The sequence below is a fragment of the Xenopus laevis genome, chromosome 1S, assembly GCF_017654675.1.
Source record: "Xenopus laevis strain J_2021 chromosome 1S, Xenopus_laevis_v10.1, whole genome shotgun sequence".
Lineage (NCBI taxonomy): Eukaryota > Metazoa > Chordata > Amphibia > Anura > Pipidae > Xenopus > Xenopus laevis.
In genome coordinates, this window is record NC_054372.1 from 21,539,660 (window position 1) to 21,683,838 (window position 144,179).

Sequence of the window (144,179 nt, forward strand, 5' to 3'; positions counted from 1 at the left end):
CAGAGAAAATAGAAAATAATTGGAGAAAGTCTTTATTTCTGGTGAAGTATCTGAAACCAACTTTTTTCCGTTCAGTGGTTTTCAGATTGTTCACCATAAACAAAGATTTTTTCAATTGCTTTCCATCTTTTATTTTTTATCATTTCCCAAAATATAAGTTTAAAGTTCAATTCATTAATGTCAACTGTATAACTATTGGCTAAAACATTGGCAGCCTGAAGGGGGCACTAAAAAAAGATTGGCCTGGAGTCAAATTGTCTCTTCTTCGGCCGACTAATGTCCCCGAACTGCCTTCCTGCCGGCTAGAATGGAAATCACAGACGGAATGGCACTTGGAACACTTTTTTTTCTGAAGTCGCCCAAAGTTGCCTCACGAGGAAATTTCTGGAAAACAAAGTGCTCCGAGTGCCATCCCGTCAGCGATTTACATGCTTTTCAGGGAGATTAGTCGCCCGAAGAAGAGGCGATTTGTCGCCCGGAGATTAAATCTCCCCGAATCTTCTTGTGTTTCTCTGCCCTAAATGGTAAATCAGGCCCCATAAAACAAACAATATATTCTGTAAATGTTTGCATGTTAAATAAAGTATATCTTTAAATGCACAGTATCCTCCATATGATAAAGTAGCGCCGGTGGCTCTGAAAGTTTGTGAACTGAATGTTTTGCTTGGATGGGCCCTTCGAAGGTGCAGAAAGGTCCAGTTGTAGCTCTGCATCCCACAAAGACCGAGAACAAGATTTAATCATACACTTGAGCTTTCTCTGCACAGCTCAATAACGCAAGAACAAGTGGGACTTAAAGGGATACGGTCATGGGAAAAAAATGTTTTTTTCAAAATGAATCAGTTAATAGTGCTGCCCCAGCAGAATTCTGCACTGAAATCCATTTTTCAAAAGAGCAAACAGATTTTTTTATATTCAATTTTGAAATCTGACATGGGGCTAGACATATTGTCAATTTCCCAGCTGCCCCAAGTCATGTGACTTGTGCTCTGATGAACTTCAATCACTCTTTACTGCTGTACTGCAAGTTGGAGTGATATCACCCCCCTCCCTTTTTCCCCCCAGCAGCCAAACAAAAGAACAATGGGAAGGTAACCAGATAACAGCTCCCTAACACAAGATAACAGCTGCCTGGTAGATCTAAGAACAGCACTCAATAGTAAAAACCCATGTCCCACTGAGACACATTCAGTTACATTGAGAAGGAAAAACAGCAGCCTGCCAAAAAGCATTTCTCTCCTAAAGTGCAGGCAAAAGTCACATGACCAGGGGCAGCTGGGAAATGGACAAAATGTCTAGCCCCATGTCAGATTTCAAAATTGAAAATAAAAAAATCTGTTTACTCTTTTGAGAAATGAATTTCAGTGCAGAATTCTGCTTGAGCGGCACTGTTAACCGATTCATTTTGAAAATTTTTTTTTCCCATGACAGTATCCCTTTAGATACCACCACCACTAAACCATACCTCCCAACTGTCCCTTTTTCGGAGGGACAGTCCCTCTTTTGACAGCTCAACCCGCAGTCCCTCATTTGTACTGGAAAGTCCCTCTTTTCTCTGCACTGAACAGCCAGAAAAAGAAACAAAGTTTCTAACTTAATTGGCTTTTAGCAGAGAGCCCAGAACAGCTAACAGGTGCAAATAAGATACTTTGTAACAATTTTGAGTCACAAAAACACAGTTTAGATAAGGAGAAATATTTTCAAACTTTCATAACCTGCCAAATTTTGTAAAACGAACATGGTAATTAGGGGATGTGGCCACAGAAAAGGGTGTGGTCAAAAAAATTGCCGTTCTACGTGCGGAAAAAAATTTTTTGTCCCTCTTTTTACTTCCAAAATGTTGGGAGGTATGACTAAACAACAATTTTTTTTTATATATTTTTATAAAATCGGACTTTTAAAAAATCACGAATTTATCGGAATTCATTAAACCCCGAGGATGGAAAAATCCAAATCTGAAAATCCGGCATCTCAGACCTGTCGAGGTTGCATATAAGTCAATGGGAGAAGACTCAATGATTTTTTTGATGTGCGCTGAGTTTCGTGCAATACCCCAACGTTTTCTGAGTTTTGGGGTAAAAAATCCAAAAATGTTGTGAAAATCGAATAAAAAATCCGAAAAATTTGTGAAAATCTGATAAAGTATCCAAAAAAATTGTGAAAATCTGATTTTTTTGGGGAAAATGTAATAATAAATAAGCAGAAAAAACCAGAGCGGGTTTGATCAGAGTTTGTCGCAGAAAATATTGAGATAAATTTGGATTTTGATAAATAACCCCCTAAGTATTTGGGTGTCACAAATCTTCCAATACATCACGCAGCAGGAGAGCACTACACCAGCACATTAATGCCCTCAAGTATGAATTGAACTTCCTTCCAAAAAGAGTTTAGTACTTGTAATAAATGTTCCCATTTTCATAAAAATCCCATCATTCTTATAATTCTGCGTGAGGTTTCTCTTTTCGATTACAACTCCCAAGTACAAAGGGATCGGTAGTATCCGTTTTACTGCTCGGTTATATCTGCTGCAAAGTCTGCCATCTCCAATGACATATTCCATCATGTTTACAATGCTTTTCAGCTCCTATTAAAAGAACAATTAACTCATGAAAAGCAAAACGTAATGCCCAGCTCTTTATGGGCTATAACTTTAGCACAATTTCAACCACATTTACACATTTTGGGATCGGTGGGTTAGGCTCAAAAAGTCACATTTTGGGATTTATACAGCTGAGAAGCAGGAATTCATCAGTAATAAGAATTTCTATCTGCTGCCTGGAGAAAGCTGTGGGATTTAGGGGTTGATTTATAAAAGGTCACTATCAAGCTGAATTCTCTTTTTTTAGCATTTAACATTTTGGTGGTGGACAACAAAGTTGTTTCCACTGCTATGAGTGAAATAGTTATTGAGAGCTAAATCAGTGATCATGAAATACCAGTTTTGTTACTTTACAAAGTTTTGGAGAAATTGAAAAAAAAAACAGATTGATTTGTTTTGTCAAAGTATTTTGGTTGAATCTCTGGTGAATTTTTTTTTTGAACATGCTGCAATGCTACAAAATGGGAACTAGAGCTTAAACAAGTAGAATGCTATGCCCCATTATACCAAATCCCTGCCCATAGTCCACCCACTTCACTGTAAGCCCCTCCCCAATTAGCAGCTTTCAAATTTCACCTGGACAAAGTACTACCTCCCGCCAATTCCTTGGACTCCCATTCATTTAAAAGGGAACACTTAAAATAGGGATGCTCCTAATCCACTATTTTGGATTCGGCAGGACCCCCGAAACCTTCTAGAAAGATTCGGCCGAATACTGAACCGAATCCTAATTTGCATATGCAAATTAGGGGTGGAAAGGGGAAAATATTTCTTACTACCTTGTTTTGTGACAAAAAGTCATGCGATTTCCCTCCCTTCCCCTAATTTGCATATGCAAATTAGGATTCGGATTTCGGCCGAATCCGAATCCTGGATTTGGTGCATCCCTAACTTAAAACCTCCGATATAGCCATTTCAGCCAAAAAATATTCTCTGCGGCAGATTTACTAACCGGCAAAAATTCACCAGCGTCCACTTCGATCAGACAATGCTAATTCACTACAATGCAGAGTTTCGTTGTGGGTCGCCAAACGCTGGCGACTTTTCGTTAGCGTTACTTCCGCGATGTGAGCATTTGTTAGCAAAGATGCGCTAGCGTTCATTTCTGCCTAGTGAAACTTCGCTAGAGATGTTGGGCTCAGGTCAGGGAAATTTAAAGTTGTATGGACGTCTTTATGTTAAATGCTGCAGCAAATACTTACAAATTTCACTTTGTAAAACACATGTGCAGGGAACCTTAATAAAGACAATAGAGTTGTTATAATGTCCTACACATGAGCCCACTGTATAGTTTATGTTCCATATGTTACAAACCGGTTACAAAAAAAACCTTTTGCAGGCTATCACTCTGAAAAAAGGAAAAGTCGTCTGCGTTTTTTGAACTTTGATGCATTTTCCACGGACAGAATATGATGTAAGTGACAGAAGATTGATGAAGATCTATGTACTCCATTGTATTTCGCCTGGTCTGAGGGAATTGACGCTAGCGTTAGCCACTTCGCCCTTTAGTAAATCTGCCCCAGTGGATCAGTATATCAATCTATTTGCTGCAGAATAAAAGTGCGAAAAGAAAAAAAAGAAAAGAAGGTTCTGTTTGATCAATCCACTGCTATTTGTAAAGTAGATGGAATTATTTGGAGAAGAATACAGTGTTTTAGGCGCCTTGATTATAGTGTGGTTGAAAGGCTCTTAAATGCTTTCAATATCAGAAAAAATAGTATTTATTTTCCAGTCAACAGCAGTTATATAAGTAGTACCTGTATATACCTTTACATTTGGGGCTGGATATACTTATATATTTTTATATACTGTATATATATGTGTGTGTGTATTCAGATCTAGTCAAGATTAATTGTGCCCAGGATCAGACTGGGGGGCCCAAAGATCAAGGAAGCAAGAGAAGGGAGCGGGTCTGGGCCGGTGGGGCCCCACAAGATTCAGGGCCCACAGGGTTTTTTCCCGGTGCCGCGCCGGCCCAGTCCGACCCTGATTGTGCCTCACTTTGTCAACATGGCAACATTTATAAAGATATTGGAGGTCTCCTGTACAACTTCTTTCCCACTGCTATTTACACATCCCCAGACTGCACCCCCTTCCCCCAGGCCTAGCTATAGTTTAGGAATTATTCAGTATTAATTCCTGCCCAAATCTTATTCTAACTAGCCTTTAGTATAAATAAATATATATATATATAATCCAAAAATGAAAGGAAGCACTCATGGCATAAAGGTTGTCCTTTACTGAATCATATAGACATCTACGCGTTTCGGTACCTCAAGGGACCGTCATCATTATGCTGTGAGTGCTTCCTTTCATTTTTGGACTTTATATTACATTTGGTTAGCACCCGGTGAAATTGCCGAATGGCGGAGGAGAGTGCCGGCAACCAATGGTTCTCTATATATATGAATGATCCAATATATCTTACAGGGGGACTCCTTTTGCCTAGAAGATGTGTTAGAGCTCACTATTAAAATCACCAGAAATGCTGTCTCTCTACATGCAGAATTTCTGCAAAAGGCAGTTATTTTGTTTGTACTGAAATCAGTTATTTGAGTGAGCTCTAATAAACCTGCTAGGAAAGGGAGTCCCCTTATAAGAAATATTGGACCATTCAGCTGACACCAAACTCCTGCATGAAGACAGAATGAAGAGAAACAGATGCTGAGAGAGGGATAGTGAATATAAACTTGATTATTTCAGAAACTATGCAGAATTTTTGATTGATTGTATTTAGAAAGTTTCTTATTTCAGTATGAGGACGCTTATACAAAATGTTCATTTTTGTGATAGTTCCCCTAATAATAACATCCCATTCAGGTTGTGAGTATATTAGAATTTATTAGAGTAAATTCGACCTTTGATAAATCTGCCCATAAGTATAAAAAGTGTCATTTCTGCATGGTAAAACTGAAATGTATGCAGATAACTTTAAATTAAAGGCTGGAATGTGCATTTTAATCACGTCTGAATTGTTTGATTTAAAGGAGAAGGAAAGGTTAAAACTAAGTAAGCCTTATCAGAAAGGTCCATCTAAATATACCAGTAAACCCCCAAAGTAATGTTGCTCTGTGTCCCCTGTAAAAAGAAACACAGCATTTCTTTCCTTCAATTGTGTACACATGGGCTTCTGTATCAGACTTCCTGCCTTCAGCTTAAACCTCATTGCCCTGGGCAAGAGCATGCTCAGTTTGCTCCTCTTCCCCCGCCCCCTCCCTTCTCTACTGTAATCTGAGCCCAGAGCAGGGAGAGACTCAGGCAGGAAGTGATGTCACACCACATTAATACTGCAGCTCCTATTCTAAACAAACAGAGAGCTTCTAGAGCTTTTTACTCGGGTATGGTAAAACATTCTACAGAATAAATATAGCATTCTAGCTTGCACTATTGCAGCTAATCTATTGGCAATAAAATGCCTCTGTAGCTTTCCTTCTCCTTTAAAATTTGACACTCTGAGGAGCAGAGGGGTAAATCAAAGAGAATGTGTCTTTGTCCCAAACATTATGGAGGGCACAGTATACTTTCAATTTTATATTCCTACTCTCTCAGTATATACCATCTATTCTCTAGTTGCTTGAAGTCAACACCTTACCAGACAAATATGTTATTTTCCTGCAATTCTAAGAGATCAAGAGCATTTCATCTGCACTATAATAAAAGTGCCCAAAATGCTCTCTACATTCAGCACTTCCATCGACTCTACAAATAGCGGCATATTGATCAAACACAACCATCTGATTGTTGTTGCTTCTCTATACAGTTCTGATGCCGATTTTGCAGTAAGCAGGCTTTGATAAAGTGGAGTCGTTGTGCTTTGAACATTGTGTGTTTCACAGTCGCTCCCCGCTGTGTCGTAATATTCTCTATTTGACAACTATCTTTCTGCTTTGTGTGCCGTATATATTTATTTGTATTTTGTACGGCTGTGAAGTTCCGCGCAAGGTTAGAAAATATGTTTGTTTTGTGTATTCCTTTCAGGCAGGTTTGTTTTATTGCTGTGGGAAGAGCGAACACATTTCTATTACTCTTTTGGCCCTTTGGTGATATCAGATTGAGAACTCAGATCACATCCAGCAAAGAGAAATGTCTATTCCTTGTCAATGAATTCAATGCGATTGGCGCTTTGTTAAGTTGTCTGCCGCTGCTCCGATTCCCTTTTGTCTCTTCCTCTTGCTTCTGGGAATGGAGAAATTCAGAAGAGAGAGAAAACAAATACTTTTAATACATCTGATCTGTCCTGCAAGACTGTTACATCCCAGGAACCTGCCCTCGAGCCAGAAGAACATACAGTGCATAGTCGTCTATGGCAGAATTTTAAATTGTTATTGAAACTGCAGAACAGGGGCACCAGGGCTGGAAGTCTATCATGAAATTGAAGAAAGTAGAAAAACCAAGGAATAAGCAGAATGTGTCTGAAAATAGGACTCAAATCGTGTCTGAATGCCCAGCGCTGGCTGTGTCTGGAGGCAACAGGCCTGAGACTAGAAAGAGAATAATGGATTTCAGTCTTTTCAGGTGGCTGATTGGTGGGGCTAAGAAAGACAACAGGGAGTTGAGAAATTACAATAATTCCAGATCTGAACACATCAAACATTAAAGTCAAGTGCCGGACACAACATTACTTGAAGAACTCATTTGATCATACTAAGCAATACTACATAGGGAGGCACCAAATCCACTATTTTGGCTCAGCCGAACCCCCCAAATCCTTAGCAAAAATTAGGCCGAATGTCGAACCGAATCTTAATTTGCATTTTCAAATTAGGGATGGGAAGGGAAAAGCATTTTTATACTTCCTTGTTTAGTGACAAAAAGTCACTCGATTTCCCTCTACCCGCCTCTAATTTGCATATGCAAATTAGGATTCGGATTCTTTTCGGCTGAATCCTGCTGAAAGAGCCCGAATCCTGTCCAAATCCCGAACCGAATCCTGGATTCAGTGCATCCCTAATACTAAGTCTGGAGGCACATTTATCAACGGTCGAATTTCAAATTCATGTGAATTTTTAAAACTACCCTAAACTCCCTTAAATTTTAAATTTATTAAGAAAATATCGGATGGATTAAATCTTCCCGAAAACTCAAATCGAATTAGATTCAAATTTAAAAAACTCCATTTGAGTCTTTTCTCCGTAAAAAAACCTTGAATGTCAGGAAGGCTGCAAACAACTCCAAATTGATCCCTGGACGTCTCCCATTGACTCAAACAGCAATTCGGCAGGTTTTAAAAAAGGTGGTGAATAGTCGAATTTGATTCTTAAAGGGCCAGAGTATGATAAATCTCAAAAATCAAAATCAAATTTTTTAGGGATGCACTAAATCCTGGATTCGGTTCGGGATTTGGCCGACCAAATCCAAATCTGCATATGCAAATTAGGCCCGGGGAGGTAAATTGCATGACTTTTTTGTCACAAAACAAGAAAGAAAAAAAAGTTTTCCCCTTCCCACCCCTAATTTACATATGCAATTAGGATTTGGATTTGGTTCGGTATTCGGCCGAATCTTTTGCGAAGGATTCGGGGGTTCGGCCGAATCCAAAATAGTGGATTCGGTGTCTGAATAACTCCCTAGTCGAATTTGACAGTTTTGACCATTAAAAAATTTAAAAAATTCTAATTTTCAATTTGACCCTTGATAAATCTGCCCCCTAGTTGCCCTGTGGTTCTTTGAAGAATATATAGGCTTTTTTTCTCAACTAGGGGTGAGGGCACCTGTTTCAGTAAGTATTCATTATTTCCATTGTCAGTATATAATAAACTATTAAATCAAAGCCAGCCACAGTCCACCAAAGGTGTGGGCTAAAAGATCCTGCACTCCAGTCGGTGGTAACAGTAGAGCAGCATTAGCTCATTATGCACATGCGAGTGCCCCAACATGGGTGGCCTAGCACTGGCAGGGGGCACTTTTAAAAAAAAAACTACTGTTCCCTGCAACCGGAGTGCAACCTTTGGTTTGGGATAATATATTTAGCCAACAAGTGATTTTTTTTATTCATCAATTAAAAAATATGCAGACTTTTTATGATTTTTAATGGTTTCTGACAGTTCCCTAAGCCTAGCCCCCTGCTCATCTGTCTGACTACTGGCTGACTACTGTTACTTTGTATCAACAGCCATCTGTCCTCAGCCTGCATCCTCCAAACCCCACAATTCCCTGCACTCGTGATTTCAATAAGGAAAGGAACATCACAGTGCAATGCATTGTGGGTTATGTAGTTCCTGCATGCTGTCTGTAAGATGAGGAGTAGTTGTTACAATTTGTAACATCAGTGTTTAATCCCTCCTTCCCTGCCAGGATTTCAAATGATGCAGAAATAGAAGAAATGTTAAACAGCTGGATTTCAGCATAGTAAATGGTATTTATTCATACCTTTTAAAGACATGGGTAACTGTGATGAGTATATAGGGGTTTCTGTGTTATGTGGGCCTCTTTATCAAAGTTTGGTTTGGAAGCCGGAGTTCCCCTTTAAGGCTGCTGATAGAGACAAACTCATTCAGTGACCCAAAATACTTACTGTCTCAGCTGTGTTATCTTCCATGTTGTGTAACATGCAATATGGTACTGCTTAGAACTTACAATAATTATTTTCTTTTGAGCTCTAATACTCACTAAAGTGGCTAATCCCTGGCGGCAGATTGCATAATGAGGGTTGTGAATGAAGAGCAGAAGCTGAAAAGTCATTCGATTTTGTTACTGGCCCACACATTCCAAATCACCCTGTCTGTAGCCATATTTATATATATATATGTGTGTGGACAGACTCAGAATAATTAACATTTGTCCTGAGAATAACTCTAAGGGGTCGATTCACTAACTTCGAGTGAAGGATTCGAAGTAAAAAAACTTCGAAATTCAAAGTGTTTTTTGGGCTATTTCGACCATCGAATGGGCTACTACGACCTTCGACTACGACTTCGAATCGAACTAAAAATCGTTCGACCATTCGATAGTCGAAGTACTGTCTCTTTAAGAAAAAACTTTGACCTCCTAGTTCGCCATCTAAAAGCTACTGAACCCAATGTTAGCCTATGGGGAAGGTCCCCATAGGCTTTCCTAAGTTTTTTTGATCAAAGGATATTCCTTAGATCGTTGGATTAAAATCCTTCGAATCGTTCGATTCGAAGGATTTTATCGTTCGATCGAAGGAATAATCCTTTGATCGTTCGATCGCACTATTTGCACTAAAATCCTTCGACTTCGATATTCGAAGTCGAAGGATTTTAATTCCCAGTCGAATATCGAGGGTTAATTAACCCTCGATATTCGACCCTTTGTGAATCGGCCCCTAAGTCTTCCGTTCTTCAACTTTCCATATCAAAAATCTTCACTCAGCAATCAATAATATTTTGAAGTCGGCTTTTTCCATTATGTTTTTTTAGCAGGTTTAGTTTTTCCCTTTGTGAAAATTAAAAAAAGCATCTTTTCATGATGAGCGCGGATGAACTAAGACATGTATTCTTCTTAAATGTCTCTTGTAAAGTGCATTGTAATTGTGCATTAACTAGAAGCGGCGTCTGCATACGTGGTGCATTAGTGTAGCTGTGTCTGAATGGTTAAATGTGCTCAGAATACAGAATGCCATTGTTCGGATTTCTGTAAATTGTGTCAAAGTCTGGGAATATAACTGATTTGTGAGCTGACTGACATTAATGGGAGCTCAGCTTTCAGCAAATTAAACATTGTTATGGGAATCTTTTTTTTTTTTTTCTAATTATCTTCTATTTCCCTGATTATGCCCCCCCCCCCGTTTGCAGAAATGTTCTGCTTCATAGCAAGTGACATAGCAACTGTACATCACTTGTAAAAATATGCAATTTCAGATTTGTTTTTAATTGACAGAATTCACTCCTGTTGACTGGTTTGGAACGGAATTCATACAAACGGATCCACTATCAGATACGGGTGAAAAGCGTGCACGCTGGGGAGCAGAGCATGGAATGCATTGATTTATTTTATGTTGCATACATGCAAATGTCTTATACAGGTATGGGACCTGTTATCCAGAATATTCGGGACCTGGTGTTTTCCAGGTAAAGGATCTTTCCATAATTTGGATCTTCATATCTTAAGTCTACTAGAAAATCATGTAAACATTAAATAAACCCAATAGGCTGGTTTTGCCTTCATTAAGGATTAATTATTTCTTAGTTGGGATCAAGTACAAGCTACTGTTTTATTATTACAGAGAAAATGGTATTTGGATAAAATGGAGTCTACGGGATATGGCCTTCCCTTAATTCGGGGCTTTCCGGATAATGGGTTCCCGGTAGGGTTGCACCAAATCCACTTTGCGAAAAGATTCAATCGAATACCGAACCGAATTAGGAGTTGGAAGGGGAAAACATTTTTTACTTCCTTGTTTTGTGACAAAATGAGTCACATGATTGCCCTCCCCGCCCCTAATTTACATATGCAAATTAGGATTTGGATTCCGTTCGGCCGGGCAGAAGGATTCACCAAATCCGAATTCTGCTGAAAAATGCCAAATAGGGATGGGTGAATTTTTTTCACCTTGTTTCACCGCAAAAATTATGCCCATAGACTTGTATGGCATTGTGCGACAAAAAAAAAAAAGATGCGCGTCAAAAAAATTTTGACGCCCATAGACTTTAATGGGCATCTGCGACATTTCGCCGGCGGCGAATTTTTGGCGAAACAGATCAAATTCGCCCATCCCTAATGCCAAATCCCAAACTGAATCCTGGATTCGGTGCATCCCTAGTTCCCAGATAACGAATCCCATACCTGTATTAGCGAATACAAAATAAAGCCGCATTTCAAATCCATATGAAAGAATTTCTGTAGCATCAAATTAGTCATCTTTAGTGGTTCGAGAAATTTCAATACAGGATATGGTATTGAGGAGGTGTTTCAAAAGCTCCGTAAAAATAATAAACAAGGAAATGATTGCTTAACTTACAAAGAACCATATATGAAAAATGAGGTAGTTCAATAAAGGGGATTGAGAATACAGGCTCTTTTGGGCAAAAATGAAATTAAAATATTTTAGTTACGGGTAAAACATAAAGACACATGATTTATTTCCTTAGCATGTACAGAAGAGAAACCAGTGCCTGAGGACTAACATTGTAAGGGCTCATACTGACGAGCGGTTGAAGCTGAGCTCCCCTGTGTTTCATTTTTCTGCGTTCAGCCGCAGGGGAGCACAGGAATAGACGCATTATGTTTTTCCAATGGGGCTGTACTCATACAGGCGGGTGTAGGCGCTGAACACAGGGAAAATGCAGCATGTTGCGTCTCAACCTGCGTTCGGCTACAAGCGACTGTGTGAGTACAGCCCCATTGGAAAAAATTTAATGTGTCTTTTCCTGCGCTCCCCTGAGGCTGAACGCAGAAAAACGGAACGCAGGGGAGCGCAGCTTCAACCGCTCGTCAGTAAGAGCCCCAATAGTACTGAAAACTTAACCCAAATCATTAGTGGCTGACGTGCAACATAATGTGTAAACTGTTCAAAATAAATGGGAACGAGGCTCAGGTGACTATAGAATACATAAATGGCTCTTTCTCCTATTCTATCTCACCTTTCTCCAAATACTGCTAATGTGTTTCGTGCCTCCATTCCTCATAGCAGTATTATATCATACACCATAACCCAACTATATAGACCCTTTCCCTCCACTTACTTACTTAAAGGGAGTATCTTATACAACACCCAAACCAGTTAAAAACACGAAAAAGAATGACATTTAAATATTGTGAGCTACAGTAAAAATTAAGCTAAGGCAAATCATTTTCTATTAAACATTTAGGGGCAAATTCCCTAACAGGCGAAAATTTGCCAGCGACGGCTTCGCAGCCATCGCAACATTTTCGTCAGGCGTAAATTCGCTCTGACTACGCCAATTCACTAAAGTGCGAAGTTGTGTCCAGGGCGACGAAGCTGGTGAATTTTCACTAGCGTTACTTCAGCAATCAAAGCGAAGATGCGATAGCGTTGCCTAATTTGCATACGGCAGGAAATTTAAAGTTGAATGGACGTATATGTTGCAGCAAATACATTACATTACACAAGTCCAGGGAACCTTAATAAAGACAATAGAGTTGTTATTATGCCCAACACACGAGCCCACTGTATAGTTAATGTTCCATATGTTACAAAATGTCTGGGGGAACCCGCTTAAGCAACAAAATTTTTACGGACCTTTGTAGGCTATCACTCACTTATATCACTTTGCAAATAATTTTTTACATTTTGCACTGAAAATTGCACTGAAAATTGATGAAGTCCTATACACTCCATTGCACTTTGCCTGGTCTGAGGTGGCGAAGGCAAGTCTGGTGAATGAGGTAAAATCCACATCTTAGTGAATTTGCGGAGTTACGTCCATTCACCAGAGCGACAATTCGCCTGGCGTTAGAGTGTGAAGCAATGCTGGTGTCTATCTCCTTCACTAGCGAAGTGACGCCTGTGCCTGTTATGTTCCGAAATGACATCACGCTGGCGAATAGTCACTTCGCCCTTTAGGGAATCTGGCCCTTAGCTTTTTACATATTTACAATCAGTTTTTCCGTACCTTAAAGGAGAAAGTCGAAATCACTAGGGGTGCCAAATGTTGGACACCCCTTTCTCCCAGAGAGAAGCAGGAAGAGGATTGCTCCGTGGTGCTCACACCCTGGGCTGGTGCAGTTCAGGGTATCATTTGGCACTTACACTTGACTTTACTCCACTGGCAGGGGTGTAACAACAGAGGAAGCAGACCCTGCGGCTGCAGGGGGGCCAAGGAGGTATAGGACCCCATTAATCCCTAATTTATATAGAATTTCAATAAATATTGGTAAAACATTTTGGCGGCCTAATATGCTGTGGGGCCCAGTAATATTTAGTTACGCCACTGTCCACCAGTCTACTCTTTGTTCAAGCTAACTGCTGTCTCTGTCTCCATAGTAAACACCATCCATCTCTCTCTTTTTGTGAGCAATTTCTGTACATCTTTTCTTTTTCTGAACCTCACATACTCTATACCCTGAAAAAAGATGCCTCTCGTCATCTCTACATTGAAAATATGGTAAGTTATTGCTGAGGATATATCCCATCTTCTATACATGATGTAAAACTCAATCTTTTCATTTCCTAGATTCCCTACATAATGTATACCACAATCATATGTGTCTACGTATACAACAGCTCTACGACAACTAGAGGGTTATTTATTAAAGTACAAATTTAGCTCAATATTTTCTGAAAAAAACTCAGGCCAAATCTGCACCGTTGTTTTGGGCTTATTTATTAATACACTTTCCTGAAAATTTTGTTTGCAGGAAAAAATCGTGAAAAAAACAGATTTTCACGTTTTTTCGGATTTTTCATCTGATTTACAGTACATGATTTTTTTCGGATTTTTCACACGAAAACTTTGAATTTTGCCCAAAAACGATGAAAACTTTGGGGTATTGCCAAAAACCCAGCACACATCAAAAGATCATTGGGACTTCTCCCATTGACTTATATGCAACCTCAACAGGTCTGAGATGCTGGATTTTCAGATTCAGACTTTTCCCATCCTCAGGGTTTAATAAATTCTGAAAAATTTGTGATTTTTTTAAAAGTAAGATTTATTTTATTTTTTGTGATTTTTGCATTCTGAGTTTAGTAATAACCCCCTTAATGTATGCCCTACGTTTATATTCCTTTCCAGATTTTGACACATTCAGAAAGTCACACCCTTTACATGCTGTCACCCCACATTTGTATGTACCCACATTCTGCAACTGACAAGTTGATTTTTCTGGTAACATACTGGGATATAGAAAAATGACTACAGTCAAATACCTTTTATAGGTAAAACATGGTCTATCCATATATAAAGATCTCTTTCTACCAGTTTCTGATGCCTTGAGACAATAATTCAGATCTTATTTGCTTTTTCACTATCATATATCATACAATGTATTTTTTTCTTTTCTTTTCCATTCTATTCATTCTTTCCTTAATTGAACTTTGTAATAGATCTTTCATATTGCTTCTCACTGCAGCCATGTACCTCCAAACAATCCCTGATGGAATACACCAGCTAGCCGAGTGCTTGGTTCAGCTTTGGCCAAACCATTATCTATAATCAGCATAGACTTCCTCTCTTTCAGTACGTCATCAATAGATTGGAGGAAAGAGAAAGATTTAAAAACAATAGTGCAAATATGTTTGTGTAGAAAGTACAAATGTGTCTTTCCTGTAGAGTGATTGGTTCAGCTTTGGTCAAACCATTATCCAGTACTTCATCAATAGATTGGAGGAAAGATAAATATTTCAAGGTTTCAAAACAATCAGGGAAATTTGTCTTTCTGTACAAAAATGTAATACTGTAAAAGTAGAATGTGGTGCTTTAGGGTTAATATTCTTTAAAGGACAAGTAAACCTTTAAAATAAGTCAATGTAAAATTGATGAGGGGGCTATTCTAAGAAATGTTGTCATTTACATTCAGTATTTATTTTGTTTTTATTCCAAGATATTAAGGGATACATGTACTGTTAATAGGAATGAATTTTGTTACAACAGAGCCACCTGCTGGTCATTTTCTCACCAGTCTGACCACCAAGTAGTCAAGGAAGTTGTCAGGAGAAAGAAAGAGGCTGCTCTGATGTTCTTCTGCTTAGGAAAGATTTCAGAAAGGTTTCTAATTTTATTCCTAAGCAGAAGAACATCAGAGCAGCCTCTTTCTTTCTCCTGACAACTTCCTTGACTACTTGGTGGTCAGACTGATGAGAAAATGACCAGCAGGTGGCGCTGTTGTAACAAAATTCATTCATATTAACAGTACATGTATCCCTTAATATCTTGGAATTAAAAATAAATAAATAATGAATGTACACTGCAAAAATGCTTAGAATAGCCCCCTCATTAATTTTACATTCACTTATTTTTAAGGTTTACTTATCCATTAACAGGCCAAGTAATCCTATTTTCAGATGGTGTAATTTTTGTGAATTGGAAAGCTAAAAAGATAACATACATATAAAATTAAACAGAGATATTCAGAAGGAATAGTATTCTAAGTGATAATTATGAACCATGGGAAAAAGCAAAGATCACCAATAGACACAGGCCATAGACACACAGATAATATCGTAAGAAATTGGCAGATATTGGCAGAAGATATCGGTCGGCTCGTCAATCAGGCTGGACAGAAAATTTTGATCGGGTGCCTTTGAAGGGACCCAAACATCGGCCATTGTTAGTGCTGAATCGTCAGATACAGGTAGAATTCTATTGTTTCTTCCCGTACATCTGACAATTCAGCTCTACACGTCTATATTGAAGCGAACGATCTTTCGTGGATAGCTCTTTTCCAAATCGTTACGTCTATGGCCACCTTAAATCAGGAATGTCCAGCATTTGGTTTTGAGGTGCAGCTTGGGATTTGTAGTTTAAGAGAAGCGTCAGAAACACAGGTCTGTTACCAACTTTCCTCTGAATTTACTGGAAATCAATAGTTAAGGCTGGTGCCAGGGCGGGAGCTGAAGCATGATTCAATTTGCTCAATGACCTATAAAAGGCATTAACCTAATTAAAAGAGTCAACCGTACTCAGCCAGGACGTATTTCCTTCTCAAATGACTTGAGGTGCACCCAGACATCCCAGAGGAAGCCAACGCAGTTTTATAAAGCAGTGAAACAAAGCATGGGCCATAAAACTACTGACGTTTTTTGATTCAGGGTTTGTTTCTAGGTCTGTTTTCAATCTTTCAAGGCCAAACCTTCTATATACAGTAACCCCCCTCCCCGGCATCACTCACACACATTAGGAAATGGGGGGAAATCTGTAATTACCTAAAAAAATATACATACGTAGACACATAATATAATACGGTATGTAAAATTACACATAAATAAACATTCACTTACATTCACAAAATGAACTAGCCCTGGAGATTACTGTAGAACTGGATATTGTGTCTGTCCAAAAGGGCATCCAAGCCGTGTGGGTGATGTTGCCTGATACTGGCCTAATATCCAGCACAGCAGGGACTGCCACTCTATGATTTCCATGTACCTCTGGTAGCCTTCCAAATTGTTATCAGAATATTCTGTACACAGAACAAATCACAAACGTCTCAGATTACCCATTTAAATGGCAACTAGTGACGAGCGAATCTGTCCCCCGAAACGGTGACAAATTCGTGAAATGCATTGAAAATTTTACGCGCAACAATTTTTTCTTGCTTCAAAAGCATTAGGGATGCACCGAATCCACTATTTTGGATTCGGCCGAATACCGAACCGAATTTGAATATGCAAATAAGGTGTAAGAAAGGAAAAACAGCTTAGATGTCCTTGTTTTGTTACAAAGTCACGCTATTTCCTTCCCCACCCCTAATTTGCATATGCAAATTACGATTCGAATTCGGTTCGGCCGAATCCTACTGAAAAAGGCCGAATCCTGTATTCGATGCATCCCTAAAAAGCATTAAAGTCAATGGCCGTTTATTCTGGCGGAAAAGCCAATCATTCACCTACGGGACAGGTACAGTATGGAGTGGTTGAAATACATTACTTTTACCATTGACCTAAATATTTGTCTTCAGCCAATCTGTCATTAGAATATCCCATAGCAGGCAGCTGATGTAGATTGGATACTAAGCCAGCGCTATCCCTTTAAATCTACTCCATATGCATTTAAGGGGTATACTTAATTACTATATTGCATAATATAAGCTCCATACCTCTAAAATTTAAAAAGGAAAAGATCATCTAGAGACCTATTTCTCTATTGATTTTTATACTGTATAATAGACACAGCTACTGGCTATTAATGGGTGAACTATACTGTAAACTCCAATACATAAATATCAGTTCAGCCTAATGTGTGATCCCATCTCCGAGTCCATAAAATTAAAACGTAAAACATTCTAAAATATAATATTCTTTGTGCCTTGGGAGGTCGCTTCACAGTTTCTCTATTTTGCCTGCAAGTCTGCTCATGTATTAACTTCCCATATCTCTCAGCTCTCTATTAAACAAGCTGTGATATTCATGTATTTCCCTATTAAAAAAAAAAAGAAAACGGTTTCGGCTCTGTTCAGATACTGTAAATAGAGTTGACATATTTTCCTGCAAATAAATTGTTGCACATGGACAGTTTTCTCTACTCGGTTTAAATAAAAAACTCAGAATTACAGAAAATTTGTCTCCCATAGACTCCATTATAATCAACTCATCTAAATTTTTAAAAATGATTTCCTTTTTCTCTGTAATAATAAACCAGTCACTTGTACTTGATCCCAACTAAGATATAATTCATCCTTATTGGAAGCAAAACCAGACTATTGGGTGTATTTAATGTTTACACGATTTTCTAGTAGACTTAAAGGAACAGTAACACCAACAAATGCATGTTTTTTAAAGTAATACAAATATAATGTACTGTTGCTCTGCACTGGTAAAACAGATCTGTTTGCTTCAGAGGAAACTGAAAAAAGTCTATATGGCACAGATTAAATAGTGGATAACAGATAACACCATTATGTTCTACATAGCTTATCTGCTGTGTATCTTGAGCCTTTTCTCATTTTAATGGCTGCCCCCATTGCTACACATCAGATTATCTATATAAACTATAGTAGTGTTTCTGAAGCAAACACGTCAGTTTTAATAGTGCAGAGCAACTCTACATTATATTTTTGTTACTTTAAAACACTTTAATTTTTGATGTTACTGTTCCTTTAAGGTATGAAGATTCAAATTACAGAAAGATCCATTATCCGAAAAAAACCCAGGTCCCAAGCACTCTGGATAACGGGTCCCATACCTGTGTGTGTATGAGTGTATATATATATATATATATATATATATATATATATATATATATATATGTATATCAGTAAATTCTCCTTCAATAATTTCACTTTCTGTATTTTGCAATGTTAGACCTTTTTTTTTTAACAAATAAAATGTAGTTTATTCAGAGAACAAGAACATAAATCTGTTTCCCTGTGAGACTGGAAAGGCTGATGTCAGTTGTACATTATTTGTAAAGCAGGTTTTTATCCTTCAATTTTTTCGCCCTTTTTAAAGTAACAGTGTAACGTGAGCATGGAGCATTCCTTCTCTGCACATTTGTATTTCTACACACTGTATAACTGGGAACAGCAATGTTTCTGCTTAGCTTATCTGACTAAAGCTGGCCATAGAGGCAAAGATTTGATCGTACGAATCTCTGTTTCGTTTCGGGCCATGTGTGGAGAGTCCTGACATTTTTCGTGCCATGACGATCGGTTGTTCAGACAGGTTAGAAAATTTCTGTCGGCTACAGGTAATATCTCTGCGTGTATTGCCGATCTGATGATATCAGTGGGAGACTGTCACCAGCTTTTGTCGGACATAACCTTTCATACGATTGCTGTCAGGGGCAGAACATCGGCTGATCTGTTCTTTTCTACTTTATTTGATCTGAATATTTAGTGGCAGGTCGGGAGATGGCAGGGCCGCTTTAACAATGCAAGTTAAGGGGCATCTGCCCAGGGCCCACTGCGCCAAAAAATAGAGGGGGCGAGACGCAGGAAGGGAGGGAGGAAGACTGAAGGAGGGGACACAGGGAGGGAGGGAGGTGACACGCAGGGAGGAAGACTGAAGGAGGAGACACAGGGAGGGAGGGAGGTGACACGCAGGGAGGAAGACTGAAGGAGGAGACACAGGGAGGGAGGAAGATGGAGGGAGGAAACACGGGGAGGCTGGACCGGTTTCAAAAAATTTCTGGCCAGCTGCGCGCGCCAGGGGTATGTGGGACCCATTAGTTGACTCTTTGACCAGAGCCCACTAAGGCCTTAAAACGGCCCTGGGAGATGGCACCGATCGTTTGTCCGATATGAAGGTAAATCTGCACGTCTATGGCCAGCTTAAAGGGGAACTCCGGCTTTCAAACCAAAATTTGATAAAGAGGCCAACATAACACAGAAACCCCTAATATATCCATCACTGTTACCTGTTTCTTCAAAAAGTATGAATAAATGCCATTTTCTATGCTGAAATCCACCTGTTTAACATTTATTCTCTTTCTGCATCATTTGAAATCCTGGCAGGGAAGGAGGGACTAAACACTGATGTTACAAATTGTAACAACTTCTCCACAGCTTACAGACAGCATGCAGGAACTACATAACCCACAATGCATTGCACTATGATGTTCCTTTCCTTATTGAAATCACGTGTGCAGGGAATTGTGGGGGTTTGGAGGATGCAGGCTGAGGATAGATGGCAGTTGATACAAAGTAACAGTAGTCAGCCAGCTCAGCAAAGTAGTCAGATCAGCAGAAGAGCAGGGGGCTAGGCTTAGGGAACTGTTCCAAACTACTAAAAATCATGAAAAGTCTGCATATGTTTTAATTGATGTATATTGCAAAGTTGCTTGAAATTATGTTTACTATGTTTTTGTGGCGTTCCCCTTTAAGATTCATCCCCTAGACCTTTTGTCATATGAGATGTGCTCAGTTCCTGCTGGGACACATTCTGGGGAACAGTTGCCAGGCTGAGAGAATAAAAGTTCAACCCAATTAAGAACCCATCCCAAGTAAGGATGGGTTCTGCTCGTTCCATTGCAGAGGTGCATCTGATTGTATACGGAGGGGGGTCCAGAATTTGTGGATACAGACAAATACAGACTCCTTCAGAAAGGATCTAATTTGCACATTTATATGAAGATAAATGTAAAAATTGCATCACCTGTGGGGGAGTCACGTGTAGTTGTTCAGAGATGTAAAGTCACATGACTGATTTCAGGTTTGGCTGTAAATGTATGATTCAGAGCATCCCTATTAATTACAAAGCTTTTAGATAAAAAGGCTAGTACAGGTATGGGACCTGTTCTCCAGAATGCTCAGGACCTGGGGGTTTCTGGACAACAGATCTTTCCATAATTTGGACCTTAAGTCAGGGATCCCCAACCTTTTGAACCTGTGAGCAACATTCAGAAGTAAAAGCAGTTGGGGAGCAACACAAGCATGAAAAATGTTCTTGGGGCGTCAAATAAGGGCTGTGATTGGCCATTTTTAGCCCCTATGTGGATTGTCAACCTACATTGAGACTCTGTTTGGCAGTGCACCTGGTATTTATACAACCAAAACCAAAATCAAAAATAAGCTCCTGCTTTGAGGCCACTGGGAGCAACATCTAAGGGGTTGGAGAGCAACATGTTACTCACAAGCTACTGGTTGGGGATCACTGCTTAAGTCAACCAGAAAATAATTTAAGCATGAAATGAACCCAATAGGCTGATTTTGCTTCCAATATGATTAATTATATCTTAGTTGGGATCAAGTACAAGTATATCATATATACAGGTATGGGATTTGTTATCCAGAATGCTCAGGAACTGGGGCTTTCCGGATAAGGGATATTTTTGTAATTTGAATCTTCATACCTTAAGTCTACTAAAAAGTCATGTAAACATTAAAGGAGAAGGAAACCCTGGCCGGTGTTCCTAACAGCAGAAAACTGCACCGGCCCGGGGTTATACCAGTGAGCACCATGGATCGATCTTCTTCCGGCTTCTTCAGTCTTCAAATTTCCGGGGCAGACGCATGTGCAGTAGAACGAAATAGCCGACTTTTTAGTTAAAGTTAGACTTTAATTCAGTCTAATTCGCATGCGCAGCTGCGACAAGAAAACCCCGGGCCGGTGTAGTTTTCTGCTGATAGGAGCACCAGCCCAGGGTTTCAGGTCACTCAATACATTCACTTGGGGGTGCCTAACATTTGGCACACCCAAGTGGTAAACCACTTTCATTAGCCTTTAAATAAACCCAATAGGCTGGTTCTGTTTCCAATAATGATTAATTATATAGTAGATTGGATCATGTAGAAGCTACTGTTTTATTACAGAGAAATATTTTTTAAAATTTGGATTATGTAATTATAATGGAGTTTATGTGAGACAGCCTTTGCGTAATTCGAAACTTTCTGGATTACGGGTTTCCGGGTAACTGATCCCATACCCGCACTACTAAATTAGTACACGTATAAGCACAAATAGATTGAATAGTTAAATAAGAAATTTAATTAGATGCTTACAGTAATAACTCTCTATGGCAGGGATTCTAACCTATTTTACAAAATAAGGGCTGTGATTGGTTGGTAGCTACTATGTGGACTGGCACTATAAATGGGGCATTGTTTGACAGCACAACTGGTTTATTTTCTTTTGCAACCAAACAGATGTCTAAAGCAGGATTTCAAAAATAAGCACCTGCGTTGAGACTACTGGGAGCAACTTCCAAGGAGTTGGTGATCATCTTGTTGCTCAAAAACTACTGGTTGGGGATCACTGCTCTATGGCTGCAATTAACTGCATTAAAGCAAAACAAACCGTTTTGTATAAATAGACTTTATTGAAGCCAGTGCCCCAGGACTGAGGCTGATGTTTGGGTCTATAGATGCACCAGTTGTAACATTTTCACCAACTTCTAAAAGGAATGTCAACAGTTACAACAATCATGCGTAAAATGGTCTAATCCTATACAGGGGTGTGCAACCTGCGGCCATTAAGATAATGGGTCTGTGATACCGAGGGGCATTTTTATAAACGTGTGTAAAAAGTACAGAAAACCGTGCCGTTTTATACAACATAGCACAACATGTAAAAATCACAGGGATCTATGAAGCTGTGCAATGATTTTATGCATATCTATAAGCAAACAGGGGGTTTGCTTAAAGGACACCTGTTACAATATAATATTTTTTCCCACCAATGGTAGGGGCGAATAGAGCCTGCACCCCGGTTGGGGGTACCAGTATACAGGGGGTAACTATAGCAGAAGCAGGGGGCCCAGGAGGTATAGGGGAATCCCATGAGGCAATAAATAATGAGCAATTTCAACATATATTGTTGTTAAAGGGATAACCTCTGGTTATGTTGGGGGCACTAAAATTAATTTGCGGTGGAGCCCAGTAAAATCGAATTACACCACTGACGTAATTTTTCTAATTGCCCCCAGCCGGCACTACGACACTCACACCGGAAGGGAGCTTCCAGTGCAAGCGGCCATGTTAGGGCATACGCAGGTGCAAATATACAACTTGCTCGTTATTGCTCTGCACAACATGGCCACACCTACGGAACGCATTTTAGGACATGTCGGGAAATCTGCGCCCAGATTATAGTTAATTTGTTCTGCCAATAGGTGTTTTAAGTTTTTTTAATTGCACCAATCAAATTCGAGCTACAGCTGACGGCTGAGGAGTGAGAAGCGAGGACCTAGGATGGATGGCTGAGGAGGAAAGAGTGAGGATCGAGGTTGGATGGCTGAGGAGGGAGGAGTGAGGAGCTGACAGCTGAGGAGCGAAGTGTGACCAGTGTCAGACTGGGACACCAGGGGCCCACCCAAAAACCTTAGACCAGAGGCCCACTCTCAGTACCAATATTTTTCATCTCCTCACTCAACCTCTATTCTCCTAGTCTCCTAGTCTCTTTTCTTTACATACTATAATCTATTATTCCACCTATTTAGTCTCTTTGTTCTCATAGAAATAGGGAATGGCCATGAAATAGACCAAAGTTTAGCAGCATGAGGGGGTCACTGACACCAGGTACCACCGGGAGTTTTCCTGTTATCCCATTGGGCCAGTCTGACACCGTGTGCGATGTCTGCTTTGAGGAGGGGTGAGTGGAAAAGCCGGAATCGTTGCATTGCTCTAGCATAGGAGATCACATACAGGACATGGATTTACCCTGACGATGTCCTAAAATGCGTTCCGTACACACCCCTGCGAGTTGCCTCCTGGTGCAGGTGTCCTAGCATTAGTGGGGCAAATTTTTATTTACGAAAAAACGGTTACCCCAATCAGAGTGCAGGCTCTATTAGCCACCACCTTTGGTGGGGGAAAATATTTTAGAGCAACAGATACATTTTAAAAAGAAAAGCTACGGACTCTTTTTATACCACTAGATGACCAGACTTGATTTATTGATTTTAACGAGTTGTGCCATGTCTGCAACCGTGTCAAAAAATTGGATTTTGGGTGTTAGTCCCAACTTTTTAATGGCACTAGTAATTGATTTGGATATTCACAATGCACGGCATTAAAGGAGAACTAAAACCTTAAAATGAATATGGCTAAAAATGCCATATTTTATATACTGAACTTATTGCACCAGCCTAAAGTTTCAGCTTGTCAATAGCAGCAATGATCCAGGACTTCAAACTTGTCACAGGGGGTCACCATCTTGGAAAGTGTCTGTGACACTCACATGCTCAGTGGGCTCTGATTGGCTGTTGAGAAGCTAAGCTTAGGGGTCGTCACTAATTATCCAGCAGAAAATGAGGTTGGTCTGTAATATAAGCTGATGCTACAGGGCTGATTATTAAATTCTGATGCTAATTGCACTGGTTTCTGTGCTGCCATGTAGTAATTGTCTGTATTAATTACTAAACAGCCTTATATTGTGACATTTCTATTCTATGTGTACTGTATATTGTGAGTGGGTCCCTAAGCTCAGTAAGTGACAGCAGCACAGAGCATGTGCAGTGAATCAGCAGAAAAGAAGATGGGGAGCTACTGGGGCATCTTTGGAGACACAGATCTTTACTGCTAAAGGGCTGTGGTTGCCTTGGGCTGGTACAGAAGCACAAAACATAATGTACTACATTTCTAGCTACTTCTTTAGTTAAGCTTTAGTTCTCCTTTAAGCAGCTTTAGATATACACCTTATTTATTCAGCAGCACTTTGTTGGAAAAAATATTTCACGCCCCTCTATAAACATGCCCCTAGGAGTTCCAGGTCATCATTTGAAGAGACGCAGGTTACCCTCATATCTATATATATATTTTAGAAGCACTTTCAAACATTTCCAAAGAAATGCCTATAGCAATGTTATATATAGAACTACTTCCAATAAATTGCAACACATTGACTGTTCCAGCACAAGCAACGGTGTCAACACAAAGGGTAGCCAAAAATGTTCAATTTATGAAATAAGAATGGAATATTAACTGTAATGAAAGAAATTAAAAAGCTTTCATATAAAGGTCGCCATTGGACCATTACATAGTATACAAATGTATCTCTTCTTTCATTCGTTCAAACTGCGCTTCAGACAAGCTAAAACAAAAAAAAAAAAAAACCCTCCCCAAAACTCAGTACTGTGAATATTCCTTAGTCTGAAGTTTGGCCACAATGCGCTCCAATTGCCTCTTTGCTTCACACTGAGGGAAGTTACTCATGTCGTAATACTGCGTCGCGATTTTCACCAACCTGAAAAAGACAAGTTGATTCGGTAAAGAAAACAGAGATTTTATTAAGCCAGAAATTTCAACTGGATCATGGATCAACAAAGGACTAGCTTTTCTAGGTTACATTTTTATAACTTCATGCTATTTTAAATATTGTCTGGTGATCCACATGGCTGCAAATGAAACAGGTGTCCATATGTGATGCGGCTTGCTCTAGAAAGAAGTAGCTTTATGGATAAGGTATATGCGAGTTCCTAACAGTCAGATTCAGGATTCTTCTATCGTTTGGTTTAAAGGATAACTAAACCCGAAAAATTAATATGATTACAAATGGCATATTTTATATATTAAACTTATTGCACCAGCCTAAAGTTTCAGCTTGTCAATAGCAGCAATGATCCAGGACATCAAACTTGTCACAGGGGGTCACCATCTTGGAAAGTGTCTGTGACACTCACATGCTCAGTGGGCTCTGAGCAGCTGTTGAGAAGCTAAGCTTAGGGCTCGTCACTAATTATACAGCAGAAAATGAGGTTGGTCTGTAATATAAGCTGATGCTACAGGGCTGATTATTAAATTCTGATGCTAATTACAATGGTTTATGTAGTAATTATGTGTATTAATTACTAATCAGCCTTATATTGTGATATTTCTATTCTATGTGTACTGTATATTGTGAGTGGGTCCCTAAGCTCAGTAAGTGACAGCAGCACAGAGCATGTGCAGTGAATCAGCAGAAAAGAAGATGGGGAGCTACTGGGGCATCTTTGGAGACACAGATCTTTACTGCTAAAGGGCTGTGGTTGCCTTGGGCTGGTACAGAAGCACAAAACATAAATGTACAATATTTCTGCCCTACTTTAGTTAAAGGAAAACTAAACCCCCAAAATGAATACCTAAGCAACAGATTATACCAAATTAAGTGGCATATTAAAGAATCTTACCAAACTGGTATATATATATTTAAGTAAATATTGCCCTTTTGCATCTCTTCCCTTAAACCCCCATTTCGTGATGGTCTGTGTGCTGCCTCAGAGATCACCTGACCAGAAATACTTCAACTCTAACTGTAACAGGAAGAAGTGCGGAAACAAAAGACAGAACTCTGTATGTTAATTGGCTCATGTGACCTAACAAGTATAGTTTGTTTGGTATGTTTGTGTGCACAGTGAATCATACAATCCCAGTGGGCTGTCCTTATGTTTTAAAATGGCAGTTTTCTATTTATGATTACGCAATGGCACATACTATTAAAAGAGTATATTATTACGAAAATGGTTTATCTACAACTACATGAAGCAGAGTTTTACATATGAGCCGTTTTATGCAATATCTTTTTATAGAGACCTACATTGTTTAAGGGATATAGTTTTCCTTTAAGCTTTATTTCTCCTTTAAGAGAAGTTACGCAATATAATTAAATAAGAACAAGATAGTAGCTACATAGTTAAATCGGGTTGAAAAAAGACAAAGTCCATCAAGTTCAACCCCTCCAAATGAAAACCCAGCATCCATACACACACCCCTCTCTACTTTTTACATAAATGTGCTTCAAAGAGTATTTTGCTTTTTTTTTTTTTACTGCCTACCATTCCCACAGGCTAATTTCAAATCACTTCAACTTACCATTCAGGCTTTATATCAGTGCACGTGCGGATGTAGTTCTTTGTTGTAAGGACAAACTCATTGTACAGGACCCACTCGGGTTTGTGGTCAAGAACTGTTGACGGATGCAACTGCACCACCTGGTTGTCTTTCACCGTCAGGTAATGACCCGTTCGCTCCAAGTGTGCCACCTTGAGAAATTAAAAATATAAGAATCCAAGTCACGCAAGCTTAGTTAAAACAATTTATCGAACATGTCACACATTTTGTTATGAAATTATTCTATGCAGGGTCTAATACTTTAAAGGGCATGTAAAGATCAAACAAGTTACTAGTCCAAAAGAAAAGTCGTCTTTCAAATAGACTGTTCCAGCACCGTAATGGATGAAGCACCTGTTAAGATCCATATCTGCAAATACTGCCGACTACTTGTAAACGATTTACCCAGGGTGCCTTGCTTTCCACCACAACCGCGCTTCTTTCTGCGCCGTCCTGCAGAACAGTAATCAGCAGCATGCGTATTCATCTGTCTCGTGCTTGCCAGCGCCATCCCTGACCTGCGGATTGCCCACCCATCAAACTATAAGAATCAATCGCAAACATGGCAACAAGTTGCCATAGCAATAGTAATTTTAAATCTAAGTGCTTGCTCAAATCTCTTTAGTGCAAAGATCTGTGGTTTGCCTAGCACCTTAGCTGTATCTTTATCCAATTGGCTACCACTGCACTACAGCAAAAAAGTGTGATGACGTGACGGGGTCAAAAGAAAAACCGGTTTTGTGCATGCGCATTATGCAAGAGCCGTAGGGGGAAGTGACATCAGTCGTTTTAAAATGGCGACCACAAACGAACAATTTCGGCGCATGCGTAGTTGAAAACCGGCAAATTGCTCCAACTGCGCATGTGGCAACATGCCGATCTCCCACTCAGCTTGCCGAAGACACGGAAGATGGCAGCTTGGAACGCCGATGCCTGAATCTGCGCTGAGGGGTAAGTATAAAGTATGGGGCATTTCCCCGGGGGGGGGGCAGTTAGGCTGGGGGGAGGAGGGTCTCCTTGGGGTGGGGGGGGTACGGATTTTTTTCTTAAAGGGTTGACTTCTCCTTTATGGAGTATAATCAGGTTCAAATCATTTGTAGATGACAGTAGTCCAAGATTAAGAACAACTTAAGTCCTGGTTGATCGTAAACAAATAACTAATCTGTATAACCACAATCATGCACTAAATACATTTAAACGCCAGTGCCAGCAACTGGATACACAAACTGGTTACGCTTCTCAATGTGGAATTGCTTCTTGCTGCAAATCTGTCTGGACATTTACATATAGGACAAAACAACAACACACTAATCACAAATAGCTAAAGGCATCTTATAATTAACCCCTCGCTCCTATTACCCACGCTTCCCAAGAGGCTCATAGGAAAAACAGCAGGTTTTCATATCAAGCCAATCTGCTGTATCGGAGGTGACATGCTTGACAATGTGCCAGATGCTGGGAAATTTAATCAGATTTTACAAGAAGCTCAGTAGCAGACACAAACATGAGTAAACATGCAGGCGAGGAGCTTCCCAATCAGTTGTGGAGACAGGATCCATTTTTCAAGTTAATTGCCTACATTCTAAAAGTCTTCTGCACTAACAAATTAATCCCTAAAAGACAGTAAGATGCATAATTCTAATAACTTAACACAGCATCCCCCACTAACCATACTAATTAAAGGAAAACCTTGCCCCCAAAATGAATATTTAAGCAACAGTTTAGATCATATTAAGTGGCATATTAAAGAATCTTACCAAACTAGTATATATATTTAAGTAAATCTTGCCCTTTTACATCTCTTGCCTTGAGCCAACATTTTGTGATGGTCTGTGTGCTGTCTCAGAGATCACCTGACCAGAAATACTACAACTAACTGTAACAGGAAGAAGTGTGGAAGCAAAAGACAGAACTCTGTCTGTTAATTGGCTCATGTGACCTAACAAGTATGGTTTGTTTGTGTGCACCGTGAATCCTATGATCCCAGGGGGCGGCCCTTATTTTTTAAAATGGCAATTTTCTATTTAGGATTACCCAATGGCACATATTACTAAAAAAGTATATTATTATGAAAATGGCTTATTTACATGAATCAGGGTTTTATACCTGAGCTGTTTTATGCAGTCTCTTTTAATTGAGACGTACATTGTTAGGGGGGTATAGTTTTCCTTTAACAAATTCAAAAACCTGTGACCGACCTTGTAGTTATTGTTCGACTGCAACTCCCAGAAATCCACCAACAGTGGGGATACTGGAACTTGCTCCCTACGCCCGGGTGGGCTGAATATAGCACTCGGCAGACCAGAGAGATTTCGGCTTTAACATACCTGCATAAAATAACCAGTAACCAAGGCTTTCCTAATATTAATGTAATAATCTCTGCTGGTAAAATCGGTGCTTCTTCGCGGCAAGTTAAATCTGTCCATGATTCGTGACAGCTGCTGCCGTACATTGTCTGCAGACATCAGGGATCTGTAGTTAATGAAGTTGTCATAACACCACTGAGACGACTCGTGATCTGGAGGGAGAAAAAAACCAAAACAAATTTAAGCTATATACACACACAGGACATCATTCTTCTGACCAACCTTAATACAGAGAAGGAACTTAAACCGTTTTTTTTTTTTTTTTTTTAAATCCAATAATGATCATGTTAAAAGGTGTTTCAATCAAAAAGTTCATCTCGGTGCAGATGGTGGAATATCTACATATCACGTTAGCCAATTGTAAACAAAATAAATCATCCTCGACTCCCGCTGAAACTTTGAAAGGACCAATGGCTAAAGCTGCCAAGATCATTAGACCTTTCTGAAGCCAAGTGCATGCATGCAGAGGTGATGTTCATTTGCATATAGAGAACCCCAGTTATTCTTTTAGGTAATTCAATTGCTTTCCTCTTGCTATTAAATGCTGAAAGGAGAACCTACCAACCTTAGTCATTGGGTGTTTATTGGACCCTTAAAGGGATACTGTCATAGGAAGGCATGTTTTTATTTCAAAATGCATCAGTTAATAGTGCTGCTCCAGCAGACTTCCTCATTGAAATCCATTTTTCAAAAGAGCAAACTGATTTTTTTATATTTAATTTTTGAAACCTGACATAAGGCTAGACATATTGTCAGTTTCCCAGCTGCCCCCAGTCACATGACTTGTGCTCTGATAAACTTTAGTCATTCTTTACTTCAGTACTGCAAGTTGGAGTGATATCACCCCCTCCCTTTCCCTCCCAGCAGCCTAACAGAACAATGGGAAGGTAACCAGATAGCAGTTTCCTAACACAAGATAACAGCTGCCTGGTAGATCTAAGAACAGCACTCAATAGTAAAATCCAGGTGCCACGGAGACACATTCAGTTACATTGAGTAGGAGAAACAACAGCCTGCCAGAAAGCAGTTCCATCCTAAAGTGCTGGCTCTTTCTGAAAGCACATGACCAGGCAAAATGATCTGAGATGCACCTACACACCAATATTACAACTAAAAAAATACACTTGCTGGTTCAGGAATGAAATTTTATATGGTAGAGTGAATTATTTGCAGTGTAAACAGTGTAATTTTAAAATAAAAACTACACCATAAAAATCATGACAGAATCCCTTTAAAGAGCACGTTGCCACAGCAGAAGTAAGTAAAAAAATATAAATAAACATGAGGCACAAAACCCAAAGGCCAACTAAACCGCATAAAAGTGATGTAAACTTACTCCGTGCTTCTCTAAACACTTTTGCAAATGCCATTCATTTCCAATTTTCCATTCTGAGATATTTACATATTTAGACTGCTATCACCAGGATGTATTATGGCTTACAGAATCCAGGAAGTGCATAAACAGTGCATTGAAAGTTAGGGTGGCTCAGACCCCTAGCCTTCTAAAGGAGCTGCTGGGTTAAAGCCTGCATGGCAGTATAAAACTGTTAATAACTAGGAAACATAATGCACAAGTGCTCACTAAGTTTACAAATAATTTTTGGAATTCCCTTTAAATAAAACACCCACGTTAAAAGTGATAGCCAACTATAACAGGAAGCCTATATACTTGTCTATACAGGAATGGGATCAGTTATCCAGATACCCATTATCCAGAAAGCACTGAATTACAGACAAGCTGTGTCCCATAGACTCCATATTTTCCAAATTTTTAAAAAGGATTTCTTATTTCTCTGTAATAATAAAACAGTACCTTGTACTTGATCCCAACTAAGATATAATTAATCCTTGGAAGCAGAATCAGCCTATTGGGTTTATTTAATGTTTACGTGATTTTCTAGCAGACTTAAGGTATGATCTAAATTACAGTAAGATCAGTTATCTGGAAAACCCCAGGTCTCTAGTATTCTGGATAACAGACCCTATACCTGTGCAACATCTTCACCCACCCAGAAACTTTCTATAACTATACACCTTTGCGAGTTTATTACTGAACATGGAAAAACATTTTAGTTACAGAAACTATACTCTGATCTGTAAAGGAGAATTCAACCCGTAATTAAAAAAAAAAAACATTCCCCCCTACCCTGGGTAGACCCCCCCCCAGCCTGCCTACCTAGGGCAAATGCCCCTAATTTTTTACTCACCCTCTCATGGCAGATTCAGGCCTCTGAGTTCACGGCAGCCATCTTCTTCTTCTCCGGTAATCTATAATGTAGGCATTTTAAGGGCGCATGTGCAGTTGGAGTAAATTTCCGATCCCAAACCACTGCAGGAGCTGAAAGTCACAAAAATTTCCAAAATGTTCAGGACCGGAAAACTACTCCAACTGCGCATGTGCCGAAACTTCCAAAAAAGACAGAAGAAAGAAGATGGTGTCCATGAACTCTTGCGGCCAGAATCTGCACGGAGGGTTAAGTAAAAAATTAGGGGCATTTGCTGGGGGGGGGAGGAGGGTTTTTTTTAAAAAAAATACATGTTGAATTCTCCTTTAATACAATATAAAAAGTGAACTCACTCTGCTTGAAAGCGTGGTATACGTTCAGCAGCGTCAAATGATCACCGTCGATGTGGGCAAATCTCATCTTAGACTCATCGGCAGCTTTCTTGACTTCCGTGGGGCGAATGAAACACTGTGGGACTAAACAAGGTTGGTATGGGCCCAACACAAATGCCCATATCGATGAGTCACGCATTCACTGATAGAGGAACAAGGCCTAGCTAGGTCAGTTCACAGAGCATAGGGCAGGGCAGGTTTCCAACTGCATCATGGACTACTATCTCTCTTTGGTACACCTAACCACATCTGGAAGACAAGAGGGTTTCAAAACTAAAAAGCACCCGATTATATATATGCGGAACGTAGCCAAGTGATAAACAGAAGACAGCCATCATAGGAGCTCTCTAGCTTAGAGTCATAAGTTATGAATAATGGCTGCTATATATAAGATCTAAGACAACAGGATAATTTTAATGGAAGTATAAAAACATGCAGCTGGGCATGATCAAGGAGTTTCCATCCCATACGTGATTATTGCTACAAAAGGCTTTTCGTTTTAAGCAAAAACATTGCCAAAGTTTGAATTGCTGTGGTGGTGGCAGTAGTAGTGAATTTGAAAAAGACACATATAAAACTCAGACGGCAAACGCTGAAAAGCCACACTGAACACCGGGTCGGCTGTATATGACTGCAATAATGCAAGGGCACGGCTAAGAAATACACTGCTTTTACATAACTACTTTTAAAGAATCAGTAACAAAAAATTCTTTAGTATAGAAGGAAAAAAAACACAGAAAAAACGTTTAAATTGCTAAGTCTTTATTAAGAAACTATGCTTGCGCTCCTCTTCAGAAAAGGCGACAGGGCGTCAATCCATCATGCGGCACCTAATTTCTCCTCCCTGGCTATCTCCTATAAGGAAGGCAGGGAGGAGAAATCGAGCGCCGCACAATGGATCGCATTTTCTGAAGAGGAGGGCAAGCGGGAGTTTCGGCAAGTTATTTCTTAATAAAGACTTAGCGATTTAAAAGTTTAATTTGTCCTTGTGTTTTTTTTTTAAAAAAAATTGATGTTACTGGACCTTGGGAAAAGCCCCTAACTTTTTACCCGGAGTTCACTGCAGCTATCTTCCGGGTCTCGTCTTCTTCCAGCACTTTGGCAATTTCCGCCCATTTCGTCGCATGCGCAGTTGTCGCAAACCGGTAAATTGCTCCAACTGCGCATGCACCGCTTCGCCTGTCTCTGTCTCAGCTTACCAAAGACCCGGAAGATGGCTGCAATGAACTCCGATGCCGTGACTCTGCTCCGAGGGGTAAGTAAAAACTATGGGGCACTTCCCTGGGGGGGGGGGGAAGAGGGAGGGGTTTTTTGGGTAAAGGGTTTGTTTCTCCTTTAAGTGGACTACATGGCTTTTAAATTTTAGTATAGGCTTCGTCATACTGAAATAAGAAACTTTCTAAAAACAATCAATTGAATACTCTGTACTGTTTCTGAAATAATCAAGTTTATCTTCACTATTACTCTCTCAGCATCAGTTTCTCTTCATTCTGTCTTCATGCAGCAGCTGTGTGTCAGATAATAATCAACAGTTCGATCCAATTTCTCTTATAGGGGGACTCCCTTTCCTAGCAGATGTATTAGAGCTCACTCATAAAAACAGATTCCAGTACAAACAAAATCTAACAAAATAACTGCCTTTTGCACAAATTCTGCATGTAGAAAGACATGTCTGGTGATTTTAATTGAGTGAGCTCTAATACATCTTCTAGGCAAAGGAGCCCCCTATAAGATATATTGGATCTAATTGTCAATGAATATCTGACACCCAACTGCTGCATGAAGGACAGAATGAAGAGAAACAGATGCTGAGAGAGGGATAGTGAAGATAAACTTGATTATTTCAGACAGGGCAAATAATTTTTAAATGATTATATTTAGAAAACGTTTTATTTCAGTATGCTGAATCTAATATTAAATTTCCATTTTTGTGATAGTTCCCTTTAAAAACACAGCTCTCAAGGTGCTCAGTACTCAAGTGGCATTACCCTTAGCAAATGCACACAACATACATATTAACTTGTGTGGTATCCCATTGGTCTTGTTTAATTTTTCTGCATTCAGCATCAGTGTTTGCTTCGGTGGGTATAAATCCATGGGGCAAAATTGCCATAGAAGCAATACTTGCATTCTGCGTAGTTGAACACATACAAATTCACATGGCAAATACAAGTGAAAACACACATTGTATGTACCCTTATGGCAAGAGTAATAGGAAGCAGCACTGCAAGCCCTACACCATAAAGACATTTATAAATTCTCTCCCTCAAATTCCATAATTCCATAATTCCATAATTAAAATACCCTACTTGAGGGCTTTATCTCCAGTGGTGCAAACAGTAGTTTGCATCCCTAAATAAACACATGGCGAGTTCAATAATTTGCAAGTTCTGGGGCATTCAGTGCTTCTAACATTGTACTCAACGTTAAAACAATGCTTTGCTATTCCTTTAAAAGGTGCTAAAGCGGGTTTAATACATATATGAAAGATAAGAAGATACAAACATTAACACACACAGTGCTACTACCACCTCCACAGAACCACACTTAGAAAAACAAAGATTCTGCCCTGCCCGTCTGCTCTGAGTCTGAAAAATCTGAATTTGAGGGGGGAAAAATTGTCACTCATTCTTAAACAAATGAATTATGTAACCAGATAGCATCAATGAAATAAGGTTTGGGTTAAAAAAAGATCTTCCCATAACACTAAACAGAAACATTCATATTGTGTTTTTTATTTTTATGGAAAACTCTTAATATTGTTGCAATTGCGTCCCACTGGATGTCACTGCATGCTGCAGCACAAGTAACGCATCCCTGCACCATATATATTTTTCTGTCCCTTGGTACACAGTGTTAAAGGCGAACTAAACCCTAAAAATTAATGTGACTAAAAATGCCATATTTTATATACTGAACTTATTGCACCAGCCTAAAGTTTCAGCTTGTCAATAGCAGCAATGATCCAGGACTTCAAACTTGTCACAGGGGGTCACCATCTTGGAAAGTGTCTGTGACACTCGCATGCTCAGTGGGCTCTGATCAGCTGTTGAGAAGCTAAGCTTAGGGGTCGTCACTAATTATCCAGCAGAAAATGAGGTTGGTCTGTAATATAAGCTGATGCTACAGGGCTGATTATTACATTCTGATGCTAATTGCACTGGTTTCTGTGCTGCCATGTAGTAATTATCTGTATTAATTACTAATCAGCCTTATATTGTGACATTTCTATTCTATGTGTACTGTATATTGTGAGTGGATCCCTAAGCTCAGTAAGTGACAGCAGCACAGAGCATGTGCAGTGAATCAGCAGAAAAGAAGATTGGGAGCTACTTGGGCATCTTTGGAGACACAGATTTTTACTGCTAAAGGGCTGTGGTTGCCTTGGGCTGGTACAGAAGCCCAAAACATAACGTACAACATTTGTAGCCTACTTTAGTTAAGCTTTAGTTCTCCTGTAAGCATCACGTATGTACATAAATGTGAGGCATATAAGGAACTGTGACACCCCAGAAGAGTCAGTGGCCATACACATAAAGATCCACTCATTTGGCAAGGTTACCAGATCTTTGCCTGAACTGGCACCATACATTCTGGGCCAAATCTGTTTGTTTGGCCCCAGGTACTACAATTGGATAATAGGTGTCTATGTAGTCCTGCTGGAAGAGGAGCACACCTGTTGGAAGGGCAGATGGAGAGGGACGAATACATGGACAGATAAGCTTCCAACTGGGTCAGAAGGGGCCCGTTTATCAGCCAATGTATGGGCACCTTTATTTAGAGAAAAACTGTATTTATGTAGAAAAGCAAAATGTTGGAGCAAGGCACCCTGATAGGTCACGCATAGATCAGACTGATAGTAAGTAAAAATATGAAAATTGTATTTATTTAAAACTCTCATGCCTAATGCATTTTGCGTCACTAGGACACTTAGTCGTCTATGACAAGAAACGCGTTAGGCATGAGAGGTTTATATAAATAAAATTTTCATATTTTTACTTACTATCAGTCTGATTTAAGCGTGACCTTTCAAGAGTGCCTTGCTCCAACATTTTGCTTTTCTACATACGGATTGTCCGCACCCTTGGGCTGAGGGCCTCAGCCAGGAGCACCTGGGCCACCTATTCAACTTGGTGAGTTACTCCATTGGTGAAGCTTTTATGCTTAAATATATTTGGTTTGCACCTTTATTTAAACTATTTAAAAACAGGAACTATACAGACGTAAGAACCCTGCACCATTTTGCACGGACAGTACTTTTCAGTTTGCACTATGGCTATTTCCCCATTACCTCTAGGAAGCAAACAGTGGCCAGCTGACCTACTCCAGCTAGCATCTTGCTACCAGGGTGCCGTCATCCGTCCTATTCTTTACTTTAGACAGCACCTTTCCTACCAATATATCTGCTTGCACTTTCAGCTTCCTTTAGGAGAAGATGCTTGAACATTATGTGCCCTACTATTACCTGACAACATGGCTGTTATGGATAAGATCTCATTAGAGCAGTTGTAGTCGCAACTGGCGATAACCATCTTGGCCAGCTGTGGGTCTAGTGGGAATTCTGCCATCATAGATCCCAATTCTGTCAGGTCTCCGTCATCATTTAAGGCAGCTAGGTAGTTCAAAAGCTCTAGGGCACGCATTAAAGTTTCAGGAGCTGAAACAAATTTGAAAACATTTTTTCACATTTTTTTTTTAAGCACTTCAACCACAAGTAGTTTGATTTGCTACAGTTCTGACTACAAACAACTGGCCAGTAAATGCATACAATCGTACATATATCATTCTAAGTGCCACCACATACCTCAGCTGTATACAATAAAATTGCCATATATAGGCTAATTAATGAATTCAAACAGGTTCCCTCTATCTGAAGACTACAGATAAAGCATCCATTCAATAACCTTCAGAAGATTATGAATCGCCCCTACAGGTTCTGCAACAAAATCAATCTTCACCTACCTGGAGGGTCCATGAAATCAAAATGAACCAAATCGTCAATGCCAAGTTTCTTTAGCTGCAATACTACAGAACCCAAATTGGACCTCAATATTTCAGGGTAAGTATTGTCCTGTGAAAGAAATACATGGCAATTAGCAGACTCTTCCTTTTAAAGCTAGAATAAGGTAATCATAGCATCAGCTCAGGGAGCACTATAGTTGTGATGGGATCTTAAAGTTAATAAGCAAATGAAGAGTAATGAAGCTGAAGTCAACTCACAAAAAACCCTATAAGCCAATGAACCACCTGACTAGAGAGCGCGTGAAAACTTCCAAGAGAATGGATGGATCAAAAAACCCCCAATCTGACCAACAAGCCTATGGGACAAATCCTTAGTTCAGAGCGGCCTGCCAATTCCAGGCTCCCAAAAGATGCTTAAAGGGAAATCTTAGCCAATAGAATATTCAACAATGTGGCTGTGTCCATCTGTATAATATTAAAACCACACTGGCAAACCATCTTATTGTACACTATTAATCTGAAACACTGGGCACCACAGACGAAAGTGATGCATGAATTAAGACACCAGTAACTACATTAAAAAAAAAAAAAATACATGTTTAAAGTGTACATCTACAAACAGGTGGCAAATATCCATTTATTAGGAAAAAAGGTTATCAATCTAGCTGTGGAATACATTAATGACAATTGACCCCTGTTTAAGGAACAGTTCAGTGTAAGATAGGCTGTGCAAAATAAAAAATGTTTCTAATATAGTTAGTTAGCCAAAAATATAATGTATAAAGGCTGGAGTGACTGGATGTGTAACATAATAGCCAGAACACTACTTCCTGCTTTTCAGCTCTCTAATTTTGAGTTAGTCAGCGACTTTAAGGGGGGCCACATGGGACATAACTGTTCAGTGAGTTCAATTGATCCTCAGCTTTCAGCTCAGATTACAAAGCAACAGATATGACCCCATGTGGCCCCTCCTCAAGTCACCAATTAGTTACTGTCTGGTTACCAAGTGGTGGAAACCAAGAGAGCTGAAAAGTACGAAGTAGTGTTCTGACCATTATGTTTCGCATCTAGTCACTCCAGACGATCTCTCTGTTTACTCCATATACCTAGAGATCCTACACCAACACTAATGGGGGAATGTAATCAAAGTCGCAAATATAAAAAATAATTTGCACCAATCAGAATAAAAATTTGCATTTCAAAATGTAATATTCTTCCTTAAAGGAGAATTCAACCTGAAATAAACCCCCCCTAACCTGGGTAGACCCCCCCCCCCCCGGGCAAATGTCCCTAATTTTTTACTCACCCCTCCGTGTAGACTCTGGCCTCGGAGTTCACGGGCACCATCTTCTTTCTTCTGGCATTTTCGGAAGTTTTGGTGCATGTGCAGTTGGCGCAAGTTTCCGGTCCCGAACCACTGTGCATGCACCAAAACTTATTCCGAAATTTACAGAATTTTTCATGACTTTCGGCGCATATGCAGTTGTTCGGGACCGGAAATGCACTCCAACTGCGCATGCGCCCAAAATGCCGTCAAGACATGAAGATGACCAAAGAAAAGGAAGATGGCTGCCGTGAACTCCGAGGTCAGAATCTGCACGGAGGAGTGAGTAAAAAATGAGGGGCATTTGCCGGGGGGGGGGGGGGGCAGGTAGGGTGGAGGGTTGAATTCTCCATTTAAACTGCTCATGAATTGTGATTTTTAATAGCACACTTTTAAGAAGTGCTTGAAGGTGTCATAATCTTTTGGAACATAAGAGATTGTATTATATTCTCTGCACATGGTACAAACTATAAAAAATGCCAACCATTTTCCACCGTCAGAAAAATGGTTTTTCAGGTTTGCAAAAACTATAGTAAATTCATACAAAGGAAAATGTGTTCACATAATGGCATAACTTTTTTCCCCGTTAAGGACTTTTATTAACATTCCCCCCATAAGTGTTCTCCATAAAGCACTGCACCTGCATTTCCGTTTTGTAAGCCTTCTCTGTATAAAGCCGGAAGCACTTGCCAGGACGGGTACGACCTGCACGACCTGCTCTTTGCTGGGCTGAAGCTTTGCTGATGGCAGTAACCAGTAGAGATTCGACTCGAATTCGAGGGTTATACACCTATAATACACAAAAGCCATGAATATCTTGTAAATTATATCCTTAAAAACGGTGAGTACTGATGTCAAAAGTTATAAACAGTGAGCAGCGATGTCATTTCATGTCACATGACTCACTGAATCTTGTGTATTATAATAAAGTACCCCTTGTTGCAAAATATGAGAATATTAGAAGTTACCTCGGAGTTCCAAGACCTGAATCAGCCTCGTGTATTTATATGGTCATGAAACTCCTCCATAACTTATAATATCCTTATAATTTACAAGAGGGGGGACTTTATTCACTATATAATCAAAACAAAAAAACCCAGTATAACATTAAGACACAATTTATATTTTTTCACTATATTATTAGTTACATTTTTGCATGAAACAAAAGATATTCCATTGCTACATGTAATAAAGGGGGCAGGTAGGAACTTGGGTGGTAATTATGAAATAGTACCTTTTGCTTGGCAAAACCGGGATCAATGACAAACACGACACCATCTATAGTTAAAGATGTTTCAGCAATGTTAGTGGAAACTACAACCTGGGGAGAGAGGAAACAAAATTGCTAAACAAAAAAACCTCATTTAATACTACAACTGTATTGCAAGGGAACCTGTAGTGTAAAATGCATGCTATAGGTATTAATGCTAATTCCTATTGCCTTTAACCAATTGCAACCTCTATCATAATTACAGGTACGGTAATTGCAAAATAAAAAATGGTTAATGTAATTTATCATGTTACAGTTTAAAGAAAGAAAGACTTAATTTATATTCTTATATTCTTATAAGAATTGGCACTAATTAGCAGTCAAAAAGTTTAAAACTTTAAAATTGAAAGATTTTACTCACTTTCCTTCCTATTGCTCCACTGGGTTTCTTGGGCGGTGGTGGCTCAAATATTCTTTGCTGTTGCTGGGGTGGGAGGGTTGAATATAAAGGAATGATTTTGATGTCTCCAACTTCAGGGCCCAAGTCATCGATTTCCCGTTTGATTCTCTTGCAGGCCTCATCAATTTCCTAAGAGACAAAAATATATAATATAAGGACAATCTCTCACTCGAAGGCTTGCTCTACATTAGTTTTCCAATGAAGTCAATGTTTTTGTTTTTTAAATCTTACTTTACCTTAGAGGACAGCCTAAGTCCCATTTAATTATTATTAATACCCAGGGAGGATTTACGGTTTCCTAGGTGCAGCAGCTACATCAGTCTTAGACTTAATCTAAGTTACCATGGATACACAGTTTTCATATTTAGGTAATATATGATCAGAATGTTTACTGGATTGGGTGAATTGCATGTAAAGTTACTTGTGTAACACATATAACACTATGGGGCAGATTTATCAAAATGTAAGATGGGAACTCAAAACAGAAAAACTTACACTCTATTCATTCCTATGGGATTTTTAAAAGCACATTTATCAACTGGTGAACTCCATTGATAAATACGATTCTAAACATCCCATAGGAATGAACAGAACATGGGTGAGTTTTTCTGTGGTGAGTTCACATTTTGATAAATCTGCTATTATATATAAGGACTCCCAAAACTCTATAGAGATCTACACTTAAAGGCAATGACAAACATGGTAATTTGGAGCAATAGATACAAAGGTGCTACAAAATCCGACATATCAGCAAATGTCCCATTGCCCTAAGGAGTTGCATTAATACATACACAAACATCTAACCTACAAATCTGTAATTGGAGTCATCTTCTTTCACTGCCATTTTTAAATCTTTCCAGGGAACATAAGGGAATACCTTGAAGACAATAAGAGACCATGGCCTGCGCTTTTAAAGCTGGCCATACGAGGGCAGACCTTATAGGCAGGACGATCGTTTAAACGAACGATTCATCCGTCCATGGTAAAGGATTTGAGGAGACTTGCCATGTAGGCTACAAGATCTACTATATATTAACGGATGGCCATCTGTTCCTTTGTTTACTTTTGCAAAAGGCATGTGCAATGAAAGATCATTGAATGATGATTGGCCGATGGTCCCATCCATGATTATTCAATGTAAACATAAGTAGAAGATTTTATCAGATCAGGCTAAAATATTCAGTTTTCACACACCACGCTGCACCTGTATAAGGACATCTGAAGCCTAAAAGCCAGATGTTCTGAGAGAAGTACTAAGGGCTACAAAGTAGGAAAAACTCCACTGAGACAGGACTATATCAGCGCTATATAAAAGTATAAGGGTAGATTCGTGGAGATTAGTCGCCCCGGCGACAAATCGTCTCTTCTTCGGGTCAACAATCTCCCCAAACTGCCTTCCCGCTGGCTATAATGAAAAATCGCCATCGGTATGGCACTCGCGGCGATTCGTTTTCCGAAGTCGCCCAAAGTTTCCCAACTTCGGAAAATGAAGAGCTGTGAGTGCCATTCCACTGGCAATTTTTTTATTATAGCCAGCGGGAGGTTAGGGAAGGCAGTTCGGGGAAGAGACGATTTGTTGCCGGGGCGACTCATCTCCCCGTGTGCCCTCACCCTAAAGCATTTTATGCAAATGAGCCATTGTATCTTGAGAGACAAGTGTTCTCATCCTTTGTTTAAATCTAAATTCCCCAATTTAAAAAAAGGAAGAAACATGGAAATGTTTTAAAATAATTACAATATATTGTAATGTTGTCCTGCCCTGGTAAAATGTGTGTTTGCTTTGGAAAATCTACTATAGTTTATACTAAACTGCTGCCATGGGGGCATTCATTCAAAAAAGGAGAAAAGGTGCAGGATATACAGCATCAGCTCTGGAATACCTGTACTTTGGCTGCCCCCATGCCTACACATCAGCTTGTTTATATACAGTAATTATCGTCTTTTTTCTGAAACAAGCATACAACTTTTTACTAATGTAGGGCAACAGTTCATTGTATTTTAATTATTTTAAAACAACTTTCATTTTTTGGTGTTACTGTTCCTTTAAAGGGGAACAGCAGCTTCCAAACCAAAATTTGATAAAGAGGCCCACATAACACAGAAACCCCCAATAAACCCATCACAGTTATCTATTTCTTCAAAAACTATGAATAAATGCCATTTTCAATGCTGAAATCCAGCTGTTTAACAGTTCTTCTATTTCTGCATCATTTGAAATCCTGGCAGGGAAGGAGGGACTAAACACTGATGTTACAAATTGTAACAACTTCTCCACAGCTTACAGACAGCATGCAGGAACTACATAACCCACAATGCATTGCACCCTGATGTTCCTTTCCTTATTGAAATCACGTGTGCAGGGAATTGTGGGGTTTGGAGGATGCAGGCTAATTACAGATGGCTGTTGATACAAAGTAACAGTAGTCAGCCAGCTCAGCAAAGTAGTCAGACAGATCAGCAGGAGAGCAGGGGACTAGGCTTAGGGAACGGTCAGAAACCATTAAAAAAAATGGAAAATCTGCATATTTTTTAATTGATGCATATTGCAAAGTTGCTTGAAATTGTGTTTACTTTTCAAAAAAGCTTAAGTTATGTTTTTGTGGAGTCCCCCTTTAAATGCCCATTATGCCTCCAATATAATGTATCCATATTGCTCTTTGCCAACAGTGTGCAGGCCCGTTGGAAAAATTCTATTTCTGCTGGGTATATTTCTACTGCCCTCAAAGTCTGTCCCTTTGAAAAGAACACACCCATGACACCAGCTCTGAAATGTGATGTCGGAAAGGTCTGTAGGTACATAAATCAATCAATGATTACATTTCACAGTCTGCACATTGTACCAGCTGATGGGGGATAACCCTGAATCACAAGGCTGTCATTGGATACAATGAAATGAATGATTTTAAAGACAGAGTCATAAATTATAAAGGAAGCCAACTGCTATGGAAGGAAAACAGATTATAATGATGGTCGCAAGAGACACAACTTCAATTGAGAATATAAAATTTGTTACGTTTGCTTTTACAAACCTCTTGTCCGGTAAGAAATAGCAGGAGATCGCCTTCCTCCTCTTCACACATGTGAATTTGAATCACTGTTCTAATGGATGCCTCTAGGTAATCCCGCTCGGGCTCTGGAGTGTAGAAGATTTCTACAGGGTGTGTTCGTCCAGGGATTGTTAAAAGAGGGCAACTATCAAAATATATCTGGAATTTCCCAGCGTCTAAAGTGGCACTCATAACTATAACCTAAAAAGGAAAAAAAAAAATGATATAAATCCTCCAAAGTCTGTAACATTCTCTGATATAACTTTAAAGGCTCTTACAGACCCAGGAAAATGGAGGAATCCGCACAGTGTTGTAAGAGTAATTATTAGAAAGATAAAAATCAACATGGCAATCTGTTAAAATGTACAAAGATGTCGTTCTCAAAAAAATTCTAACTCTGACCATGTAAAAAGCACTGGCAGTAAAATCAAGATAAAATATTTAAAGGAGAACTAAACCCTAAAAACGAGTATGGCTAGAAATGCAATATTTTATATACTGAACTAAATGCACCAGCTTAAAGTTTCAGCTTGTCAATAGCAGCAAAGATCCAGGACTTCAATTTGTCACAGGGGGTTACCATCTTGGAAAATGTCTGCGACACTCACATGCTCAGTGGGCTCCAAGCAGCTGTTGAGAAGCTAAGCTTAGGGGTCGTCACTAATTATCCAGCAGAAAATGAGGTTGGTCTGTAATATAAGCTGATGCTACAGGGCTGATTATTAAATTCTGATGCTAATTGCACTGGTTTCTGTGCTGCCATGTAGTAATTATTTGTATTAATTACTAATCAGCCTTATATTGTGACATTTCTATTCTGTCTACTGTATATTGTGATGGGCCCCTAAGCAGAGCAGTGAATCAGCAGAAAAGAAGATGGGGAGCTACTGGGGCATCTTTAGAGACACAGATCTTTACTGCTAAAGGGCTGTGGTTGCCTTAGGCTGGTACAGAAGCACAAAACAATGTACAGTATTTATAGTCTCTTCTTTAGTGAAGCTTTAGTTCTCCTTTAATGCCCATAAAAGTAAAAATATGATTAAGTACAGCATATAACAATTTGTAACATTCATTATAGGAATAGGCCGTCTTTAACAGCATGCAAAACACAGGAAAATACATGACATTGGAGAACACGGCCCTATTTATCAGAAACACTTCCATTAATAGACAGATTAACATCTGGCACTACACTGGGCACATCTGGCACTAAACTGGGCACAAGCCAGTTCCCTTCTCCTATTGTACCAGCAGATCTGGTAGGGCTGGTGCCAAACATACGACAATCCCTCCCAACCCAGCGCAGCAATATAACGAAGGGCCACATTAAATCCCAGCCCTGTTCTCACTATGCAACTAGCTGCCCTTTAATAGTTGTGCCGTTACTACAATTTGGAAGAACCAAAGGCTGCCACATTCTAACCTAAACAATATTTATGGCATTTTATGGATTGCTCTGTAGTAGGTGCCTAAAGTCATTCATTGCAGCATCGCCTCCAAGACAACTGTGCATGCTCACAATCCAAATGGCAAGATCAAAAGAAAATTGCAGGTCGAGATGCCAGTCATTTAAACGAGACATTTTGTGTAAAAAATAAGAATGTGCCAATGCGTTATACTCATTTAGATGTAGAAGAATTGTGCTTAAAAAATTGTGTTTTAGGCCGATTTATTGAATATTTCTGCAAAAACCCTAATAATCCCTTGTTTCTCTTGCACGTCCTGCTCCCTGAATTTCCAGGCTGTGCAGGGGAGCCAGCGGCTCTCAGATCACGGCACTGTAGGACATGAACCAATCAGCAGCTAGCAGGACCTGATAGGGAACTGAAGCCTGTCTGTGCTTGTGTGACTGCAGGGCTGTGATTGGCTGTCCCACCTAGTAAACATCTATAGGGAGCTCTAATAAAAGGGCTATTTTTAAAGATCATTTTTAGCACCATGTAAAAGCAACATCATATATTACTCACAATTGCCTAAAAAATTAGGGTTTTTTCATTTAGCCTATATGTCTCCTTTAACATGGATTTAAACAAAACTGCATAAAAGATAATGGAAATGAGTAATTGCCAAAATCCCTTGAGAGGAGCACTCACCTTTAAGTCATTTCTCTGTCTTACAACTTCCTTTAAAACACCCATTAGAATATCCGTTGCCAAGGTCCTTTCGTGAGCTTCGTCAAGAATCACCACACCATAGCGTTCCAACAAAGGATCGTTCATAGCTTCTCTGAGTAACATACCGTCTGTCATGTATCTGAAGGGAAATACAAGTGACAGACATTAGAAATAAAATATATAAAGCACTACAAACTCGAACATATATGGACACAGAGCATTACGGAGGGGCCTGGACATCTCAGGGAGAGTTATTCCAATCACCAATGCAGCAAAAAACAATTCTTTCCCAAACACTTGGTTTGTTTTTTCCCTTTATTCTCAAACCACTAGAGGGTTTTTTTTAACAAAGATAAGGTGCTCTGAATAAACAAACCCCTCTCTTCTCTAAACTGCAGCTTTGAAATAAATAGCAACTCATTACAAGTTTTAAAACAAAGATAACTTACTTCAAGATTGTTTTTGCACTGCTGCAGTCTTCAAATCTGATGGAATAACCAACTTCCTGACCCAACATGACATCCATTTCATCGGCAACTCTTTGGGCCACACTCATGGCAGCCACTCTTCTTGGCTGGGTACAGGCAACGGATCTTTTGGGACCAGGCAATGACCTCATGTAGTCAACACACCACTGTGGAATCTGAATAAATGAGAACATCTGTTAGTGTAGAGATCGAGCTGGAAAGCTACAGAAGTAATTCTTCCTTTCAAGGATTTGATGCCAGTGGGTGGGTATGTTTATACAGAACACAGATCACTAAACAGGTAATTAAAAGATATCATGAGTTTGTTGCCTGTGGAGATCCTTTGCAATACAGGAAAAGAGTGTCCCATCTATAGCGGAGGATAGCAGAATGAAAATCTGATGTATACAAAAACTACAAAATCTGTTTTAGTTTAAGAGCAGACGGGCAGATTCGGGGAGAAATGAGAAACCGCCAGCGCAATGCCGCGAGTGCATTGCGCTGGCGTTTTCTCATTCAAGCAGGCGGAAGTCAGGAAGAAGGCAGTTTGGGGAGATGGTCGCCCTGCAGAAGAGGCGATTAGTCGCCAGGCAACTAAATCTCCCCATCTGCCCCTACCCTTAAGCACACATTTTTCACTTATAGTTATGTTTTGATGCTGGTATGTAGGTCTAAGGGTAAGGTCACACTGGGAGATTCGGGGAGATTTAGTCGCCTCTTCTTTGGGGCAACTAATCTCCCCGAACTGCTTCCCCCTGCTAGAATGAAAAATCGCCTTTATGATTGGCACTTATGCCGCTTTGTTTTCCGAAGTTGCCCAGTTTCCTCGTGAGGAGACTTCGGAAAACGAAGCGCCTCAAATGCCATGCCACGGGCTATTTTTCATTCTAGCAGGCGGAAGACAAGGAGAAGCAGTTCGGGGAGATAAGTCGCCCCAAAGAAGAGGCGATTAGTGGTCGGGCGACAAAATCTCCCAGTGTGGCCTTACCCTAATGCCCTTCCTTTCCCAGCACTAAAACCAGTCCTGTGCAGTTAGCATATAACTACCACTCCCCCTCAAAAATCCTATTTCTATAAAAACAGAAAAATATAGCAAATTATCTGTTAACAACAGTTGTATTGTCTGTGTCCTTTTTAGGTGCAAGTGTAGACTGACCAGCCAACAGAATTTTTTTTTTTTTTTTTTGGTGTAAACCCCATTGCCATATGCTGTTTGAAAAGTACTTAAGTCTTTCTCAATCTTTGGACAAAACTAGGAATCCATGAATCCACTTGTTGGGATTAGGCCGAATCCCTGAATCTTTTGTGAAAGATTCGGCCGAATACAGTACCGAATACTAATTTGCATATGTAAATAATGGGGTGGGAAAGGAAAAGCGGGAAAAATGTGTTTTACTTGCTTGTTTTGTGACAAAAAGTCACGTAATTTCCTTTCCCACACATAATTTTGATATGCAAATTAGGATTAATTTCGGCTATGCACAAGGATTCGGGGCATCCCTAGACAAAACAGTGATTGATCCATGTCCTTATCCTATGCAAACCTAAATATTGCTAACCTATCTCTGGTCTCTCACCTTACCCCTTCAATCTAGAAAACTCAGATGGTAGAATATGCTCATTTAAGAGAAAACCTGCTCCTCCTCTCTTAAAAATCTTTATTATAACTTATTAAGCAAAGGATAATTTAAAACTCCTTCTGCTGCCTTTCAAAACTTTGCATCTCATATATTCCTAGTTGTCTCCTCCATTCCACTTGGATCCAGACTTTTGCTTTGGCAATGCTAAATGTATTTGTTCCTGCCACAAACGCTCATTTGATTTGATTTTTCACACCCACCCAAATCCTTAGAGATCTACACCGACACTTTGTTTTATTTATACCTAACCTCTGGAATTCAATTCCAGAATTTATATTTAAGGAACTCTTCATTGGTATCTTCAAAACTAAAGGTGGCCATAGACACACACAGATAATATTGTACAAAATGGATTTTCGTCTGATATTCAGTGCGTGTATGGTGGGAAACGAGCCGACCAATATAGGCAGAAGACTTGTCGGCTCGGCAATCTGGCTGGGTGGAAAATTTTGATCGGGTTCCTTTGAAGGCACCCAAACATCGGCCATCGTTAGTACCGAATCGTCAGATACAGGTAGAAGGTTTTTTTAGAAGTTTCTGAATATCAGACAATTCAGCTCTACACGTGTGTACTGAAACGAACAATCTTTCTTGGAACATTAACCTCAACTTCTCCTCTTGAGCAATAACATAGCATCTGATTTCATTAGAGGCCAATGCCCGAGCCACTTTGAATAGAAGCGATTTATGTGTGTCCCTTTAATTTAACCATATATTTAGAGTGTAAGTTCTATGGAGCAGAGACCATTTGCCTTCTGTGATAAGTATTCTTTGAAATAAATACAGGTAGAGGACCTGTTATCCAGAATCATCGAGACATGGGATTTTCCGTATAAGGGATCTTTACTTAATTTGGATCTTCATACCTCAAGGCTACCAGAAAATCCTGTAAACATTAAATAAACCCAATAGGCTGGTTCTGCTTCTAATAAGGATGAATTATATCTTAGTTGGGATCACGTATAACTGCTTTTTTATTACAGAGAAAATGGAAATAATCTGGATTATTTTATTTTAATTGAGTCTATGGGAGACAGCCTTTCCATAATTTGAAACTTTCTGGATAATGGGTTTCCGGATAATGGATCCAATACTTGTCTACATAGCTACAATATGTGCTCACCCTGTCTGCTTTACTGCTGTATTGTAAACACACATCTAATCCTTGCCAGAAAAGCTGAACCCATACCAATGTTAACTTATACCTGAGTAGTTTTCCCAGATCCAGTCTCACCGACCAATACGAAGCTCTGGTTCTTCATTAGAATTTCAGTAAACCGTTCTTTGTATTCCCATACTGGCAACAGAAGCCTCTTTTTTAAGATTTCATAGTAGCGCGGAGTGTGGGGTAAATTGGTAAACGGATTAATGCCTTGAGCAACTGCTGCAGGTTTTAGAGTTGGCATTCCACCAGCAGGGATATAAGGAGAATTTGATGAACCCCGTGAGTCTTTATCCTTGTCTCTGTCCCTTTCCCGATCCCTATCTCTGTCCCGATCCCGGTCTCGATCCTTAGAACGGTCATCTCTCTCTCGATCTCTGTCTTTTCTAGGGAACAAAAAACAATTTGTGTTATCAGTATCAATAACATTTTATCAAAATAATATAATCAAAAATGCATACAAAAGAAGTCATACATTTGCCCATATCTAGTAACCAAAAGCAACCAGATGTTTTGCTTCAAACAAGGTAACACTGCTTTATTTATTCATTACTTAAAAATACTTTCATTTTTTGATGTTACTGTTCCTTTAATGCTACCTGCTGATTACTAGACATGTTACTTAACAAGTAGCAGAATTTTCTATCAAAACCATTAAAGGAACCGTAACATCAGAAAATTTGTGTTTATAAAGGGATACTGTCATGGGAAAAATGTTTTTTTTTTTTTTCAAAACGCATCAGTTAATAGTGCTGCTCAAGCAGAAATCTGCACTGAAATCCATTTCCCAAACTGAGCAAACATTTTTTTAATTTAATTTTTAAATCTGACATGGGGCTGGACATAGTCAGTTTCCCAGCTGCACCCAGCCATGTGACTTGTGCTCTGATAAACTTCAGTCACTCTTTACTGCAAGTTGGAGTGATATCCCCTCCCTTTCTCCCCCCCCCCCCAGCAGCCCATCAGCAGTACAATGGGAAGGTAACCAGACAGCAGATCCATAACACAAGATAACATCTGCTTGGTAGATCTAAGAAGCACTCAATAGTAAAATCCAGGTCCCACTCCGATACATTCAGTTACATTGAGTAGGAGAAACAACAGCCTGTCAGAAAGCAGCTCCATCCTGAAGTGCTTCTCTTTCTGAAAGCACATGACCAGGCAAAATGACCTGAGATGGCACCTACACACCAATATTACAACTAAAAAAATAGTTACCTGTAGCTGTACAGAGTAAAGGCAGTCATACCAGAGCAGAACTTGTACAGTAACTTGCCCAATATTCATTTTGACAAGTATACACAATCTGAAAGGCTGGTACATGCGTGGCCATCTTTAGAAGGGGCAGGTCATGGAATGCAGCACCACAGATACTCTATGATAGCTGTCCCCTATGTTTAGTTCTCCTTTAATCAAGCAATTACCACTCCCTGAACTGTCAGGACCAACTCTCCTTTTATATTCGATGTCCCGGTACTTTTAAAGTTGAACATTTACAAGCTATAAATAAAAAGTGCACATATTAGCGCAACACATACATGAAATCTTACAGCCTTTATACATGTGCCAAAATGATAGGAAGTCTACAATTGCTGCACTGGGGCAAATTAGCTCTGTGTTGGTAATTTATTTAGTGTCTTATTTAATCATTAACAACTAATTGCTGAGTGAACATTATGAACTCAATATTGTTTAGATTCTAGCTGGCGGGAGGCACTTGGGGAGATTAGTCGCCCCGAAGAAGAGGCGATTTATCGCTGGGCGCCTAAATCTCCCCGAATGTGAGAGTGTCTCTGCCCTTAAATCACCTTTTAATGAAAGACAGTGATATTAAAAAAAAAAAAAACTATTGCAAATTGGCTTAGAATAAGGTTTTATGGTTTTTAAATTATGTAGCTTTTGTTTAGAAGCTCTCCAGCTTGGAATTTAGGCAGCTATGTGGTTTCTAGGGTCTAACTTACTCTAGCAACCACACAGCAGCTTGATGGAGAGACTACAAAAAGAATAGGAGAGGGTCTGAACAGATAGACAAGTAATAAAAAATAAGTGATATTCAAATTGCAGCCTCACAGAGCAATTGCTTTTTAGCTGCTGGACCCCACCATCTGAAATGTGGAAAAAACGGAATCAGCAAAAGCAAACAATATGAAAACTATAAAAATAAAGACAAGCTGAAATAGTTAATAGATAAGACATTGAAAGACATTCCATAACCTTCTAAGATTTAACTTAAAGGCCAACTAACCCTTTAACGGTTCATCCATATCACAGTAACAAGGGTAAGCGGGGAAAAGACCATCTGCAAACAGTGGAATTCCTGTATTGCGCTGCAGCATTAAACATTCTAAAAATGCTTCCCCAGCAGTTTTTTAAGATTGGTCAAGTTCTTCCACGATGGTGTGTAAATTTAAAAACAAAAAGCAACGAGTGACATTCCCCGAGAGTCAGAAATTATGGAAACATGATGCAACTTTGCCTGCTCAGAACAATCAGGTAGTTCTTGGTCCCTTACAAAGTCGCTTTCACATGAAGAAGCAGATCTGTAAAAATAGTCTGTGTGTTCCCATTTAGAGTGCAAACTGTTTACTCAATCCAATGGGAATAGGCCCCTATGTGCAATCATACAGGTATGGGATCAGTTATCTAAAAAGCTCAGAATTACTGAAAGACGCCTCCTATAGACTCCATTATAATCTAATGTAGATTTTTAAAAATGATTTCCTTTTTCTGTGTAATAATAAAACAGTAGCTTGTACTTGATCCCAACTGAGATATAATTAATCCTTATTGGAAGCAAAACCAGCCTATTGGGTTTATTTAATGTTGACATGATTTTATAGTAGACTTAAGGTATAAAGATCCAGATTACTGAAAAATCCGTTATCCGGAAAACCCTAGGTGCCAAGCATTCCGGATGACAGGTCCCATGTACAATGCAATCGGGATCACACTAATGCGGTCAGGCACTGGCTGCCATGCAACCAAGGAAAAGGTTAAAAAGTAAACAGTGCCCATGTGCTCATGTTTCCATCAGGGAGTGGAAAAAATAGCGGAGATGTTGGCTGACTACACACAACTAACCTGCACTTGCACCCGATCCTCACTCTGTATCATGTGTCCTGAGCATGAGCAACCTGTACACAACAGCAGAAACAGCTGGAGGGCCGTATCTTTACTAGATAACTCCTTAAAGGAACAGTAACACCAAAAAAAAGTGTGTCTTAAAGTAATGAAAATATCATGTAGTGTTTCCCTGCACTGGTAAAACTGATGTGTTTGCTTCAGAAACACTACTATAGTTCATATAAACAAGCTGCGGTGTAGCTAAGGCAAAAACTGAAGAAAAGCTATATGGCACAGGTTAAGGGTTAGTTCACACGAGGAGATTCGGGGAGATTTTGGCGCCTGGCGACTAATCGCCTCTTCTTCTGGGCGACAATCTCCCGGAACTGCCTCCTCGTGTCTTCCCATACGCTATAACGAAAAGTTGCCAGCACTAAAGCACACGCGGCGCTGCGTTTTCCGAAGTCGCCCAAAGTTTCTTCATGAGCTCTCAGTACAATTAAGTTGGCCATAGACGTAGAGATCCGCTCGTTTGTGATGTCGCCAAACAAGCTGATGACTCTCCGACATGGCCACACTGAAGTGGGCGATATCGGGCTGATCCGATCGTGGGCCCTGGGATCAAAATGGATCTGATACAGGCGGTTGGATCACAGGACTGAATAGAAGCACAGATGCAGCCGCGATCCAACGGGATTTTTTAACCTGCCCGATCAAGATCTGGCAGACTCGGCCAGATATCAATCGGGGAAGGCCATTGGATGGCCCCACACACGGGCCAATGAGCTGCCGACACGGTCTGAACTAACTCTCAGGAGAAGGTGAACTAACTCTCACAAGTGATTTTCATTTTAGCCGGCAGTTCGGGGAGATTGTCGCAACAAAAAAGAGGCCATTTGTCGCCGAATCTGCTCGTGCGGAAAGGCCACACGAGGAGATTCAGGGAGATTTTGTCGCCTGGCGACTAATTGCCTCGTCTTTTGCGTGACTATCTCCCCGAACTGCCTCATAGTTTTTCCCCATAGGCTAGAATGAAAAGTCGTCTGCGCTAATGCACACGCGGTGATGCGTTTTCAATAGTCGCCCAAAGTTGCCTCCGTGAGCCAATTTTAGACGACTATAGAAAACGCATCGCCGCGTGTGCATTCGCGCAGACGACTTTTCATTCTAGCCTATGGGAAAAAACGCAGAGGCAGTTCGGGGAGATAGTCGCGCAAAAGACGAGGCAATTAGTCGCCAGGCAACAAAATCTCCCCAAATCTCGTGTGGCCTAGTCCTTAAACAGTTCTAAATTGATACATTAGTTGATACATTTTTTATCTTTGTCTCAGCTGAGTAGAATCTCTGGGTTTCATTACAGGCAGCTGTTAGAATTGATATAATAGTTGCTAATACTCCAGAGATGCTGCTGAGAAATGGATCAACTAAATGTTGCAAATTGTAGCAGTTCAGAATCTGCACCTGAATTACTGAGCCGCCAGACTCAATCACCACAGACAGGGACATTCAACTTTAAACTTAGATTTTGGAAAACAGTAAAAAATATAATGGAAAAAAATTCAAAATAAGTCTTTATTTCTGGGGAACAATCTGAAAACAACTGAACAAAAAGTGTTTGGAAGGTGAACAACCCATTTAAAGAACATATAAAACCAATGTAAACAGATGTGGGATGGAAAGTGGCTTCAAATGACATTTTATGTTGTGATGTAAAAAAAAAAAAAGACTACTTGGGTGAGTTGCCCTTTAATTGCTGCCGCCAGGAAGTCTTATCAGCCGGCAGCGCGATTATATCAGTAGAAGAATAATGACAGGCCTAAACTGCGGCAGAAGTTGCCCCACAGGCTGCAGGGCCTAAGCCAGAGAGCGGAGCGAGCACACTACTCGGCACATTGGGGCCTCCACTTCCCCCGCCCACACTATCAAACAGGGAAGACAAAGGATTCCGCGACACGCTCTTTCCTTGACCTCTGCACTTACCCGTCGCCGCTTCTCTTCTTGTTCGTGACATAGTCATCCCCGAGGTCCAGCCGGTGCCGCTTCGACATGACCGCAGCCGTTCTACTACTCAAACGCCTCTAGCAAGTACTGCCGCCTCCAGGGCCGGGTCACGTGGGAAGGAGGGGGGAAAGTACAACGCCGGAGCGCTTTACACCGCGAGGTAAGCAACGCGCACGCGCAAGGGACTACAGCATGCTGGGAAAAAGTGTCATGTGACGTAACAGACTACGTACAATTTCATTGGTCACTCATACCTGTGCTGAAACATGGAGACTCTCACCGCGCGTTAACGTTGTGAAAAGGTTCCAGTCCGTAGCGTCAACGTCACCGGGGCGGTGCTTAAAGTCACCAGGGTATCTGATTGGTGGGATTATTAGGTCCTGGTTTCCATTCGGCGCGCAGCTACAAGTAAATCTGTAATGGTCACAATAAAAGGGCAGGAAAATGTCTGTTGGAAAGTTGCCTAAAATTATATTTTCTTACTTGTGCTTTTGTGTATACAAGCCCTTCAGTGACGGGTTCCCGATAAAAGGGGCCTGTTATCTTATAGTGTTGCAGTTACTTATTTGCTTATCTGAAAATTGTTACAAAAGTATCTTATCAGCTGCTCTAGTTGTTCTGAGCTCTCTGCCAAAGGCCAATTAAGTTGAAAACTTTGTTTCTTTTTCTGACTGTTCAGTGCAGATGGGACTTTACAGTACAAGTGAGGGACACTTAGCCCGAAACATGTCGTGGGAATAAAATATTGTTTGCAGCAAGCTCAGCCTTTTTACTATTTCTCAGCATTTACATGTTTAGTAGATGCAGTTACACCTGTGTCGGAGGTGTGTACTGAGGAGGAGCCTCTAAGCTGATCCACACTTGGTCACCTTTGACTTTAAAGGGATACTGTCATGGGGAAAAAAAAATTGTTTCAAAATGAATCAGTTAATAGTGCTGCCCTGAATCCATTTCTCAAAAGAGCAAACAGATTTTTTTATATTCAGTTTTGAAATCTGACATGGGGCTAAACATATTGTCAATTTCCCAGCTGCCCCAAGTCATATGCACTTTCTCTTTTTAGAGGCGCATTTGTGGCTGGTGTAATGACGTCATCGCGCAATGGTGCCAAATTCGAATATGTTAGGTTCATCTCTGAGAGTTCCTGGGTGCTATTCCTGTTTATTATTCTGGATCTGATTCCTGTTTTGACCCCTGCCTGTCTGACTAATCTGACTTCTGTGATCCTGACCCCTGCCTGGTAACTGACTATTCTGAAATCCGTAGTCCGACCTGAGCCTCTCTGACTCTTCTGATTGATATCATGGTTTTGACCTTGCCTGTCTGACTTTGCCTGAATTCTGCCTGCACTGACCCGGCCTGGTTTGATTACGTTTTCTGTCTGCTCCTTTATTGTGACCTTCTGCCAAAAAGACTTTGCTAACGATCGTGCCCCTCTGCTCGTCCAGAACCCTTAGCTTGGCTCCTCTCTTTATAAGACCTGGCGGTATCCAGGCCTGGACTGGGAGCCAATATAGGCCCTGCCATTCCAAGTATAAAGAGGCCCAAACAGCCCCCTACCAGCCCACTATATGGTAACTTTCTATGGAACCATACAGCACCCCCTCTGGCATTTGCCAGAACCCACAGATTGCCAGTCCGGGCCTGGCAGCATCCAATTAGCTGAGGGCTCCTCCCGAGGTGAAAGGCGCCTGTTAAAGGCTGAAGCAAGAGCCAAGACCAGGGTCAGGGAGCCTAGCATTGGTTCTGGATTCTGGGTGCTGATCGTGACACTGCCTTTAGATGCTATGGCACTTTGGTTGCCACCTGTCCAGATTTCACCAGGACAGCCCGGTATTGAAAATAATGACATGGCGATCCGCCAATTGCTGATTGCCATGTCATCAGTCCCACCCCTGACTTCACCTGTCCCACCCCCCCCCTGTTGCCACACCATGCCCCTAACATCACTGGTCCCTCCCCCATCCCGCCTCCAATATCATCCATCCCGTCCTCTGCCTGTTTTCCGGCTGCAGAAAAGGTGGCAACCGTAGCATGTACCTTTAAAAGGAATGTCAACCCAAAATATTATATTTAGCTTAATGAAAAAAAATTTAATTATGAGCAACTTTGCAATATCTATTCATTACACATTTTTTAGGGTTTTAAAGTTATTTGTATCTGTAATGCCATTGAAATCAGTGTTTGTTCCTTTCTATTCTCAGTCCTGGTGGCTCAGAAAAAAATGTAAAACAAGGCAGCTGATTAACACATTTAGTAACTTATATTGGTATTAAAAATACTCATACAGTTTTTTTCTAAAACTTTGAATACTCATTTCTTTATTAAAGAAAAAATAGCAAGTAAAAGTTTCAGGAGAATTCAGTGAGAATTGTCTATAACAACTTCCATTACCTAATTCCCCAATTTATAAGAACATTTGAGTTTTTCATTCATTAAAATGAATGGAAAAATGTGATTGTTGCTTGTGTGTCACTTTTTTTCCATTAAATAACACAGGCAAGAATATTTGTCACTCTTTTGTAAAATAAGAAAGAAAAAAAAAGTTTTGGCCATTTTCTTTTTTGTGATTGCAATTTTTTTTCTTGACAGTGGACAGTGGGCTATTTACCAAATCAGATCGTTATTATTATGGGATATTGTGTTGATGTTTACTGAGCCCAACACCTGTGATATGGGATTGTACTGTGCTGAATTATACATGGAAGACCTCGTTTGAGTTCATTTGCAGTAAATCCAGTCCTTCAGCCCTCGGCAGTCCACTTAATGTTTTTTAAGTTGCTTACAGCCAACATTCTCAAAGGCTTCCTTCCCAAGAGAATAAATTGATTTCACATAATCATTACGTTCTTCCCTTCAGGGAAAGCCTGCCATATTTTGCAATCTGGAGCAATTGTCTGGGGAATTCACAGCCAGCCTAGAAGTGAGAGACTTTATTTTCAGCAAAATAATCAGTTGGAATATTTTTTCATGTTTCACCTGAGAATGTGGAAAAATAATAACTAAATGCGGCTGAGTTTGAGCTCATTTCGGGAGAAGGTTTGCTGTGAGTCTCAGGCTGATATGAGGCACAGTTTCTATTAAAGGGGAAGAACTGCAATGTTAAGTTGACCAGACAATTATGCAAATGTAAATGAGCACAACGTTATCTGTGTGGTCAACCAAGAGTCAATCTAACCAATTGTTGGTCTTAAGGACAATCATCCATAGTGCAGTCCTCATCTGGCTACATTTTCCAGGCTTCCCAATAAGATGTTGGTCAGGCTGGCTGAAAATTTAGCTCCGTACCTTGGCCAAAGAGCTGTTGACTTGGTCAAGAGTTTATTCCCATGTATGTGCAGTTTAAAGAAAATTACCAACTACACAGAACTATATTTTTATTTCAGTTTGCACACTAACTTCTGTTACCACCCCCAGCTACATGCTAAGTTCATGTGTAGATCTATTTGGATTTTGCCAAAGCATTTGATACCGTGCCCCACAAACCAATGCTTTCTAAACTAAGGTCTGTTGGACTTAATGAAGTCGTTTGCACGTGGATAGGAAACTGGCTACAGGATCGGGTACAGATGGTGGTTGTTAATGGTACATTCTCTGCTTGGAGTAAGGTTCTATGTGGGGTCCCCCAGGGCTCAGTATTGGGTCCACTTTTATTTAACTTGTTCATTAATGACTTAGGGGAGGGTATTGTAAGTAATGTATCAGTGTTTGCAGATGACACAAAACTATCCAGCCCAATTAATTCCATCCAGGATGTGGCACTTGCAACAGGATCTTGACTAACTGGCAATCTGGGCAGCTAAGTGGCAAATGAGATTCAATGTTGATAAATGTAAAGTCATGCACCTGGGATGTAAAAATATCCACTTATACCCTTAATGGGACTGCACTAGGCAAATCCATTATGGAAAAGGACCTTGGAGTCCTTGTAGATAATAAACTTGGCTGTAGCAAGCAATGCCAGTCAGCAGCATCAAGGGCAAATAAGGTCTTGAGCTATATTAAAAGTGGCATTGATTCACGGGAGCAGGGGGTTATTCTTCCACTGTAGAGAGCACTGGTAAGGCCCCATCTAGAATATGCCGTACAGTCTCCAGCGCTCAAACAGGACATTATTGTATTAGAGAGGGTGCAGGGAAGGGCAATTTAGCTGGTAAAAGGTATGGAAAATTTAAGCTATGAGGAAAGACTGGCCAAATTGGGGATGTTCACTGTGGAGAAGAGGCGCTTAAGGGGAGATATGATAACTATGTATAAATATATAAGGGGATCATATAATATTCTCACTAAAGGTGGCCATACATGGGCAGATAAAGCTGCCGATATCGGTCATTTAGACCAATTTGACAGCTTATCTGCCCGTGTATGGAGCCTTCAGACGGGTCTTCCCCATCGATATCTGGCCACGATATTGATCGGGAAGGTTTGATTTTTACCCGAACGACCCGTCGGAGCACCTTGGTGTATCGTAATTCGATCGTTCGACCATACGGCCGAACATTCGAATTACCCCCGATATAGCACCCCCGATATAGCCTTGCCGTTAATGGCATATCAGGGAAAGATACGCTCGTTTGGCGATGTCGCCAAATGAGCGGATCATTGAGTCTATGGCCAGCTTAATGCTTTATTTAACAGTAGCTCCTTTCAGCTGACACGAGGTCACCCATTCCGATTAGAAGAAAAGAGGTTCCGCCTAAATTTTCAGAAGGTTTTTTTTTTTACAGTGAGAGCTGTGACGATGTGGAATTCTCTCCCTGAATCAGTGGTACAGGCTGATACATTAGATAGCTTTAAGAAGGGGTTGGATGGTGTTTAGCAAGTGAGGGAATACAGGGTTATGGAAGATAGCTCATAGTACAAGTTGATCCAGGGACTGGTCCCATTGCCATTTTGGAGTCAGGAAGGAATTTTTTCCCCCTCTGAGGCAAATTGGAGAGGCTTCAGATGGTTTTTTTTGCCTTCCTCTGGATCAACTGGCAGTTAGGCAGATTATATATAGACTTAAAAAGTTTAACTTGATGGATGTGTGTCTTTTTTCAACCTTTACTTACTAACTTACTATTTTAAATCATATTTTAAGAATAGTTGATAAGGCCCACATAACACATGAGTGGTACCTAAACCAACTTGCCAAATATGCAGATAAAGAGTGCATGCACAACGTTATTCTTTTCTACCATACTGACTGTTTACACAGCAGTAAACCCACAGTAAGCCATAGTCACACAGGTTTAGGTGATGTGACAGATAACGCTGCCCTTAAGACCTCCGGATTAAATTGTGTTGTCTAGGAGTGCTTGTAACCTGATTATTAGCCAGGAACACACACTAAGGGAATGGAGTGCTAAAGGCCATGTTCTCTGTGAAATAATAAAGCAAAGGGCATGGATAATAGAGTGAATGGATCATCTGAAAGCAGTTTTTTCCTCCAAGCTAAATGGTACCCACACGTGCTTTTTGCCTGATATGAAAAATATGATTGTAGGTTGTATGTGTTTCAGCAGTTTGACTTGCTGCCAATGTGCCCTGGCACCTTTAAGCTATGTGCAACATTACCTTACTTCTTCTCAGGCCAGCAGATCACTGATGCTTTCTGAACACAGCCCAACCAAGTTGAAATGAATTGCAGTCGTAGTGCTTTTCCAACAATGAACTTGTTTATTGAACTCCGGCAGAACTTTTGTGTCACAGCATTCAAATGATGGGAAATTCAAGCACATTCAGTGGAGACGATGGAATACCTGCACATTTGTTGATAAATTCAGATCTGTTCCTCTCAGAGTATGTAATACAGCCTGTCTTAGAAATTCTTCCCCAGCTCTAGGGATCTCACAGGGTATCTTGCCCCTTGGCACTTTCCCTGCTCCTGAGTTCACCCACTCGTGTCTGTCTGGCAGTTTGATCACTGCAAAGGTGCTAACCCCAACTACTCTCCTTATTGGAACCAAATAGCTGCTCACTAGCTAATCTGCCATTTTATCTCCTAGTTCGACTATAACACAAACGTCTATCACTAAATAGAACTGTCCCTAACATGGACCTGTCACCTGCTCAGACCCAATCCTGTACACACCTCCCCGCTAGGCAGTCGGCTTAATGTTTTTTAAGTTGCAGCCAACATTCTCAAAGGCTTCCTTCCCAAGAGAATAAATTGATTTCACATACACACAACTCTTCACTTTGTGCGTTGCTTCGTTCAAGAAATAACAAAAAGAAAAGACAAAGATATTTAGAAAGTAAAAAGTATGTTCTCCCCAAGCCCTATTCATTGCACTCATAACATTCAATAATAAGTTATGTGCTGATTGGCTGCTATGCAATACTAGAATCGATGAAAACTTTACTTGTTTTTTTTAAATTGCCCCTTTTTTTTTTTATTCCTGAGACAATTTTGGGTAATTTTTCCAGAGATGCTTTGTTCAAAATGTATCTCTTCATCCTGAAACGTTGGGCACGGGAGCACAGAGTTTTATTAGAGACTGTGAATAATGTTCCTCTGTAGCAAACCCTGCTTGCAGACGGGGCATATTTTAATCTGTGATACCTTATGGGCACTACCTTTGCTTTTCAATCTTTTTGGTTCTGATTTCTTTGTTCTCCGTTTATGGCTGGTAGAGACGTTTTAGGTCAATTGTCATATAGTGCCCCCTAGTGTGCATAGGATGAACCTGCAGTCAAGCATCAGTGGGGGACATGTAAAGCTGACCCTGTGGACGGTATAGATAGTGGTAAATGCCATTCAGGGCTGCCATTAGAAATCACGGGGCCCCGTACAACAAAATTTTTGGGGCCCCCTGGGCCCCTCCCACACTGACGACCAAGCTCCGCCCCATATCCCGCCCACATCGCAGTTAAAAGACCACACAGACATCAGCGCTAAAAAAGTAACCCCCCCACACAAGTTGTAAAAAGCTATTGATGGTCAGGGCCCCCTTATAAAAAAAATTGGGGCCCCAAAAAAAAAAAAATTTAAATTTTTTTTTTTTTTAAAACATTGGTGGCAGGGGCCCCCTTATAAGTTAAAAAAACTTGGGGCCCCAACAAAAAAAAATGTAAAAAAAACTAAAAAATAAACAAACATTGGTGGCAGGGGCCCCCTTATAAGTTAAAAACAAATTGGGGCCCCAAAAAAAAATTTAAAAAAAAATTAATTTTTTTTTGAAAAAAAAAAAAACATTGGCGGCAGGGGCCCCCTTATAAGTTAAAAACAAATTGGGGCCCCAAAAAAAAAATTTGGAAAAAAAAAAATTTTTTTTGGAAAAAAAAAAACTGGTGGCAGGGGCCCCCTTACAAGTTAAAAACAAATTGGGGCCCCAAAAAAAATTTAAAAAAAAAAAAATTTTTTTTTGAAAAAAAAAAAAACCTTGTGGCAGGGGCCCCCTTACAAGTTAAAAAAATTTGGGGCCACCAAAAAGAAAATAAATTTTTTTTTTAAAAAAAAAACCCAAAAAAAAACAATGGTGGCAAGGGGCCCCTTACGAGTTAAAAAAAAAATTGGGGCCCCAAAAAAAAAGTTTTAAAAAAAGATTGGTGGCAGGGGCCTATAGAATATTAAAATAATACATTGGTGGCCAGGGGATTAAAAAAAACAAACCACAAACTGGTGTTCAGTAGGATTGAACTCATGGCTTCAGTACTTCAACTTCGCCTCCTTTCGTGACTTCGGGTCTTTTCACCGCTTCAGGACTTCAATTTCGGCTGTTTTCGTGACTTCGGGTCTTTGCGCTGCTTCAGGACTTCGGCTTCGGCTGTTATCGTGACTTCGGGTCTTTTCGGCGCTTCGTGACTTCGGGACTTCGGCTTTTTCCGTGACTTCGGGTCTTTTCGGCGCATCGGCTTCGGCTTTTCGGCACTTCCGCATTCGGCACTCAAGAGGAATGACGTACGGCTCGGGCGCTCGTAAGGGGGGCCCGGATCTTCAAAAAAATGCAGCGCTGCCGGGCCCCCCTTCATGCCCGGGCCCGGTACGCTTGTCCCCCCTGTCCCCCCCTGATGGCGGCCCTGATGCCATTTATAAATATAATTCCAAAGGGCAACCTGTACTTGGGTATAATGGTAATATGTAACATGTAGGAGCCTTTTTACTGACATGCACAATGAATTTTGCAAGTCTTGATATAGAAGATCCCCTGCCAAAAGGAAGATTCTGAGACTACCCAGCTGCAACCACCACAGCTAAACCCACATCCCCAGTGACCAGCAGTAGCAGTCCCAACCATGGTATTCTTCACAAATATTTTTAAAATCTTCATTCTTTATTCCAAGAGTCCTACCCTATGCCCACATCCTACCAAGGCCCGAGGGCATACCTCCCAACATTTTGGAATCAAAAAGAGGGACAAAAAAGTTGACGCGCTTAGCGTGGCGAAACCGTTTTTGACCATGCCAGTTTTTGTGGTCACACCCCCTAATTACCATGTTCATTTTACAAAAATTGTCAGGTTATGAAAGTTTAAACATATTTGTGTTTTTTTTTCAGTTGCCAGGGCCTATTTTATTTCTCAGTCTGGATACTGATGTGAAAATGTATGCCAATATATTAGGGAAAAGGTTGAAACAATACTTACCAGATCTTATCCACCACAATCAAACCGGATTTGTACCTAAAAGAGAAGCAAAAGACAATATAGCAAAAACTATATCTATAATACAATATGCAAAAAAATTAAAACCCCCCACATGTTTAGTCACGGCAGATGCTGAAAAGGAATTTGATAGAATTTCTTGGACATTTTTGGAGAAAACAATGATAAGTTTTGGAATAGGGGAACAAATGAGACAGAGAATACTAGCTTTATATGACAGACCCTCTGCTAGAATAAAAATCAATGGTACTCTTTATTATTATTATTATTATTATTATTATTTTTATTATTATTAACATGTATTTATATAGCACCAACATATTGCGTAGCACTGTAAAGTAAATGTGATTATACAACTAAATCACATGAATTATATACATAGAACATATGGAGTTACATACATCACAATCAATACAGGTACAAAAGGTGAGGAAGGCCCTATGCATAGGCATACACTCTAAAGGGAGTAATACACAAGGTGTGGGAGTGAATTAAGTGGGTGAGAATTAAGAATTAAGTGGGTGAGAAATGTGGTATTGTATGTGGTGTTGCGTTTGGTAGTTAAGCAGAGTGAGGGTAGGCTTCTCGAAAGAAGTGCGTTTTAAGAGATTTCTTGAAAGCAGAAAGGTTGGGAGAAAGTCGGACAGACCGTGGGAGAGTGTTCCAGAGGAGGGGTGCAGCCCTTGCAAAGTCTTGAATGCGAGCATGTGAGGAGGTAATGAGAGAAGAGTTGAGTAGCAGGTCAGTAGAGGAGCGTAGTAAGCGGTTGGGTGAGTATATACAGATGTGTTCATAGATGTAGGGTGGAGCAGAGTTATGAAGTGCTTTGAAAGTCATTGTCATTAATTTGAATTTGATTCTGAAAGGTAACGGAAGCCAGTGCAGGGATTGACAGAATGGCGACGCAGAGGAGGAGCGGTTGCTGAGGTGAATGAGCCTCGCAGCAGTGTTCATTATGGACTGGAGAGGTGACAGTCTGTGGAGGGGAAGGCCAATTAAAAGAGAGTTACAGTAGTCTAGACGTGATATGACGAGAGAGTGAATAAGAATTTTGGCAGCATCTTGGGTGATAAATGATCGTATTTTGGATATGTTCCTTAGTTGGAAGTGACATGATTTAATAAGTGACTGGATATGAGGAGTGAATGACAGGGCAGAATCTAGGATAACCCCAAAGCACCGGGCCTGGGGAGAGGGGGGTGATAGTGGAATTGTTAACTATGATGGATACTTCCAGGATGTTACTGGTGTTAGTTGGAGGAAAGAGAACCATTTCAGTTTTAGAGAGGTTTAATTTAAGGTAGCGTTGCGACATCCAGGCAGAGATAGCGGACAGGCAGGAGGAGACGCGAGTTAGGAGTTCTGGGTTGAGAGCAGGAGATGAGAGATAGATCTGAGTATCGTCACCTTAGAGGTGGTAGTGGAAACAATATGAGTTGATTAATTTGCCAAGGGAGGAAGTATATAGGGGAAAATGTTTTTTTTTTCAAAACTCATCAGTTAATAGTGCTGCTCCAGCAGAATTCTGCACTGAAATCCATTTCTCAAAAAAGCAAACAATTTTTTTTATATTCAATTTTGAAATCTGACATGTGGCTAGACATATTGTCAATTTCCCAGCTGCCCCAAGTCATGTGACTTGTGCTCTGATAAACTTCATCACTCTTTACTGCTGTACTGCAAGTTGGAGTGATATCACCCCCTCCCTCCCCCCCCCAGCAGCCAAACAAAAGAACAATGGGAAGGTAACCAGATAACAGCTCCCTAACACAAGATAACAGCTCCCTGGTAGATATAAGAACAACACTCAATAGTAAAAACCCATGTCCCACTGAGACACATTCAGTTACATTGAGAAGGAAAACAGGAGCCTGCCAGAAAGCATTTCTCTCCTAAAGTGCAGGCACAAGTCACATGACCAGGAGCAGCTGGGAAATTGACAAAATGTCTAGCCCCATGTCAGATTTCAAAATTGAATATAAAATAATCTGTTTGCTCTTTTGAGAAATGGATTTCAGTGCAGAATTCTGCTGGAGTAGCACTATTAACTGATGTGTTTTGAAAAAAACATGTTTTCCGATGACAGGATCCCTTTAAACCAGATTGTAGGGGGTCCAGCAGGTTATTGTCAGAGAGGAATGAGGTTAGTCAGTTGTAGACTAGGTGCTCAAGTAGTTTAGAGATGAAAGGTAGCAGAGATAGGTCGGAGGTTGTCAAGATTGGAGGGATCAAGAGAGGGTTTTTTCAGAATGGGGGTGACAAGAGCATGTTTTAGTTGAGAAGGGAACAGTCCATTTGAGAGCGAAAGATTAAATAGGTGAGTTAAGACTTTGATTAGACAAGGATTGGTATTGTGGAGAAGTTTTGAGGGAATTGGATCAAGCGGGCAGGTGATAAGGTGAGAAGAGGCCAAAAGCTTTGAGACTTCCTCATCAGTGACAGGGGTGAAGGAGCACAGGAGAGACTGGGAAGTGTGGAGGGAGGGTGGTGGAAGTCTAGGGGGGTTGAGTAGTGTAATGTCCCTTCTGATAGTGTCAATTTTGTTTTTGAAGTGCTCAGCAATATCTTGAGCAGAGACAGATGTGCATGGAGGGGGTGGAGAAGGGGAAAGGAGAGTGTTAAAGGTGGAGAAAAGTTGTGCTGGTTTTTTAGAAAGGGAGTTAATGAGTAAAGTAAAGTATGTTTGTTTGGCTTGGAAGAGGCTGGTGTTAAAGGAGCGCAGGGCAAATTTGTAGCTCCAAAAGTCTGATTCTGAACAGGATTTGCGCCAGCGACGCTCAAGTGCACGTGAGTGTCTTTGGAGCACTTTTGCATGTGCAGTATGCCATGGTTGAAGTGGTTTCGTTTTTATAGGAGCACCTCATTTAGTGCAGTGGTTAGAGTACTATAGTAGACAGAGGTAGCCACATTAGGACATGAGATGGCTGAGATATTATTGGAGTGAAGAGAGTCAAAGGAAGAAGAGAGATGTGACACGTCTACAGCTTGCAAGTCACGATAAGTACGTGTTTGGGGAATAGCAGGGGGTGAGGAGGGAGTTAGTGAGAGTTGAAATGTGAGCATATTCTGATCAGAGAGGGGAAATGGTGAGTTAGTAAAATTGGTGGTTGAACAGTGTCTGGTAAATATGAGATCCAGAGAATTACCATTGGAGTGAGAGGGGGAGTCTGAGCACAAAGATAAGTCAAGAGAGGAAGTTAGTGAAAGAAGTTTAGAGACAGAAGTGTTGTTAATTTTATTAATGGGTATATCAAAGTCACCTAATATGATGGATGGGATGTTAGATGAAAGAAAGTAAGGAAGCCAGGCAGCAAAGTTGTCCAGAAATTGTGCAGTTGGTCCTGGTGGTCAATATATAACAGCAATGCAGAGTGAAACAGGAGAAAAGAGCCTAATGCAGTGAGCCTCAAATGAGGAGAATGATAGAGAGGGAACAGGTGGAAGAACTTTAAAAGTACATCGGGGAGAAAGAAGCAAACCTACCCCACCTCCAGGTCTGTTACCAGGTCTGGGAGTATGAGTAAGGTGTAGGCCCCCATAGGACAGGGCAGCAGGTGAGGCAGTGTCAGTAGGAGAAAGCCAGGTTTCAGTAAGTGTGAGTAGGTAGAAGGGCATGTAAAGTCTAAAAAAGAAGAAGGCTAGAAATGCTGTATTTTGTTTACTAAATATTAACATAAACTTACTGCACCACAAGCCTAATCAAACAAATAATTTATGCTTTGTTGGCTACAGGGGGTCACCATCTTGTAACTTTGTTAAACATCTTTGCAAGACTAAGACTGTGCACATGCTCAGTGTGGTCTGGGCTGCTTAGGGATCATCATAAACAAAGCTGTTTGAGTTCTGCATGGCTAGGAAGTAAGGCTGGGGCTCCCCCTGCTGTTCATAAGTATGATTGTTTCCCTGCTCAGCAGTTAGGGACCATCTGACAATTCCTATCCACAGCAGTAAATGAAGGGAGAATTTCACTGCATACAGTCAGGTTTCTTATAAAAACGGTAAACATTTTTTAATTAAAGTATATTGGAGATAGGCTTCTTTTTCATTAAAGAAAGTAAAAATGGGATTTTATTTTTTTGCCTTTACATGCCCTTTAAAGGAATGAAATGGTTGTGTATAGCGGTGAGTTTTTTGCAGACAGATCTGGCATTGCAGAGAGCACAGGAAAGATTAACTGGGTTTTTGGGTATAGGAGTAAGAGTTCTGTACTGTTTGAATTTGCTCCGGAGAGAAGGAGCTCGTGATATAACTGGGATGGGGTAAGGGCCAGGGTTTGGGGAAATGCCCCCAGCTGCCAGCAATAGAAAGGAAAGATAGACTAAGTGAGAGTGGGATTTGTAAGTTCTTAGTTTGTATGAAAAAGAGGAGTTTTGTGGAATAGCTATACAGAGTAATTTATAAACTTCATGTGTGGAGAGGGAAGGAGAGGAGAGTAGAGAGGCTGAGATGTGTATAGAACTGGGATTTAATGGAGGAGGTAGTGAAAAATGTTTTATGAAGCATGAGAGTGAAAGGAGGAGAAATGCAGGATAAAGCATGTTTGGAGTAAGAAGTAACAAACTGGCAGGTACAAACAAATCTGTTTTCTTCTTATCCCAGATGGTTCACTGTTGATTGCAGGGGAATCCGGTTCCTTTTGCCTTGTCAATGTCTTGTCCAACTGCCTTGTTTAACTGTCATTTCTAAGTACTCGTGAAATATTAGCACTCGTGCCATGCCCCAGACACGAGTGCCATCCCCAATACTGGGTCTGAATTTATATGTAGCTGATTGGGAAAACCAGAGCCTAATTAATCAATGAATCAATTAAACAGCTAGAAAAGGGCAGAGTTTTACAGTCACCAGAACCAGGTTTGGGGCTATAAAAATATCTCTTGTTCACGGAGGAGTGGACACAGATGTGTGCTTGAGATATTTATCAAAGAACTTAAGTAGAATAGGCCTGACAGACAAAAGTTATTGGGGTTAACAGATACAAGTAGGGATATAGCAGGATTACCAGAATAAGCAGTTGCAATAGATATGTAGCAGTATATGGATATGGCAGTATATGGAAATAGCAGAATTACCTGTAGGAATGAGAAGAGATAGGAGTTAGTTCCACGGAACTGCCTTGTTAACTGTCATTTCTAAGCACTTGTGAAGTATTAGCACTTAGGAAATGTTAGCACTTGTGCCATGCCCCAGACTCTTTCACAGAGAATCCAGATATATAATGGAACGAGACAGGGATGCCCCCTGTCACTGTTTTTACTAGTGATGGAAGTACTGCTCTCACATATCAGAAATAATCCGGATATATCCGGATTGATGATAAAGGGTAAAGAATATAAATGTGCAGCATTTTCGGACGAATTGTTGATGTATATAACAAACCCTTTAATCATCTTGCCAAATCTGAAAGCAATTTGGAGAACTATCCAACTTTAAAATTATTATACAAAATCAGAGATTATAAACATTAATGTGAAGGAAGATATAGTAAAGCAGATTAAACAAAACTTTCCATTTAAATGGTCAATGTCTACTATTAACTATTTAGGGGTAAACATAAAGGGAGACTTGGAGAATCAAGATAATTATACATCATTGCTAATGTCCCTACAAAAGACAATAGATAAGTGGAAAAAAAACAAGATATTGTGGTTTGGAAGAGTACAAGCTATAAAGATGGTTGTTATACCTAAAGCATTATACTTATTTTAAATTCTACCAATAGAAATACACCAAATTATTTTTAGTAAATCTATGTTTATAAGGTTTATATGGGATTGGAAAAAACCGAGGCTTAACTATAAAACATGAACAGAATCTAAAGAAAAAGGAGGGTTGGGGGCCCCAGACCTGTATTTATATTATATAGCCGTACACCTGGTCAGACTATTAAATTGGACCACAAGAAAAGATAAAAAAGACTGGAGTTGTTTAGAACAAGAGTGGAGTAACTATCCAATAGAAAACGCATTATTGGATGATAATTGGGTAAAGAATAAGATGTTATTACAACATCCGCTAATTAAAACTACTCTTAAAGTATGGCACAAGAATAAAATAGATATGTATCTGACTAATGACCCATATGTATTATAACCACTGATATATAACCCAAAATTCCCACCAAGTTTGGAAAGGGGAGCTTTCGGAAAGTGGGAGAAATGGGAGGAAAGACCAACAAAAATACAAGATTTCATCAGAGGAGATAAGATGATTTCTTTACAGGAATTACAAAGGAGATGGGGGAAACATCCGAGAGATTTATGGGGATATAATCAATTGTATTACTATATAAATACTAATAGAGTAGAAAACTGGGATAGACCTCTTACTCAATGGGAAGAGATAATAGAGACAGATTTAGAGATCACAAAACCTTTATCAAAAGTGTATAATATTATCCTAAAGAAGAGTTTAAGCCCACTGCATTCTGCTCACTATGGGAGAAAGAATTATAAATATATCAGAACACATATGGTTAAAAATATTTAAGCATGGGAATAAAATGGGAATAAAATGGCAAAGACTTTGAAAACAAAAGAAACGATATATAAAATAGTCACCAGATGGTATTATACTCCAGCAAGGTTTTAAAAATATACCCACAAACCTCTAATCGGTGCTGGAGATGTAATGAAGGTGAAGGCAACCATATTCATATTTGGATAACATGTCCAGCTTTGAAGGAATACTGGGCACAAGTCCTAGAGAGTATATATAAAATTACATCAATTAGAATTCGGATAGAAAAATATGCAGTACTATTATTGAATGTAAATTTGGAGAATTATAAGATGTTAGAAGATCCACTGACTTTTCATTTAATTCAAACTGCTAAAACACTTATTCCAAAGCATTGGAAATCCAAGGAAGCACCATCCCTGAGATCTGTTGAAGAAATTAGACAGTTTTAGAATTAACGAATATATACCATAATAATAGTGCAACATATTGGAATATTTGGACCCCTTAGTATAGATTTAGAGTATCACTAGATCAAGGAGTAATTAACAGGCCCTGACCAGGGTAGGGGAGAATAAAAGTAATACATGTAACACTGATTGTATTAATTATATGTATGATGTACTGACGAGTGTAATATGTATTGGAGCTAAAATGTGATTGTAATGTGAAACTTAAAATTAAAACTTAGCCTGTCTGTATGTTGCTGGAGGAAAAAGGATCACCCAGAGGAAACCCATGCAAACTCCTTGCAGATGCCCTGGCTGAAACTGAACCCTAGACAATAGTTGTTCTGTAAGAAAGAAGCATCTAATAACATGCCATTGTGTTGGATGCAACATATTTTCTTAGTCTGCATAATATTTGCTGTCATTTTGATTTCATTTGTTTAATGTGAAAATAAAATAGAATATTTCAAATCAGAAAGCAGAATCCCCAAGACTTACATCTATACTTTCTGAATGTTTCATAGCTGAGTACTATATGTACAAGATTATGTTTCTTTACTGTACCTAGAATAGTACAGCAGCCCAGTTACTAGAGCCAATACATAAGGTAAATTGTACTGCACTTGCTTATTAAAATGCTTGACAAGTTTGATTGGGTTACCTTAAAAATGCCTTGCTGGTGATCAGAACTAGGGCTCCAGTAAATACCTATTTTTCAGGTTCAACTCTCCCCTTTTTTTTATCACTGTATTACAATGTCCTAACTGTTTGCAGTCAGGGAGCTAAAATGACCTAGTTTAGCTTTAAGTGTCCCAGTTTTCTATCAGAAGTTTGTAAAAATCTTAAAGGAGAATGAAAGGCGTATTTAATTGCGGGCAGGCCCGGACTGGCAATCTGTTGGTTCTGGCAAAATGCAAAGGGGCTGCTATAAGGTGCCATAGAAAGTCAGTATTTAGTGGGCTGATGGGGGCTATTTGGGCCTCTGTGTGGGCTGATTGGGCCTCTGTGTACCTGAAATGCCAGGGCCTATTTTATTTCTCAGTCTGGACCTGATTGCGGGTGCCAAAAGTTAGGCACCCCAAGTGATTGTATAGACTTACCGTATATACTCGAGTATAAGCCGACCCGAGTATAAGCCGAGGTACCTAATTTTACCAAAAAAACCTGGGAAAACTTATTGACTCGAGTATAAGCCTAATCACACACACACACATACCATACTATACACACAAACTCCCCACACATATACTATATACACACACACTCCCCACACAATAATGACAAGGCACAGAGGAGGCAGAAAGCAGTGGATGTAATACCTTTGCCCTGAGCTTGCCATCAATTAATCCAAAATAAACAAATCAAGGTTTTTATGAAACACTGCTAATATACACCATGCAAATTATTGTAGCTGCAGCACAAATATATTGGATCCAGAAGGGCCAAGCAATATTTATGTACATAAACGGATTTCTTTTAACACTAGCCTCTGAATCTCATTTCTTTTATTTATTCTATTTTCACAGAACTGGCTCCAGGGAGCATGAAGTGGCTTTGTATTAACTGCGCCTATAAAAAAAACCACATCCTTATTTGTTATGGCTATGTGCACAGGCAGCACAAATGGGAAGGGAAGAAGAGCTTATTATTTCCGCAAGTAAGGGAGTGCTACCGCTGCACTCCTTTAAGCGGCTCCCTGTCCCCAGTCGCAGGACTTTGCTGCGCGCCGGTAAGGCAGCGGGCTCTTACCTGGGTTTGATCCGGGCGGCGCTCTGTTCGTAGGCCCAGGCAGTGGGTCAGTAAAGGTAGGGGTCGGGTATTTTGCATCCATCCTTCCGGATACTGGCACCCTGCAATTGCCTCCTGCCAGCCCCTCACATCGCCTCAGGGAGGCGGCAGCAGTGCTGGTGGTGACGCACGCGGAGGGACGGTTACCGCAGCTGCTCCCAGCATGCATCATGGCGGCGCCTCCTCCTCTCTCAACGTTCCTAATACCGGTAGTTCTGCAAATTTACCGGTAAGGCAGCGGTCTTCAAAATACCGGTATATCATCTACCAGAGGGGTTTTTTCTTATACTGGCTCGAGTATAAGCCGAGGTAGATTTTTTCAGCACATTTTGGGTGCTGAAAAACTCGGCTTATACTCGAGTATATACGGTAACTGAAACCCCGGGCCCGTGCTCCTATCAGCAAAAAACTGCACTGGCCCGGAGTTATTCCAGTGAGCACCACGGAGCGATCCACTTCCGGCTTCTTCTTTCTTCAAATTTCCTGGGGCCGACACATGCGCAGTAGAATGAAATAGCCAATTTATTTGTTAAAGTTCAGCTTTTCGTGCTACTTTGCATTTGCACCTGCATGAAGAGAGAAGAAGCTGGAAGCCAAATCACTCCGTGATGCGGCTGGAAGAACCCCCGACCTGTGCAGTTTTCTCCTGATCGGAGCACTGGCCCAGGGTGTGCAGTAAATATATACAATAACTTGGGGTGCCTAACTTTTTGCACCCCCATTAACTGTATTGGTTTCTTTGTGCATAAACAAATGCAGTGAACTGGAGTCAATATGTACAGGTTTGAACATGCGAAGGAGTGTGCGCAACAGTAGCAGCAGTGGTTGTGCCGTTGTGCTAAGTGACAGACACAATAACCCTGACAAGGCAAATATAGATTGACTACAATCATTGGGAACTGGTAGTTTTACATGATATATTTCCAAGGAGCCAAGGACAATAAATTCTGTTGTGGAGAGAATCCAGTTGTATTATTTCTGTCCACCAGGAGTTGCTCTTTGTTAATAGAAAAAGCAACAGGTTAGAAATGGCTGACAAATACACTTGTTAAAGTCACAGACATAAAACTGTAGATGAGAACATGGAAAAGCTTTGTCATGTTAATTCCTTTTCAATTTGCATAATTAATACTTTCCCCACTGATAGAAGCATTAGTCAGGCATTTGCAACCTTTTCCATCTTGGCCTCATATTTATTACAGTCTGAACATTCAGTATGTTGAGGGGGGGGCAGTAGGGGAATCCCGGGGCAGTGCAGGGTCTCAGGCTGGAGCAAGTCTGGGTCGGCTGAGCCTACTAGGTTTTTTTATTAGGTTTTTTTTAGGCGTCAGGAGGTGAGATGTTTTTGTGCCTGTCTCCTACTGCCTCCAATGAATATAGCACTGCAAATACAGGCAGCTCTATATGCATGGGGTGGCAACAGCAGCCTCCTCCACAAATATTGCTGACTGCTTTAGTCAAGGGGGCAAATTCACTAACCGGCGAAAATTCGCCAGCGCTGGCATCTCACACATTGCAACACTTTGCCAGGCATAAATTCGCTTGGACAACGCTAATTCATGAAGATTTGAAGTTGCGCACAGGGTACCGACCGCTGGAAAAGTTGCCACTTCGCCCTTTAGTAAATTTCTCCAAAGGTGAGGGGCAGGAGGGAGATGTACAAGTTAGGGAGGGGCAGTTTGCAACAGGACACCCTGAAACTTTTCTATGCAATTACTGCCGTATTTTGAGTCCAAGTATTAGTAGAGTGCAGCATTCCATGGAGCTCGTGCTAAGTGAACACTAAGGGTCAGGGCACACGCTCAGATTCAGGGAGATTAGTCACCTGGCGACAAATCTCTTCTTCGGAGCAACTAATCTCCCCAAACTGCCTCCCGCTGGCTAGAATATAAATCGCCGGCAGGATGGCACTCAGAGCGCTTAATTTTCCAAAGTCGACCGAAGTTGCCTCACCAGGAATCATCGGGCAACTTCGGAAAACGAAGCGATCCAAGTGCCATCCCACCGTCGATTTACATTCTAGCCGTTCGGGGAGATTAGTGGCCCGAAGAAGAGGAGATTTGTCGCCGGGGTGACTAATCTCCCCAAATCTGAGTGTGTACCCTGACCCTAAAGGGTACCCCTTAATGCAGTAGCAGTGGCACCCTGGGGATACTATTGCCCCCCAAATGTTGTATGAACGCGTTAACAACATTTGTCTATAAAAACTGGTCAAGAAGGAATACTAATGGCCTCAACAAACCTTCTGGATAAAAGCAAGTCCTTAACTGTGCAATGGCATTTATATTACCAGAATAAATATCTCACTCATGCAAATGTGGCCAATGGAAGAAAGAGATCAAAGACCAGACCTCAGTCGTATTGCCCCAAGTGTGACGAGACTGACTTAAGCTTTGCCCAAAGGTTAGTCTTTTTTGGAGAGAAGTCTCTCAATATAGATTAAAAATAAATATAAAAGTATCCTCGTTTTGTTCTATTGCACAGTAATAGGCTATTTTCGAGGCCTGTACTAAAACTGATCTCCCTCTCGCTTCAAAGAAAGCAGTATTTGAGGTTATTGGCTAAAAAAAGGAATCTCCCTCAATAACAGATATCACTTCATACCTCAATCAAGTCAGTTGGCAAGAAGCTCTGAAAGTTAAATCTAAAGGAAACAGGTCCAGAGAGTCATTTAAAGGGCATGTAAAGTCTAAAATAGAATAAGGCTAGAAATGCTGTATTTTGTATACTAAATATAAACATGAACTTACCGCACCACAAGCCTAATCAAACAAATAATTTATGCTTTCAAAGTTGGCTACAGGGGGTCACCATCTCGTAACTTTGTTAGACATCTTTGCAAGACTAAGACTGTGCACATGCTCAGTGTGGTCTGGGCTGCTTAGGGATCATCATTAACAAAGCTGCTTGAATTCTGCATGGCTGGGAAGTAAGGCCGGGGCTCCCCCTGCTGTTCATAAGTATGATTGTTTCCCTGCTCAGCAGTTAGGGACCATCTGACAATTCCTTTCCACAGCAGTAAATGAAGGGAGAATTTCACTGCATACAGTCAGGTTTCTTATAAAAACGGTACACATTTTTTTAATTAAAGTATATTGGAGATAGGTTTTTTTTCATTAAAGAAAGTAAAAATGGGATTTTATTTTTTTGCCTTTACATGCCCTTTAAGCTTACATGGTCTCTTTATTTTGAGGTTTGTGATTCCAGAAACAAGGATCAAAAACTTAAAAATTTCTCTGTATGTAGAACATATGCTCGCCTGGGACTCCGATTTGTTTTGAAAACAACGTTTTTCTCATTCTTTGTCATCCACTTGTTTATTTATATATTTTATTTGTTTATAAGATTTACTTTATTACAATTCTGTTTACCGACTGACTGAAAATGTGTTGACTAGTTGAATATTTTTCATTTCACGTTTTTGTTCATTTTGAACTAGCACGCTGATATGTTACTTGTATCATGTGTTATAGACTGCAGGAAAGTAGTCGTCATGTTGTTTTTCCTCTTGCAGTCCATTGCGAAAAATCCAATAAAATATTTGAACACAAAAATGATCAAAGACGGGATTGTATGAGCACTGGGACTGACCCACACAGCACTGCCATGGGATATCTATATGTATGCTCAGTCTGCTTTGTTTGCTAAGAACTCTGAATATACTAGAGATGAGAAAGTCGCAGTCATTTAAAGGAACAGTAAACCAAAAAATTAAAGTATATCAAAGTAATTAAAATATAATGTAGTGTTGCCCTGCACTGGTAAAACTTCTGTGTTTGCTTCAGAAACACTACTACAGTTTATATAAACAAGCTGCTGTGTAGCCATGGGGGCAGCCATTCGAGCTGGAAAAAAGGCATAGGATGCACAGCAGATAACAGATAAAACACCATTGTATTCTACAGGGTTCTCCATCATGAATGGCTGCCCCCATGGTTATACAGCAGCTTCTTAAACTATAGGAAAGTTTCTGAAGCAAACAAAGAACATTTACCAGTGCAGGACAACAGTACATTATATTGTTATTATTTTGATGCACTTTCATTTCATTCATTTAAGATCACCTGCCCTTGTTAAAGGAGAAGGAAAGGTTAAAACTGAGTAAGTCTTATCAGAAAGGCCCATCTAAATATCCCAGTAAACCCTAAAAGTAGTGCTGCTCTGAGTCCTCTGTCAAAAGAAAAACTGCATTTCTTTCCTTCTATTGTGTACACATGGGCTTCTGTATCAGACTTCCTGTTTTCAGCTTAAACCTCCTTGCCCCGGGCAAGAGCATGCTCAGTTTGCTCCTCTTTCCCCCCCCCATCTCTCCTGTAATCTGAGCCCATAGCTATAAATTAGCAGGGAGAGATGTAACACCAAGCTAATACTGCAGCTGCTATCCTAAACAAACAGATAGAGCTGTTTACTCAGGTATGGTAAAGCATTCTACAGAATAATATAGCATTCTAGCTTACACTATTGTAGCTAATCTATTGGCAATAAAATACCTCGGTAGCTTTCCTTCTCCTTTAACTATATTGATGGTGAGCTGCTGCTTCCTGCTGTTTATTGTTTAGAGGAACACAAAGTGGCTCTGGAGACTGGTGTTTGATCATCACTGGAAATTCCTCCAGAATGTGCAAATCCTGTGCTCTGAAACCAGTCCAATGTGCTTGTTTGGGAGAATGAATCTGAAATCACTGCACAATTGTATGAATGAGCAGATTATTACATAACAACTGGCACTTACCCCTTCTCTCTCCTCTTCTACGCTGCATTGTTGAGCAACTCACGAAAACCATTTAACTCCTAAATAATCAATTTCTACAGAAATATCACAAGTAGAATAAAGACAAGTGTATTACTTTAAGTTAAAAAAAAATTATATATATATATATATATATATATATATATATATATATATATATATTTTTTTTTTTTTTTTTTATTTTTTTTTAGCATTGGGTTCCTGTCCACGAATGGGTGTCAAGATTTTTGGGTATATCATTAATTGGCAGTCTCACTGTGGAAATAAAGATATTTATATCCCCAAAACCTGCACAGCCTGCAATTTCCATGTAGTCTTAAAGCTCTCCAATAATTCAAAGTAATAATAACCTCCTGAGTGAGCAATAAGCACACAGTACAGCTCACAACTCCTCTCACTCTGTACGTAGCACTTAATATGCAAATCCATTGCAGGTAAATTCCGAATATCATGCCGTTTGTTCAGCACCTGGGACACGTTAAAGTGAGTAATAAAGGAAAGGAATAGGCTAATTAATCACAGCTCTAATTATCATTTACATGTCACACCCATCTTTCGACGTTATGAGACAAAACAAAGGGATGTTGAAAAATGGAATTATATGGATAAACAAGGACTGAACACTACTAAGGGCTTGTTTGCTGCACTGAATGCAGTGAAATGAGCAAAGTGCAGAACTTCAATGCAAAACACCATAAGGGTCAATTGCAAACGCAGTGCAGCAAAGTATCTTTCCCATACTCCATTGCATTAATGAGTTACTTCTCTTTCCCCAGAATAAATTCCATCATTACTATGGCATAAATATGTACATTTAATCATGCAGGGCACCACTAATGATCAGGTACCCTGCGCCATGCATTTTTACTATCTCTGCATTTGCATTGCAGTTAATACTCATGGAAAGTTAATGATGTTTTTCAACCAGCACCAAGGGGCAGATTTATTAAGAGTCGAATCGAAAAATTCATATTCAAATTTTTTTATGGTCAAAACTCTCAAATTTTATATCCAAACTCTATTCGAGTTTAAATTTATATTTCAAGATTTATCATACTCAGGCCCTTTAAGAACTCAAATTCGACTATTCGCTATCGAAAACCTACCTAATTCATGTATAAGTCTATGGGAGAGGACTAATCGAGTTTAGTCTAATTCAATATAAATTTTTGAGTCTGTAAAAATAGTTTTATATATTTGATTTGTTTTTTATAAATAACCCCCCAGTCGAATTTTGAGTATATTCGAATTTAATAGAGTTTAAAAAAACTCGCATGAATTCGAAATTCGACCTTTAATAAATGTGCCGCTTCAAAAGTTGCAGCGTCCTGTTCTGCTTAACCTGTTGGAAATTCTTGTGTTGAATTTCAGTGTGAATGCAGTTGCTTCATCTGGAAGGGATCGGCTACAATCCTTGGCAATTTGATCTCGGCTGTGTGAAGTGCTGGCCAAAATGATTGGCTTGCTATAGAATAACCTTAGAATTGTGCAAACCCCCTAATTTGCTTTTAAATGTTATATATTTAAAGGGGTGGTTCACCCTTAAAGTAATTTTATTATGTTAAAGAATGGCCAATTCTAAGCAACTTTTCAATTGGTTTTCATTATTTATTTTTTTATAGTTTTAAAGTAGTTTGTTTTTTTCTTCTGAGGGTAAAGCTGGCCATTGACTCAAAGATCCTCTCATTTGGCGACAATGCCAAACGAGTGGATCTTTCCCCGATGTTCCACTTAAAGGCATGGCTATATCGGGGGTAATTCGAACTTTTAGCCATATGGTCGAATGACGATACGCCAAGGGGCTCCGACGGGTCAGTAGGGTAAAAATCAAACCTTCCCGACCGATATCGTGGCCAGATATCGATCGGGAAGACCCGTCGGAAGCCCCCATACACGGGCAGATAAGCTGTCAAATTGGTCCAAACAACCGATATCGGCAGCTTTATCTGCCCGTGTATGGCCACCTTTAGGGCACACCTGGAGATTCGGGGAGATTAAGTCTCCCGGCGACTAATCGCCTCTTCTTTGGGGCGACTAATCTCCCTGAACTGCTTCCCCGTGTCTTTCGCCGGCTTTAATGAAAAAACGCCTGCGCCAATGCACTCGCGGCGCTTCGATTTCAGAAGTCGCCCGAAGTTAGATTAGTTGCCAAACGAGCGGATATTTCCCTGATATGCCATTAACGGCATGGCTATATCGGGGGTAATTTGAATGTACGGCCGTACGGTCGAACGATCAGATTACTATATGCCAAGGGGCTCCGACGCGTTGGTCGGGTTAAAATTAAGCCTTCCCGATCAATATCGTGGCCAGATATCGATCGGGAAGACCCGTCAGAAGCCCCCATACACGGTCAGATAAGCTGTCAAATTGGTCCAAACGACCAATATCGGCAGCTTTATCTGCCCGTGTATGGCCACCTTTATGGTGAGTTTTATCAGGAGCCAGTTAACTTGTGTGTATGTCTTTAGAGTGTGGGAGTAAACAACATAGAGAAGGGCAGGACATACACACTCCATGGCTGGAAGGCAGCTTCTCCATACACAGTCACAATTACTCATCATATCTAGGATATTTTTAGGAACTGTGCACTAATAGCATTAATACCTGAAAAGAAATGGTCTCTCCCAGGACAAACTGAGATAATATACTGCAAAGGGAGGTTCTTTGGCAGGTAGAGCAGATATATTCACTACTTTTTTCCCAGATATATAAGCTGTTCCTCTGGTGGTGGTTAATTTACCCAGGTAGAACGCTGACTCAGGGTGAAACACAGTTGCAGATTATTTAATCAGGAAGGAGAAGAGATGCAGTTAAAAGCAGAAGCTGTGACCCCTATCCGCCCACATTGTTATTATCTCCCAGTCTTTGGTCTTCAAAGTCACCGATTTAATTAATACCCTGGTCATTGATGCATTAGCATTGTGCCGCAGACCACAAAATTAAAAGCTGGGGGATTGGAAGACTTGTTGTTTGCAGGTTGTTAGAAGCATAGATTTACCTTTAGGCTCCAACTAAGCATAGCAGAGTCATTTATTAATTAGGGAGAACACCAAAGCCAGTGCCATATTATCATCAACAAAACTGTAAATATTTTATGAACGTCTTTTGCATCATTTCAGAATTATTTAAAGCAGATATTGGAAAGATATTAGCCCTGTTTTCATAAACACGGAGAAATTATACTGTGATGCATTTGATGCAATGTAACGACTTTTGGGCAGATATCGATCGGGGAAGCCCGTCGGATGTCCCCAATAAGCTGCTGGCTTGGTTTGTCGGCAGCTTTTATCGGCCCGTGTATTGGGGCCTGAGGCAAGATGGACACAATGCTGGGTAAATGCACATCGTGTGTTGGACACAAGTAACTTTAATGAACGACATCAATATATGAAACATTTGCATCCATGGATCCATTTTAGGGCTGCCTCACTTGGACTTGAATGTGACTTATTATTTCCACAAGGGAGTAGGGTTGCCACCTTTTCTGGAAAAAAATACCAGCCTTCCTATATATTTACCTTTTTCCCCTATGAATAACATTAGGATTAGCCGTCATTTTTACCGGCCAGGCCGGTGGCAACCCTACAAGGGAGCCATGACACGAACACCTTCCTTAATCTTACTTCCAGATCTCACCCAAAAAAATGCAATTTGCACCCACAAATGACGTAAATGAAACTGCAGTAATATCTGGTGTGCAAAGTGGGATATGTTCTATTTTATACTGGAATTCTTGGGGGGAATGCTGCAGTATGGGTAAAAAAACATGGCAAACTGTGCTAGAATTTTGCTCCTTCTTCATAAATAATCGACTCAAACTTGTTCCTGCTGGCATTTACACAGCCTCATGTATAATTAAATTCTATTTCCCAGCCATATCTGCAAGGGTAGGTAGCATACGCTGAATAAGAACATACTGGCAAATATGGTGTATAGATATCATAGCAGCTATAACAAACGGGGAATAAATGGTGACTAACAAACAAGGGTTACAGAGTACAATAGGATTAGAGGGCAAATTCGAGTTTACAAACTAAAGGTTAGGGTACAATTGAGACATTAGGATTTCAGAAACAATTTTGTTATTTATCATACACGATACTATGGGAAGGTTTACTAAAGCAGATCCCTAGCAGTCTATATGTCTGTATCTTTAAAGCTTATCTCTTCTTTCACTTTACTTTAATCCAGAAATCTCTTTTGTTGCTCTTAGCTCTTTATTAATGTTGCATAAGTTGTAGGAGAGGCGTGCTGCCTGGAGGTTACACAACCAGATAATGGGTCGAATCAGTTCCAAAAAAAACAGCTTTGACTGGAATGTTTGTTCTCTAACGTGCCCACTTTTCTCCCTTCAGCCACTCCCCCAGGGTAATATTATCCAAGCGCTCCAGAGCCTACACTCACTTGTGCATCCCACCCTTCCCTGTCTGCAGAATCCAGACATAGAGAGTCTATAGGGTGTGCTAAAAGGTATGTAGCCTTTACACTTACCTTCATTTGCACTCGAATACCATCATAATGTGTAGTGTTACCTCTCTGTGTGCTCATTTGTCATAAGGGTTTGGTATATCAATCTTAAATATTCCATTCTAACCCTTTAGCATGTGTGATCTGCAGTGTGTAAGCAAAGCTGCCTACCAGGGATCACTTATGTTATATTATAGCTTTATACTAACTTAGTTAAAGTGGATTTGTTAACCTGATTGTTAACTTTCACTATGTTAAAGATAGACCTATTCTAAGGGGGTTATTTACTAAACATGACTGGGGGCAGCTGGAAAATTGACAATATGTCTAGCCCCATGTCAGATTTCAAAATTGAATATAAAAAAATCTGTTTGAAAAATGGATTTCAGTGCAGAATTCTGCTAGAGCAACACTATTAACTGACAGTATCCCTTTAAGGTATGAAGATCCAAATTACAGAAAAATCAGGAAAGCCCCATGTCTACAGCATTCTAATTAACAGGTCCCATACCTGTATATTAATTAACTTCTGTGCGCAAGAAGTACCCCAACAAAACAAAGCAATTTTTTCCCTGGTCAGTATTGGTGTCTGTTCCCATACAGCCCCTCGGTGCAGAATCAGATCAGGATATTGCGGCATTTTCTTCTAGCCACCTCTCATGAGCAAATCAGCAGTACCGCTGTAGAAAAGAATTAAGGTATTTTACAACTGACAATTCCAAACTCTACCCAGTCCAAACCTTTGTATGTGATTTTACTGTCTTAGCTTTATATGAAACTCAATGGGTCTCATTTATGAACACCGGGCAAATTAGCACTTGGGCAGTAACCCATAGCAACCAATCAGCGATTAGCTTTTTTTTTTTTTTTTTCAGCCAGCTGCAGGTTGAACACACAAAGCAATAATCTGATTGGTTGCCAAGGGTTACTGCCCAGCTACAAATATGCCCAGTGTTTATAAATAAGACCCAATGAGTGCCCCTTGATTGGCAGATTAGCTGAATGATGCACTAGCACCAACATTCCCTTCTTTGACCAACACATATATATATAAAGCACATTGAATCATGAATCAAATGAATTATGGTGATGGTCACTGATACAATCAGAGAATCCAGTCTCAAGGACCTGTTTGTCAACTTTGTATTGCCTGGGGTGTGCAGTTATTTAACGTTCCTCCTGGCAAGTCTTTCCTGTTACACTTGCTCTGCTCTAAATGAACAATATCATTAGATCACTCCATAAGAAGCTCTCTCAATCTCTTCAAGAAAAGAAAAGTCAGATTCTACCTTTTGGAGCACTAGAACATTAGTCTAGTCCTGGTACTTGAGGGACAATGCCTTTACCTTGTGCACTTTTGCCCTCCAATGTGTGCATGTCTGTTATCTACCTACTTAGATTGTAAGCTCAATAGGGCAGGGACCTTCTTCCTACCGTCTTTCTTACCACATGGCACTTAAAGGAAAGCTACTGAAGCAGTTTATTCTATATTTATTCTGCAGAATGCTTTACCATACTTGAGGAAACAGCTATAGAAGCTCTCTGTTTGTTTAGGATAGCAGCTGCCATATTAGCTTGGTGTGACATCACTTCCTTCCTGAGTCTCTACCTGCTCACTCGTTGCTCTGGGCTCACATTACAGCAGGGAGGGGGAGAGGAGCAAACTGAGCATGCTCAAGCCCAAGCCCTGGAGGTTTAAGCTGAAAGAAGGAAGTCTGATAGAGAAGCCAATGTGTACACAATATAAGGAAAGAAATTATGTGTTTCTTTTGACAGAGGATTACTTTGAGTGTTTACTGGTGTATTTATATAGACCTTTCTAATAAAGCTTACTTAATTTTAGCCTTCCTTCTTCTTTAAGCTCTGTATCCTAATATAAACTCTGTGTACTTTGTGTATATCTATTGTACTTATTATGTTACTTGTTCTGCCTGTGTGTACTTTTATGCATTGTTCGGCTCTGTGGGTCTCCTTCCAGCACTTTACAAATAAAGTTATACATACATATGTTCCATATTCTGCAAATAAATGAAAATAATGCCTAGAATTGATTAAATTTTTCAAAGAAAGCAAGCCATAAATGAGCCTATAAGAGCTGCCAAGTCAAGTCATGGGCTCGTCAGCCTGTGCATGGAGCCCTTGGGGTCGAAAATCAGTCAGATATTCCATTTGGTTAAAGTGATACTGTCATGGGGAAACGTTTTTTTCAAAATGCATTATTAACATATAATGCATCAGTTAATAGTGTTGCTCCAGCAGAATTCGGCACGGAAATCCATTTCTCAAAAGAGCAAATAAAGATTTTTCTATATTTAATTGTGAAATCTGACATGGGGCTAGACATATTGTCAGTTTCCCAGCTGCCATCAGTCATGTGACTTGTGCTCTGATAAACTTCACTCTTTACTGCAAGTTGAGTGATATAACCCCCCCCATCAGCAGAACAATGGGAAGGTAACCAGATAGCAGCTCCCTAACACAAGATAACAGCTGCCTGGTAGATCTAAGAACAGCACTCAATAGTAAAATCCAGGTCCCACTGCGACACATTCAGTTACATTGAGTAGGAGAAACAACAGCCTGCCAGAAAGCAGTTCCATCCTAAAGTGCTGGCTCTTTCTGAAAGCACATGACCAGGCAAAATTACCTGAGATGCACGTACACACCTATATTACAACTAAAAAAAAATATACTTGCTGGTTCAGGAATTAAATTTTATATGGTAGAGTGAATTATTTGCAGTGTAAATAGTGTAATTTAGAAATAAAACCTACACCACAAAAATCATGACAGAATCCCTTTAAAGCAATTGTAAAAGTGTAAAAATAAAAACTGGGTAAATAGATAATCTGTGCAAAATAAAAAAAATGTTTTCAATATAGTTGGTTAGCCAAAAATGTAATGTATAAAGGCTGGAGTGACTGGATGTCTAACATAATAGTTAGAACACTACTTCCTGCTTTTCAGCTCTCCAGGCAGTAACCAATCAGAGACTTGAGGGGGCCTCATGGGTCATAACTGTTGCTTTTGAATCTGAGCTGAATGCTGAGGATCAATTGCAAACTCACTGAACTGTTATGTCCCATGTGGCCCCCCCTTCAAGTCACTGACTAACTCAGAGTTAAGGTGGCCATACGAACAGATAATATTGTATGAAACAAATTTTCATATGATATTAGGTGCGTGTATGGTGGGAAAAGAGCTGACCGATATCGGCAGAAGACTTGGATATCGTTCGGCTCGTCAATCGGGCTGGATGGAAAATTTTGAGTCGTCAGATACAGGTAGAGTTCTATTGTTTCTTACCTGTATATCGGATGATTCAGCTCTACACCTGTGTATTGAAACAAACGATATTTCTTGGAAAGATCTTTTCCAAGAAAGATCGTAATTGTTATGGCCACCTTTAGAGAGCTGAAAAGCAGTGTTCTGTTCTATATTAGAAATTTTTTTTTTGCACAGCCTAAATATTTAGCCAGTTTTAATTTTTACACTGAACTGTTCCTTAAAGAAATCCCATCAGGTAAGGATCGCATAGATGCACTAATGGGTCAAAAGGGTCTCCGTGGGCACAATATATACTCCTAGCCCAGGGCCATATATCAGAGCAGACCCATGTGTCCAGGGAATGGTTGGGCAAATCAGGCAGAAATCCTTTGCTTTGGCATCACTATTCTTTAGCTTTAGAATGGTCAGGCTTGGGAAAACTAGGTCCAATTTATATAAAGAAGGATTGCTCAACTATAACCTATAGTCGTCATTGAACGACGACTCCCAGCACTCCATGGCATCTCAGGAGAAATAAGAGATAGTAGATCACATTTTTTGGCAGCAGCCATAGAAACCCTTTTCTGAGAATGTTGGGAAGAGTTGGCTTATCCACATTTGCTGTGTTTTTTTCTGTAAACCATTGTATCTTCTTGTGTTTTTCAGAGATTGTTCCCACCATGAATCATCTGTTTTACATGGCCGAGGTCTTCACCATTTGCGCAGTGCTCAGTGCGAGATCAGAAATCGTGAAACCGGTTGAGGAGGAACTTCTGGCAGATACAAACAAAAAAGTCAATGAGCTGTGGTTAAACTTTCTCAACATGAAGCCGGTGGATAACGATGGCATTGCCTATGCAACCTGTAGTGTAAGTCCCAGCTCCAAACTGGAATCATCAGAGATAAAAGTGATGGGGCTTGTGCTGTTTAAGCAGGTTTTCCCTAGTGGCAGGCTGGAAGCCATTTTTGATTTAGAAGGGTTTCCAACTGATGCCAATCAGTCAACAAGAGCTATTCACATACACAAATATGGCGATCTAACAGACGGGTGTGACTCTGCCGGTGGCCACTACAACCCTAATTCTGTAGACCACCCACATCATCCTGGCGATTTTGGCAATTTCCGTGTCAGGGATGGAAAGATCCAAAAATTTCTTGCAAATCTTGATGCCACGCTCTTTGGTCCATCCTCTGTCATCGGCAGATCCATTGTGGTCCACAAACAAGCGGATGATCTTGGCAAAGGCAACAATCAGGCCAGTTTGGAAAATGGAAATGCAGGAAAACGTCTGGCTTGTTGCATCATTGGATCCAGCAGTAAAAATAACTGGGAAAAGTATATCCAAGACAGTGCAGCACCAAGGAGTCTCAGGTTTTCCAGACGGGTAAAAAAAGGTTAATCGACAATAAACGCCAAGATTACAACTATGTTGTGACTTGCCAGCCAATATATCCTTTTTCCATTGGATCCGTCACCAACACCATTTTAAATAAACTCACTCCATTACTGTTCACCATATGAACCTGTCGGGTCTACATAAATACCTAGACAGGGAGGGGCTCAGGTTGTTAATACACCACAAAAGAGTCACTATCACTATTACTTATCTTGGGTAAAATGTATCTGCTTATAGAATGACATATGTACTTGCTTTAAAATAAAAAATTGCCTTTACTGATAAAATAAAGCATTTGAATGGTTGTATCATTCAAATAACACTGAACCTGTAAAACGCTAACTTCTGATTGGTTGCTGAAGGTAACTACACTAGAAATGTAGCAAATACTATAAAGCTTCACTGTTTTAGACCAAACAGAACCAATATACAGGTCCATTAACCGGAAACCAGTTATCCAGAAAGCTCTGAATTACGAAAAGGCCGTCTCCCATAGGGGTAAATTTATCAAAGAGTGAAGTTCCGCCACTAGAGTGAAATTACGCAGCTCTCCATTCATTTCTATGGGATTTTGAAAGAAGTATTTATCAATGGGTGAAAGTTCACCCTTTGATAAATACTCCTATAAAAATCCCATAGAAATGAATGGAGAGTGGCGGAATTTCACTCTAGTGGCAGAACTTCACTATTAACTTCACCCTTTGATAAATACACCTATAAAAATCCAATAGAAATGAATGGAGAGTGGCGTAATTTCACTCTAGTGGCGGAACTTCACTATTAACTTCACTCTTTGATAAATATACCCCATTGACTCCATTTCAATCAAATGATCCAAATTTTAACAATGATTTAATTTTCCTCTATTATAATAAAACAGTACCAAAATAAGATATAATTAATCCTTATTTGAAGCAAAACCAGTCTATTGGGTTAATTTAATGTTTATATGATTTTCTAGTAGACTTGAACATCGAAATTAAGGAAAGATCCCTTATCTTGAAAACCCCAGATCCCGAGCATACTGGATAACAGGTCCCATAACTGTATACAGAGTTTGCCTCAAAGGTCAAAGAAGCTTTAGATCTAGTCAGGACGCAGTGATCCCAAGTAGCTCGCGAGTAAAATGTTGCTCTCCAACCACTTGGTTGCTGACAGTGGCCTCAAAGCAGGTGCTTATTTTTGAATTCCAGGCTTGGTGGTAACTTTTAAAGACATAAAATCCAAGTGTTCTGCCAAACAGAACCTCCTGTAGGCTGCCAGACACATAGGGCTATCAAATAGCCAGGGACTGTTTTCATGCTTGTGTTGCTCCCCAACTCATTAACCTTTGCTTATCAAAGTAATTTTCGCCAGCGAATGATTTTACATTGCAAGTAGCGCTAAACATCTGCAAAAACACCAATCTAAACATTGCTTGCGATTTTTAATTACATTCTTAACATCACTGCTGCCGTTATTCGTTGTAGCGAATGAGCAATGCTCAGGATTGTTCCAATATCCAATAGGGATGCACCAAATCCACTATTCTGGATACGGCTGAACCCCCGAATCCTTCGCGAAATATTCGGCCGAATACTAGTTTGCATAGGCAAATTAGGGGTGGGAAGGGGAAAACATTTTTTACTTCCTTGTTTTGCAACAAAGGTTAAGCGATTTCCCTCCCCGTCCCTAATTTATATATGTAAATTTGGATTCGGCCGAATCTGAATTCAGCTGAAAAAGGCTGAATCCCAAACCTAATCCTGAATTCGGTGCATCCCTAACATCCAATCATTCACTGACCTGAGCAGTATGTTGGGTGCTGAGGAGTAGTAGATCTCAAGTTCTATCAATCTCTATGCCATCAAAGTATTAAAAATAGATTATTTAGAAAAAAATAAATAAAAAAACTGAAAATGTTCATTATTTTATTCTTGTTCCATTTCCATATGGGAATTAGACAATATATCCAGGCTTTATGACTGGCAGTATTACTAGAAGACTAGAAAGATGAAAAAGTTCTATGGAGAAGGACTTGAGAAGCCAAGCTGAAATGTCAGATGAAATAAAACCTGCTATAAGGCAAAATCCACTTCTGGATTTGGGTTGCCACCTGGCTGGTATTTAACCAGCCTGGCCGGTAAAAATAATGGTTGTTCCCAATGTTATAAACAGGAAAAAATTATAAATATATAGGAAGGCCGGTATTTTTTTTGGGAAAAGGTGGCAACCCCACTTATGGAAGAAAGACCCATGTAAAGTCACAGCCCCAAGGTAACAGCTCTAGCTGCTTCAAACTGAAACAAGTTTACTCATTCCAGATATTTACATTTTTCCATGTCTTTTTGTTTTACCTTTTTGTACTGAAAAATGAAGCAGTGCTGGATCAAGTACAACATAGTAGTACAGAGTAGAAGACTATAAACAGAGACAGACATACTTAAAGGATGACTGTTGTGGTTATAATTTAACAGCTATGTGGTCTAACCACCTTAAAGGACAAGGAAAGGCAAAAAAATAAAATCCCATTTTTACTTTCTTTAATAAAAAAGAAACCTATCTCCAATATAGTTTAATTAAAAAATGTGTACTGTTTTTATAAGAAACCTGACTGTATGCAGTGAAATTCTCCCTTCATTTACTGCTGTGGATAGGAATTGTCAGATGGTCCCTAACTGCTGAGCAGGGAAACAATCATACTTATGAACAGCAGGGGGAGCCCCCGCCTTACTTCCCAGCCATGCAGAATTCAAGCAGCTTTGTTTATGATGATCCCTAATCAGCCCAGACCACACTGAGCATGTGCAGGGTCAGGGTCAGGCAAAGATGTTTAACAAAGTTACAAGATGACAGCCCCCTGTGGCCAACTTTGAAAGCATAAATTATTTGTTTGATTAGGCTTGTGGTGCACTAAGTTCATGTTTATATTTAGTATACAAAATACAGCATTTCTAGCCTTATCCTATTTTAGACTTTCCTTGTCCTTTAAAGAGACTGACAAGAAGTGGAGTACAATATTACCATCTGCTTATGGATCAATACAAGTAAGGCAGAAGAGAGCCTTATAGGTTGCTGGACTTGGCATACATTTGGTTTGGGATTTTTTTTGGGAGTTTTGACTTTGGTATTAATGGAGAATTCAACCGCTTTTATTAAATACCCCTACCCCCCTACCCTAAATAGACCCCCCTCCCTCCTCCCCCCCAGCCTACCTGGTATACCAGGCAAATGTCCCTAACTTTTTACTTACCCCTCAGTGCCGATTTTGACTTTGGGAGTTCACAGCGCCATCTTCTTTTCCTCGGTATTCTTCGTGAAGTAATCGGAGTTTAGGCGCATGCGCAGTTGGAGTAAAATCCGGTGTCGAACAACTTCGCATGCAGCGAAAGTCGCAAAAAATTTCTGAAACAACTGCGCCGAAAGTAGGGATGCACCGAATCCAGGATTCTGAATCCTTCCAAATCCTTCTGCCCGGCCAAATCACTTAGCTTTTTGTCACAAAAACAGGAAGTAAAAAAACGGTTTCCCCTTCCCACCCATAAGTTGCATATGCAAATTCGGATTCGGTTCGGTATTCGGCAGAATCTCTAACAAAGGATTCGTGGGTTCGGGGAAATCCAAAATAGTGGATTATTGCGACTTTTGGCGCATGCATAGTTGTTAGAGACCGGAATATTACTCCAACTGCGCATGTGGCGAAACTCTGATAACTTCACGAAGAATACGGAAGAAAAGAAGATGACGCACTTGAACTCCCGAGGTCAGAATCGGCACTGAGGGCTAAGTAAAACGTTAGAGGCATTTGCCCGGGGTATCAGGTAAGCTGGGGGGGAGGGGGCTATTTAGGGTAGGGGGGTAGGGGTATTTAATTAAAGCATTTGAATTCTCCTTTAAACACCAGTGTAAATTCATAAGACACACATGGGAGGATATTGACTGCCGCAGTTCCATAGCAGAGACCAATGGTGATCAAATTGCCTGAAATTGTTTGGCACCGATTCCCAAATATTGGAAAAGCTCTGTCTGAGGCAGCAATCCAAACGGCAGCCATAGGTCTAAAGCAAAAGCATTAAAATAATGATAAAACAACAGGAGCATGGACAGGACTACACACTGAAACAATACACATATTGCTGCTTATATAAATAAAATATCTCCTATCTTGAAATGAAGTTCAATAAAGACCTAACATGCAAATGATGTTTAATTGTGCAGTGTTCCTCTGCCGGCTAAATACCTCTCTCGATTGAAATAAATAAATCTTTGGAAGGAACTTCAATTAAAGTCAGGAAACGCTCTCATTCAAACGGTTACACCTCTCTATCAATTCACAGCTGTTGTTGGCAGCTTTTTCGGAAGAGTCACAGTCTTCTATTTCCCAGCAATCTTTGTTGTCATGCTGGGCTTCTGTACACTGGTTAACATTGCTGCCGGCTGTGATCTCATCTGCACATTCCTGAGGAACCGGCACAATGTTTTCATCTCCCAGACTTATATCTGGGTGCTTTTTACTCATGGCTCCTGAAGGTTCCGGGCTGGAAAAAGGTGATTGTAAGTTGTCATGGTTCTCTTGACTGCTTGCTGTACTCTGGCTGTCAGGAGGAATTTCAAAACTGGTTTCTTCTATTTCTCCAGCTGTCAGCTCTTGTGTCATCTTAGCAATCTCTGGGCCTTGTCTTTCTAAGTCTTCATTTTCCTGGCACAGCAATGGGATGAAGGGATGCAGGTACGTGTTATCGTAAGTGTTACCCAATGGAACCTGAGAGTTTGCCAGTTGTTTGGCAGCTTCATTGTCGCTTCCCTCATCTAAAGCAGGAGACCCCAACTCAACACCTGGTTGACCGTGTTCTGTGAAATACAAAACAGTTGTTCATTAGTGGATGGAAGCCTCATTATAAACATAACTGGGTTTGTCACCTGGGCACAGCCCAGAATAACTCGGAAGAGCCTAAAGGACTACAGGCCCGATATCTTGGTTGCCACATGCATTATATATATAACACTGTGTGGCACTAGACTAGGGATGCACCGAATTCAGGATTCGATTCAGGATTCGCCCAGGATTCAGCCTTTTTCAGCAGGATTCGAATCCTTCTTTCCGGACGAACAAAATCCTAATTTGCATATCCTAATTTGGGGCGGGGAGGGAAATTTCGTGACTTTTTGTCACAAAACAAGGAAGTAAAACATGTTTTCCCCTTCCCACCCCTAATTTGCATATGCAAATTAGGATTTCGGTTCGGTATTCAGCCGAATCTTTCACAAAGGGTTCGGCCGAATTCAAAATAGTGGATTCGGTGCATCCCTGCACTAGACATATAGACAATTTATGGGGGAATGTCATAAACTAGTGGAAACAGTTCCGGACTGGAACAGCGGGACACCGGGAAAAAACCCGTTGGGCCCTGATGGCCCAGATCCGTCCTTTCATGGAAGCCATTTCCTCCCTCCTTGGTGGAGGCCAGGGGGCCAGGTTGTGGCTCAAGGAGGGGGGCCAGGTTGTGGCTCAAGGAGGGGAGCCAGGTTGTGGCTCAAGGAGGGGAGCCAGGTTGCTCATGGAGGGGAGCCGGGTTGCGGCTCGGGGGGCCAGGTTGAGGCTTGGGGAGGGGGCCAGAGAGCGCTTTGCCTTCTACACTGACGGCAAAAAATGTATTTATAAGGCATAGTGCCTATGTACTTTTTCTGCCCATTTATACATGCATGGAGTTTAAAAAGTTGTCTTAATTCTATCCTATTATTCCTCTTCTTGACCATCCAATAAGATTCAAGGATTCCATTGGCGATATATTATGGAAACCATACTGCTATAATCCACTAAGGTTGTGTGTGCCTGATCCAGATAACCTCACATATTCAGCAGCTCCATGTCATGGCTGAACTATACCTGAAAGCACTATGGGATTTATGTAATTAAAGGAGCAAGGTTTGACACAGGTCTAATCACAAGTAGAAAACAAAATCAGCAGGAAACATTTACTGGCTGCTGGTTCACAAGCAAACACCTTATTGGCTATGGGATACTAGGCCTGGGCAAACTATGTGCCTTTTATTTCATATGGGGGTAAATATCTACTGTGGGAATGAAGGAATTTGGACACATAGCTTTTTAATTTTTTTTTATAAGATTGTAAAAATAGAGTTAGAGGTTTTTGCTGGATGGGACTTCAAATTTCCCTTTTTAGCAAAATTAATGAGTTCATTATCTGCAGCAATTAGAATCAAATCCTACTTACAGACAGAGCTCACACAGGCTCTCCAAGGAGATCCTTAATCTGTCCACAATTACAAATGGGATGTGCTCTGGCTGAGCAGAAACACAGCGAGACTGTTTAGAGTGATTTGCTAATGCGGCCATGCGTTGCTGACTGCAATATCTCATTAGGCAAACGCTGCGCTGCTCGCCTGCCGGCTTTGACTTAAGAAAACGGTAGAAAGTGAAAGAATCCCTGGAGGGTAAATACACGGATATTGTGCATCGCTAACCGTGAGATCGGAGTCATTACAGACTGCTCACAATGCTCAGCACTGCTGGGTGCGTATCTAAGGGCGGGCTGCTTGGAAACCGATCACATGGAAATATTTTTATCACACATCAATATTTGTATCTGATTTAATGTATTTTAATAAATATAATCTCAGTTTAGCACTCAGGAGTATTCATGGCATTTGTGTTTATTATGTATATGGCCACCTGAATAATTCCAAAGCCACGTGAGTGCAGAGTACCAGCAGTAATTCCCTTATCTCCTATGTCTGTTTGCTGGCAGTTACAGGGTTAATCAATCTTCTTGCAGAACACATATTGCTTCTATATATAAAAAAAAAAAAAGAGCCAGCCATACTCAATGAGATATGCTCAATTCGTGAGCCAAATTGGTGGGCAATACAGTGGGCCCAAAGAGACCCATTAAAGTAGAACTAAAGCTTAACTAAAGAAGTAGCTATAAATGTTGTACATTATATTTTGTGCTTCTGTACCAGCCCAAGGCAACCACTGCCCTTTAGCAGTAAAGATCTGTGTCTCCAAAGATGCCCCAGTAGGGTCGTCACTAATTATCAAGCAAAAAATAAGGTATAAGCTGATGCTACAGGGCTGATTATTAAATTCTGATGCTAATTGCACTGGTTTCTGGGCTGCCATGTAGTAATTATGTGTATTAATTACTAATCAGCCTTATATTGTGACATTTCTATTCTATGTGTACTGTATATTGTGAGTGGGTCCCTAAGCTCAGTAAGTGACAGCAGCACAGAGCATGTGCAGTGAATCAGCAGAAAAGAAGATGGGGAGCTACTGGGGCATCTTTGGAGACACAGATCTTTACAGCTAAAGGGCTGTGGTTGCCTTGGGCTGGTACAGAAGCACAAAACATAATGAACAACATTTCTGTCTGCTTCTTTGGTTACACTTTAGTTCCCCTTTAAGCCTGAGATGACTCATACAGCTTGCCCAGCTTTGGGACTGCTCCAGTGGCTCCAGGTACTTATCATGGAGGCAGCCGTGTGTAACAAATATGTATAACTTATACACATAGAGGTGATGAATTAAGGTTTTATTATTATTATAAAGAACCTCATTACTTATAAACACTGATATGGTAATATAGTAATTAAATATTCAAACACAATTAAGGCACAAACTATTTTAAATTACATTAAAGTACTTCAGTCTGCTAATAGACTGTAGCAGCTGTTAGATATTTTTGTTTATACAACAGGGATATCCAACCCGCAGCCCACCAGCTGTTGTACTGTAACAAAGGCCCAGTAGAGGGGATAGGCCTATGCGTCTTTTTACATATACAGGTATGGGACCTGTTATCCAGAATGCTCGGGACCTGGGTATTCCCAGATAACGGATCTTTATACCTTAAGTCTATTAGAAAATCATATAAAATAAACCCAATAGACTGGTACTGCCTTCAATAAGGATAATCATTTTAAAAAAAATTGGGTTATTTGGATAAAATGGTGTCTGTGGGTGACGGCATTTCCGTAATTCAGAGCTTTCTGGATAACTGGTTTCTGGATAATGGAGCCCATACCTGTAGAAGGATCATTTAGTATTTTAGAGGGGCTGCATGAGGGCATATGGGTGTCATTTGTATACATACAACAAGGCTTCCTATTGATCATCCTCACTGACATAATATCAGTGACAAATATGAGCATATATTTTACAGTATAGGTATGGGACCCATTATCCAGAATACTCGGGACCTGGAGTTTTCCGGATACGGGATCTTTCCGTAATTTAGATCTCTGTACTTTACAGTTTTATTATTACAGAGAAAAAAGGAATCACTTTTAAAAATTTGATGCCATCCTGTAATTTGGAATTTTCTGGATAATGGATCTAAAAAATAGGTCCCATACCTGTATATTTATATATATTTATTTCTGGTAGTTGAGATAGTGCTTATGCACCTTTTTATTTACACAAGCCCAGCTGAACAAGTTCATGTTAAGAAGTTCAAGAGTTCTGGTAAAGGAAAACTAAACCTTAAGAATGAAAACTAAACCTTAAGAATGAATACTTAACAGATAATTTATATTGTAATAAGTGGCATATTAAAGAATCTGACCAAACTGGTATATACTGTATATTTACGTAAATATTGCCCTTTTACATCACTACCATTCTGTGTGCTGCCTCAGAGATCACCTGACCAGAAATACTGCAGCTCTAACTGTAACAGGAAGAAGTGTGGGAATAAAAGACAGAACTCTGTCCATTCATTATGTGCCCTAGGATTGTGTGCGCCCAGTGAATCGTATGATCCAGGAGGTGGCCCTTAGTATTTATAATGGGATTTTTCTATTTAAGATTATCCAATAGCAAATAATTCAAAGCTGACTAGAAAAGTATATATATATTTTTTTTTTTAAAAAAAAAAAGTTTATTAAAGGGGCGGTTCACCTTCCAGTTAACTTTTAGTATTATATAGAATGGACAAGAATAAGCAATTTTTCAATTGGTCTTCATTATGTATTGTTTTTTTGTTTTTTTACAGTTTTTGAACTCTTTGCCTTCCAAATTGATTCTTTCCAGCTTTCAAATTGCTGTGTTTTATTGCTCATCTTTCTATTCAAGCCTCTCCTATTCATATTCCAGTCTCTTATTCAAATCAGTGCATGGTTGCTAGGGGAATTTGGACCCTAGCAAAAAGACGGCTGAAATTGCAAACTGGAGAGCTGCTGAATAAAAAGCTAAATAACTCAAAAACCACAAATAATAAAAAATGAAAACCAACTGCAAATTTTCTAAGAATACCACTCTCTACGTCATACTGAAAGTTAATTTAAATTCATTCACATATGAGCGGTTTCATGCAATGGGTTTGTATAGAGTATACTGTGACGCGCCGCTCTGCGTGCATGCATGAAGGCCCCGCTCTACAATCCGAGTATTGGGAGAGGGGGTCTGGCCGGGCCAGTACGACCCTGTATAGAGACCTGCAATGTTCGGGGGTATCGTTTTCTTGTACAAGGCCTGGAATGCCAAGCAAACAACTTCAAAAACCAACACGAGTTCTTACCTTCATTGGTCAGCGGCTTATGGTGAGGCACATCAGTAAATGCCGGTATAAGAGATTTTGGCCCCCTTGAAGGAGATGATGGATTACTGAGAGTTATAGTGTCCCTACCTCCTGCCAGAGAATGGAGACAAATACAATGCAGTTAGTGTGGGAGACAAACAAACAAAGCCTTGGCCCAGTGCAAATGACTGGAACTTTTATCATACATAGAAACTGTATACATCAAGACACATAACTGATAAAGATATAACATATTCCCATTATATCTGCCGGCATAATCTTACGTGGATCTCTTCCCAGAAGTGTCCCGCCCCAGTACTAACAGGAAAGCCATCATCTCACAAGGCAACATGGGAAAGATGAATAATGGATGCCTCCTGTTACTGTAACATTCTGTTCTTGGGATTTCTCCACAGGAAGCCAAGTGCAGCCGTCTGTTTGTTTTCCCAAAGCCGGATAGCGCCTGACATATCTGCAATAATGTAATTATCTATCCGTGCCGGCATTTTCGTGAGAGTGGAGAGGGAGGGGTGTCTAGTCTTTAGTAAATCTGCTTTTGCTTGATCAGCCGAAATCATTATAAGGGTAAGTCCAAACAGGGCGTTTTGGGGAGAATTGCCTCCCCAAACGCCTTCCCTGTTCCTGCGCCGGCTAAAATGAAAAAAAAAAACGCTGGAGCTAATCAAACGCGGCGGTTTGTTTTCCGAAGTCGCCTCACGAGGATCTTCAGGCGACTTCGGAAAACGAATAGCGCCGGCGTTTTCTTATTTTAGCCGGCGCATATTCAGGGAAGGCGTTTGGGGAGATTGGTCGCAGCAAAAACGAGGTGACCAAATCTCCCCAAAACGCCAAGTCACATGACTTGGGGCAGCTGGGAAATTGACAAAATGTCTAGCCCCATGTCGGATTTCAAAATTGAATATACAAAAATCTGTTTGCTCTTTTGAGAAATGGATTTCAGTGCAGAATTCTGCTGGAGCAGCACTATTAACTGATTAATTTAAAAAAAAAAAAAATTTCCCATGACAGTATGCCTTTAAATTCGACGTTATACTTGGCACACACAAAACAAAGACTAGACACATTCAGATGCACTGCTTAAAGAACACACACTTGAGCCGTTACAAAGCTTAATGAGGCAAGAAGAGACATGTTGCATTGTCCTGACAACTTTTCTCAGAATCTTTTCCCCCATAATTTTCACTGTTAATGACACGTGGCACATGGGCACCATTATCCACTGAAATGGCTCTCATCGAATGGTCATACTAAAACTACAACTTCTAGCAACCCACTGGCTTCTAAGTGCTTCTGAGAGTTTTAGTTTAACAGCATCTGCCACACAGAAAGAGCATAGGGCAGTCAAAGTATGGCACACACAGGAAGCATAGGGCAGGCAGAGTATGGTACACACAGGGAGCATAGGATAGGCAGAATATGGCGCACACAGGGACATAGGACAGACAGAGTTTGTCACAAACAGGGAGCATAGGGTACACTGATACTATGTCTGGGTTCCTGTTTGGGTGTTGCTTTCCAGTATTATGTGCCCTACATTTCTACAAAAAAGTTGCCATGCGTGTGGCCACACCCCCTAATTACCATGTTCATTTTACAAAATTTGGCAGGTTATAAAAGTTTAAACATATTTCTGTGATTTTTTTCAGTTCTTAAACTTTTGCTAATGAAAATGAATTTCCCTTTAAACTGTGAGTCTAAGGGACCTGTTATCTTATATTGTTACAATAACTTAGTTGCTTATCTTGAAATTGTTACAAAAGTATCTTATATGCAGCCGAGGCTGTTCTGGGCTCTCTGCCAAAAGCCAATTAAGTTAGAAACTTTATTTCTTTTTCTGGTTGTTTAGTGCAGAGAAAAACAGGACTTTCCGGTACAAACGAGTCACTGCGGGTTGAGCGGTCAAAAGAGGGACTGTCCTGCTGAAAACGGGAGGTTATTATTATTATTATGGGATACCCTTTTCCTATACACTCCATTTTAAGCACATAATTCTAAAGTTTTTAAAAAAGATTTTATTTTTCTCTGTTATAAAAATATCTATATATATCTTTCAATTGATGGTAACTAAGCTGCATGAATCCATATTGGTGGCAAACCAAACCTACTGGGTGTATTTAATGTTTAAATGATTTTTAGACTGTATAATGACCCAAATTGCCAAAAGATCCCTCATGTGGAAAATCCCAGGTCTCAAGCATTTCCGGATAGCAAATCCTTTACCTCTATTAATAATAATATTCTTCTACAGTCCAACTATTGCATTGGTGCTCTTTAATAGAAAATGTTGCTCAACATGCCTTGGAGAGAAGCAGTTAAAGGAGACCCATCACCCAAAAAATTATTCCAAATCCTATTTTATCATGTTAGTCAAGTAAAATTAACTTTAATTACACTGTAAAAAATTTTTGAATCGTTTCCTTCCGTCTGGGAATTCATAATTATAACAAGCAGGCAGGAGCGATTCTGTGGACACTGTTATTAAGACAAGTCTTGTATCATCTCAGAATCTTGTTTGTGCACCAGAATGTGGGACCTGATGTCCATCCCCATGCACTGGCTACACAATTAAATGGTTAAGAGAACGGGGGAATGTGGGGAGAGCAGTTACATCTAATAAGTGCTAAATGGAAAGTGAAAGTAATTGCCTGCCCCGCCTCTATGCCAGAAGTTTACAACAGCTATGAATGCTTAAATAAAAAAATAATTTGGGTTTCATGTTTAATTTGAAAAGGACATTTATTATACAACTTTTAGGGGCCGATTCATGAAGCTTGAGTGAAGGATTCGAATTAAAAAAACTTTGAATTTCGAAGTGTTTTTTGGGCTACTTCGACCATCGAATGGGCTACTTCGACCTTCGACTACTACTTCGACTTCGAATCGAACGGTTCGAACTAAAAATCGTTAGACTATTCGACCATTCGATAGTCGAAGTACTGTCTCTTTAAGAAAAACTTCGACCCCCTACTTCGGCAGCTAAAAGCTACCGAAGTCAATGTTAGCCTATGGGGAAGGTCCCCATAGGCTTGCCTGAGATTTTTTGATCGAAGGATATTCCTTCGATCGTTGGATTAAAATCCTTCGATCGTAGGATTTGCGCTAAATCGTTCGACTTCGATATTGGAAGCCGAACTATTTTAGTTCCTAGTCGAATATCGAGGGTTAATTAACCCTCGATATTCGACCCTTCATACATCTGCCCCTTAATGTCTGGGTGACAGGTCCACTTTAAATGTGCTGCTGACAGTGTGAAAGACAGCAGGCCAGAATTCTGGGATGTTCACACCCGAAACACACTGGCAAGTGTCCTTGTAAAAGTGAAAGGAAATGCTGAACAAACTGTTTAGCTGCAGACGGCTCCAGCACAATGGCTCAAGATTTTGTTATTGTCATAATGGGATGATGAGAAGTCAGAAGGCTCTCAGCTCCACGCCAGACTAACAACGGGGCCAGACCAATACATTTATGGACAGTGTTAATTAAAAACAATTGCAGGTGGGCAGTGGCTTTAGAATGACCATTATCAAATTTCTGTAAATACAGGTATGGGATCCATTATGCGGAAACCCAGTATCCTGAATGCTCCGAACTACAGAAAGGCTGTCTCCCATAGACTTTTTCCTCTGTAATAATAAAACAGTACCTTGTACTTGATCCAAACTAAGATATAATTAATCCTTATTGGAAGCAGAACCAGCCTGTTGGGTTTATTTAATGTTTACATGATTTTCTAGTAGACTTAAAGGGGAACTCCGGGTTCCAAACCAAAATTTGATAAAGAGGCCCACATAACATAGAAACCCCTAATACACATCACATCACAGTTACCCGTTTCTTCAAAAAGTATGAATAAATGCCATTTTCTATGCTGAAATCCAACTGTTTAACAGTTCTCTTTCTGCATCATTTGAAATCCTGGCAGGGAAGGAGGGACTAAAAACTGATGTTACAAATTGTAACAACCACATAACCCACAATGCATTGCACTGTGATGTTCCTTTCCTTATTGAAATCGTGTGTGCAGGGAATTGTGGGGTTTGGAGGATGCAGGCGGAGGACAGATGGCTGTTGATACAAAGTAACAGTAGTCAGCCAGCTCAGAAAAGTAGTCAGACAGATCAGCATGAGAGTACGGCGCTAGGCTTAGGGAACTGTTCCAAACCATGAAAAATCATGAAAAGTCTGCATATTTTTTAACTGATGTATATTGCAAAGTTGCTTGAAACTAGGTTTACTTTTCAAAAAGCTTAAGTTCTGTTTGTGTGGCGTTCGTTCCCCCTTTAATGTATGAAGATCCAAATTAATCCGGAAAACCCCAGGTCCCATGAATTCTGGATAACAGGTCCCATACCTGTATCTGCAACTTTGAATACAGGTAAAACTAAATTTATTTTAGTAGGAAAATTAAACCACTTTTGATGAATTTCAGTGGTGATAAAGGACATCAACATTCATTTGTAGTAGGGTTCTACACAAGGGAATGCTACCAGTCTGACATGCATACGTGGCTTACAGAAATGCAATGTTCCCTTATATGGGTTAAAGAAATGGTTCTCATGAAAGGTAAATATAGCCCATGTAGCAAGAAGCACTGGAGTGGGGGGGGGAGAGAATATTGATCATAGGCAGTCATGGAAGAAAAGGCAAGTTCTAATCTCAACACAACGCAAGGCTTACTGTTTTCTGCTACTTGCCTTACTTTCTAGGCAAGCAAAGTGTCATAAGCTTGAGTGTCAGGATAAATGGTAAATCATCCGAATGGAAATCAGCAGGAACAGAGATTTGGCCCATCGGTATGTCCAATTTGATACAGGCATTTAAGGTCCTAAAGTCAGTGCTGTCCAATTTTTTCAACTATTAGGCAAAATAACTGATTATGGGGGTGGTTCACATTTACGTTACCATTAAGTGTAAATGGCTAATACTAAGCAACTTCAATTAGCCTTCATTTTTTCTAGTTTTTAACTTATTTGCCTTTTTCTTCTTCTGAATCTTTCCAGCTTTCAAATAGGGGTCACTAACCCCATCTAAAAACAAATGCTTTTTAAGGCTACAAATTTGTTGTTGCTACCTTTTATTACTCATCTATCTATTCAGGCCTCTCCTATTCATATTCCAGTCTCTTAATCAAATCAATGGAAGGCTGCTAGGGTAATCTGGATCCTAGCAACTAGATTGCTGAAAATGCAAGCTGGAGAGCTGCTGAATAAATATCTAAATAAATAAAAAAAATAATAATAATAATAAAAAGAAAACCAGTTGCAAATTGACTCAGAATATCCCTCTCTACAGCCTACTAAAGATATTTTAAAGGTGAACAATAGTGATGTGTGGGTCGGGTTTTCCCGACCCGAACCCGCCAAAAGCCCATCCGCAGTCCCTCCACTCGCACCCGCCCAAACCCGCCTAACGGATTCCTTTTTTTAGACCCACGCTGACCCGCCCATGACGTCACAAAAAGGACGGGGAGAGCAGGCACAGCATCTATAGAAGAAGAACCCGGAAGCCAGCAGTGCAAGCCACCAACGAAGAGGAGTGCGAGGGCAGCCCAATCCCGCCCGACCTGCGGGTAAATCCGCGGGTATCAGACAGGCCCGCACAGCACTAGTAAACCCCTTTATGCGAAGGCAATTTTACCTTTTGTTCTACTAAACTAAGAAGCAGAAACGTTTACCAAAACTGCTGATGAACCATCAGCAAAATATAACAAACTCTATCAAGCAACCTAATGGTTACATCTGAGTAAGCCTCAAAAACAAAATTTAAATTTAATTGTATCGGGAAAAATAGTATGTCACCCCAAAGGTAAACCTGTCTCCCCAAACACATATCTGACCACGAAATCCATTTACAAATATATAAAGTTTGGGTCACTGTAGAGGCCTTTTTCCAGAGACCTATAACTATTGAATAACAAAGATAAACAGCAGTCGTCCACTCTAGTGAATATCACAAAGGGACATGCAGAGGAAGGGTCAGTTAGGGATTGTCTTTTGAGATTTCCTTCCTTTTTCTTAAAATCAACATTACTATTTTTGCTGAGTTATGGCTTCTTCCGTAGCCCAGAACATAAATTGCATTTTTTTAGTACAGTGATGAAGCAGAGGATGTAGCAATACTAACACAGTCAGGTTTCGATAAAATTGTCCTACTGAAAATTATTATGAAATGAGATGTAAAGAAACAAAAACCCCATGGGCAAATAGCTAATGGCTCACTAGGAAGTAGAAACAGATGATAAAGAAAGGTCAATAGAAGGTCTTAAAGCAGAGATACTTAAGGTGTCCAAGGTGGGTCTCCTTGATTAACTTAGAAACATTTAAACTGTTTCCCTATAACAGGAATAATCAGTAATTAACTGGTCAATAAGAACACAGGCAGGTTTCAATGAAAATGTCTTACTGAAAATTATTATGAAATGAGATATAAAGAAAAAAAAACCCATGGGCAAATAGGTAATGGCTCACTGGGAAGTAGAAACGGATGATAAAGAAAGGCAAATAGAAGGTCTTAAAGCAGAGATGGTGTCAAAGGTGGGTCTCCTGTCTTAAAGGGATCCTGTCATCAGAAAACATGTTTTTTTCAAAATGAATCAGTTAATAGTGCTACTCCAGCAGAATTCTGCACTGAAATCCATTTCTCAAAAGAGCAAACAGATTTTTTTTATATTCAATTTTGAAATCTGACATGGGGCTAGACATTTTGTCAATTTCCCAGCTGCCACTGGTCATGTGACTTGTGCCTGCACTTTAGGAGAAAAATACTTTCAAAATTGAATATAAAAAAATCTGTTTGCTCTTTTGAGAAGTGGATTTCAGTGCAGAATTCTGCTGGAGTAGCACTATTAACTGATTCATTCAAAACAGTTTTTTTCCCATGACAGTATCCCTTTAAGGTGTCCAAGGTGGGTCTCCTTGATTAACACATTTAAACTGTTCCCCTATAATAGGAATTAGCAGTAATTAACTGTTCTAATGGTCTTCTGGTCAGGAAAATGTGAGAAAAGTTATCTGAGGTTTCTAATGTTTTAAGAACATCAGACCAGCCTTCTTTCCTTCTCTTGACAACTTCCTTGACTACGTTATGATCAGAAACTGACCAGCAGCTGGTGCTGTTGTAACAAAATTCAATCATATTTACAGTACATATATCCCTTAATATCTTGGAATTAAAAAAACAAAAAAATACTGAATGTAAATTTCAAAAGTGCTTAGAATAGCAACTATAACCCAGGTATAAAACAGGTTTACTTATCATTTAAGTATGTTTTCCCACATTTTTTATAATAATTTTGGTCCACTTTCATTAAAAACCTGAATGTTCCCCTGTAAATGTGTCTTTTCCTGCTTTAAAAATGTTTTTGTTTGTCGTTTACACCATTTTTACATAAAAACCCTGATTTTACATTTTCATGGATTTTTTTTCCGGTCCCCTGGAAAATGTAAAATCTGTGTCGTAAACCAAACTAGGGTAGCTGCCCTGAGCAAAAAAAGTTGCAGACTCATTTAAAAAAAAACAAAAAACTTTTTTCTGGGCCCAAAGAAATTAATTCTCCACTAAATATTATGTATATATATCTCACACATTGGAGAACAAATTTAGTCAGCACACCGATTCTTAGTATCTTGCCTTGATGGTGCACGTTCTGCAACGACCACTTTCCATTGACAGACCATGTAATGTAGAAAATGAACAGCACCATCGATTTGGATGTGGTTTAAAAAGCCTTTATTTGTGCTCTTGTGGGCATCCCCCGCGACGTTTCAGGCCATGTGGCCTTTTATCAAGCTTGATAAAAGGCCACATGGCCTGAAACGTCGCGGGGGATGCCCACAAGAGCACAAATAAAGGCTTTTTAAACCACATCCAAATCGATGGTGCTGTTCATTTTCTACATTATATATCTCACACACACATACAGCAGCCTACACAATCACACATCCTACGATAAGAGGTGTCATTCCATTTATTAATGCCATAAAAGATATTTCAAGTTTAACGTACTCCCAAATCCCACAGAGACTTTGTAGCTCAGGCCTTCATGAAGCATAAAAAAAGGGAGAAAGAAGACAGTTATCTATAGAAGTCTTTAACGTTTAATATATTCACATGCTGTGTTGTATCAGCGATGCATTCCTGGCAAGTGAAGCACAGACAAAACCAATAGCCACGCTCACCTGATACATTTCACAGAAATAGAACGCTGCTTAGCTTGCATACACAATCTGCTTCTTCATCACCATCTATGTATAAATACCTGTATTCATATTATTCTGCATCTCAATCCAGTGTAAAAGAATAATATAAAAATATATGTGTGTATACACACAAACATACACCCACCCACTTGTGTTTAGAAAAAGTTTTAGTTTAAAAAGGTGAATAAAGCTCAAAATCCTTATAATAGCTTTTCTTACCATACACACAAATTTATTGGGAACACGGTCAGGCCCGGATTTGTGGAAAGGCCACCAAGGCCCGGGCCTAGGGTGGCAGGATTTTAGGGGGGTGGCATGCTGCCCAACCACACCCACATTGGTTCAAAAACACTGGGGATGCGCTGGAGATACAATCGATTTTTTAAATTTCCCCATTGATGATGAAAATTTGCACGAATAAAGGGGAGGGGACAGGGGCGACAACCTCAGTGGGCCTAGGGGCGCCCTCTATGTAAATCCGGCCCTGAACACTGCACATTCTATTTCAAATCAAAACACAAAGAAAAATTTATCACATTTGTGTTATTCTTTTACAGAGATTGAAGAAAAGGGAATATTAAACTGTTCCAAAAAATAGCGTCTATATTCTTCTTTACAAACTCATTCACTGTATAAACTGAAACATGTTTCAAGATTTTGCTTCCCTTTGAATCACTGAACTAATATTGAGTTGTATAATCAGTGTTTCTGAGAACTGCTGCACATCTGTGTTAAATGGAGTCCACCAACTTCTGTTACTTTCCACAATTCTTCTGCATTTCTTGCTTTTGCCTCACAAGTTTTCTATTGGATTAAGGTCCGGGGATTGGGCTGGTTATTCCATAATGTCAATATTGTTGGTCTGGAACCAAGATGTTACTGGTTTACTGGTGTGTTTCGGGTTGTTATCCTAACATTTCAAGGGCGTTTCCTCTTTGGCATACGGCAACATGACCTCTTCAAGTATTTTGATGTATTGAAACTGATCCATGATCCCTGGTATGTGATGAATAGGCCCAACACCTTAGTATGAGAATCATCCCCATATCATGATGCTTGTGCCACTGGCTTCACTGTGTACTGTGACTTGAATTCAATGTTTGGGGGTCGTCTGACATACTGTCAGCGACCCCTAGACCCAAAAAGAACAATCTTGCTTTCATCAGTCCACAAAATGTTGCGCTGTTTTTTTCCCCCAACAATGGGACTGTGCGGGGGCTTCTTGCCGATAGCTTGGCTTCACATAGGCGTCTTCTAATTGTATCACAGGTAACTTTACACCTTCTTTTATCTTCCCGGACCTGATCATTGGCTGAGACTTTGCCATTTTGGCTTTTCTTCTATCCATTTGATTGGTAGTATTCAGTTTTCTTTCACGTCTTTCATGTTTTGGTGCCATTTTAAAGCATTTGAGATCATTTTCTGCATTTCTTTATATGTTTTCCCCTATCCAATCAACTTTTTAATCAAAGTCCTCAACAATGTCTGGAACGAGCCATTTGACATTTTCAGAGAGAAATACACTATAACTAGCAGCACAACATTTGCTTCTTCCTTCCTTAAATAAGGGCCGTAATTGTTTTTTCAATAATTTAACGCCACACTGCTATTATTTGGAACAAGCTATTATTATTTTGAACACTGCTGTTATTTGGAACAAGCCTCAATGAATGAATCAATTACACGGAATCAGCAGCGTGTCATGACTGTTGGGTCTGTTGGTTTTCTATTACTCTACTACTCCTACCAGTAATATATATATATATATATATAACCTACAGTCTGGTCCTTTCCCTATGGGACCAGACTGTAAATTATATCCTTATAAACGGCGCGTTCTGACGTCAGAACGCGCTGTTTCTTTGAGTCAGCACTTCCGTCTCCCTGCAGCTCTTCCTCCGCTCTTTCCCCCCTCCCATCTGACTGCCAGGATTAAATGTTACTTACGCAGCACGGAGCGCTCCTCCTTTCACGAGAGCCAAACCTCTAAGCCCAGCCAGGGGAGCAGCACTGTCAGCCGGAGACATCTAAGGAGGTGCGGTTTTGACCTAATATGGCGTTAATCACCCTCCCCCTCCTGTTAGGAGCAGCGCTGCTTGTTTAGTGCTGAGTGACTGCTGCAGCCTAACACAGTGCTCGGGCTGCCAAGTAGCCCTGCTGCTGTTGTTGCTGTTTCTAATGCATGGAGGGGGGTATACTGTATATATATATCAGCAGCCAATGGACTTTGCATTCAGCCAAATAAATCTAATAGGAAACAAATGGCAACGCAGGCAGGGAAGGGAAGCAGCAGCAGAAAGGCTTGTGCTCCAAAAGACAAGTAAGCGTGGGAATGATCAGCGCTGAGGTTATTCCTGGGCACAGGAGGGATAGGCGGGGATTGAGGGGGTCTCACAGAAGCGAACAAAACTCAGCCCTCTATCCCCTAAGAATGGAAACTTTCTCACTCCTCGGATACTGCCCCTTATTGCTTCGGTCTCATTTCTCGCTCCCGCCTGCACATCCATGTCTGCTCCCTCATCCTATGATGCCTTACTGCTCTCCCTTTCTCTTCATATTATCTCTCTCACACCCCCGTCTCAAGTTTCACTACCTGCCTCTCCATTTTTCACTTTGTCTAGGAACCCTCTCTGATCTCCCCTTCCCTCACATGGTCTCTCTCTGTTCTTACCCCCCCCTTCTTTCCACCGACCCACCCAGTTTTTGCATAACCTCTCTCTCTCTCCCACCTTCAATCTCCCTCCCTCCCTGGCCTTTCTCCTATGGTGTTACCCATGGCAGGCAAGAAGGCAAGGGTAGAACAAAACTAGGAATTCAACTACAGGTACTGTAGAACAGCAAGTGGGACAGAAGCAAAACAGGCTAATTTTGTAGTTCATAAAGCAAAGCCAGACATCTTTAGGAATCAAGACACTGCACCTAGAAAATGTAGATTATAATACATAATGTACCCCCTGCTATAATTTATAAAGATATTAGAAGTCACCTCGGAGTTATGTGACCTGTATAAAAGCACTCGGCCTTCGGCCTTGTGCTTTTATATGGTCATATAACTCCTCGGTAACATAATATCTTTATAAATTACAGTAGGGGGTACATTATCCACTATATAATACACAAAAGCCCTGAATTACCTGTAAACGTATATCCTTATAAACAGTGAGTTCTGATGTCATCAGTTATAAACAGTGAGTTCTGATGTCATTTCTGTCATATGACTCACTGAAACTTGTGTATTATAATAAATAAAGTACCCCCAGTTGCAAAATATGAGGATATTAGAAGTACCCTCGGAGTTTCTTGACCTGTATAAAAACACTCAGCCTTCGGCCTCGTGTTTTTATATGGTCTTGAAACTCCTCGGAAACTTATAATATCCTTATATTTTACAAGAGGGGGTACTTTATTCACTATATAATCTGCAGTCTGGTAATTTCCATTTTATTTTTGATGACAAAATGCGAACTAAATGCGCATTCGCCAATACCTTTCTTCCTTCTGAACACAAGTATGATTAAAAAGCTTTCGAGTCTGAGAGAAGGTGAGCGCAGCAGAGGAGAAAACCATAGACAACAATGTTCTCCTTTAGCTTCACGAGTTGCCATGGTTACCACCGAAAGCAGTTTTTATTGGCGCGCGCTTCAAGAACTTTTCAGGGGTAATCGCTCATACTAGAACTAGAAGACGCGCTCCCAAAGATTCAAAATGTGCATGCGCCAGCTTCTATCATCTGCCTCTCTGTCTCACTCCCCCTCCCTTCCACTCCCCGTTTTAACTTTCACTTCCTGCTCCTCAGTGTCCGCTATTGATGGGCGAATTTGGGGCATTTCGCTTCGCTGAAAAATTCGCAAATCTCCCAAGAAATTCGTGAAACAACGAAAAATTAGTGAAACAACGCCGGTGGCTCGTTATTGATGCCGGCAGCAAATAATGGGAATTTGCCACAAATTCGCACCTGGCGAATAAATTCGCCCATCACTAGTGTCTGCTCCTTTAGCTCCCCCTCCCCGATGCCATTCCAGTCTCCCTCACCCCTCACACAGTCAATCTCCGGTTTCGCTCCACCTTCAGCCTTCACTCTCTGTTCCTGGATTCTGTCATCTTCCTTTATTCACCTTCCCCCCCCTCAGCTGTCTTTAACCTGCAACTGATGATGTCACTCAATGCAGCCAACAAGGCAAAATGAAAATAGCAGATGGAATTCAAAAAGTTACTTATCCCCCAAAAAGTAAATAAAGGGAAAAAATTAAATCAGGGGGGTTCAAAATGAAACAGCCTCAAAAGTGTAATTTTGTAGCACATAAAGCAATGCCAGTAAAACTCTGCAGAGACACTGTAAGGCACTGTACATATAAACTGTAGATTATAATGCATAATGTACCCCCTACTGTAATTTATAAAGATATTAGTAGTCACCTCGGAGTTATGTGACCTGAATAATATGGTCACAAAACACCTCGATAACATAATATCTTTATAAATTACAGTAGGGGGTACATTATCCACTATATATCTCTATGTATGTGTATATATATATATATATATATATATATATATATATATATATATATATCTATATATATATATATATCTATATATCTATATATATATATATATCTCTATATCTCTCTCTCTCTCTCTCTCTATATATATATATATATATATATATATATATATATATCTATATAGTGGATAATGTACCCCCTACTGTAATATATATCTATATATATATATATATATATATATATATATATATATATAGATATATAAAACACATCCAGAAAAGGCCGAAATATACAGTATGCGGCAGCAACAACCACCTACATCTCCTCTGTGTATAAGTGCAGTAAAAATAAAAGGTCAACTCACAAAAATACTGTACATTAAGAAAATGCACATTTTGATCTGTCCTCCTCCTCCCCCAAGGAGGTACATCGTGTATGCTCAATGCCCCCGGATAAAGGGACGGAGGGTCGTGCCAAAAGTGAAAGATAGTGTAGGGGGCTCAAAATAGGCACAAGGCTGCAGTTATTGAAAGCAGACCTCTGCCAAGATACTAATCAAACAAGTGATTTCTTATATATACAAACCTCTATATGTAATAAAGTCACGAAGTTTGCCCAGGAGCAGTAACTCATAGCAACCAATAAGATGTTTGCTTTTAAGCAGGTGACCAGTAAATGCTACCTGCCTGCTTGATGGGTTACTGCTTCTGGGCAAACAGATATTACATATATTACATAACCCCCTAGGCAAGACCCTAATTTTTCAGTGTTTCTATGGAATTTTATAGGATGTATCACAACCTGTCTTTTTCTTTGTTCTTGCCACACCATTCTGGTGTTCTTAGCAGCTCATATATAAGAATACTGCTGCTGCTAGCTGTTCATACATACAGTAGGGAGTGTTTGTGGAAGCCCTGGGCGACGGCCCGGACTAGCAATCTGTGGGTTCTGGCAAATGCCAGAGGGGCTGCTATAAGGTGCCATAGAAAGTCAGTATTTAGTGGGCTGGTGGGGGCAGTTTGGGCCTCTGTATGGGCTGATTGGGCCTCTGTGTACCTGAAATGCCAGGGCCTATATTAATTCTCAGTCTGGACCTGCCTGGGTCTGTGTGTGTGAAAAGGGACACAAACCCAGAAGAGAGAGTTATAAATTACAAAGCAGAAAGCAAGATCAGGGGTCTATTTTTACCATCACAGTGCTATAGATCCAAAGCCCTAAACAGAGGAAATTTTGGTCTCTGCTGTGTCTATAGTTGCACTTTAAGATGTTTAATTACTCCTTATTTGGTCTGAAAATGCCTTATTATCTTTTATAAATAGATAAGACTGCTAAAGAAATAATTCTAACCTGGAAGACTCCACAAGCCAGACACTTCCAATGTTCTCAATTTCTTCTCTAATTCTGCTACCCGGTTGCCTAAAATCCTGAAAAACAAAATACACCTTCATAACTAACGTTATTTTATTGACGTTATTATTAACTTTACCCTACAGTAACCTTGATCAGCTTTGCCTGGTCAAATGGAGCTTTACGACTGAAAACATATTATGGATTGGTTGCAAAGATTGACTGACTAAGAAATATTGAGATAATGGATCAGAAACGTTATAAAAACAGAGATTAGCTATAAATCATGAACAACTTGGGGACCACCAGCAGGGAAACTAATCTATATTATTCAGCTTGATCTCATTCACAAGACAATTTTTGGACAAAGCTCGTGGAACAAAAACACATGTAATGTACAACGCAAACAAGACTAAAGTGCAAGTATTTGAGATGGACATATGATGGAACAAAATGGGTGAATGGGTGAAAATCACTGTAAGACTAGAACGGGGAACTCGGGAATAGGAGCGTCAATAAGCATTAGTCACTAAAGTTTTTTTTATTTCTGTGCCAGATTCTGCTCATAGATTCCAACACTAAGCAGAACAGCATTTTTGTAGGAAAAAAACACAGCACCTGCCAAGAATTATATTTGTATTCATTTTTAAAGCTATACCGACGTTTCAGAGTTTACCAGGAACTTTTTTTTTGAATTTGTCCAACAACAGATGATGCAGCTATCTCAGGAGAGACGTCGGGCTTGGAGTTAGAGAGGGGCAAAGGCTCATGTTTACTAAAACTGGCCAAACACAAGCAGAGTTTGTCGCCGCTCTGTGAACGAACAATTCCCAATAAAAATTAGCAGTCTTTTGACATATCTTTATCCTATAGGCTACCCTATCTAATATATATTGATCTGTTCCTTTGTTTACGTTCACAAAAGGCATGATCACTGAACGATCGTTTAACAACGATTAGCCGACTGTCCCATCCATTAAATTATTTCATAATCTCTCAAACAATTTTTTTTTAAACCTGTCCGATTGACTGTTGGAACAATCTGATCGCTTGCATCCAATCAATGTAACAATAAGTAGATGATTTTATTGTGCTCAAAATTATATCATCATAGCACACAACGAAATCCGACAGTGTATGGCCACCAAAGGTCCCCATAGAAGCAAAGATTTTTCTATGATGAACAACCGATTTTAGTGCAATCCAACCAATCCATCAAATTATCGTGAGGTTAGTGGGAATCAAACGATCGTGCATCTAGCCATTTTGGTCTAACGATAACGAAAAGATCTTTTAAAAATCTTTACATCTATGGCCAGCTTTACCTACAAGTTATAAAGCAAAGATCTGATTGGCTTCTGCAGGTAACATCACTGGAGATATGTATCTCCACTGTAACTGTTCAAATCTAAATTGCTGACTGGTTGCTATGGAAAATAACACCAGTGATATTTATCTCATATCTTTGTAAATACAACCCCAAAGATCCTATTGGCTGGAAGACCTAGGTCTTTGCTCTGCCTGCTCAAGCCTGATGTCACATGTTTACAGTAGTTGTTTGTAGTAGTGTTTCTCAGTTAACCTTTTTGAAACCTCACAAAGGTTTTTTTAGGACAATGGTACACAGAGCACATTCCAGCTTGGTGGTCAGTTAGTGAAGTGCTGAGAATTGCCCCTCCACTGGCTTGTACAAAAATCACTTAGGTCCTGCTGGTGCACTCTCAGGTCAGGTGATGATTGCTGATGAATGCAGTTGTGAACATTCCCAAACAATAAACAATTAACCTGGGAGGGTATGGTAGGGTTCCAGCTATGTACAATGCAAATCAATGAAGGAGCAATTCCAAGCAATTTACACAGCTGAGCTGGTAATCACAAGAGCAGCAAGCCACTGGCAATCCCCCAATGTATCCTATTCCTTACGTATCCAAATACAGGAATAACTAAATCAAAAGCATTGCTGGTGCTGACTTTTAGTTATGGTACTGGCCAACACAGTGGCCACAGGTTGGTTTAGGGCAGCGTGCAGAGATGTAAAATGTTTGACCCACTACATTTGTCATACTTTATGGCTGCCATGATAGACATCTGTATAGGAAAAAAATATGAACGGAGTGGTCAAAGATCTTTATACTGATACAAAGTGTGGGCTGTAGAATTCTAGGATGAGTGTACCTACTTATTGGTTTGCCTCTGGTGCTGGATAACCATATTCTTCTCATGGATTGTTTCCAACAATGCTGTGGCCAAGGATTTCAGATCAGAGACAGACTGGGGAGTGGCCGGCAAGCTGCATCCATGTTCTTCTGATAGAAGCTCTTGAACTTCACAAGAACAAGAAAAAAAGGACATGAATCATTTAATTCCATTATCCAAAATAGAAAATTTATTTAGCTGCACCAATCTTTTTTTTTCCCCCTTCTGGCATACTTACACTTGTGATCTTGAAAAAGAATGTTGCATTGTAGGTAAAAATCATGGCAAATTATACACTTTTTACTCATAAATTCAGACCCCACAAAGAAAAAAGTTTGGATATCCATGCGCTATGGATAATAGATGAATATTGATGAACAAACAATCATCCTCTACATAAAGAAAATTAACTACATACCACAAGTTGTTCCTTTAGAAAAGTAGTGGAGTTTGTAAATGGGATAATAAACAGAAGTTAACGTCCATTTCAACAGTTTTGTGTTGGGTCCTATTAATGTTATATTCAAAAAAATGATTCTGTTTGTAGTGTGAAATGGGACAGTAACACTAGAGAAGCGGAGAAGTAGACCAACGCATATCATTAGTATGTGATGCAAGTGGTAATTTAGTAGTAATTTACCTTCTCTTGTAAAACTGTACCTGAATTATACCCCAGTACATAAAGAGGCATCAGCCTGTGTCAAAATACTATTTGGGCTTGGACTATAACACTGAACAAACTGTGAAGCTGTTTGTTATTGGGGTTACACTGGAAACAGTAACATGCCCCCCTCCCTCCCCAAATTCCTTTGGTTATAACAGTAGTCTGAAGTTCTAATTTTGTACTTCTGCTGAGAGGCAAAAATAACAGGGAGAAAAGAACCAACCCCAAAAGCAGCTTCAATAAGCAACTTGTAGCTATAAAGTCATTGATTTGTGCTAAAAGTTCAGAACAGGATAAAGAAACCAACTCTATAATTCACATAAATTCATTATACAGGTAGGCTCAGGATCTGGGGCTTTCCGGATAACAGATCGTTCCGTAATTTAGAAAATCATGTAAACATTGAATAAACCCAATAGCATTGTTTTGCTACCAATAAGGATTAATTATATCTTATTTGGGATCAAGTAAAAGGTATTGTTTTTTTACTACAGAGAAAAAGGATATCGTTTTTAAAAATTTGAATTATTTGGATTCTATGGAAGACGGCCATCCCGTAATTCTGAGTTTTCCAGATAACAGGTTTCCGGATAACGGATACCATACTTGTTTTATGTTATTTTCAGCCTTAAAGCTAAATTACCTCAGCAACGCCCTGTGAAGAGATTGTAAGGCTTGAAAATAAATGCTTGTAAATCTGCTTTACAGTCCCAGTAAAGCAGATCTGTAGCAATGACTAAATACCTTGCTTTGCTGATAGCACTCCGGTCAGCGCGCTGCTGCTTAATTTCGTGTTGGATTTTGAATTCCTGCGTTTCTCCAGTGCATTCTAAAGGCAAAGACATTTACACAACAAATTAGATATAGCCCAACAATGACAGGAACAGCATCGGAACCAATCATATAGGTAGTTGCTCGACAAAACCATTCTTAAAGGGGAACTGCACAAAAACACAACTTAAGCTTTTTGACAAGTAAACATAATTTCAAGCAACTGTGCAATTTACATCAATTAAAACAATATGCAGGCTTTTCGTGATTTTTAATGGTTTCTGACAGTTCCCTAGGCCTAGCGCCCTGCTCTCCTGCTGATCTGTCTACTATCTGACTACTTTGCTGAGCTGGCTGACTACTGTTACTTTGTATCAACAGCCATCTGTCCTCAGCCTGCATCCTCCAAACCCCACAATTCCCTGCAAATGTGATTTCAATATGGAAAGGAACATCACAGTGCAATGCATTGTGGGTTATGTAGTTCCTGCATGCTGTCTGTAAGCTGTGGAGAAGTTGTTACAATTTGTAACATAAATGTTTAGTCCCTCCTTCCCTGCCAGGATTTCAAATGATGCAGAAATAGAAGAACTGTTAAACAGCTGGATTTCAGCATAGAAAATGACATTAATTTATACTTTTTGAAGACACAGGTAACTGTGATGGGTATATTAGGGGTTTCTGTGTTATGTGGGCCTCTTTATCAAATTTTGGTTTGGAAGCCGGAGTTACCCGGGGTTAGGTAATGAAAGTCACCAAGTCTGCCCAAGCAATAAGCCCATAGCAATCAATCAGCAGGTAGAATTTACTGCTCACCTGTTTTTTAAAAAAAAATACAAAATCAGCACTTTGTGAGTAGTCTTATTACAATACTTTTGCAAGGCAGTTGTGACATTTTATACAATCCTTAAAGGGATAATGGATTCAAAATGAATCAGTTAATAGTGCTGATCCAGCAGAATTCTGCACTGAAATTCAATTCTCAAAAGAGCAAACAGATTTTTTTTATATTCAATTTTGAAATCTGACATGGGGCTAGACATATTGTCAGTTTCCCAGCTGCCCCAGTCATGTGACTTGTGCCTGCACTTTAGGATGGAACTACTTTCTGGCAGGCGATTATTTCTCCTACTTAATGTAACTGAATCAGGCTTTTATTTCTCCTACTTAATGTAACTGAATCAGTGGCTCTTTTTCACTTGAAAAAGAGCCACTAGCTCGAAACATGTTGTGAATAAAAAAACCTTGCAGCACAGTTTCTGCGATTTTATGTTCCTGTTTGTCCACAACCTTAAAGATTTGGCATTTGCATTGCTTCTAATTTGGGACAAAAGCTGTGGCGCAGGAGCCCTATCGTGACATTGGTACAAACTTTTTCTTCTTTCAACTGAATCAGTCTCAGTGGGACTTGGTTTTTACTAGTGAGTGTTGTTTTTAGATCTACCAGGGAGCTGTTATCTTGTGTTAGGGAGCTGCTATCTGGTTACATTCCCATTGTTCTGTTGTTAGGCTGTTGGGGGGGGGGGTGATATCACTCCAACTTGCAGTACAGCAGTAAAGAGTGACTAAAGTTTATCAGAGCACAAGTCACATGACTTGGGGCAGCTGGGAAATTGACAATATGTCCAGCCCCATGTCAGATTTCAAAACTGAATATAAAAAAAATCTGTTTGCTCTTTTGAAAAATGGATTTCAGTGCAGAATTCTGCTGGAGCAGCACTATTAACTGATGCGTTTTGACATGACAGTATCCCTTTAATGAGATTATAGTATTCAAATGTAAAACATAGCAGGTTTAGTACATAATGCTGCTCACCTGTTTTAAATCTTATTAAATCTTTTAAATCTTATTGGTTGATATGGGTTACTGTTCAAGGGTAAACCTAGTGCTTTTTATTACAAATGGGTATGTGTATATTCTCTCAAGAGAATACTTCAGGCATATGACTTCAGATGTTAAAAAACTGCATCTATAGAATCTGTAATCCAGAATGCTCAGGACCTGGGTTTTTTGGATAAGGGGTCTTTCCATAATTTGGATCGCCATACTGTGGCTACTAAAAATCATCTAGTATTATAATATATTATAATAGTATTATTTTGCCTCCAGTGAGGATTAATTATAGTTTAGTTGGGATCAAGTACATGTAATGTTTAGTTACTATAGAGAAAAGGAAATAATTGGTAACAATTTGAATTAGTTGATTACAATTGAGTCTATGGGAGATGGCCTTCCCATAATTTAAAGCTTTCTGGATAACGGGTTTCTGTATAATGGATCCCATACCTGTGCTTTACAACTGTTTGAAATTTTGAGGTTGACCCAAGCTGTTGATAGATGCAGGTAATTCTGGGTCTGAGTGCAGGTAATGGTTGGCTGTGAGTCCACTCATTGTGTAGGTTCTTACTACAGGTATGGGATCTGTTATCCAGAATGCTCAGGACCTGGGGTTTTCTAATTTGGATCTTCATACCTTAAGTCTACTAGAAAATCATGTAAACATTAAATAAACCTAATAGGATGATTCTGCTTCCAATAAGGATTAATTATATCTTAGTTGGGATCAAGTACAAAGTACTGTTTTATAACTACAGAGAAAAAGGAAATAATTTCTAAAAATGCGAATTATTTGCATAAAATGGAGTGGGAGACTTTCTGAATAATGGATTTTCCGGATAACCGATCACAAACATGTACTGTTTTATTATTACAGAAAAAAAGGAAGTCCTTTTGAAAAATTTGGCTAAATCTATGGGAGACTGTCACAATTCAGAGCTTTCTGGATAACGGGTTTCTGGATTATGGATCCTATGCCTGTATAAGGAACATTTCATTCACTGCCAGTGTGCCTCAGTCTTATGATTTATACTAGAAGCCACGCCATGGCAAATCTGGTTATACATTTCTGCCGTATGACTGACCTTGCTATTCAGCATTCCTTGTAAATATATAATTTATCCAGTGCTGCAAATGCATTAATCATGCTTTAAGCAGATTGTTATATTTTTGTTTCCACCTTTCAGGGGGGGGGACGACACACGCTTCCTCAGTATTTATAGACATTTTAATGTTAACAATCGCTGAAGGTTAATAAGGTTTGAAAGTAAAATGAGCATTTTCAATCATACAGGGGAAAAAAATATATTGCAGCCATGCATGGAAACAATGATGCATGCTAAAGTAAGCATAATTTCCCCACGAACAACAAACAGACACAATAGAGCAAATTAGTATGTGGCAATCAAAAGGCAACGTTTCTCTGCAAAGCCAGATAAAGCGAATCTTGCTAGAACATTCACTGAAAATCTGAGCTTCTCAGCCTTGGATTAGAGAACAGCAACCCATTCATTATATGGCTTTGTTGCGTCGCAGGATCAGAAAATATAACGGCAAGAAATATATACACCAATAAAGTATGATAAATTGCACTTTTATCCTTTCACGACTGCACAGGTTTGTTTTAATAAGCATTTTCTGTCAAAAAAACAAAAAAAAATGTAAACAGGTGACATTTTTTGTAAAAAATAAGAACGTACCAGTGCGCTATTTGAATATAAAAGAATTGTGCTTAAAAAAAGTAGTGTTTCAGGTAGGGATGCACCGAATCCACTATTTTGGATTCGGCCGAATCCTTGGTGAAAGATTCGGCCGAATACCTAACCGAATCCGAATCCTAATTTGCATATGCAATTTAGGGGCAGGAAAGGAAAAAGTGAAAACAATTATTTTTTTGTGACCAAAAGTCACGTGATTTCCCTACCCGGCCCTAATTTACATATGCAAATTAGGATTCGGTTCAGCCAGGCACAAGGATTCGGCCGAATCCCAATGCTGCTGAAAAAGGCCGAATCCTGAACCAAATCCTGGATTCGGTGCATCCCTAGTTTCAGACTGATTTATTGGAATATATCTGCAAAATCCCTAATAATCCCTCCCTTCTCTTCCGGCTCATGAATTCCCAGGCTGTGCAGGGGAGCCGGCGGCTCTCAGATCATTGTACTGTAGGACAGGAACCAATCAGCAGCTAGCAGGACCTGATAGGGAACTAAAGCCTGTCTGTGCTTGTGTGACTGCAGGACTGTGATTGGCTGTCCCCCTCCTACTGTGCTTCTGGCAGGGACCGTTAGGACACGCCCATCCCTCATTTGAAACACAGACAGGGACCAGAGAACACTATAGGGAGCTCCATTAAAGGGGCCATTTTTTAAAATAATATTAATTTTTAGCAACATGTAAAACCAACACTAGATATTACTTATAATTACCTACAAAATTAGGGGCTTTTCATTTATCCTACATCTCCTTTAATTAAAAAAAAAGAAAAAAGTGGCAAGAATCAGTAACCGCTCCATGTTTGATAAATAAATAATAATATGCCGAATCTACTGAAAAGAAAAATCAAAAATGGGAGAAATCTAAGAATTGGGTAAATGACACATTTCAGACATTTTTCTCCTGATTCAGCTTAAAACCACACCAGCACCTGATCTGTATTTAAAGAGACCCTTTGCACTGTAATTTGAAATCAGGATGGTTTCATCTGTTTTGATGCACATTTTTAGTATGGAGGAAAAAGGGCAAAATGCTCTCAATCAACAATGTTTGCCATAAGCCTTATGAAACAAAGCGGATGTGCATTGTCCATGGTTTAACTAAAACTAAGAGCCCACCAACAACAAAATCCTCAACTATACACCCAGAATTATTACTTAAGCAACAGATCGTTTATATCATATTAAAGGGGGTTGTTCACCTTCCAACACATTTTTCAGTTCAGGTGGTTTCAGATAGATCACCAGAAAGAACACTTTTTCTAATTACTTTCTATCTTCTATGTGTGAATGTTTTTCTAATATTGAAGTGTAAAGTTTTATTTTTTACCTTCTAAATCAGCGCTGGGCGGTCACAGACCCTGTAAACTATTCTAAATTGATACATTTAGTTGATACATTTATCTTTGTCCCTGTTGAGCAGAATCCCTAAGTTTCATTACAGGCAGCTGATAGACTTGATACAATAGTTGCTAATATTCCACAGATACTTTGGTTGAAATGTATCAGCTAAGGGGCAGATTTATCAAGGGTCGAATTTCGAAGTAAAAAATACTTCGAAATTCGACCATCAAATTGAAATACTTTGAATATCGAATATCGGCCCTTAGCACTTAAAATGGCAATTCTCTATTTATGTCACGAGCGCCGGTCAGCGCATCCTTCCTCTCCGGCGGCGAATCCAAAATGGTGGCGCCCATAGCTACCACGTGGGTAGTGGCTGGCGCCAAATTCAAAAAAAGGAAGCCCAGGTCGCCGGTTCATTGCCCAAGTATAAGAATTGTTTATTGCATTCCCAGGTGTGTTATAATTCTTCTGTTAGGGATTCCTGACCTTGCCTGGACTTTGACCTCTCTGATTTCCGCCTGGATATTGACTCTGATTTCTCCTGATCCCTATCTGTACCGCGAATCTGGACATTAACCCCTTGTGCTTCCTCCTTGGTCCTGACTACTCGCGCTGGGAGCCGATAGGCCCCCTGACAATTTAGGATTACCTAATACCGCATACTACTAAAAAAAAAAAAAAAGTATATTTTTATGAAAATGGTTTATTTACATGAAGCAGGGTTTTACGTATGAGCTGTTTATGCAATATCTTTTTATAGAGACCTACGTTGTACGGGGGGTATAGTTTTCCTTTAAAAGGGATCTGAACAGCAAGGGTGATATGACTGATCTGCAGAAAGTTTGTATTTAGAGTGTTCACATAGAAGTTTTAATCATGCAGCAGTCCAACCTCCATCTACTTGCCAACAATTTAATAGATGTGTTCCAGACTCAATGCTAAATACCAGTCTCTCACAAATTGAAGCCAAGGCATAATATAATTGGATTTGTCCAGGAATACCCAGGAATTGCTGTTTGCAAGTCCATGAATTGCACTTCTTCTTCTCTCCCATTAGAAAAGTAAGCAAAATGGGTCCCACCAGGTTCTGGCACATTCTTGGGAGGGCAATTGAGTTATAGATGACTTAGAAGGGCACATACAGCCTTCTCCTAAACACAAAAATGGATGAAGTACTGGCCCAATGGGGTTAGAGAGAAAGGTAGCAAGTTAAGGCTCAGATAAGAACTTTACTGTAAAGTGGTACCTTTAGTACCGATGTTTAGTTATGTTTAGTATTGGTGGTTCCCTCAAAGCTCAATAATGCCTCTAACAATCTGCTATTCTGCCTGTTGGAAGGAGTCACCAAAACAAAACCCGAAGGCACAAAAACGCATTTATAATACAATTTGAGACAAAACTGGCATTTCGAAATACAAACAACTTGCATCTAAGTGGCTTCAATTATGAAATTAGGGTAAGCAACACATATTTGAGATATGTTTGCATTTCTTACCTTGTATTTGACAAGATTACTTTTCTGCAAATTGACTTCCTCCTGCACTTGCTTTAATCGTTCCTGTAGGTACCTGAGGGAAAACAAATAAAGTGAAAATGCATTTAATGTTCCGCCGGTGTAATGTATGATTAAAGTTAGGATTTTCCAGAGAGAGAGAGATATGTCCGTGGCATCCCTAAAACAGTTCAATCACCACAGGCTAACTAGGTACGTCACAGCCAAGAACACTCTCCTTGCTGGGAAGTGAATTGTGCACAATGAGATCCCCTTGGGTATAAGCTGTTATGCACAGAGAGAATGACTTGTCCATTATAAACATGCTGTACCATTTGTACGGCAAAAGTAAGACCATAAAATATTTACATGGGAATGTAATTAAAGTTGCAAAGAGCAAAACAACTCGCACCAATAAGACTAAAAATCCACATCTCACAATGCAATATTGTTCCTTAAACTGTTATTGCATCGCAAATTTTAATTGCGCATTGCGTATTTTAATTGTGCACTCTTAGGGGCCCATTTACTTAGCTCAAGTGAAGGAACAGAGGAAAAAACTTCGAATTTCGAATGTTTTTTTTGGCTACTTCGACCATCGAATGGGCTACTTCGACCTTCGACTTTCAATTCGAACTAAAAATCGTTTGACCATTCGATAGTCGAAGTACTGTCTCTTTAAAAAATACTTCGACCCCCTAGTTCGCCACCTAAAACCTACCGAGGCCAATGTTATCCTATGGGGAAGGTCCCCATAGGCTTCCTAACAATTTTCTGATTGAAGGATAATCCTTCAATCGATGGATTAAAATCCTTTGAATCGTTCGATTCGAAGGATTTAATTTTTCGATTGAATGATTATTCCTTTGATCGAACGAATTGCGCTAAATCCTCCGACTTCGATATTCATAGTCGAAGGATTTCAATTCGGCAGTCGAATATCGAGGGTTAATTAACCCTCGATATTCGACTCTAGGTAAATTTGCCCCTTAAGAAGTGCTTGAAGGTGTCGTAATCTTTTGGAGCAAACATAACGACTTTTTCAGTAACAAGTTTTATTACATTGACTGCGCATTAAAACTATAAAATTCGCAAACGGTCTTCCACTGTCGGAAGTGGTCGCTAAACAGTTTCCGGGTTCGCAAAAGCTATATTAAATTCGCACAAAGCAAAATTTGTTCGTGCAAAGGCATAACTTTTTGCATTGGGAATAGTTTTTCCTTTAGCGACTTTTTTTACATTCCCCCGTTAGATTCTCTATAATGATCATCTATAATGATGATAAGCCTATAATGCATGATAAAGGAAGAAGGTTTTAAGAAAGAGATGTTGTAGCTTCGTAAAGATGTAATTAAAGGGATCCTGTCCAGCAGCTACTCCAACAGAATTCTGCACTGAAATCCATTTCAATTTTGAAATCTGACATGGGGCTAGACATTTTGTCAATTTCCCCGCTGCCCCTGGTTATGTGACCAAGCTGACTTGGGGCAGCTGGGAAATCGACAATATGTCTAGCCCCATGTCAGATTTCAAAATCTGTTTGCTCTTTTGAGAAATGGATTTCAGCACAAAATTCTGCTGGAGTAGCACTATTAACCCATTCATTTTGAAAAAAATGTTTTTTCCAATGACAGTATCCCTTTAAGCCAAATATAGAACAAATGTAATTTTAGATTTTTTTTCCCCACATTGTTTTATTTATGGTGAGCGAATTACTAGTCTTTCTGGCCTGGAAATGAAAAGCGATCTGGTTGTTGGGGCAAAGCAACCAAAAAACATCTTGACTGTGAAGCTTCATTTGCAGTAGAATTCTTATTTCTTTTATTTCTGTCCAGGCTCTCTACCATTCATCTTCCATTCTGCCCTGCTTACTGGATGCTGAGGGGAAATTACACCAAGCAAACAACTTTTACAATTGCAGGCCTGACAACTGAACAGAAATATTAGAGGCAGAGGTGGCCAATAAAAGCTGCAGGTGGCCTGAGTCAGCAGCTTATCGATTACCAGGCTCCACCAGGCCTACCTGACCTATACCTAGCTGAAAACAGCCAGATGTCGATCAAGCATTGTACAAGGTACTGTTTTATTAATACAGAGAATTTTTAAAAATTCAGATTATTTTATTATAATGGAGACGGCCTTTCTGTACTTCGGAGCATTCTGGATAATGGGTTTCCAGATAAAGGATCCCGTACCTGTATATATCTATTAATTAACCAATCATTGCTAGATTAAGAGACAAACACCTTGGTAGTTTATATTTTAAGAACCTTCTCAGTGCCAGACACAAACCTTGCCAAGCCACTTAACCCACATTTAGGGCACAGTAATTCCCAGAGACACGGGTGGCTAAAGAATCATGTTCCAGATAGCTTTACAGCATGAATTCAATCCCCTAATGGGCTGGTTTGGAAACTTAATGCATGAACACTGGAGGGGTCATTACTTAAAAAATAAAATTTCTAATTAAAGGCCACCTATGTTTCACATCCCTTTGCACCAAAGCAATTTCAATCTGCTAAGTGATGAACTCCTTCATTTATTTACTTTATTGCCCAATTTTTCAGGCCAAATTTAATAGCAGTCCAGTCATGACTTAATAGGCTAATAATCATTATCAAAGAATTAACGGCCTTTGCCTAAACAAGGGCACGAGTGCTAACAAGCTACCCACGAGATGTTCCCTTTTGTGTTTATACGGAGAATAATGTACCCCAGTGTAAAACATTTGGGGGCACATTTACTATTGGTCGAATATTGAGGGTTAATTAACCCTCGACATTCGAACCTCGAAGTAAAATCCTTCGACTTCGAATATCGATTTTCCTTCGATCAAAAAAAGCAAGGAAAGCTTATGGGGATCTTCCCCATAGGCTAACATTGGTGCTCGGTAGGTTTTAGGTGGCGAAGAAGTTAGTCAAAGTTTTTTTTAAAGAGACAGTACTTCGACTATCGAATGGTCGAACGGTTTTTAGTTCGAATCGTTCGATTCGAAGGTCGAAGTAGCCAAAAAAAAGCTTCGAAATTCAAAGTATTTTTTATTCTAATCCTTTACTCGAGCTTAGAAAATGTGCCCCTTGGTGTATTTTGATATAATTTTACTAAGGAGCAGTGGTGCATTCCAAAAATAAAGAGGAAAAAAGGCCCAGGTCTCTTGATTAAGACTGCCTGAGTGGAATCGAAGTATCAACTATAAAACACTTTTTACTTTATTTTTGCATCTGGGTAATTTTTTTTTTTTACCATAGATACAATGTTTCCCAGGATTCCAGTCTTGCTTCAGTTGTCAGTGTGAATTGCAACTGCGGCAGATGCATCAAAATGAACGCGATTGCATTACCCCAGACATAGTTTGCAAAATGCACTTTGGGACGCAACTGCCATGATTTTTTCCCACAATGCAGTGGGGTTTTCCCCCCCAGAATTCCAGCCTTGTTTTGGTTACCAGCGGAAGTTTCCAGCCGATGCATCAAAATAAGTCAACTGTGCTTGCTTGTCAACATGAATAAGACAGAGTTGCACTGAAAGTTTTCTAAGTCTGGTTGGCGTATAAACGAGGACATTTTAAATTGTAAATGATCACACCTTTGTCGAAATTTTACTGCAATAAATAAACAGTTCTTCAGGAGCAGCAAAAACCAAGATCTGCTACATATACACAGACACAGTGAAAGGGTAGAATTCAATGGAGGTAACTAGATAGGAAGGTAGGGAAAAAAACAGTTACTGAGAGAGAAAATCTGTTATAGTTTTAAAGAAGAACTAAAGACTAACTAAAGTAGTCTAGAAATGTTGTACATTATGTTTTGGACTTCTGTACCAGCCCAAGGCAACCACAGCCTTTTAGCAGTAAAGATCTGTGTCTCCAAAGATGCCCCAGTAGCTCCCCATCTTCTTTTCTGCTGATTCACTGCACATGCTCTGTGCTGCTGTCACTTACTGAGCTTAGGGACCCACTCACAATATACAGTACACATAGAATAGAAATGTCACAATATAAGGCTGATTAGTAATTAATACAGATAATTACATGGCAGCACAGAAACCAGTGCAATTAGCATCAGAATTTAATAATCAGCCTTGTAGCATCAGTTTTTATTACAGACCAACCTCATTTTCTGCTGGATAATTAGTGACGAGCCCTAAGCTTAGCTTCTCAACAGCTGCTCAGAGCCCACTGAGCATGTGAGTGTCACAGACACTTTCCAAGATGGTGACCCCCTGTGACAAGTTTGAAGTCCTGGATCATTGCTGCTATTGAGAAGCTGAAATTTTAGGCTGGTGCAATAAGTTCAGTATATAAAATATTGCATTGCTAGCCATATTCATTTTTAGGGTTCAGTTCACATTTAAGAGGCAAAGGGAGGAAATTAAAGGGGTTGTTCGCCTTTAAATTAACTTTAAGTATGATGTAGAGAGTGATACTCAGAGACAATTTGCAATTGGTTTTAATTTTTTATAGTTTTTGAGTTATTTAACGGTTTGAAGATGCCCATAAAAAGATAAAAACATATATACAATATGCATGTAGCCTTGAGATTTTATATTGCTGTTATTACAGTAACATGGCTGTTAATGGTGGGACTAATAGTTCATGCTGGGGATGTTCTCTAACCAGAGAAATACCCTCTACCAATGTGATCAACAATCAGCAAAGTCTGACCAGTCAACTATGGTCCCATACCAGGACTAAGACATTTGACTGAAAAATGAAGTGAAGCATTACTGATGATGTTGCCTATAGCAACCAATCAGCAATTAGATTTCAACAGTTAGAAAACAAAATTAAAGATCTGTGAGGAACATCACCAGTAATATTTCACTTCACTTGCACAGCATGATAAATACACCCCTTTATGTATAGCAACCCTCCTGTTTTTTAATGGAATTCTTGCAACCAACGGCGAATGGTGTAACGATTTGCATAACTCACCTATTCTCCATGCACAGGGCATCAATATCTATAATGCGTTTCTCATGGCCTCCTAGAACATGGTTGAGTTCTTGGTTTAGCCTTTCAGCCTTATCCTGAAAAAACGAGCGCTCCTGTTTTACGTCCTGCAGTTCATCTAAAGAGGCCTGAAGATCATGCTCGAAAGCCTCAATCTTGGAAGAAATAATCATTATAAGAAGCACACTAGTGGCAATTTACAGCTTGTTGATACATAAATAACCAGAACATGATAAACATTTCAGAGCGATTACATGTACAGTACATGATGTTCTTTCTTTTATATATATATATATATATATATAAACCAATCTCAAAGAACCGCACAACACAGGGCTTATTTGATGCAAAAAAGTGGTAAAAAGTTTATTCCGACGTTTCGGTTCAAATACAAGAACCAGGTTCTTGTATTTGAACCGAAACGTCGGAATAAACTTTTTACCACTTTTTTGCATCAAATAAGCCCTGTGTTGTGCGGTTCTTTGAGATTGGTTTGTATGCAGGATACTTAACCAGCACCCAGGCAGCTGTTCATTATGAATGGTGTGCTCCAGTCCTGGATTCTCTATATATATATATATATTGCAATATATGGACAAACAATCCCTGTTTTGTTTAAAGGGTAAGGCATTTTCAGTAGCAGTATGCACAAAATGTCTCTGTCTTAAATATATTGATAATGGGTTGAGTGCAGAGGAATCTTGTATTTGTCTATATGTATTTTGTGGTCACACCCTCATTGCACCCCCGCCTAATGATTTTAAAAACTAGTGGTGAGCACAACTTTCCCTTGTTTGTTATAGTTCTACAAGAGCAGTGACCAGCTCCATGTTGTAGCTCCCACCCCCTCCAACTATAGTCAGGTGATCCCACTGGTGTCTAATAAAAGGGCAGCCAAGTTTGGGAGTTTTACTTTGAAAGCAGCTAGTAAGTTGCAGGTAAAACGCATTCGTCCCTTTTATAAAATGTATAATGAAACCATAGAATTCTTAATGAATCAAATGAAAATTGAGCATAGGACTGGCCAGATATGGGATGACTTTGACGTAGTTGGCCAGCTTAAATATATTGCAATATATGGACAAACAATCCCTGTTTTGTTTAAAGGGTAAGGCATTTTTCAGTAGCAGTATGCACAAAATGTCTCTGTCTTAAATATATTGATAATGGGTTGAGTGCAGAGGAATCTTGTATTTGTCTATATATATAGATATATATATATATATATATATATATATATATATATATAGAGAGAGAGAGAGAGAGAGAGAGAGAGAGAGAGAGAGAGAGAGAGAGAGAGAGAGAGAGAGAGAGAGAGAGAGAGAGAGAGAGAGAGAGAGAGAGAGAGAGAGAGAGAGAGAGAGAGAGAGAGAGAGAGAGAGAGAGAGAGAGAGAGAGAGAGAGAGAGAGAGAGAGAGAGAGAGAGAGAGAGAGAGAGAGAGAGAGAGAGAGAAAATGGAGTGCACAACCATGAGAATAAACAAAAAACCTGGGTGCTAGTCCGAATTATATAGACACATTCTGCAAGTATTGACAGCACTCCAAGGATATTCACAACTCAGCGATAAATATACATCAGTGAAGGTTTATTGGAAATCCAACGTTTCGGCGCCTTCCTGGAGCCACGTTATAACTGAATAATGTAAAATGTGGGCCACAGAAGTCCTTTGCAGAGTTGCATGTCAGAAATGCCCCCCAGCACTTAATAAATGCAAATGTTCCACTACAGGTCTAAAATTGGGATCCATATATGCGTCCCAGGGTCCACAACATCTGCAACTGAGATGATCTGCGCTGGGATTGAATTCAGACATCTTTTTACCCTGAGCAGAATATTATATGCTTAACCATTCACTGGATATTGCTTCAAGGGATTTTAATCTTGATTGTGTTTAAGAAAGAAAGACAACTACCCCCAGTAAGCCAAAAAACAAAACCCCACTAACCTTCTGCCCTATGACAGTGCCCTTTTTTATTATAAAAAACAAGACACCAGTTTTGAATACTTGGCTGGGCAGCACAAGGGCTACCAGGCAGTGCTCCATGTCAAGTACTCCAGGTTGGAGCATGGTTCTTTGTAATTCATTTTAACCATTTAACTTTATTAAGTATTTCTGTATGAAAGCAGGCAACTGGTGTTTCAACGTTATGAATATTTTTTATTACATCTATATAAGGTATTTTTAAATGAATGTGAAAACTTAATTCTCTTCTGCACTTGGTGATGTGAGCTGAGAAGGAAGAAGCCTTGGTTGCGGTGCCATTTTGTAATTTTTAAAAGACTTGCTTACAAAAAAAAACATGATATTTTATTTGATATTCTAAAAAACAAAATGTTGAAGAAATGTACAGTATATCACAGATTCACTTTCCTTACATAAAATGTGCCATAAAGTGTTATTGCACTATACCTGCTCTTTGGCTTTCTCCAGCTGTAATACAAGATCTTCCCTTTCATGTGGGGCAAAGTGTCGCTTTCCAACCTCATCATCCCCGAGTCTTTGTTTGGCAATGGTCATTCGTAGTAACTGGAGATACAGATTTTTGTACATGACACAGTCAATTCAGCCGGGTGCAGTCCAGTATGATAGAAACACATCCAACAAGCTCGATAAGGTCTGTACTCACAGGTGATTGTTGGATGTTTGTACATTATATATGTTTTTTATGTTCTTTATATGATAAAAGCTTTAGTTGCAAAAAAGAGATTTTCTCAAAGGACATTTACCTGGGTATCCAAGCCTCAGCCATGGCCAAAAAACATTGGTTTAGGTATAAATTACATTTAATTAAAGGGGGCCTGTGACCTACACATAAAAAGCAGTATAATAAAAGTAATTTGCAAATTAAACATGAAACCAATTTTTTTTTTTATTAAAGCATCCATACCAGTTATAAAGGTGTTTAAATCAAATATTACCTACCCGCCTCTATGCCTGAGGCATAGAGGTGGGGCAGTTAATTACTTCCATTTTCCATTCAGCACTTCCTAGATGTCACTGCCCTCCTCACATTACCCCTCCCATCTAATGCTCTATAATTGTGTTGGGCACTGTGTATGAGCATTAAGTCTCCCATATTGGTGCATACACAAGATTTTGAGGTGAGGTCTTACTAACATTGTCCACAAAATGGCTCCTGCCTGTGTACTAGGATTGTGTAACTCCAAGAAGGAAACACATATTAAATAATAAATGTAGTATATGTAGCACATTATATTTTGCTCAACTAACATGATAGAAAATAACTTGGAATTAATTCTTAGGGTGACAGGTCCCCTTTAAGTTAAGCTTTTAGGTAGCATGGATGGGGGGGGGGGCGACGAAAAAGAACAGTAAGTGGCATGGGAATGATGAAAGAAAGAAGATTATAAATACAGTGGGAGAGTAATAGCATGATTGCTATAGGTGTGGAGGAGCAGATAATGATTGAGTTTGCTGGGGGAAAGAGATAGACTAAATGTTGGGGAGGGAAAGATATTGTGATTGCCGAGGAGGGAGCAAGTAAGATTATGATTGCAATGTGGAAAAAAGAGAGAGTCAGAAAGAGAGCTCATGATTACTGGAGGCAAAGGAAGACAGGTTGTTATTAGAGGACTGTGTAAAACAGACCGATTATGACTGCCGGTGAGACTGAGGGAAAACAGACTGATTAGAATTTCTGGGGCAAGATAGCAGTTGCTGGGTGAATGGTAATGAATGTGTGAGAAAAATCACAATTTGTGGAGAATGAAGGGATACAGTGACAGTGAACACAAACTGGTTAGGGTATGGGAAAGTAAATGTATACATTTAAGTTGATGGTACTTATCATTCCTTGCTCTGTGCTTCCTCTTCCTCAGGCCCTTTGTGTGATGTGCCTTTAAAGCATCAAAAAGAGAAAAAAAAAGTGCAAAATAAAATGGCCAACGTACCTTGTTGTCTCCTTGAACTTCTCCCAGTCTTTGCTGCAGTTCTTTTATTTCGGACTCCATTTTTTTACATTTTTCCCTGGAGTCCCCAAGCAACTGAGCCAAATTAACCTGTGACAGAATGAGCACACAGTCAGGCAGGTATCACCCCAAGGCACGGATATGGGTGCAAGATACTGTACACATGTATGTATAAATTATATATAATGTGAATGACTATAATCACTTTCCAATCATTAGCAGTAACAACCAATCCACATCTATTCTTCCAATGATTTCCAGCATCTTCAGCAGTTCCTAGGTCACCCCATGGACTACTGAAAACCACAATTTTATGAGCAGCTAAATATAAACAGATGATTTCTGTATATAGATTTGATTTGCTTCACAATTAATGCTGTACTCAATATTGCAAAGAAGAGTGTGTAATCATGATCTAGGTGCAATTAAGAGAGGAAATCAAAGTGCAGGTATGGGACCTGTTATCCAGAATGCTCAGGACCTGAGGTTTTCTGGATAAGGGATCGTTCCGTAATTTGGATTTTCATACCTTACATCTACTAGAAAATCTTGTAAATATTAAATAAATCCAATAGGCTGGTTTTGCTTCCAATAAGGATTAATTATATCTTAGTTTGGATCAAGTACAAGCTACTGTTGTATTATTCAACAGAAAAAGGAAATCGTTTTTTCAAAATGTGGATTATTTGGATAAAATAGAGTATATGGAAAACAGCCATTCCGTAAGCTTTTTGGATAATGGGTTTCCAGATAATCTATTCGCAAACACAGAAAGTAGTGCTACACAATCAATCTCACCACTTTCGGTAGCGCCGTGTGCCGACTGTGACTCTGTCTGCTCAGGTTCGATCCAAATTCCAAAACATATTTCAGCAGCACTCCGGTCCAGTGAAAATAAGGTTTCGGGCATAACCAGCCCGGCTGATTATTCCCGATACGTTGCTTCACCTGTTGCACAAATAAATTATATTTTCACTGGACCGGAGTGCTGCTGAAATATGTTTTGGGTTTCCAGATAATGAATCCCATACCTGTACAATATGGTTGAGAAATGGCTGGATGCGTTGCTGTTATTTGAAGTCCAAGTACGGACAAATAAATTATTTTGTTGATGGTTCTCTGCATTTCTAGAATTTATTTTGCAGAATACCAAGCACTTAGGCTTCCGATCCTTCCATCAGATTTGTTGCACATAGGTGTTTAGGCCTAATGGAAATACCTTTAAAACATCTGTTCAATAGAGGTTCAACACAACAGTCTTTGTAGCTTTAAATGTGGATGGGGCAGAATATGTGAATCCCCTTTTAATCAATATATTTTACATTAGTAACTGACCGAATTTGCATCTATTTATCTTCCCTTTATGATAAATACATCAAAAGCCTTTTCCATCAGATAATATATACCTAATATACCTCTGTTTATTGAGCCTAAACTAAAAACTTTGTTTTTTTATTTTTAAGGATTTTGGGAATAATTGGCAAACAGTAACACCTTTACTGGTGCAGACCAGCTAACTAGTTGTACACATAAGTGCTTATATGACTAGGCGGAGCTACCTACCTGCTTTCTTTTCTCAGGTGGAACGGACGGGTCTCCATCCTAATAACGATAGGGTAAAACAAAGTTTATTGAGTGTATGGAACTAGAGAAAGTTGAGATAAATGAATATATCACATGATTTGTACCGGAAACACTGAAATAATATTAAAGCACAATATGTCAATAAATGCACCAGTAAACGAAAGCAGTGTCGGACTGGGATACCAAGGGCCCACCAGAGAATGTGATATGAAGGGCCCACCAATATTAGCGACCCTTTAAAGGGGTGGTTCACCTTAAAGTTAACTTTCAGTATGTTAAAGAATGACCAATTTTTAAGCAACTTTTCAATTGGTCTTCATAATTTTCAATTATTTTCCTTTTTCTTCTGACTCTTTCCAGCTTTCAAATGGAGTTCTATTTTGTTATTCGTGTTTTTTTATTACTCATCTTTCTATTCAGGTCTCTCCTATTAATATTCCAGTCTCTTATTCAAATCAGTGCATGGTTGCTAAGGTAATTTGGACCCTAACAACCAGATTGCTGAAACTGCTAACTGAAGAGCTGCTGAATTAAAAGCTAAATAACTCAAAAGCCGCAAATAATAAGAAATGAAAAGGAATTGCAAATTGTCACTCTCTACATCATACTAACAGTTAACTCAGCTGTGGTGTAGAGATAAATTAGGGTCCTGTCATGTCATGTTGTACCCTGAGGGGCAGATTTATCAAGGGTCGAATTGAAAACTCAAATTAAAAAATGTTGTTTCCGAGATTTATCATACTCCAGCCCTTTAAAAACTCAAATTTGACTATTCGCCACCTAAAAACTGCCGAATTGATGTTTTAGTCAATGGGAGACGTCCAGGGATGAATATGGAGTTGTTTGGAGCCCTCCTGACATTCAAATTATTTTCAGTTTTTGATTCAAATTCGATTTGAGTTTTCGGGTTATTTCTATTCACCCAACTTTTCAAAATTCGATTTCATTGATAAATTTCAATTGGTCAAACTTTGAGTTCATGGGAGTTTTAAAAAACTCCCATGAAATCGAAATTCGACCTTTGATAGATGGACCTCCATGTGTCCGTACAGTCTGCTCCATATGTACATTAACAACAGATGGAGGTTTATGTACTATTGCTATTGTGTTTTCTACAGTTTTTTTAAGGGACACTCCACACATAATGGATATTATAGGAGTATTTCTGTTGTCTACAACCCCCAGTGATGGTTTAAGCTGTTTTGGAGTGCAGTGATTTTGCAAAAATCTAAAAAGTAATATTGTGAAAGAAATAAGTCAGATACTTACAATCAGCTCCCCGTATTTCTTCTTTAGGGACTGGTGGCGCTCTCGCAGCTGGTTGGCCATCAGCTTGAACTGGTCTCTCTCTTGCTGACATGTATCCAGCTCTTTGGAAAGGATCAGTAAGGCTTCTTTCTTGCTTTCCAATTTCTTCTTGCACACCAAAAACTGAAAGGAGAAACACATTTAGTAATTTAGAAAAAAGTTGCTTGCGGTTAATTTGTCATTTTTGTGTTGTAATAAACCCATAGGGTCTCCTGCCAAACACAAGGGTCAGATAGGGCTAGAGATCCTACAAGTGGAAGCCAAGTGTCACAGAGGTGATTGATGCAACTTGGTTCAGGAGATAAACATATTGCTAAAATGGAATGCAGAACTTAGGATCTGGAAAGTTGTGATCCTCATTTGCATGCTCGCTTTTGTCAATAATTTATTTGCTACTGTATATGTTACCCTTTAGTTACTGCTGCTCACTGTCACTTACTGCTCTCTCCCTACTGGATTTGTGTCTTGCCTTTCTCATCCTATTCATGTCTCTTACTCTCTGCCTGTCTCTTTTCTACTGCCTCCAATATCTGCCTCTTGCCCACTGACCCACCTATCATCTTCCATCATCTATTCCCGCCACTTGAAACAATGAAGGATATGATGGAGCACACGAACTGCAGACTCTGCTGCAAACGACTTTATTTTATCACATGTTTCGGATCACATGGATGCTTTTTCAAGGATCCATGTCATCTGAAACATGATGTGATAAAATAAAGTCGTTTGCAGCTAGGGATGCACCGAATTCATTATTTGGGTTTCGGCCGAATCCCAGAATCCTTGGTGAAAGATTTGGCCGAATACCTAACCGGACCCTTATGCAAATTAGGGGCAGGAAAGGAAAAAGAGGAAAAAATTCTTCTTTTATGACGAAAAGTCATGTGATTACCCTAGCTGCCCCTAATTTACATGCAAATCCTATTCCCACCGCTGCTCTTGCTGGTCAATGCCTAATATGTAGCCCAATGGCAAAGTTCACTTCTATGCAATTTCTAACAACCCAATAAAGTTCAGTTAACGACATAATGGCATTATTAACTTGAGTCTGACTCATTCTCAGCATTTTACATATTGCTGTAGAACTTTTTTTTCCTCCCTCTGGTCTCTACTCAGCCTAGCCCAAAGCAGGAATCATTGCTAACACACCAGGCCAGACTAAACCTATAGGGACTGAATGCAATCATATTCAAGAATAGAACAGTGATGGGTTTAAATGACTTTTTTTTTATTGTACTGAATCCACCAATTCAGGCTCAGAGAATCTAAAGGAGTAGTTAGTATGTTACAGAATGGTTAATTCTAAGCAACTTTTCAATTGCTCTTCATTTTTAAAGTTTTTCTCTTCTTCTGGCTCTTTCCTGCTTTCAAATGGGGATCACTGACCCCATCTAAACATTTATTGCTATTGCTGCTTTTTATTACTCATCTTTCTATTTAGGCATCTCCTATTCATATTCCCGTCTTCTGGTTTACAAAATACAGGGGGACTCATTTATAAACACAGAGGAAATTTGCACCTGGGTAGTAACCCATAGCGACCAATCAGTGATAAGCTTTTTTTCAGACAGCTGCAGGTTGAACAGTGAAAGCAAACATCTGATTGGTTGCCATGGGTAACTGCCCAGGTGCAAATTTGCCCAGTGTTTATAAATGACCCCCAGTAAGTCTATTACCTTTAATACATTTTAAGCTATTTTACTTATGAAGTCTATGGATGCACCAATTCCAGGATTCGGTCTTTTTCAGCAGGATTCGGCCGAATTCTTGTGCCATGCCGAACCTGAATGTAAATTACGGGCAGGTAGAAAAATCACGTGACTTTTCGTCACAATTTGGTTCGGGATTCGGCCGAATCTTTCACCAAGGATTTGGGGATTCGGCTGAATCCCGAATAGTGGATTCGGTGCATCCCTAATGAAGACCCAAATGATTGATCATCCCTTAAATCTTTGTGGCAATAACAAAGTATAATCTGTGCCATAAATACCCCAGACACCTGTTGCATAAGAGCTTTTGGGTAGCAGCAGGGATTTAGGAATATCAGCATTGTTTAGATAGATTCCTTAATTTTAGTCTAACTGGCATACAGTATCTCTGCAGCCTCCATGCATGGCAGTTATACTTTACAATGAAACATAAGCAGCCTCTTTATCAACAATGAACATAACTTAGCACTAAAAAAACAGCCGCACCTAAAGTATTGCACAAAGGTGTAGAGTTAAAAAAATACAATGAATACATAGGGGGCTCACAGGTAACAAGCAGACTGGACACCCCACTACAGAATGAAATTGACCTCAATGTACTGCAGTTACAATTGCCTTTTTAAAAAGTTAATATCAATAAACCATCAAGAACATTGGAATTCTACTGTATGCAGTGCTATATTGTAATGCAGCTTGTAGAACTCTACTCTTATATTACCATTATTCTTATTTGTAGTAAGGTCCCTGTTTAGCTACATGTATGTTACCAAATAACATCCACTAGATGAGACTGATACCACCGATGCTGTCATTCTAAGGGGCCAGACAATACAAAAAAATATAAATACTATCAACGACCAGAATAAATGCCAACCTGCAGCATGTATCAAAATAACACACTAGATGGTAAGCGCCAGACAAGTGCTGGATTTATAGCATAGTATACTAATTGGGCTATCATGCTTGTGCCCTTAAAGGGGAACTATTGCAAAAATGGAAATTTAATATAAGCTTCATCATAATGAAATAAAAAGTTTTCTAAATGTAATCAATTAAAAATTCTGTGCCGTTTCTGTATAATAATCAAGTTTATCTTCACTATCCCTCTCTCAGCATCTGTTTCTCTGAATTATTTCTTCATTCAGTTGGGTGTCAGATATTCATTGACAGTTAGATCCAATATATCTTATAGGGGGGCTTCCTTTTGCCTAGAAGATGTATTAGAGCTCACTCTATTAAAATCACCTGAAATCCTGTCTCTCTACATGCAGAATTTGTGCAAAAGGCAGTTATTTTGTTAGATTTTGTTTGTACTGGAATCGGTTATTTGAGTGAGCTCTAATTCATCTACTAGGAAAGGAAGCCCCCCTATAAGATTAATTGGATCTAACTGTCGATTATTATCTGACACTCAACTCCTCAATGAAGACAGAATGAAGAGAAACAGATGCTGAGAGAGGGATAGTGAATATAAACTTGATTATTTCAGAAACAATTCAGAACATTTGATTGATTGTATTTAGAAAGTTTTTTTATTTCAGTATGGTGCAGCTTATAATAAAATAAATATTCATTTTCGTGATAGTTCCCCTTTAAATTCGTTATTTCTTATTTATTTACCTTTGTTACTTGCCTGGGTACACAGCAAACTTTTAATATAGAATAGAAGCAAATACCCGGCAGAAAGAAAGGGGCCCTGAATATGTGATGACACGCAAGGTGCTGGGATTAACTGTGCAATGGAACAAGAGGTGTTTGCTTTCCATACAAGGTTTGTTAAGGAAAGGAAAATAAGACATTATTACTGACCTGTACATAAGAGTCCCAGTGCACAGTTATTCCGCACCATGAACCCATACAGGTTGTAAGTACTTATGCTATGAGTACCTATGGTCCCTGTTTTTATGCTCTACTTTTCCGTGTACAGACAGTTTTGAAGTGTGCTAAAAGCCTACTGCTCCAAATTATGGAAAGACCCTCTTATCTGGAAAACTCCAGATTTCAGGCATTCTGAATAAGAGATGCTATACCTGTAATTTGTTTAGCTCTCTCCTGGGGTTGGCAAACAAATCGCAAGGTAATAACTAGTTCTCTGCAATAGCTGTAGCCTATAATAAGTCAGTCTTATTTCAAGAAGTGACTATTAAAGGGATCCTGTCATCGGAAAACATGTTTTTTTCAAAACGCATCAGTTAATAGTGCTACTCCAGCAGAATTCTGCACTGAAATCCATTTCTCAAAAGAGCAAACAGATTTTTTTATATTCAATTTTGAAATCTGACATGGGGCTAGACATTTTGTCAATTTCCCAGCAGCCCCTGGTCATGTGAAGCAGCACTATTAACTGATTCCTTTAACGTATATGTGTAAATAAGGGGGTTCCTAATAAACATTAACTGGATCTTCCCTGTACAGTAGGTCTTCATTATAACCTACTACAGGTATGGGATCTGTTATCCTGAATGCTCGGGACCCCAATAGGCTGGTTTTGCCTCCAATAAGGATGAATTATATCTTAGCTGGGATTAAGCACACTATTTTATTATTACAGAGAAAAGGGAAATCATTTGGAAAAATTTGGATTATTTGAATTAAAATGGAGTCTATGGGAGACGGCCTTTCCGTAATTCGGAGCTTTCTGGATAACAGGCTTCTGGGATAACGGATCCCCTACCTGTACACTTATAATGCTTTCATGAAGATTACCATACCATCACATTCATTCCACACTCCCACGACAGCTTGCACTACTGGTAATGTGATTAAAACTCAATCAGATTAAGGTGACCCTCAAATTGCTCAACAGACATACTCAGCGCCGCATCCCAATTAGCTGGAAACACAATTCCATGGGGACGCTGCAAATGAATAGTGACTAAAATGAAAGAAAAATGTGTTCCTTATTCACAGCACTCCCTTTTCTATTCTGCGCCCTGGTGGTTCTGACTTTTGAAACAATTCAGCTGCTTAAAATGTCCACGAAGGAGCGTGCATTGTTGATTTCTGCTATCTTGTTTCAACGGACAGAACCAGCAGTGTAAACAGTGGCTTTCAACCGCAGTAACTAATACATATTTAGACTATTAAAACTCACTGGAGCTTTCAACCGCAGTAACGTTTAGAACTAATACATATTTAGACTATTAAAACTCACTGGAAATGTTTAGTGATTAATGAATGTATACATACATACAGAAGGCACACATCTATTTGTGGGTGTATATGCCCTTTAAAGAATTTGTTTACCTTCAAATTAACTTTTAGTATGATGTAGAGTGTGATATTCTGAGACAATTTGCAATTGGTTCTCATTTTTTATTATCTGTAGTTTATATAAGTTATCTAGCTTTTTATTCAGCAGCTCTCCAGTTTGCAATGTCAGCTATCTGGTTGTTAGGGTCCAAATTGCAACCATGCACTGATTTGAATAGGAGAGGGCCTGAATAGATAGATGAGTAATAAAAATAATAAAAATACTTTAGTAGCCTTACAGAGCATTCGTTTTCAGATGGGGTTAGATTTGAAAGCTAGAAAAAATCAGAAGAAGATGAAGCCAAAACATTAAAAACTATAAAAAAAATACTGTAAATAATGAAAACCAATTGAAAAAGTGCATATTCTATAACATTCTAAAAGTTAACGTAAAGGTGAACCACCCCTTTAAAGGAGAAGCAAATCCTAAAGTTAAAAAACCCCTACCCTACATAGACTCCCCTGCCCCCTGCCTCCAGCCTCAGTGTTACCCCGGGCAAATGGCCCTAACTTTTTACTTACCCCTTGGTGCAGATTCAGGCATCGGAGTTCACGGGCGCCATCTTCAGCCACTTTGGTAATCTTCAGAATGAGACCAGCGTTGCGGCACATGCGCAGTTTAAATTTTCTGTTTCGCGACAACTGCGCATGCGCTAAAACCTGCGGAAAAATTGCTGAAGCGCCGGTCTCATTCCGAAGATTACCGAAGCGGCTGAAGATGGTGCCCGTGTAGTCCGATGCCTGAATCTGCACCGAGGGATAAGTAAAAAGTTAGGGGCATTTGCCTGGGGTAACACATAGGGGGTTATTTATCAAAGTTCGAATTTATCTCAATATTTTCTGAAAAAAACTCAGACCAAATCCGCACTGGTTTTTGGGCTTATTTATTAATACACTTTCCCGAAAATTTTGTTTGCGAGAAAAAAGCCAAAAAAAATCGTGGAAAAATCAGATTTTCAAGATCATTTTTGATTTTTCATCCGATTATCGAAATTTTTCATCAGATTTTCACGATTTTTTTAAATTTTTTACTCAAAAACTCATAATTTTGCCCGAAAACTCAGAAGACTTTAGGGTATTGCCAAAAACCCAGCTCACATCAAAAAAATCATTGGGACTTCTCCCATTGACTTATATGCAACCTCGACAGGTCTGAGATGCCGGATTTTCAGATTCGGCCTTTTCCATCTTCGGGGTTTAATAAACTCTGGCTTTTTTTTTAAAAGTAAGATTTTATAAAAAAAAAATTTAAATTTCTAATTTTTTCAGGATTTTTGCATTCAGAATTTAGTAAATAACCCCCTTAGGATGGGGGGAGGGGAGTCTATGTAGGGTAGGGGGGTAGGATTTTTTTTAACTTTAGGGTTTGCTTCTCCTGTAAGTTGAAAGATAAGCGGTTGCTCATATGACCAGACGGCACACCTCATAGTAACATAGTAACATAGTAACATAGTAAGTAAGGTTGAAAAAAGACACATGTCCATCGAGTTCAACCTTTTTTTTTTTTTTGGTTTATTAACTACCTATCTGCCAGTTGATCCAGAGGAAGGCAAAAAACCCATCTGAAGCCTCTCCAATTTGCCTTAGAGGGGAAAAAATTCCTTCCTGACTCCAAAATGGCAATCGGACTAGTCCCTGGATCAACTTGGACTATGAGCTATTTCCCATAACCCTGTATTCCCTTACTTGCTAAAAAGCCATCCAACCCCTTCTTAAAGCTATCTAATGTATCAGCCTGTACAACTGATTCAGGGAGAGAATTCCACATCTTCACAGCTCTCACTGTAAAAAACCCCTTCCGAATATTTAGGCGGAACCTCTTTTCTTCTAATCGGAATGGGTGACCTCGCGTCAGCTGGAAAGACCTACTGGTAAATAAAGCATTAGAGAGATTGTTATATGATCCCCTTATATATTTATACATAGTTATCATATCACCCCTTAAGCGCCTCTTCTCCAGCGTGAACATCCCCAATTTGGCCAGTCTTTCCTCATAGCTAAGATTTTCAATACCTTTTACCAGCTTAGTTGCCCTTCTCTGTACCCTCTCTAATACAATAATGTCCTGTTTGAGTGATGGAGACCAAAACTGTACGGCATATTCTAGATGGGGCCTTACAAGTGCTCTATACAGTGGAAGAATGACCCCCTCCTCCCGTGACTCTATGCCCCTTTTAATACAGCTCAAGACCTTATTTGCCCTTGATGCTGCTGACTGGCATTGCTTGCTACAGACAAGTTTATCATCTACAAGGACTCCAAGGTCCTTTTCCATAATGGATTTGCCTAGTGCAGTCCCATTAAGGGTATAAGTGGATATTTTTACATCCCAGGTGCATGACTTTACATTTATCAACATTGAATCTCATTTGCCACTTAGCTGCCCAGATTGCCAGTTTGTCAAGATCCTGTTGCAAGGATGCCACATCCTGGATGGAATTAATTGGGCTGGATAATTTTGTGTCATCTGCAAACACTGATACATTACTTACAACACCCTCCCCTAAGTCATTAAAGAACAAGTTAAATAAAAGTGGACCCAATACTGAGCCCTGGGGGACCCCACTAAGAACCTTACTCCAAGTAGAGAATGTCCCATTAACAACCACCCTTTGTACCCGATCCTGTAGCCAGTTTCCTATCCATGTGCAAACGACTTCATTAAGCCCAACAGACCTTAGTTTAGAAAGCAGTCGTTTGTGGGGCACAGTATCAAACGCTTTGGCAAAATCCAAATAGATCATCTACTGCCCCCCCCACTATCCAGAATCTTACTTACCACATCATAAAATGCAATCAAATTCGTCTGACATGACCTATCCTTCATAAAGCCATGCTGATTGTTGCTCATAATGCCATTCATTAGGACAAAATTTTGAATGTGATCCCTTAACAAGCCTTCAAATAATTTGCCCACCACAGATGTCAAGCTTACTGGCCTATAATTGCCAGGCTGAGATCGTAATCCCTTTTAAATATTGGAATAACATCAGCTTTTCTCCAATCCATAGGCACCATACCAGATGACAGTGAATCTGAGAAAATCAGAAATAAGGGCTGGTCTAAAACTGAACTAAGCTCTCTTAGAACCCGAGGGTGTATGCCATCAGGCCCTGGAGCCTTGTTTACATTAATTTGTATTAAAGCTTTTTGAATCATATCCTGAGTCAGCCACTGACTAGATTGAGCTGAACCATTCGTGCAGTTATTAAGTGAGCCTGTGAACCCAGACTCCTCTATTGTGTACACTGAAGAAAAGAACTGATTTAACACATTTGCCTTATCTGTATCTGTTACAACCATACTGGTACCATTATTTAATGGAGCAACACTCTCAACCTGCATCTTTTTACTATTAATATATTTAAAAAACTTTTTAGGGTTAGTTTTCACCTCCACCGCAATTAACTCTTCATTTCTTTTCTTAGCCTTCCGGATTGCTGATTTACAACATTTATTACAGTGTTTATATTCATTAAATGCAGCTTCTGTCCCTACAGATTTGTAGTTTTTAAATGCCTTTCTCTTCTTTCCCATTAACATCTTTACCTCTGTATTAAGCCACACAGGATGATTCTTAGAGCTTCTACGTTTAGTCCTTAAGGGAATAAATTGAGAACAGTAATGATTTAATATCATTTTAAAGGACAACCATTTCTGTTCTGTGTTTTTAGCTGAAAACCTAATGCCCCAATCAATGCTCTGTAGGGCAGCCCTCAAGGCACTAAAATTAGCTTTGGCAAAATTCATGGTTTTTGTTGCCCCAGTATATTTTTGTTTTTTGCACCAGACATTAAAAGATATAACATTATGGTCACTATTACCCAGGGGTTCAATGACTTGCACATTTGCTATAAGTTCTGGGTCATTTGAGATCACTAAATCAAGAATAGCATTTTTTCTGGTAGGCTCCTCAACAACCTGTGCCATAAAATTGTCGTGCAATAAGTTTATAAACTTGTTCCCATTAACTGATCTAGCAGTACCGTTGCTCCAGTCAATATCTGGGTAATTAAAATCCCCCATTATCATTACTTTACCTAAACTAGCAGCCTTTTCTATTTGCATTAGGAGCTTTGTCTCTTCCTCCTCACTTACATTAGGGGGTCTATAGCATACTCCTACAATTAATTTGCTGGATTCTTTACAATTGGTGAAGAACTCCACCCATACGACTTCTGGCCCCTCATTTTCTAACATAACCTCCTCCTTTATATGAGCTTTTAAATCCTGCCTAACATACAGACATACCCCTCCTCCTTTTCTATTGCCTCTGTCCCTCCGAAACAAAGTATAGCCACTGATATTTACTGCCCAGTCATGCGACTCATTCAGCCATGTTTCGGCCACACCAATCACATCATATTTTCCTTCCATCACCAGCAGCTCCAGTTCTCCCATTTTACCAGTCAGACTTCTTGCATTTGTAAACATACATTTAATACTGGCACCATATTGAACATATGACATGTGGTCCTCCCTATCCTTAACAGTATCCCTAGCCAAATCTCCTCCCCCATTTTCCCTTTCTTTGCCCACTATCTCATCTAACCTGTCTACCACTGAATCTTTTACTGAACCCTCCCCCCCCCCACACCTAGTTTAAAATCTCCTCCAACCCTCTAGCCATCTTCTCTCCCAAAACAGCTGCCCCATCATCATTGAGGTGCAGCCCATCCCTAGCAAAGAGCCTGTAGCCGACTGAAAAATCAGCCCAGTTCTCCAAAAACCCAAAACCCTCCTCCCTACACCTCCATTGTGTATAGGTACTTGGGTACAATAGAATTGATCAGGGGCAGTAAGCATTGTGTGGACCCATCTAGGCATTTGTCATGGTTAGCCAGAGAGTGCATGAGAATATTTGGGTGGTATGAATCATGAAATACAAATTGATTGTTCCCAGGGTACTGTGTATTTGAAAGCACCTCACTAACACATGCCACTTATTATGCAAGCTCAAGGTGTTGCAGAACTACAACTCCCAGCATGCACTGCTGCCTGTTTCCATTTTATTCCTGAATGAGATTTGCTCCCTGCTACATATATTTATATATATATATATATAGAGAGAGGTATGTCCAGCTGCCAGATATTAATACAGGTGCAGATGATTCTATACAGATGTATATACAGCCTATGGGAGGCTCATACTGATATGATGTTAATATAGGAACAAGTGAACACCTCCACCATCACCAGCCAAAGCATTTCGCTGCAGCCCCAGTCACGGAGAAGATGTAATACACAGGCTAGTTGTCATGAAAGCCCTCACCTCCCAATCCCGGCCATCATCCGCATCAGACCCTACTCCGCTCCTCATATTGCAGCCGAACCTACTCCAGCTCCCCGAGCTCAAGCACTGACACAGGGAACCCTGCGCATGCGTCTTCATTCCTAGGCCGCGTCACTGAGCCCAGCTGGAACGCTCGTTGACCAATCACAGGAGCCGGAGCCACAGCCCTACAACAATTCGCCAGTAAGGCAGGATTTCCCTCTCATGTCACGTGACCAGTTTGTTTACTCTGCGCTCGGAGGATTCTGGGAGTGATCACTAGGATATTAGGAAACTGCGTGACAGGAGGATGGTCGTGGGACTCAAGAAAGGGAGACTAGTGATTGAGGCTTATTGGGCAATGGAAAGAGGGTTCATTATAGTGACAGGCACAAATAAAGGGAGTGCGGCAGTAGTAAACATGGCGTAGGCAGCAGTATTCTACAAAATCTAACTTGTTTCAACATTTATCTTTTTTGTTATGCAAACTGGGACAGCAATACAGCTGAATCATTCTGTTTATTAGTTCTTGGGTCGGTGACCCCGCCAACCAGATTCAGCACAGTCTAAAAGAGGATGACTAATAATCTGCAAATCATACAAAATAAGTAATGAAGACCATTTGCAGAGAATACGTCTCTCCGTCAATATCATACTAAAAAGGTATTAATTAAAGGCAGACTTCCCCTTTAGGGTCAGGGCACACGGGGAGATTAGTCTCCCCGGGCCACAAATTGCCGCTTCTTCGGGGCAACAATCTCCCTGAACTGCCTTCCCGCCGGCTATAATGAAAAATCGCCAGCGGTATGGCACTCGTGGCGATTCGTTTTTGAAAGTCGCCCGAAGTTGCCTCACGAGGAAAAGTGAAAAGGAATCAAGCACTAAGGCACAAGGGGGCAGATTTACTAAAGGGCGAAGTGGCTGTCGCTAGCGAAAATTCGCCAAAACAGCAAGTATTTTTAAGTGTATTGTAAAAAAAAAAAAAAATATATATATATATATATTTGGGGGGTAGCCCTGCACAAGTATTCTTTAGTCTGTCTGAGTATTATGTTGGCCTTAAAGGGTTTTTCAGTCAGTGCTTTTTCAACCATTGCACTTGGTAGAATTGATCATTTTAGCTCACCAACTCCTGGGAAGCCCCAGCTAGAAAATCTCAGCAGCCTACATTCATATGTGTGTCATTTCATGCTATTCAAAACTATGGCTCTGATTGCAAAGACAGTATCAGCATACTGCTGCACATGTATCTGAATTAAAACTGAGTTAGAAACAAAGCAAGGAAAAGCTAGACCACAGAACAGGAGTATACTGTAAGTTATATTCCTACAAAGGTATCGGTTCAGCAGTTGTGTCAATCGACCCTTCCCATGGGTATTAAATTATTACACTCACTCACAGGGGGCAATATGGTTCAGGGCAGCATCTTTCCTCTAAATCCCTATTTTCTTTCATTATGCAGAATAGATTTTGGTCAGGATAATCTTAAAATAAAGCCGGAGTCGCCTAACTGACTACCTTTACTGCACATTTCTAGGTGCTCTCTCTGCACAAATGCAGGTTCCTGTTAGCATTACTCTAATACAGATGAAGCTAGTATAATAGTTGTCACAAGCAATGTGTGTTCTTTATATCATTTGACTATCCCTTCAGGCAGGTGCTTTGTACACTTACATTTAACAGACTTCAATACCCAGTATCTTAAAATAATGCAGATGCCACAAGTCAGGCCTGTTTTTCTGATGAGAGATGACTGTATAAATAATCAAGCGTCTTTATGGAAGACTGTTTATGTAGGTATATGTGGGCATGTGACTGGCAGTACGAGATGTCGTGCCCTGTGAGGTCCATTTAATAGATCTAGTTATATCAGCTTCTATTCATAAAGGGAAATTCTTTCCCCCTGTTGAGCTTCTATTAATAAAAAACACTGTTTGAACCTGCATATATTATTTTTTTACACAGGCATACGAGATCCCTTAGATCCCTTAGAAGATAGTTTACCTCTAGCAGGGACCATTTTAACACATTGCCTTAGGCTCACAGAGTCAGTCAACATCTATCTCTATAAAGCATCTAGAAAACCATAGATAGTCACGATATAATAAATGGGACACAAAAATTATGAAGCACCTTTATAGCTGGTACTTTTACCATATGTGAATTCTGTATAAGCCTTCCTCTCTATATTACGTGTTCAGAGCAGTCAACCTTAAAAGATTGGCGATTGGGGGAGTTGCCGAAAAATTTCTGGGTTAGTGATGTAAGCGGAAGTTCTGTAAGCGAAAGTGATGTCACACGCATGCACAGACCTCTCCCAAAGCCACAGAAACAGTGCAGTACATGCGCACATCGCCCTGCTGACGTCACTGAAATGGTCTGCAAATGCGCACATCAGATTTTTTTCCTGTTAATTGGCCAAAAGTCATCAAAAATCGGGGGAATGCGTTAAATGGACGGGAGACCAGGGGACACAGCGTAAAATTGGGTAACTCCAGATAAAGTCGGGGGAGTTGAAAGCTCTGTGTGTCATTCTTGGCACCAGTTGTCAGTGGTTCCTTATGCAAAGTGGGAATGCCTACAGACTGCGGGTATATACATTTTTCCAAGCACAAATTCCAAAGAGCTAAAAGGTTTTGCTCTTATACATGCACTGGGTGTAGTGCAGATACACATGGAAATTGCTGTGCATGATATTTAATGGTGGAATTCTGTAGCAAAACAATGCATGGTGGGTAAAAAAAAGTCAATTTGCTTCCTTTTTAGCGCTTTGCTGTTGCACTAATGAGCCTTAAGGTCCCCTTTTTTGTTTTTCAATGCACAATTCTATGGGCGTGTGATCTTGTATTGATAATGTGGCCAGATATCTCTCTGTAATACTAGACTGGCATCTGTGCCAGTTAATTATCGCAGGCCCATCTGTGCATGGCACCTGTGATCATCTGGTAAACAGTTTTTTTTTTAAACTTTATTACGTTACAATCACATTTGCTTTTTATCCCAGTGGACTTTAGATGGGTATAAGTGTATTAAATAATGTTAGAGAGATAGAGAATTGGAATAGGTCACAGGAGCAGTTTTGTCCCTCATGCTTTCAATGCTCAGAATCACAGCAATAATCTACCAAATAAACATCCAAAGTGATGGCTTTCTAAACCAGTGCTGAAGTCAAGCAAGCTGCTGAATGTACAATGCAGAAGGCAGCCATTTTTCTCCATATAGCCAGTGTAGCTTATAGTGGCAAGCTGTTTGTGTTTGGCTTATTGTGTTGTGGTGTAAAATATCATGTAATAAAATAGTTATTGGGTTTTGTAATTGCATTTTTGTTATAGAAAACTACCATTCCACTCTGCAAAACCACCCAATTCCAAATGTTAAGTTAGAGAGGATGGATATTGAATCAGAAGGGTTTAATTGACCTTGACCATGAACTGTAGTTATACTGTAGAGTCTAACAATAGCACAGACAACACCCAGGTAGAACTCGTAAAAGTTTCAAGGTATTATCATGCACCTGTAAAATGAGGGTCAAGTCACTGCATGGAAAGGGGCAGCATTGTTCGTTCCATTTGGGGTGAAATTTGGGGAGAATACCTATTTGTTCTTCTAGATACACCTAAAAGCACAGTTTGAAGGTACACTCGGGGTGCAACTGTATTTGTTATCTGAGATATTCTTGGAATAATGGCTAAATGACTGTTAGAACAATGTATTCCTATATATGTAACTTTGTTATGATCTCCAACTAAACTGAACTAAGAAAATTGAGACAACCAATGGCCTGAACACCAGACAGACTGAACTCAAACACTGAAAACTGAAGAAAATGCAGAATGATTGTGAAGATACAAAGAAACAGAGAATCTACTTCCATGCATGCTACTCACAGATGTTATACCATACCCCTAATAGGTTTTAGATTGTAAGCTCTTGTTAGCAAAAGCCTTACCCCACGCATTCCTGATATTGGAATGTTTCTATTTGTTTTACTTGTATACGGAAGGAGGGTCATACACAGTTTAACCTCTCATAGTATCCGATGGGTCAACTCAGGGGCCAAATGGACTAATACCATAAGATGGACCATAGTAGGAAGTGAAGAGGAGTGAGTCCCTGCAAAGTGGTTGGGTTTTGGGCAAAAAGTCCCATATTCCCTGGGTGTGTGGGCAGTCTGTGAGTAACCCAGCTGAGTACCTAACAAAGGTGCGGACTTGATCTCTCCCTTGTGGTTCTGGTAGTTTTTTTTCTATTTTTGTGCAGATTCAGCACTGGAGTGACATCACTTCCAGTTTAGTGTGTCCCTGGATCAGAAGGTTAGTTAGGTACAAGAGGAGGGTTGTGGGTGCACTCCTAAGGCCATATAAGAAAATATTTAAATACAATAATTCCCTGTCTAAAAAAAAGAAAAACAGGGTTTTTTGTTAAAAAGTTATGATCATAAAATTGGTAAGCCGCCATACCACGTCAAGGTAAACCACATACGGCGGTCCCTAACCTGTTTACCTGTGATCAAAATATAAAACCTTGGTTTCAGTCTG

At 39.8% G+C, this 144,179-nt stretch overlaps 3 protein-coding genes across 6 annotated transcripts in view; 1 reads left to right on the top strand and 2 right to left on the bottom strand.

Annotated features, from left to right (window-relative positions):
- Positions 1-24,495: 24,495 nt before the first annotated feature.
- Positions 24,496-53,216, bottom strand: dhx15.S (DEAH-box helicase 15 S homeolog). Of its 2 annotated transcripts, none has more exons than XM_018243073.2 (14): positions 53,110-53,216; positions 47,835-48,177; positions 44,972-45,165; positions 44,502-44,661; positions 42,391-42,609; positions 39,323-39,490; positions 38,926-39,012; positions 38,332-38,481; positions 36,368-36,476; positions 35,871-36,062; positions 31,367-31,489; positions 28,750-28,940; positions 26,405-26,574; positions 24,496-24,800 (listed from the first exon to the last, which is right to left on the bottom strand). In XM_018243073.2, exons 1-14 carry the CDS (start codon positions 53,121-53,123, stop codon positions 24,683-24,685), a joined length of 2,238 nt encoding a protein of 745 aa, XP_018098562.1. In that variant the 5' UTR covers positions 53,124-53,216; the 3' UTR covers positions 24,496-24,682. The 2 variants fall into 2 exon arrangements, with proteins under 2 accessions (XP_018098562.1, XP_018098561.1); XM_018243072.2 differs by lacking the exon at positions 53,110-53,216 and adding an exon at positions 52,835-52,974.
- Positions 52,883-84,347, top strand: sod3.S (superoxide dismutase 3 S homeolog). Of its 2 annotated transcripts, XM_018243074.2 has the most exons (3): positions 52,883-53,015; positions 79,245-79,359; positions 83,290-84,347. In XM_018243074.2, exon 3 carries the CDS (start codon positions 83,304-83,306, stop codon positions 84,021-84,023), a length of 720 nt encoding a protein of 239 aa, XP_018098563.1. In that variant the 5' UTR covers positions 52,883-53,015; positions 79,245-79,359; positions 83,290-83,303; the 3' UTR covers positions 84,024-84,347. The 2 variants fall into 2 exon arrangements, with proteins under 2 accessions (XP_018098563.1, XP_018098564.1); XM_018243075.2 differs by lacking the exon at positions 79,245-79,359 and having other exon boundaries at positions 52,884-53,015.
- A 3,237-nt stretch (positions 84,348-87,584) lies between these two features.
- ccdc149.S (coiled-coil domain containing 149 S homeolog) overlaps positions 87,585-144,179 on the bottom strand; it is a 59,167-nt gene continuing 2,572 nt past the window's right edge. Inside the window, exons 1-12 of one of the 2 annotated variants that reach the window (XM_018236043.2) lie at positions 139,642-139,814; positions 129,370-129,531; positions 128,080-128,118; positions 126,499-126,606; positions 124,997-125,113; positions 122,568-122,740; positions 117,638-117,710; positions 111,217-111,301; positions 109,792-109,936; positions 107,613-107,689; positions 93,542-93,652; positions 87,585-88,850 (exon numbers count right to left, since the gene is read on the bottom strand). In XM_018236043.2, the coding sequence (XP_018091532.1) occupies positions 88,288-88,850; positions 93,542-93,652; positions 107,613-107,689; positions 109,792-109,936; positions 111,217-111,301; positions 117,638-117,710; positions 122,568-122,740; positions 124,997-125,113; positions 126,499-126,606; positions 128,080-128,118; positions 129,370-129,531; positions 139,642-139,761 (1,773 nt within the window). In that variant the 5' untranslated portion in view covers positions 139,762-139,814 and the 3' untranslated portion in view covers positions 87,585-88,287. Of the gene's footprint in view, positions 88,851-93,541; positions 93,653-107,612; positions 107,690-109,791; positions 109,937-111,216; positions 111,302-117,637; positions 117,711-122,567; positions 122,741-124,996; positions 125,114-126,498; positions 126,607-128,079; positions 128,119-129,369; positions 129,532-139,641; positions 139,815-144,179 lie in introns of those variants that run through there. The other variant, XM_018236054.2, reaches the window with a different exon arrangement.

Coding starts and splice junctions, on each gene's coding strand:
- dhx15.S (XM_018243072.2), bottom strand. CDS start 52,902: ATGTCGAAGCGGCACCGGCTGGACCTCGGGGATGACTATGTCACGAAC. Junction 48,178..52,834: donor AAGAAGAGAAGCGGCGACGG/GTAAGTGCAGAG, acceptor TTTGTTCCCTAG/AAAAGACAGAGATCGAGAGA. Junction 39,013..39,322: donor GTGGAGCAATAGGAAGGAAA/GTGAGTAAAATC, acceptor CTCTCTCCCCAG/GTTGTAGTTTCCACTAACAT.
- sod3.S (XM_018243074.2), top strand. CDS start 83,304: ATGAATCATCTGTTTTACATGGCCGAGGTCTTCACCATTTGCGCAGTG.